This window comes from Lytechinus variegatus, chromosome 5 (genome assembly GCF_018143015.1).
Source record: "Lytechinus variegatus isolate NC3 chromosome 5, Lvar_3.0, whole genome shotgun sequence".
Taxonomy (NCBI): domain Eukaryota; kingdom Metazoa; phylum Echinodermata; class Echinoidea; order Temnopleuroida; family Toxopneustidae; genus Lytechinus; species Lytechinus variegatus.
In genome coordinates, this window is record NC_054744.1 from 20868969 (window position 1) to 21013147 (window position 144179).

The 144179-nt window shown below is 36.9% G+C and overlaps 5 protein-coding genes across 6 annotated transcripts; 3 read left to right on the top strand and 2 right to left on the bottom strand.

Moving 5' to 3' along the window:
• The first annotated feature begins 11408 nt into the window (after positions 1 to 11408).
• LOC121415700 (stimulated by retinoic acid gene 6 protein-like) lies at positions 11409 to 49549 on the top strand. Of its 2 annotated transcripts, none has more exons than XM_041609008.1 (19): positions 11409 to 11983; positions 12741 to 12826; positions 13824 to 13966; positions 14583 to 14715; positions 15226 to 15268; positions 15593 to 15718; positions 16766 to 16866; positions 17200 to 17261; positions 17708 to 17769; positions 18206 to 18356; positions 18682 to 18757; positions 19319 to 19394; positions 19853 to 19901; positions 37471 to 37588; positions 38050 to 38151; positions 38812 to 38975; positions 39391 to 39528; positions 41156 to 41574; positions 48200 to 48284. In XM_041609008.1, exons 1-18 carry the CDS (start codon positions 11675 to 11677, stop codon positions 41569 to 41571), a joined length of 2355 nt encoding a protein of 784 aa, XP_041464942.1. In that variant the 5' UTR covers positions 11409 to 11674; the 3' UTR covers positions 41572 to 41574; positions 48200 to 48284. The 2 variants fall into 2 exon arrangements, with proteins under 2 accessions (XP_041464942.1, XP_041464941.1); XM_041609007.1 differs by having other exon boundaries at positions 11412 to 11983; positions 41156 to 41400; positions 48200 to 49549.
• On the top strand, positions 20330 to 24230 carry LOC121415703. Its single transcript, XM_041609010.1, has 3 exons — positions 20330 to 20932; positions 21625 to 21873; positions 22394 to 24230. The coding sequence occupies exons 1-3, from the start codon at positions 20580 to 20582 to the stop codon at positions 22563 to 22565; spliced, it is 774 nt and encodes a 257-aa protein (XP_041464944.1). The 5' UTR covers positions 20330 to 20579; the 3' UTR covers positions 22566 to 24230.
• Positions 26787 to 34810, bottom strand: LOC121415701. Its single transcript, XM_041609009.1, has 10 exons — positions 34141 to 34810; positions 33418 to 33528; positions 32807 to 32885; positions 32359 to 32569; positions 31410 to 31950; positions 30725 to 30911; positions 30093 to 30341; positions 29696 to 29867; positions 29280 to 29428; positions 26787 to 28603 (listed from the first exon to the last, which is right to left on the bottom strand). The coding sequence occupies exons 1-10, from the start codon at positions 34786 to 34788 to the stop codon at positions 28428 to 28430; spliced, it is 2523 nt and encodes an 840-aa protein (XP_041464943.1). The 5' UTR covers positions 34789 to 34810; the 3' UTR covers positions 26787 to 28427.
• Positions 49550 to 54893: 5344 nt separating the features above from the next.
• Positions 54894 to 106268, top strand: LOC121415704 (cytosolic carboxypeptidase 1-like). Its single transcript, XM_041609011.1, has 25 exons — positions 54894 to 55008; positions 67061 to 67222; positions 79219 to 79334; positions 80695 to 80762; positions 81883 to 82087; positions 82519 to 82650; positions 85759 to 85852; positions 86202 to 86239; positions 86799 to 86945; positions 88505 to 88585; positions 89234 to 89386; positions 90137 to 90219; positions 90978 to 91097; positions 91793 to 92604; positions 93554 to 93685; positions 94067 to 94151; positions 95482 to 95638; positions 96944 to 97176; positions 97539 to 97695; positions 99726 to 99906; positions 100308 to 100437; positions 101955 to 102104; positions 102513 to 102689; positions 104146 to 104372; positions 104893 to 106268. The coding sequence occupies exons 2-25, from the start codon at positions 67179 to 67181 to the stop codon at positions 105164 to 105166; spliced, it is 3996 nt and encodes a 1331-aa protein (XP_041464945.1). The 5' UTR covers positions 54894 to 55008; positions 67061 to 67178; the 3' UTR covers positions 105167 to 106268.
• Positions 106269 to 115834: 9566 nt separating this feature from the next.
• Positions 115835 to 126440, bottom strand: LOC121414810 (oxytocin receptor-like). Its single transcript, XM_041607867.1, has 2 exons — positions 126241 to 126440; positions 115835 to 117835 (listed from the first exon to the last, which is right to left on the bottom strand). The coding sequence occupies exon 2, from the start codon at positions 117803 to 117805 to the stop codon at positions 116561 to 116563; it is 1245 nt and encodes a 414-aa protein (XP_041463801.1). The 5' UTR covers positions 117806 to 117835; positions 126241 to 126440; the 3' UTR covers positions 115835 to 116560.
• Positions 126441 to 144179: the final 17739 nt, after the last annotated feature.

A 144179-nucleotide genomic window follows, 5' to 3' on the forward strand; every position in this document is an offset into this window, starting at 1 on the left:
GCCTACCAAATCTACCAGTTATGATTTTCTTTCTACAAGAATCAATCTTCTAATATTGGCTCTCAATGCAAAATCCTTCACTCATAGGGTGTATCACTTGTGAATTAAAAAAAAGTATAATTAATCATGCACACTTATGCAGATTTTACAATATCATGATATAACTTGACTAATTCAGCTCAAATGTTTATTATTTTTTTGTACAGATAACCGTTCAGCATTATGAGTAACCTTCCAGCCCTAAAATATAATATCACAATCAATACTAATGTGGTTTATTTATTTATTCATTTATTTATTAAACAATATTTCAATAGGGTGCCCTTTCAGCAAAAGCTGGTATCAAAAGGGGTCCTAAAAGCATAAAAACAAGACATGTATATACAAGTGGTAAAACATACAAGGTGAAACAAGATAAAAACATTATATATATCATAAATATTAGAACACAGAAAGGCATGCAAAATTAAGTCATTAAAATATTTGTGGCACAGGAATCATTGACATTTTAACATTTGCTGGACATTATATATGATTTGAGTTCTTTTTTAAAACTAGAGAGGGTGGATAGGGTTTTTAAATGAAGGGGCAAGGAATTGAACATTGATATTGAGGAAATAATGAATGAGCATTTATAGTATTCAGTATTGCATTTTTGGACATCGAGTTGTAGATTGGAGGCGGATCTTGTATTTACGTTATGTTTTTCGGATACTAATTTAAAATTTTCATTAAAAAAGTCGGAAGATAAATAATTTAAGCTCTTAAATATAAATATACATCGAAAATACATTACTCTTTGGGGATAGGAGAACCATTCAAGTTTTTTTTAAATAACTGATCAGACGGGGTGAGGACGTTTGCTTTGAGTATTATTCTGGCAGCACGTTTCTGAAGTTTTATTATTTGATTTGTTTGTGTGATAAATCTTAAACCCCATACCTCACAACAATAGTCAATTTAACTTTGGATTAAACAGTTATAGATTAGTTTTGCAGTGGTAACATCAATGAATGGATTAGCCCTTTTCAGTATGGCGAGAGCAGCACATACTTTTTTTACTAACGTGTTCTACATGATCATGTCAAAGAAGTTTATCGTCTATTATGACACCTAAACACTTAGTGGAGTGAACCTTATTTATTACTTTACCATTAAACGTGATAGAGAAATCTGAATCTGAATTATTATATCTGTTCATTCTTTGTCTTGATCCCAGAATCATCATATTTGTCTTTTCGACATTGAGAATTAATTTATTTAATTTTAACAATTGGTTTAAAGCATTTACATCTTCTTGTAAAGCCAATTTCATAGTATCTATATCGGATCCTGATAAAAATAATGTTGTGTCGTCGGCATACATTGTAACTTGACCATTCTTTATTACATTCGGCAGGTCGTTAATAAGTACTAGAAAGATTAGCGGACCTAATATGGATCCTTGTGGTACTCCGATAGACACACTTGCTTTCTCAGAAATAGACTTGTTATATTGAACACATTGCAATCTCATGTTGAGATAAGAGTTAAACCATCTAAGTGTTTTATCGGAACAGCCAATACGCTGGAGCTTATTTAGCAGTACATTCGTGTTAACAGAGTCAAATGCACGTCTAAGATCAATAAAAACAGCGCACATAAGCTGACCAGTGATCCGTCATTGAAGCTAAAGCGGCTGCGGTTGAGTGACCCGGTCGGAAACCAAATCGTACTTTACTCAAGATTGACTTTTTGGTGAGATAATCGTAGAATTGTTGATGGGCAAGTTTTTCAATTATTTTGCTTATCGTGGGGAGAATTGAAATTGGGCGATAGTTACTTAAATTTGAAGTGTCACCTTTTTTATAAATGGGTAAGACGTTTGCGCATTTCCATTCATCAGGGTAGGTGCTCTCCAAAAAGGATTGATTGATGAAATTTGTAATGTAAGGTAGAACAGTTTGAATTGAAATCTTTAACGATTTCGCTCCGATGCCATCCAAACCGCACGCTTTAGATTCTTTTAACAAATTGAAAACCTTCTTTACCATATCTTCATTTACGAGTGAGAAATTAAATGTATCTTCTGGTGGTATTGAATTACACGCTATGTTATCATTCTGGTTATTACAGTGTATATCATTACTAGTTGTATTTATATTGATAAAATAATTCTTAAAAGCACAAGCAATTTCCATTTCGTCTTCAACCATCTCGCCTTCTATACATGTATTTAACTGGTTTGGTAATTTCTGTTGACTTTTTGGAATTAGGTTTCTGAGATATTTCCACATATTTTGGGGATTATTTCTGTTCAATTTGATTTCATTCATAATGTACGAACGCTTTTCATTTCTTATCAATGTATTAACTTCGTTTCTCTCTTTTTTAAATTCAGTCCAAGTACTCTCCGTTTTGGTTTTAATTGCTTTGACATGAAGGAGTCCCTTTTTGTCAAAATTCTTCTGACCTGTCTGATGTCAGATGTTATCCATGGCAGGCTTTCATTACGTACTCTTATCAACTTGATAGGTGCAATTTTATCTATGATGTTCTGGTATAGTCTTTCCAGGCATTCCAACTGCGATTCACATTCGTTGGATCTAAACAATCATCAAAGTTTACATTAAGAAATTCTTCATTAAAATTGTTTGGAGTAACATTTTTGAAAGACCGTATTTGTAATGTTCTCCCAGCTTTTCTGACCTTGATATGCTTGCGTCTTATAGCAAATACCATACTGTGGTTTTCTAATGCGAAATCAACTAGATTCCACAACAATGGCGTACCATGGGTCACGGCTAGAAGGGTGGCAACAGCAAATTTATTTTTAGTCGCTTAAGCCCCAGTCACATATAGACCCCGGACCACCCCGGACCATCCCGGATCTGATCCGGGGTGGTCCGGGGAGCGATCCGTGTTGGCGCCTTGGGCATCCTTGGAGGTCCGGGGCGGTCCGTGTTGGTCCTTGAACATCCGGGAGGCCAACACGGCAGTTTTTGACTGTCAAAAACATCCGGCGTCATCCGTGGACTGCCGGGTTGGCAAAGCCATCCGGGATGGTCCGTGTAGGTCCGTGTGGCTACCGTGTAGGTCAGTGTGGCTGACGTGTAGGTCCGTGTAGCTGCCGTGTAGGTCCGTGTGGCTGCCTGGAGTATCCTTGGCAGTCCGTGTTCTTCTTTCCCATCAAATCTTTAAGCCCCAGTCACATATAGAGCCCGGACCACCCCGGACCATCCCGGATCTGATCCGGGGTGGTCCGGGGAGAGATCCGTGTTGGCGCCTTGGGCATCCTTGGAGGTCCGGGGTGGTCCGTGTTGGTCCTTGAACGTCCGGGAGGCCAACACGGCAGTTTTTGACTGTCAAAAACATCCGGCGTCATCCGTGGACTGCCGGGTTGGCAAAGCCATCCGGGATGGTCCGTGTAGGTCCGTGTGGCTGCCGTGTAGGTCCGTGTAGCTGCCGTGTAGGTCCGTGTAGCTGCCGTGTAGGTCCGTGTGGCTGCCTGGAGTATCCTTGGCAGTCCGTGTTCTTTTTTCCCCATCAAAATCATTACAGCGCTATTTACTTTATGATTTTTTCAGTAGTTGTTAAACAGTTGACACAAACATGCTTAATTTATTCAAGTGGATGATTAAATGATTCAGGCTATTATTTACGCTTTGGAGATTGGCCCCCAATCTAATATTTGAAAACTTAGTGCATGTATAAATATTTTTTTCTCTTTTTTCCCTAATATTTACCCACTACTTTGTCTGTTATTATAATTTCACATTTCATTTAAAAGAAAATATTTTATATGTATATGTTATATGTTATGTACCTGTTACATCGAAATTGTACATTAAGTTTTATACTACTGCCCTACATCGACAGTAATATGCGTCATAACCTGGGCCTATCTTAATTGTTATTATGTTTTGTATAGACTTTGTAAATATCTTTCCTTTATTGTGATTTCAATGAAGTGATATCAAATCAAATCGAAATTACATTTGTCGTTCAAGATTTAAAGTACTTAACATTTAACAACTACTGTTAAAACAGTAAACTGTGTTGTATAAAAAACTGCGTTTTTACTGGTTAAGGAAGTTTTGATATATTTTTAAACACAACATGATAATTTTGCGACAAGGATGAGAAAAAATTAACAAATAGATAAATAAATTAATAATTAGATAAATATCAGCTCATTGTTATGAACAGATTTTCATTTGCCGTGCTGGTCAATATAGCTGCCGTGTTGGTCCTTGAGCTGACGTGTTGGTCCGTGTAGCTGACGTGTTGGTCCTTGTAGCTGACGTGTTGGTCCGTGTTGCTGACGTGTTGGTCCGTGTAGCTGACGTGTTGGTCCGTGTAGCTGACGTGTTGGTCCGTGTAGCTGACGTGTTGGTCCGTGTTGGTCCTTGTCGCTGACGTGTTGGTCCGTGTTGCTGACGTGTTGGTCCGTGTAGCTGACGGGTTGGTCCGTGTCGCTGACGTGTTGGTCCGTGTTGACGACGTGCTCTGCCGGCATGGTCCGTGTAGATCCGTGTGAAGCTGCCGTGTTGATGCCGTGTTTACAGTCATCCGGGGCAAAACTATCCCGGACCTCCCCGGATCATGCCGGCATTGCCGTGTTGATCCGTGAGGATCCGTGTTTATATGTGACTGGGGCTTTACAACGCTATTTACTTTATGAACTTTTCAGTAGTTGTTAAACAGTGCTTAATTTATTTATGATTAAATGGATGATTAAATGATTCAGGATATTTTCTTACGCTTTGGAGATTGGCCCCAACCTAATATTTGTAAACTTAGTGCATATATGAATAATTCGTTTTCTCTTTTTTTTCTAATATTTACCCCAACTTTGTTATTATTATTTCACATTTCATTTTTTAAAATATGTTATATGTATATGTTATGTACCTGTTACATCGAAATTGTACATTAAGTTTTATACTACTGCCCTTCATCGACAGTTATGTGTCATGACCTGGGCCTATCTTAATTTTTATTATGTTTTCTATTGAATTGGAAAATTTATTTCCTTTATTGTGATTTCAATAAAGTGATATCAAATCAGTGGCGTACCTAGGATTTTCCACAGGGGGGGGGGCAAAATCGTACGCCAAAAAATTTGACAAGCCAAAAAATAAAAATAAAAAACGGTTTGCAATCACAAATAAAGGATTTCGTACCCGAAAAAAATTGACAAGCAAAAAAAGGGGTTTTCAATCACAAATTGGAAGTTTTGAGTTTTGATATCTTTTTAAAAAACATCATAATATAATGTTGCGACAAGGATGAGAAAAAATGAAACAAATGAATAAATGAATAAATAAATAAATAAATGGATATCAGCTCATTATTATGAGCAGATTTTAATTTGCCGTGCTGGTCAATACAGCTGCCGTGTTGATCCTTGAGCTGACGTGTTGATCCTTGAGCTGACGTGTGGGTCCGTGTAGCTGACGTGCTGATCCGTGTAGCTGACGTGTTGGTCCGTGTTGCTGACGTGTAGGTCCGTGTTGCTGACGTGTTGGTCCGTGTTGGTCCTTGTGGCTGACGTGTTGGTCCGTGTTGCTGACGTGTTGGTCCGTGTAGCTGACGTGTCGGTCCGTGTTGCTGACGTGTTGGTCCGTGTTGACGACGTGCTCTGCCGGCATGGTCCGTGTACATGGTGTAGATCCATGTGAAGCTGCCGTGTTGATGCCGTGTTTACAGTCATCCGGGGCAAAACTATCCCGGACCTCCCCGGATCATGCCGGCATTGCCGTGTTGATCCGTGTCTATATGTGACTGGGGCTTTAGATGGCGCACGAAGCGTGCTCGATTGTCAGGTATACCGACCTAATAGATACATTTTAAGGACTGTGCCATTAAGGAGATATGTATCTCACTGAGAAAATAATGCGACCGAAAAGCGCGAACTATTTTTTTATTCAGGCATAAAATGGGGACATTTTAAGCAAATTTTGTAATCATGTAATCATGATATTATCTGTCTCACTAAACAAACAATGCGAGCGCGAACTGAATTTTTTGTACCCGAAAACAGGGACTTTTCAGGACTATTTTTTAATGAATTCATAAAGATCATGTAGTCATCTAATGCGAGCGTCAATCGCTTGCTGATTGTTTTTAGAACGCCATCCCAACACATTAAGCGCTTTTCGTAGTCATTCTGATCATAACTAGATATGTATCTAACTAATCAAATATTAGGAGCGCAAAGCGCGAGCTTAATTCTTTTGAAATTCAGACCTGAAGAGGGGCACGCTGAGGCTTGTTCGTAGAAATTTCACTAAAATCATACGCATTTCACCATGGACCTATTACGGAATAAGGTCCATGGTTAAATGAAGGCCACTGATTCGTGCATGACGTGACAAAGACCTGGAATCGTATGACCTGGATTTGTCTGACTTTAATTTCTTAATCAGATTCCTGTCCGATTAGTTTAACGAAGAACTTGCTACATGTATTTTTCACATTAGTGAAGTTGAAATCTTCACTCCAAGCAACAATGTTTATCGTACAGATCATAATGACGGGTATGGTGGAGTCCTCCTAGGCATCTCCTCCTTCAGGGGAGCGTTTCATGAAAGGACTTGTCGGACGTTTTATCCGACAAGTCCCATTTTATCCGACAGTTACCATAGGAACAGTGCCTCTCGGCCAATCATAATCAAGGAAAGATGTCATATCTGACAACTTGTCAGACAAAAATGTTGATGAAACGGTCCCCAGTCATGCCAGGTGCAGGTATCTAGTGAAGCAGAAGTGGTTGCCGCAAAGACAGTGAGTAGAAACAAACACAACAATGTTGGTGCTGTTTATCGACCTCCGAACACCAAGCAACCTTACATGGACAGCATCAACTAGCTCATCTTGGACCTGTGCATGTCCGATCCTCGCACAGCGGTGGGGATCGGACGTGATATGAATCTTCCTGATATAAACTGGGAGACAGAATAGGTTACATCCCATCAATATAGGCAGTCCTTAAGTGAGGCATTCTTGCAGACCCTAGCAAACGCAGAACTTAGCCAGATTGTCAACTTTCCCACTCGAATATATGACACTAAGCTTGACGTGATCATTACAAATCGTCCAACACTGGTTAGACAGTGTATACCTATGCCGGGACTAAGAGACCATGTTAGGGAATCTATGAATAATCAGTCGGGAGATATTCCTCTGGAAGAATGCTGACCTTGATGGTCTCCGTGCAGTTGCTGAAACATGTGCGGATAACTTTGTGGCTTCTCATGATACAGCGTCCGCAGTGGATATTCTTTCTAACGAAATCCAACAAGCTCTGAACAAGGTTCTCAGGGACCATGTGCCAAGCAAGATGACTTCGACCAGGTAAAATCAGTGATGGTTCAACACTGCTACCAAATTCATGTGTCGCAAAAAGATGCAGAAAGAGTTCCGTTTAGACTATTAAGTCAAAATACCAAGCGTAAGTCCCAAATACGGGTGCTTCATTTGCCGAAAATCAAGTTGCGCAAGATTTTTTTAGTTGCGTTTGATCGCAACTCTTTATGCAACGGGCCCCAGAGCATCAGCGATACATGGTAGTGCTTCAACTGCGGCAAGTAAAGTTTGGAACCGATACAATAGTATAAAGAAAAAAAAACATTAGTAGACAAGCCTACAACAAGTACCTTGCTGACCTGATTGACAATGATCCAGACTGTAACAAGCATTTTGGAGCTCCTATGAAAGCCATTAATGGATCACATGGGTGTGACACCATCGCAAATATTTTGAACATACAGTTTGTCTCAGTATTCACACTGGCGATGATGACAAAGATCTGCCAGACCTGAGATTTAGTTTTAACCCAAGCAGCCATGGATAACATTTCATTTGGCCAAGCAGGTGTGAAAAATTCCCGAAGAAGATGACACCGCATAAAGCTACTGGGCCAGATGACATCTCTGCTAGCCTGCTCAAAGAGACTGCTGATCAGATCTCGCCTGCCGTTAGTTTGCTTTTTCAGACCTCCCTTCTTCAAAGCGAACTCCCATCTTATTGGAAGTAAGCCTGTGTTGTACCCATCCACAGGAAAGAGAGCAAGTCATCTCCAGCAAACTACAGACCAATCTCACTGATGGCAATCTTTTCAAAGCTGTGTGAACATCTATTGCATTGTGCTGTACTGTCATCTATCATCTTATCAGCCACAACCTCTTGTCAGATTCAGATTCACAACATGGGTTCAGGAAGCGAAGGTCATGTGAAACGCAGCTAATCTTAGTCATCGGTGAACTCGAAAAAGGACTGGATGACAAAAAGCAGATAGAGTGCATCTTGCAAGACTTTACCAAAGCTTTCGACAAAGTTTCTCATCAGCGACTCCTTCTCAAAGCTGACCACCATGGTATACGTGACTCTACTCTGCTCACACATAAAACGAGTCCTTCTCAATGGGCTCATAACATGTTCGTGAGGGACACCTTTCTTGGGTAATAGTGGGCACCAATTCGAGAAAGTGAATTTGCAAGAAGGCAAGGGGGTACTTGTTCACACATAAAACGGGTCCTGAGCTGAAAGGGGCACAGCAGGGGCCACAGAAGCGGGTGGACTGGGGGGGGGGTACTGAAGGCCCCCCCACACTTGTTTTCCAAAACCATGTACAAAATCGTAAAAATGACCATACGATTGTGATTTTTTGCATGGTCAGCCCCCCCCCCTCACATTTGGCTAGCCCCCCCCCCCCCCACTTTTAAAACTGTTCCGCATCCCCTGCACAGAACACGTTCATGAGGGGGCATTTTTCGGTAAAAATTGGCAAAGATTTAAAAAATGGCACTTTCTAACACATAAATCGGAACCTTCTCAGGTGAAAGGGGCACAGAACACGTTCGAGAGGCGGCATTTTTGCTTTAACAAATTGGCACTTATGCGATAAAAAGGAAATAGTAACATCTAAAACGGGTCCTCCTCAGCTAAAAGGGGAACAGTACACGTTCGTGAGGGGGGCATTTTCCTTGTGTAAAAAATGGCACTCTTTCAGTGCTTCAAAAAGTGGGGAGGGCACTGTGCCTCCCCCCAGGATCCCCGCTCCTGATGAGGATCCATACCTTGACTAACAATATTGTTCGTGCGCCTTTATTATGTTTAAATATGCATTCATGTGGGTAGAAGGCGCTTTTCTATTTCACACTTTTTAAAAAATACTTTTTTTGACTGAAAATTTGTATGTTATCTCTGAAAAATTATTTTTTGTTTCAACGTTGAAATAAGTTTGGTGGGATTAGGTGATATGCAATGGGTCATCAATATATGGCACCATCGCAAAGTCTGACTCATTCATAATCGGCTTTAGGGTGGTGGCTCAACTTACCCCACCTTCGGACTTCACTTACTGGTGTATAGATAAATGGGGGGGGGGCACTTTCCCATACGTCCAAAGTTCAATGATCAATAGAAAAGATGAAAAAAAGGAATAGGAAAGTGGTGAAATATGATATTATTGTTTTATGGGGGAGGGGGGATACATTACAAAATTAGATTTGCATGTCAAAGTTTTTGCTCGTCTGCGCGACCTTTAGCAGTTCTGCCCAAGATACCCTACGCCATGCCGTGCCCTTAGAAAATTGGCACATAGAGCACTGCTATAGGCTTCCATCAACTCTGACGTCAGACACTTTGTTTGCAAAAGGCAGTTTTAACCTACTACTCGGAACTAGTGCAAGAAAACTCATTACCTTTATTACATAATAGAGCCCAACTCGTGGACTTCTACAACATTTCGACAACAGACGATTTTTGTTTCAGTTATTCATTAACTTATTCATACAGATTAACACGCGCATACCCTTGGGAACAGATACCATGTCCTTGTTGAATAGATACGTAGATTAAGTAATACTGTGTCTTTCCAATGTGGACATTTTCATGATTTTGACAGAATTTCTTATTTCTGTATTGGACCTACTCAAGTAAAAGTGTCACGGTTTTTTAATGATCTTTTACCCGTAACAAAACGGTAAGTAATGATTATGTATGATCTCTACTATATGTTCTCTGGCAATGGAATGAGAAGTGTTGTTTGATTCATGTAGCTCGATAGTAACAATCTATTGTCATCAGACATTTTTAAGCTGCAACAGCAATATGTCATGATTTAATTATTCAGGTCACATCGTTTTCCTAAGGGACGAAACAAAATACGTCATGAGGGAACGAAACCACATTGGTGAACGAGATTATTGTTCTTATTTCAAATTAAAATTCAGCGATATTCTAGCACACTGTGAGAAATTGTGTGACAACTGTATAAGAGTAGATTTAAAAAGTTAACTTGGCGGGGAACTTGCCCAATACTACTACTACTACTACTACTACTACTACTACTACTACTACTACTACTACTACTACTACTACTACTACTACTACTACTACTTCTTCTTCTACTACTACTACTACTACTACTTCTTCTTCTTCTACTACTACTACTACTACTACTACTACTACTACTACTACTACTACTACTACTTCTTCTTCTTCTACTACTACTACTACTACTACTTCTTCTTCTTCTACTACTACTACTACTACTACTACTACTTCTTCTTCTTCTTCTACTACTACTACTACTACCAGGTGTGGATCACGGATTCCCCCCCAGAGAAAAAAATTGACAAGCAATAAAAAAAAGGTTTTCAACCAAAAATTAAGGGTATTTCGTCCACGAAAAAAATGGCAAGCAAAAAAAGGGAAAAAAGGTTTTGACTTTCAAACAGGAAGGGGGGCACACTTTTGTTTTGACGGCATTTTTTTACATTACAAATTTTAATTCTGCCTCTCCAGGGGGGGGGGGGCGGCGGCACGGGCCAGCTGTCCCATCCCCTTGATCGCCCAGTGACTACTACTAAATACCATTCTTAAAAAAAATCGAGAATGGTTTGACACGTATGACCTTCGATCTCTGAACAGAAAAAAAAAAACATGAAACCGAAAATGCAACAACAATTTTCTTAACCATATATGAATTTTACTCTTTCATAAAACGTCACGTGTCTTATTTAATGAGCAAGTTTGTAAAGTCGAAGATATCAAAAGTGCTCTTTCTAAACCTCGCATGCGCAGTAATTAGAATTTACTAATTACTTCGAGATTAATGAACGCGGCACTTCAAATATGGTTGATGGTTTACAGTGCGTCGGTTCGATATTGGTTTTGTGATCTGGTTTTCTTGTAGACAGTGATTCTCGGGGATTCTTGATAGATTACAAAGTTCAGCACCCATAATGCATTGTAATGACGTATTGACCGTGAAGCAAAGAACGAAACTGATCTTTGTACCCAAGCGTGGGAGAACGAAACAATCAAGAGAGAGAAAGAGGACGAGATGTGCAAGTTAAATATTCCATATTACGCACAGCTAGTAGGTCAATGGTGCAACTGCTTTGTTGCCTCAGCCGAAATTCAATTTAGTATTACGTTCACATTCTGTTGAGGTTGTTCAGTGCACTTAAATTTGATACCAAGCCAATTTACAGAGGGTATTTTATACCAAATATGAATCTATAACTGGTATTTTGGGGTTTGGGATCCGTACTTGGGTGAAAGATATATTTTTGATCACGTTTGATCCTTTTGGTCGGTCGCTGCCAAAGCATCCATGCATCTAGAAAGGTATTGAACATAATTATATCATTTATATACGGAACGAGTATAATAGATAGCTATGCGAACTCAACGGACAGATAAGAACATGGCTTCCGAGTCGCAACAGGATCGCTGCTCTACATTTGCGATTCGTCTACTCATGCTTTTCGCGTTAATCTGTGCATGTATCTTTGTATCTGTCTACTTCTCACCTTCTCTCTCGCCAGTCGGCCCCAAGACGGTCAACATGAGTGTGATAGCCGACACGGCTCGAATCCCTGACCTGACAAACTGGACCGATGATGTCGTGGAAAACAGGACAGAGTATGGGTGTGGAAATGCCAGGTTCACTGTCCAGGAATGGACAATGGTCAATCTACCCATAGCGGTCAGTATTAAGATCTGTTGTGTATTAGTCATAAGACTAGATCAGGATAGGATTGGGGGGGGATACTTGGATACGTACTTTTATGAAGTAAAAAAAGGGCTACTGAGCAAGGTTTGTCTTCAATGCCCATGGATATCAACAAGAATTACAATATTACTGAGAATAAGGAGCGGATCAAGTAATTTATAAATGAGGGGGGGGGGGTATATAGGGACCAAGAAAGTACACTGTCATAAATTTCCTTTCGAGGGACGGAGCTCACTTCTTCTAGCCGAAGTGCCCCAAAAAAGGTTTTTGAGAAATAACAAACTCCCACGCCTTTATTGACTCCAGCTTGCTCAGTTAACTATTCATGATAATATTGACGATTTTGTATAAAGCTGAATCATTAGATCAATTGAATCATGGGTATTTTTAATTTGTATACAAAAATCTGAGGCTTTGCTCAGAATCATAAAAATATCCTATATGCATATCGCGGCATATTTAATGAGTGTCTTTTCGCAAAATATAGATCATTGTAATGCCGCCATTCAAACATAGCCTTGTGATTGTGTATGCGGAGGATTTTATGATTTCTTGATGGGAAAATAAAGCTAAAATGGAGAGAAGAAATATCAAAATGAAGATGAATAAGATGGAGAATAGAAGAGTTAAGTTCATATTTTCTACTTCCTGTATAAGAAAATGTATTATCTTCGTTGATATTTTTAACATATACGTTTTTGATAACATTATAATCATGATATCCTTTCAGGCTGTGATCATCCTCTTCTTCGGTTTCTTTCAACCTCGAACACGACTATGGCCTGGATGCTGCAGCGGACGACCAAGTGTAGCTTAGTAAGTCACGCCCTGGTGTTATCGGGATCTTTTTTTTTTTAATTATGCTTAAAGGCTTTCCAGTCTTTTCTTAGACTATTTAAGCCTATCATTATCCATTTGCACTTTTCATTGCGAAGTTAAATTACAAAAACCAGTTAGAATATTTTTGTTGGTTTTGTAGTCCATCGATTACTAGTCTGCAGGCGCAGACCAATATTGAAACTTCAACAAAGAAGAGGATAATGAGACCAAAATCGCAAAAAGTTACACAAAATTCGAACAATGCCAAAGTGGACCGATCTCGAAAGAACCCTTAACATGCTTAACGAAGCAACACGATGACACAAGAACGCCCGATCTATTCCCTCGTCTTTGTTTCTAATCGCACGCCATGTCAAACCATTGCTCACTGTTCGTTTAATAAAAATAAATCATAATTAAAAATCTACAACAATGATATAACATCAGACATACAATAATGATCAAACTACAAAGGTGACAATTGTATAGATATAGACATAATTCATGTAGACAATAACAAATAAATTTCAATGCAGAGGCCAGCTATCGTAAGCTGAAAGCTTGAAATAATAGCAGCCATCGTAAGCTGAGAGCTTGAAATAATAGCTGCAGTTCTTCTGCCGCCGACCTTTGAGCAAGACCAATATCATATTTTGTTTTAAGAATATTCATAAATTTAGTACACCGGACTGATACGCGTTATGTTTATACCGATATCATGGTTACGACTGGACCATATCCATATTGTTTTAAAATACTCTTTATGAAGTGCTTTATCAAATACTTATAAAATTCGCAGAATATGAATCAATTGCACAGTTCAGAACATAGGCCTACTATTATTGTTACGTAGTGACTCATCATGCTATTTATAATGATGGGGAAAATATCAACCAGTATTTTTCATAGGGAGTTATAGAATTTTTCATTCTTATTTTAGAAAAAAAAACTTTGCATAAATTTCACTGTGTTGGCATTTTTCTTTTCTTCAAAGCCCTGTCAACTTACTGGACTCGTATTCCGATCGGCTTGCCTTTGTGTGTGCGTTCGGTATCACGTGTATAGGTATCCTTGATCTCTTCACCGGTAATTATTACGTCGAACCCAACTACGACGACCTGCCCGAGATGGTACGAGGTAAGAATCGATCACGGTTACCTCAGGGGAGTTTCACAAAGCTTTGGATTTAATTACAACGAAAAAAAATCAAACGCAAGTATAAAAATGCGATTTGTAAAAATTATGGCAACTTTGACAGTTGCATTTAAAACTATTAACATGGTTAATAAGTCATGTTCAGGCATATTGCATATATGATTCCAATACACTACAAAACAAAATATACTTTAGAGAAGAGTGGTGTAACTCTTATACAAAATGATCATGATAACGTTTTATTTACCCAGGGTAGCCACTTCAGTTAGAAAACTACTCTTCCAGCGAGCCCTGCATAACATAATGTGTAATTATTGCCCTTCTCCAATCTAAATGCTAAGCGCCTCGTAAGAAGGCAGAAGGTCTCATTTTTATAAGTCTTTGGTATGACTCGGCCGAGGATTCTTGTTATTCATTTGAACATCATGACATCACAAATAATGCAGTACACTTGATTCTTTTGACGAAGCAAAATGAATACATACAGTATATGCAGAGAAAACTTGATAATAATTAAAAAAAAATATATCACAATGTTATATGGACAGAAGCGAATGATTTTGTTTGTCATCAATCCTATCCACAATAATTCCATCAGGTGCTGTACGTAGCTGCATGGCCTATGTAAACGTGTTTGCCATTGGACTAGCTCACTATCCAATCATGATATGTCTAACAGTACAAGCCTGGGTGGTTAGTGACGTCATCGGAATACTTTACACGTTGGAATGGTAATTCTCATTTTATGAAATTCATGCCGCTTAATGCTTAATGTCATTGAGTAAAAATTACAGTACTGATCGTAAGCTTATTTCAATTTGGTTTAAGATGACAGGCCCAAAATAGTAATTGCAAATGAAACCATGATTTCGGACGGTGATGATTAATGAATTGAATTAATTGAATATATATAGGCAATTGAATATTATGCTGAGCTCATACGTTTCGCACAATAATGCGTATCATAATTTATGCTAATGTAAACACGGCCAAGTCAAATCTTGAAAATTATCTAATCACGGTATTTTCTCTATGTGATATGCACAGATCCAACATTAATTGTATGGTATGTGATCTAATGTTTGTTTATGGTTGTGTACAGCTGACATTAAAATGCTGATAACGTCTCCAACATCGTTATTTTTTGTGGTTAAAATAGATTTTTAAATTTACTAGAAAATTTATGATGACGAAGTCAGCAAATACTAACGGTCATGTGCACTTTCTCTCTTTTTTTTCAGGGCATTTTTCTATTACTACTCTCTGGCGGAATGCCCTTGGGGAGTGAGTATTTTCTATTCAGATGTATTTTAAAAAATGCTGTAACGAATCCTGTAGCTCGTTTTACATAAAGGGAAACAACTTTTTGTTTCATTTGACAATTTTGAAAGCTATCGTTGAGTTGAGATTGCTTCACCTTCAAACGATTTATGTTCTTGTCCCATATTCTCTATTCCTTTTAAAAAATCAACATAGAAATTATATTGATAGTAAAGTCTAATTTGCCCGAAATCTTCATGTCAAAGTCTCAAAATTGCGCCTAAAATTACGTAATTTCCATAAAATATTGAAGTGATAATACTTATGACTGAATTCTCAACACAATAGGAATCTGACGAGGGTAATGTGAACAACCTCATTCTGTTACCAATCTATCTCTGTTACATCATTCTACTGGTTCTCTTCATCAAGAGGATGTACAAGAATTACACGATCAGGAAAAAGGTTAGACAGGTAGGTAACACATATCTGAAGATGATTCCAAAGATGAATGGGATTATGATCCTTTGGCGATGATGATGATGATAATGATGATGATAGTGATGATGATGGTGACGACAACGATGATGATGATGATGATGGCTGTAGTGGTGGCGATGCTGGTGATAAAAATGATTACAATGACGAGAAACATGCAGTGGCGACGATGATCATAATCAATAATGATGACGGTGATGTTGATGACCTTAATAACCATGATGACAATACCCCACTAGGAATAGACTTTCGATCTTCCATAGGTTATCTTGTTGAAACTTACTGATATGTTTTTCCTTGTTGCATAAATCCACTGTTGTGTTTGGGAGAATTGGCAAATCAGTCAATCAATCAATCAATCAATCGATAAAACTTTCAAAGTCAATCAATCAGTGATCAATCAATCAATCAATCAATCAATCCCGCAATCAATGTTAATTGATTAATTCTATTTGATAATGAATATAACAGTAATAGAAAGGGAAGGGCGACTTCAACGATGACGATGACGACGACAGAGATCATGATGATGCTGATGATAGTTGTGAAGGTGTATGTGGTGGTGATGATCAAGATGATGATGATGATGATGGTGATGGTGATGATGATGGTGATGATGATGATGATGATGGTGATGGTGATGATGATGATGATTAGATGGGGAGGAGGAGCGTTAATGATTCTGATCATGTTGATATTGCAGATGGTAAGAGCGATGTTGCTCTAACCATATGTCATGTTTTGTAGAATTAATGCAAATTTCATAAGATGACGATAACGATGATAATCATGACGACATTGATTATGTTTTTGCACCTGTGGGGTCGATAATGATGTAACTCGTACTGAAGTTAGTGTATTTAGTTCATCATAACAAAACGCCATTTTTGCTTTTTTTCGTTTATTCCAACAATCAACATTAATCGTATGTTTCAGGCCTTTATTCGATTATTGTTGGTGGTTTGATATAGTTTCGAATTGTTGAAATTCATTTCAGAATGATTTTCTTCTTTTCTTGTACAGGGTCTGGAAGTGGAGATCCATGACTATGAAGAAGACTTTGTGAAAACACACTTCTATCAACGAGTCAAATATTTACTAACACCAAAGGATGAATGGGAAAGGTATATATTCCTTATGTTTTATTTTGACAAAAGAAGACAAAGGAGAGAAAGAGGGAGAGCAAGATGGGAAAGAAAAGAGAGAGAAACAATGGATATTGTGACAATCAGAGAGGGGGAGGGGAGGGGGCTTTTGCGTTTGTGCGTGGGGGGGGGGACATGAAGGGAACGAGTTTGAGATTTTTAACCAAACGATAAGCTACCTTTCGATGAACATAACAAACATGCTATTTATGTAGATATATATATTATCTATCTACATGTATTTCAATATAAACAAAGCAGTCTTTTCAGATTTGATTTTTTTTCGTATGACATCTCGCAATTTAATTTCAGAGACAAGAAAGAACCTGGATCATGCCAAAAGTTTTGGAACAGATTCTACGAGGATGAACCAGGTAGGCTTGTGATGTTCACGAGTGTGTCTACTGTAGATACTTTAAATGCAACTTCCATGATAAAACGAAAGCCCCCATTGTGTGTTTCTAATTACTGAAATTTGTTTATGCTTTATCTTATTACTATAGACTGTTAGATGGTACAGTGTACATGTTCTGGTGATTTAATGAAGGTTTAACTCCAAACTAGAGATGCTGAATAACAAGTGTGGTCCTCACTCATATTTCAGTGGTCATCGAAAATAATATAAGCCTTGACTGAAAGATATTGTGATTTTGTTATCATTAGTGTGTGAGTGAGGGTGTGCGTGTGTGTGTGTGATTCCCGTGCCATACGGAACTAAAAATGACAAAACGAAATACCACAATGAGACACACGTTTCCCCAGTAATTTGCCTCTATCTAGATGTAAAGATATTCAATGTTTTTTTCATTCCCCCCCCCAGGTTTTCGATTTTCCCGTCGTATCATCTGCACCATTGCCCTAAGTGGACTGTGTTTATTTTGTGTAAGGAAACGTTGTCTTCTTTTTATTTTACATATCACTTAAACAATCTTGATGTTGTATGTACAGGAAGCATTATTACAGACCGGACACAGAGATGTTTTTAAAAAAAAACTCTGACGTCCATATTTCTCCTTATTATTTTTTTTTCTTGAACCAACGGTAAATGTTATTTGAAATTATTCTACGTCACTTTGCGGAAAACGGGAAAAAATCTCCGTAGTTAAATAAGCCTATACCGACAGTCGGCCACAAAATATATTCTCCGCTAGTTGGTCTTGTTATTTAAATGTTTTGTCATACTTATGCAGCCATACTAATTTTTTAACTTACATATTGAAATTGTTTTTAAAATGGGACTGCGATACTTTTATCCACGGTATGAAACCATCATTATATAAAAAAATATTTTCCTTTTTGTTATTTCATGAATAAATAGATTGGAATTATTTATGAAGCCAGCGGTGTTTACCTGGAACGATGGGCTGCTGAAACATTTATAGAAAACGGATCACTGTATAACTACCTCGTTGAAAGCAATAGCACAGCTTCTTTCTACACGTTTAAGGAAATCGCAGATTCATTTGCCTGTAAGTAAATGATTTATGATGATTTATTAAAACAATATTGTAGGTTCCTTTTGTGAAAAGTTAAAAGTGTGTTAAATATTTGTATGCATCAAAGGACTTATAATACAATCAATATACTGATTTTAATATCCAAGCTATATTTCAAAAGTTTTTCATGAATATTCCTTAATACTCTGGTTCTGAATTATTTCCATGCGAATCCTTGTTGCTGTGGTTAATATATTATGATTCATTGCATTTTTTTTCAAAGAAAATTCAATATTGGATATGAATTAATATGAAATTAGATCAAAATCTCATTCGTATCTCTCTTTTATTTCTACAGATTCATTTTCACCCACAACATTCGTAGCAATGGGAGTAATGATCTGCTATAATATGGTTACATTTATAGCATATAGGTAAATATATTTCTATAAAACAATGCAACTATTTACAGGACTATTCTGTAATGTTCCGCGAAGGCTGCATTATCTTCTCATATTCTTAACTTGTATTTCAGTTTACATTTAAAGACCACTCTGAACGGAAAATCTTTGGATGTACAGATGTTGATTTTATGACATTGGTATATTGTTTTATGATGTTGACTTGTTATATGATTGTATTTATTTGATTTATATTTTTTTGAAAATTTTACTCTATTTGTATCATATTACCCTTGTATAAAGTTTTGATAGGGGGTCTACATTTTACAAGCTCTGCTTTTTAGTAGGCCCCTCCACTTTTTTAATTTCATTGCTACGTTTCAATCCTGCATATGTTATGCATTTTTTTTCATTGTAAACATGATTACGAAATGTACTTTGATGATTGTGGAATATGAATATATCAATAAATTAAAAAAAAAAAAATAAATGAAATGAAATATATGCGTAGATGACGTGTATACATGTTACCACCAGTATCGTGGATCCCCTATGTATCCATCTTGTCTAATATTGCAACATTGTTTCATACAGGAGAAACACTCTCAGGTTATGGCGAGGAGACAAGTCATTTTGCCCGAAAGAGGACTTTGCGAACACAACCTTAGTGGTAAGCCGAAAACTGAAATTCATAAATAAAAACAATTCATTATTATCGATGAACCGCTGGCGGATCCAGGGGGCACATCCGGCCCGTGACCCCCCCCCCCCCCCTTGAGAGCCATATTCAAAATTTTAAATGTAAACATGCCGGTTTTACACAAGTGTGAGGTTTTTTTGACAATTTTTCATCGGGAAAATGCCCCCCCCCCTGGAAAATCCTTTAGCTGCCCTTGTGATGAACAGGTGATTTATAATATGGAAATGATGCAGTTTTATTATGGATTCGTCCCCATTGTAATGGGGGATGAACGATGGCTTGGGAGGGATGCAGTTAGAGAGGGGGAGAGCGGGGTATAGAGTGGGAAGTGGGATCAAGAGAGAAGTAGAGAGGTATGATATACTGTAGAATGAACTTTAGAACGTGAAATACATCTTACCCCATTCTTATCACCTTTCCTCTCTCAGGTCTGTAGTCTGAAGTATTCAGGGTATCACATCGCGTTTGTTCTATGGGGTAAGTCACCATCCATGAAGCTTTCTTTTAAATGTCTGAGTATATAGACCCATTTTCCCTATAATTGAAATTAGAGTGTAAGCATAAAAGTAAGCCCATGACTGTTCATTTCCAGTAGATCAAGAAAACTCGAATGATTTTTATGTTAGTCCAATGAGGATTTGGCTCGTTTTCATTGATTTATAGCACTTCTGTGGAGTGTTTCATGAAAGGACATTTTATCCGACATGTCCAATTTTTTTAAATTGGGGAAAGATGTCAGATCTGCAACTTGTCGGATAAAATTGTTGATTAAACACTCTCCCTATTGAAATTCCGGAATAAAGATTACACACAAGGTGGGTTCGCCAATATTTAAAGGAGAAGTATATAGATTATGAAACTTGCTTTGTTATATATCAATGGAAAGGTTATGATATGGGGATAACCGTTATGTGCTTTGTTATAATTGAAAAAAAATTGTAGGGCGGAAATCGCCAATTAAAAAGTGCTAAAATGCCAATCTGAAATATGCCTCGAATCCGCCTCTGAAAAGGATTAATTTTGATGACGTGTATGCCTGGACAAGGGATGTGATTGGCCATCCCAGCATATCCCACATCAAGCTTCAGTCGCGTGCAAAACCTATTGTAAAGCCTACGTTTTCTGCTCACTGTCGCCGACTACATCGATAACGAAATGGAAGAAAACCAAGAAGTTTATTTGGATTTGGAGTTTGAAATTGACGATTTTGAAGGAGAGACTGATGATGAAGATTCCAGCTCGAGTGAAGAAGAAAGCGATGTGGATGAAGGTGAAGTAGGAGAATACGCCGGTGATGGTGGGTCGGATGGCTCTGACTCTGAGTCTGACGCTGCGGTTGGTTACGGAGCTAGAGCTGAGCATGCTGCCGCCGCTCTGGCGTACCAGCATGAACCACTTCCTCCCGTCAGAGAATTCGATGACGCGGAACATGAACAAAACATTGGAGATGCGAGGCCAAGGGGCAACCTAGATCATACAAGGCTTGATCCCAACAGCACTGATATTTGGTATGTACACTTCTACTGTGACAGATATGCTGATCATCTGTACATGATAATAAAACTTTGTTTGATGTAGGCCTAGAAAAAAAATGTGGGATCTTCAAAGTTCAATTTGAAAATGAATTTTGAAATTTGACGTGAGTCTGACTCATGACATGTAGTCTAGATTTACTGATCCGAGTGACAGATACATGTAGACCCAACCATCATGACAAAGACTGAGCTGAAATACGTGACTTTTGTCAACTCATAACACACTGTCAAACAATTCAATATTGATAATTGAGATTTATTAACTTCATATCACATGCATGCGTTACGCGTTAGTGATGCCCACCAATTAAAACTGAAGCGTGAAAACTAATTACATGTAAATCGGATCTTGCCAAGTTGTCTTTGCACTTTGGCATAACAGTTTCATAGGTATTTCCCAACTGCTCCTTGTAATTTTTTTTTGAGAACTAGAGTGTTCATTTTATCAGTTTTTACAAGAAAATGAAAAATAGGAATTTCTAGACTGCCGCAAGTTATTTCTATTTTTAGTTTGGATTTGCCCCATTTTCTGTGTTGTATTTTACCCATAACACATTTTTCTGCGGTGAAATACCTGTTGATTTTGAAATGAAAATCTACATGTAGATATGTATTGATGAATGCATTTTTCTTTTAATTTCCATCAAATTTATATTTACATGTAGGTGCCGATGCGGAGGATTTTGTCGGGTTCTTCCGTCATTTTCTGTGGGAGACTGCATCTGCTGTCGGGAGATAGAAGAAGTAAGATTAGAAGCAGATTTTCATGATGACCTACATGTAGGCCTCTGCATAACTCAGGTCCCTTCCTTTGATGCAGCAATTTTGGACCCGGTGTCCCTGTTCATTGCCTGGCAGCACTTTACTGAGAGGTGGAGACGACAAGCTCGATCATTTGCAGCGAGGAATAATGAGTAAGTACATGCAATTTCTGAGATTGGATACCCATACACATAATGACAATACATTGAGGTGAGGCAGGCCATGAAATGGTCTGGGTTTGTTATGCAAACAAGGCAGCTCAGTCTTGCGACTACCAACTCGCCTACATTTTTTGGAATTAGAGTGTGTATTTATTTGCATATGAAATACTTATAATCCATCAGAATTCACATGGTAGTCCATAATGAGTCAAACTCATTCTCGTGTTGAAAGGGGCTTATTATACCTTGGTCAAATTTGCTCTACAATAGCCGTACGACGAGTTGATAACTGCAATTTTTATTTATTTTTTACGTAACACTTGTAGCTACATATAGGTGATGTGTATAAAAATTGATATAACAGTCATTTTTCGACTTACCATTGTGGCCACTGTAGAGCAAATGTGACTGAGGTATCCAAGTATTCCATCTAGTCTTTGTTTATGAGGTATGGTTTTAATAGAGATGTATGCATTTAGTTACCACAATTTTTATTTTCTTTTTTTTACAGGAAGTACAGATACGTGGCATATCGCCAATTCGTCCGCTGGTGTTGGGGCATCCTCGGAAAAGATATTAGAGTACAGCTGCCAGCCTGCGTTCAATCCAGGATCAAGACAGCATATCCTGATGGTGCTGGTCATTATAAAGGGACAGTTCTTCGACAGCTTGATATGAACTAAACTCGGAGATGCCTTTTCATTCAGCATATTTTCGACAGATAAATATGAACGAAACTCAAATGTATACCACCTGATTGAGGCTTCAATTTTCTGTGAGATGCCTTATTATATGCAATATTTTTTTATTGTTCAGTTGATGTGGTTATTGATTTCCTCACTCCAAAGGAAAAGAATGATAAAGTCCAAAACAGTTTCAATTTCTTTGACTTTGGTAGGGGTACCTGATTAGTAGCAAAAATTTTTGGAAGCCTTCTAATGTTTAAAAAATTAATTAGTCATTGCCCCCCCCCCCCCCCCGATAAAAAATATCCTCATTTGATTAAAGTATAGGAAAAATTCAGAATTTAATTTGTTGATGATGTGTACCGGTCAAAACCAAATAGGATAGCAAAATGATGGCATTTTACTAGAGAAAAACTGAAGTTTTTTTTATTCTTTTCACTGGAGTCCTTGATGGAATAGTGTGCCAAGGGGAATGTTATTGCAAGTCGATGGGCTTGCATTTAGAATATTTTCTTGATTTCCAACTCTACAAATTCAATTGTTTTACAACTTGCATAGATTTCACAGACAATACACGTACAATGTACTTGGTTTATCTTCAAATGGGTGAATCTTATAGCGTTAGGTATTTTAGCCATGTTACTGCCTTCAGTGTATTTGATGCCACTTTCTATATCTACAAATGTATTCACATTCAGACTGTATGTAACACACTTTCCAGATAGCACTCTTTTTCAATTAAAGCCAACCAAATAAGCTCAAACATGTTCAAGGGCTATTAATGTCCAATCCATCTCGGCAATAAATAATTTCAGTGTCTGTATTTTGTACTATAGAAATTAACTCATTTTCTGGAAAGGAAAAAAAAAATTGATATCTTCCATGTTCAAATACATGTAATAACTGCTGTGTCCCGTGAACTTTTATTTGAATAACTTCACACAATTTTGGCTGGTGAATAAACACTATTAGTTTATTCTCTCAGCTCACTAGTTTGACTTTTTATGCCAACATTTCAGCTGACAAGCAAATGCCTATTACTTCCATGGTCATGGATTGAAATTTATAATTTTATTTTTCAAAATTAAGGTCTTCTGTTATCATGTTGTCTATAGATATAAGAGGAAGTTCCACACTGACAGTATTGTATTTTTTTTTGGGGGGGAGTGGGAGTCAAGACTATCTCAAGTTGGCATTTCTTGTATTTATTGAATCACCTTGATAACGAAGAGTAACTTGACTTTGAAAGTTTCCTTCATCCAATTCATTGTGCTCTTTTCTACTCATCTGCCTGATTAACTTTATACAGCAAATGTCAAACAATGATAATCATGTACACTTGTAGTGATTGTTTAACTTCCAAGACCATACATGTACATTTACCATATACTTTGTAGGAAAGTTAATGAATGTGATGTTACCCCTTGATAAATTTATAAAGCAAACTCCATCACACCTAAATTGCATTATTGGTTGTGACAGGTTAGTTTAGAATTAGAATTGATTTTAACGATGCACATGCCGGCTGTTACATGTATGCAAATAAGACGAATGATGATCACCCACTTATAGCATATCTTCTTTTTGTCATGTGACTAAAGGTTTATTCCTCTCTGAATCATTTAAAACATTTTCTGGTTCAATCAGGAGGATCCTCTTAAAGTTGAATTAAAAAACAATGAAAAAAAAAGAAATAGTGAAGAATTTACATCCTGAATTGTCAGAAAGCAAAACTCTGACATTCGATTTTGATAAAATGTTCTGTCAATCCAATTTTACTTTTTTTAATTAATTAATTTGAACATTTGTTTAGTGACAACCTTAAGAAACAGAGAATGGTGAATTCTTTTGTTCTGTCTTTTATGTACAGTAAAACATGTATTCATAAGATACCTGAATCTAGCTTCAAGGAAAATGCATCACTTAACACAATATCTTATTTAAAAAAGTAGTGTGAAATGTGATTCACGTCATTGTGAATTCATTATGTGAATCGTAAATTGTTTGAACCTGATGAGAAAAAGATTGTGCGTTCATTGAAATTCACACGCTATTGAAATTGTGCCTAACATTTTTCTGAATATCCTTCAGTGATGCATTGTCCTAAAAAAATCAAGGCCATTTCATATCAAGCTTAATTAAGATATGTCAATTTTATACTATTCTCTATCTGTTATTTTTATTGATAATCACAAACAAATTAACAAGCATGTGATCAACTTTAAACATCAGGAAGAGTATGGAACCTATAGTTGTCACTTTATATATTGTGTGCTAGAATTCCTTGAGGGTTCCTGCCCCATTCTTGTACATTTTGCTTCTACATGTACTTCATGCTAAAATAAAACATAGAATGTAAACTTAAAAACACAACATAACAATTCATTTCATTGCAAAGCGAAATGTATTTACAAAGTCACATCTTGTATATAATTTTCTAAACATGCATGCTCCGTTTATGAGAAAAACTAGAAAGTAGCATTTTTTTCATTCTACATAGATCACCAGATATCTTGCTATTTATTTATTTAAGTTTTGTGTACACTGTAAAGTAATATCAGAACATTCATGTTAATAAACTTGTTGCAGGAATCAAGCATTGTGTATCATTGGTCATTTTCCAGTCACATGTAAATGAAGCTTGGTGCAATAAATAATCGGTTTGGGTAAAGAAATTAAACCTCACAACTTATTGCAGAAAGGTTCTAAACACAGACATGTGTTCTTAGCTTTCTTTTCAATCTGTCACTTAAGTTCAAACGTATGTCTTGATTATCAGTTTTGGTACAGGTGAACTACATTCGGCAGCAAAGTCTATCAAATTTTGACTTGACTAAAATGTAGAAATATTTACCACATATTGGCAAATTGTAATGGAAATTGCTGAATAAAAATATATGGGTGATTCCACGGGGTTGGGGCAATTTTTGTGACATACGGCAACTACAAATTCATGTTTTTCAAACCAGGCAAATATATTCCAATAATGGCATGAGCAAAAAAATGATGTCCCATCCAGTATTACATGTATTTCTCAAAGACCATTATTGCAATTTGACTCATGAAAATTTCTTTCCCATGTAAAAACAATATTTGATGTCCATGTAACAGTGGTCGATTTTTGTATGCCTGTTGCTTCAAATTTATAAAATATTTCCATATTTAATGTGTATTCCTGAGAAAAGAGAACAATTTCTTATTGATGGCTCAAAAGTTAACCACATCTAAATTGATCTTTATGGTGAAATGCGAAGGTGGATACCTCCGTTACATGGACATTGCATGCAAACTTTGCCCCAACCCCATGGAATGACCCATATAATATATAGCAAATATCTATTGCACCTTATCAAGAAAATTGGTTTGCAATAGAGATGGCATGATGTTATACCATCAGTATACAACTTATCTTTCATGAAAAGGCTGCAATTCAATGGCTTGCAATTTTTAACACTAACCAAAAATGCAATACAACGGAGTATGCAACATCATCTGCTCTCTAATTGCATAAATGCCATAACTTTTCAGTGACATGGTTGTAAAATTTTTATTCAATTTTATCCAATCAACTCGATAAAACAATAAAATATTGTTACTAATGGTCCCCCGATAAAAGCTTGCTTATATCTTTGTAATATTTTATATCTATATGTTGAAATCTTAAAAAGAAATAACCTAACCCTATCTAGGCCGGGGTATTTTGGGAGTTCATATGGCCGGGGGGGGGGTCTCCCAGGCCCCCCCCCATGATCTTGGCCGTCGAAAATTGGCACGATCGCGCCGAAAATTGGCACGCGGGTTGCCTGGGACAAAATCTACTAGGTTGTCTCGTAATTTATTTCATCCGAATCGCTATTAAGTGATAATGCTAATTTATGCGCAATTAGTATGCGAAATCATACTTTTTCCTCGAACTCCCTAAATAAAGCTCCAAATTTACTAATTTTTGGTATAGAAACTCTTTGTGGTGTTCTTAGCAAGTGTACATGAAAAAAAACTGCGATATCAAATAATTTTCTTATGTATTTTATTTTTGCAATTTCTTATGTATTTCTTTGTTTATTGACCTTTTGTTTTTCATTGTTTTTTCAATAAAATTTATTGGGGACTCTTCTGTGATCATAAAAAGCATAAAATAAATACATTTAAACCAGCAAAACTAAAAATAATCATACATTTATGAATTTTGGTTGAAAACACAATTTGCATTGAATTTGTACACGAAATCACGTTTTTGAGCAATTTTTGGTCTGACATGCACTTACACAATGTTACGTAATTTCGGAACCACGTACCCAGGTGACTTAAAGTTGCGGAAGACTTGAAAGTACATGTAAAAAGTCAGCGAGCGGCGCGGTCAAAAAATTTTGCACAGCGAAAATATTGCGTGATTTGTTGAGGGGGGCTTCCGAGGCCCCCCCCCCCGGCCTAGATAGGGTTAACTTACACTTACTGCATACATGTACAGAACACCAGGGCCCTTGGATTTTTTTATCTACTTACTGGGGGTGCTGATATGAATTTGAAAAGCTTAAACAAAAAAGTTTTCACTACAAAATAAAGGTCATTTCAGTCTCGATAGATTGGAAAGCCCCCCCCAAAAAAAAAATTAAAGTTTTACTACAAAATGAAGGTTACTTCGGGACCATTTCCAATTTTTTTCACACCTTCCAGAATTTCAGGGGGTGCTGCCTATGGAGAATGACGCAGCACTCCCATGAATATCCTGGGGGCTTCAGTCCCGTTTCCCAGGGCCATGTCACAATACCTTGGGACAGTACTATACACAAAGAGATGTTAAACAAGTGTGATTTAATATGCATTCAACTTATAAAATGAGAATAAGTATTTGCCGCAGGGAGTCAAATATATTGCTGTACACACGCGTGACCCAAAAAACAGGTGTAAAGGGGTGTTTTTTCAGTTTTGGATGTGGGATGCGCATGCACTCCTGGGTATCAAAAACACCGATTTAAAAAAATGGGTACTTTTTAAAGACTGGTCAATCCAGGGGTCAAACGTATTAAGGGTATGTTCTTTCCCCAAGCTTTTCCCGGGGTAATATTCTGGCGACTTGTACAGGGGCCAAAATGAGTAAATAAATCCTCGCAAAAAAATTGTCTAGGGGTTTATTTTGCACACACAATTTGCAGCAAATAGATACGTGTCCAAACTAATTATAACAAATCAATGTTCAGCTTGTAGCTGCTGAATAAATTCTGGTTGGTTGAAACAATGTCTCACTGCAAATGGCATTGACTTCAACCTCACTTCGTTTGAGTGCTGCACAATGTGGGCAAATCTCAATCTGTTAATAGTACAGCAGGATATTTGTACCCCAAAATGGTTTCTCATTCCGACTTATGTAAAACATGATCTTGCATCAAAATGTTTGAAATGATGCCATAGTAGATGGATAATTTTATAACTATCTCTTTGTAATCAAAGCTTTGTTATCATTGGAAGCATATTCCAAATATATTTCATACATTTAGGTACATCAGCACAAAATTATAATACCATGAGAAAATACACAATCATCAAAATTTACTGGATTTCTTCAGGTCATAAGAATGCAGTAAAACTAATGAAATGTAAAAGTTAAAGGCACAAAATGTTAAGTTGTCATTTCAATGAAGTCTGGGTTATTGTTTCCAAAATAAATTCATGTGATTTGAGGCATAGTTCACTCCAAAAAAATATCACTAGATGATGTATCTTGATTATTTGATATCATTAGACACTTGCATCTGACATGATCTGGACGTTGTCAAGTATAGCAAAACTTTATGATATCTTTATGAGATGACATTTCATTGCCTGAATGTAGCTCTTCTATGGATGACTACGATAAGGTATCTATTGCTTTGCAAATCGTCGATGGGCCTCTAACTGCCTGACAGCTTCTGCTTTATCTGGGTGTTGGAACTCGGAGCACAAAGCAGGTTTTCCTTGAAGCTCTGCCATCTGAGGACGTAACTTCTGCTTCCTTGACACTAGCTGAATGGTTTCTTCCATAAGTTCTTCAACATAATCTTTAAAAAAATAAATATAAAGAAGAACATATTTGCAATGATTATGGGAAATGTAATCCCAGATAAACAAATACTAATACTGTGAAAACAGGGAAAATCAACAGTAAAAAAGGAAAGTTTGAATTACAAAATTTCAATACAACTTCGTGAAAAGATTAATCTACTTAATTATGACGAATGTATGGTTTTCCCTTTGGACAGTTATATTAGATGTGTAAATAAAAATGCATCAGAAGTAAATCTTTTTATTCTAATTAATGTGCTCACAGCCTGATAAGGTTTTAAAAAAAATTGGGTTGGTTAGTCTGTGGTAAGTTCACATAAGAAAATACAAATGAAAAGTCAACAAAATAACTCACAAAATTTTTATTAATTTGATTTTCATGATGGAGACCCTTTTTAAATTTATGGATAATTTTACAGACAACACTGATCCGAAGAAGCCTGAGTGAATTGAACTACACCGAGTTACATAACAAAAGCATCCTTTTTTAAACTTTGCAATCTTGTATATTTCCTGTTTTTTCTTCCTCTTTCTTTCACTTCTCGAGAAATCATGAATCAAAAGGGGGCTGTTGTCTTATTCCCCTGTCATGTGCTTTGCTGAAGCCAATATTTATTCCAAATGCTTGAATTCTACCCCTTCTGCACCTGTCATTAATATAATACAACTTACTGAATGTGCATGTTGTCAACACTCTTGATACAGTGTGTCCTCCTGCCTTGGCCTTTGGAAAGGTGATCTTGTACATCGGCATTCCATCTGTAGTGAGCGCTTGGGTTCGATCAGCATTCTCATTCCAATGCATTTGTGCAAGGTAGAGTCTGACAAATGTCAAGAAAGCAAAATGTAGTAATTAGGATCATTGATAATAGAGTAGAATAACTTGAAAATACACAAACATAAACATGTAATAATTGAAAAAAATATAAAACACAATCATTCTTTATGGTGTCATTTTACAATCTTTGTTATTGCTACAATAAATGAATTTGAAATGCCTTACAAATTCACAATGCTATCAACATGCTGTCCCAGTAACAGCAACAAGCAGTAAAGCTCTTTATTTTTTAGCATACTAAATATCTTACCGGCATAGCATTCCACTATGTGAGAATGCCAACATTTTGGGACACCAATATAGAAGCACACTATGGAAGGCCTCCACGGAACTTGTCTGCTCAAGAGGAGACATCTTCTTCATGTCGTTCAGGAACCTTGTCTTCATTACCTCTTGCATCAACTTCTCATAGACTTTAGTCCCTGAATAAAAACACAAAAGAGCATGCTTTTAGTAAAAATATGAAAATACATCCAACGGATGTGACCGCTCTCTCTGGAAAATACTAATACATGCAATCAAATAAACCAAACCTGAATCTACTAGACTAATAGCATAGCTTGCATTTACTTTATGCAATATTCAACAATCACAACACCATCCCCCCCCCCAAACACATGTGATGATGAGAACACAATATATTTCACCTTCTTTCATCCACTCTCGTTGTGGATAGTCTTCACTATGTTCACACTTGGGGAAAATAGCACTGTGTTCTTCATGGATGTTCCTGATGTGGTTCTCAATGGATCGGAACTTTGCTACCATCAGTTCTCCATCTCCGTCCGGAGTTGACATCGCACTCCAGTAGACATGGTTCACGATTGCTGGTTTCCACTTCCCTGCAAGTTCACAGTCTTTCAGCTTGGCCACAACTAGGATCTTCTTCTGAATGCCTGGGAAATAATGATAACAATAAAATAAGTACAAGTAAACTCATGTTTATTACCCTTATGTTTCCAAAATGAATACTGGAGTTTATAGAAGTATTTACATGTAAATTAAGAGCTAAGTATAGTCAATCGCAACATTTCATCTTACTGTTTTAAAAGTGGTTGACAGCCTCCTCTGATAACCAGTTCAAAGAGAATTAATGTTCTAGAGACCCCCCCCCCCCAGAAAAAAAGGAGCTGTGTGTGTGTACCACCTGAAACCAAAAGGAAAAGGTGCCATATCAAATGACAATCGGATCAGATTCTCACATTTGGCTGTTGGTTATCATAAGTTTCTATATTTATTTCAAATTTGCCCTTGCCGTACAATAAAAAATAATACTTACCCTTAGCAATATGCCAGACATCATATCGGTGGTCAATCTCAGGATAATTTTCACGAATCCACTTTGCGACTTGGGCATGTCTGTCAGTAATTAAGGTGCCAACAACGAGACCCTTGCTATACAAGTTGGCCAAACCTCTGGAGAGTCCCTCTTTTTCCATGGCATTACTACTTTTTACCTCATTGGACTGTAATAAAATAAAGTAACATAAGATTTTAAACCTGCTTCCATTCTTTCGTACTTCTAAAGTCTTAGAATGTTGAAAACAATGGTGAAAAAAAGACTTGAAAACCTTAAGAAATATGCAATGAAAATATTCATCTCTGGCCCCTTTTTTGATACTTCATCAATCAATTGAAAGACTATTGAAAGTTGCTTTTTATAACAATCTATATTGAGTCATTATCAAACAAATAATATCAAATATATCAAACAGGAAAACTCAATTCCCAAGTCAAGTCCATGTTTTCTCCTCTTTTTAAATTGCTAATTAAACTCCTTTTTAATTTAATTTCATTACCCCCTCCTAATATCGTTTCTTTGCAATTTTGTTTTAACTGTCCCAACATTAAAACTGTCCAAGTTACAACCCCTGTAATGAAAGAAACTATTACCTTTATAACATCAATTTGATTGTTGATTTCTTGTCATTATCATGATTATTATAACAAGGTCTTACTCTCACCTGAACTAGTTGGACATCAATCACCTTCTTCGTCTTCATGTCCATGAATGTGTAGCTGCCAAATTTGGCACTGTGGCCTGGGGAGTCAGAGCGGCCGTCTCCGCCTATGATCAGCTTCTCACCCGGCTTTATTCTGTTGAGCAGCTGATGTTGTTGGCGCTGTGCCACTCTTATTATAGAAGGTTGGAGGTACTCCTTCTGATGATCCAAGAATGTTTGATTAGAAATCACCTTTAAGTTCATATGATTCAGAACTCTTAACACCTTTGTTGGGCTTGCCCCTCCATACAAAATGGCAGCAGAAAGCAGCAGGTTTCCTGCCATTACATTTCCAACTTTAGGTTGGCTGTACCAATCGTAGACATGGCTACATCGCTGGCATGTGGCAATTATTTTCAGCTGCGATCCATAACACTTTGGACGTACTTTCTGAATATCCACAGACTGTGACAAACAATTCCTACAGACTTGGAAGAGGGCAAGAAGCTGGGTTTCGAAAACTATATACTTAGACTCCTCCCAAATGTTTGTAGGTTGATCTCTGTATAAAAAGATATTTTTAAAAGAGACAATGATTCCATGTGAAATTTACAAAACTAGTGACAGTGTTTTTTAAAGTAATTTGATGGTAAATATTCTTTGAACAACTCTCATGAAGTTTAAATGGTAAAGAAAATTAAGTCATTATTCCAGACTGTTCAGTGTGAAAAAATAAAAATAATTTAATTTGACAAAGAAAATAAAAAATTAAGTTATAATATTGCAACTATTATTCACGACTTTCTCTCTTACTTTTCCTTCGTCTAATTCTCGGGTTGAAAAGCACGCTCTACAAAAAAAATCTTGGCTCTGCTGTAACACAATAGAAAATTGACAGCTTGTACTTTGCAGAAATAGAGTTGATCAATTATGACAAATCATTCTAGTTTATTGATGCCATTCTACTCACACATCTTGAACTTCCTCATCTGGACTGTCAAGAGGGTCGTAAGTCGGATCTTTCCTTTCATCATCACCAAAAACATCATCGTCATCATCATCATGGTCATCTTCCTCTTGCTGTTCTGTCATAGGTTTGCTTTCGGTTGTCTGTGATGCAGCGTCACAATACTGAACTAATGATGCAGTATCAGGCTTGCTATAGATATTCACTTGTGTTCCTGAAAATAGAATCACACAATATATAAAAATCGATAATTAAAGGCAGATTCTTCCTTCTTTGTTTTTTGTTGCTTTTGGTCTTGCTTGATCAATCCTAGTTCAGAGACAGACCTGACTGCTATGGTGCATGTTTTGGAAATGTTATTACAACAATTACATGTACATTTTATAGCTATGAATGGAAGGATAAATTTTACTTTCACTAAATAATTTGGCAAAGCAGATAATGAGCTCACCTCTAGAAGAAGTCTTTGGCTTCACCTGTACTTTGCAAGATCGCTGTCCTTTTCCGATTCCTACTCTATGATGTACCATCTAAGAAAACATAAATATTTACTTTGAATATTGGAGTACACAGATTAAAATAATACAAGGGGAGGTATGAGTTATAACAAGTGAATGCCTCCCCCCCCCCCCCTCCCTTACATATATTCAGATATCAATGGCACCTTGAATTGGGGTGGCAGGTGGGCCGTATTCCTTTCAAAATAATAAATTTTTTTCTGAAATGTTTTGAATAAAATACAATGTAAACTTTTTGAAGTTTAAAATCATAGGTGGCGGGGGGGATATGATACTTATATGGGACCCGTCCCCCCAAAAAAATTGTGGTGGGGGCACGGTCCCCCCTAAATTTTGTTTAGATATCCTTTTTCTTTGACAAGCTTGTCAAATTTTTTACCTGTGTCCATCCAAAAATTTCAGGTGGACCCCCCCCTAAAGTTTTTGGCTTATGCCGCCAATTTGTAAAATAGGCATAACAATAAAAACATGGGTGATCTTTTAGGCAACAGAAATTTTTTTTTAAATCTGAAAAAGTATTGATAGAAAAATGTTTTCGATTTACCTTTACAGAACACTGCTCTCCTTTTGACCGGTCCAAAATGTCTCTCTCCATTTCTTTTCTTTTCTCCTCATCTACCTTTTCTTCATACTCCGTACATATTGCATGGATTTCCTAAAAAAAAACCCAAGGCATTACATGCAGGTAACCTTCAGCAATAAAAATTAGTATTTATCTGAATTGAGAAAAAAATATGATATCATATAAATATATGTAGGCAAACATGTATCATTTCACACTACGAATCTAGGGATTTGTGAGAAACCGTTTGAATTGATGTAGTCTACATGCATATTTATACAGTCACAAAAACTCCTGTTGGCCAAAATCCAACACATCAACCCGCTCCTCAGAAAATAAAATTTTGGTAAAATTAATACAATAATTATCACAAGAGGGGAGGGGCCTGGCCTGGGTAGGGAGATGATCTTGCCTAAAACTTGATCTTGTTTAAAACTTTTTGTTTTAGTAAAAGCACTTGAGAACAGACGAGGGTCCTCAAAACGGGTGAATGAATTAATCTTCTTGTTGAATAACAACATGCATGTCATAACCTTTCCAAGATTTTTATCCCACATTCACCATGTTCTGCATCCTCAATTTTGGCCAAAGAATACAATTAATTTCTATTATCAATTACAGATCCAATAAATAAAACTGAGACTACAAGTTACATTGTGGATATTCTAAATCAGATTTTCTTCTGTTTTAGTGTTTGATCCTTACCTTTCTCCTCACAAGGGCAGACATCTTCCTCTTCCCACCACCAGTGGCAAGACTCTTAGTCTGTCTCATGCCACTGCCAGCATCAAGCTCTGGCTCTTCTTCAGCAAGGCCATGGATGTGGACTTCTGATATACTAGATGCACCTTGATCTGCTTGTGATGGTGGCGATGTCGAACTCGTTGGAGCCTCCCCACCATGCCCACCCAAGGGCGAGGCACAGATTGCTCCCGACTGTTGCATTGTTGGGGCAGGCACAAACCACTTGGGTGGGAAAGGGTGCTCAGCAACGATGACAGTGGGGAAAGCATCCTTTTTCAGGTTGGGTGATTTTTTTCTAATTCCGTGTTTGTACATTTGCACTTCAGTGTATACGTAGTCCGCTTCCACAAAATGGCCACTGCATAAGTTAATATGTTTATACGATTTGGCTTCAAACTTGCGTTTACGTTTGATGAACTCGATCCAGGACTTTTGGGTGCCGGTGAATCTCTCTCCTGGCTCTACTGGCATACTCCCTGGCATCCTATGTACAAAAAACCCATCAAAGATGGTGTTGCTGCATCCTCCTGCATTGCAGCGAGAGCCACATTTTCTTTTTTTCCGTGGCCCAGGCTCGCTGTCACCGGCTGTCGACGACGGCACATCCATACTCAAATCGTGATAACTTCTGTTATAATATAGCCTTTAGCGTTAGTTTAGAAGATAGCTAGACTACGGCTACGTACCAAATAAAAGCAACCCTCGGCTCAGGTCGTCACATCACATGCACTAGACTATCTTGCATTGAAATGCAGCATGTACTGTACGCTGCACTGCTGCACAGGTGAGCTGAGCTGAGCTGAGTGCATGAACTAAAAAAAAAAATCAAGTCCACGACCACGACGTCACGTCCAGGCAGACTAAGAAATCGGCTTCGCATGTACTTACAAAGAAGTGAAACTCTGTATATAGGCCTAACAAAAATATGTCCGTAACAATGAATTATTTAAGCATCAAAATCAACTCCGAGTCACGATCATCACGAGCAGCGTGTAAGAGCAGACGATAATGCAACGACGGTATTGTGAAACATGTGGAATAGAGATGCACTCGTTCTGTCAGATTGAATATTGATCTCCTTATGCTGACAAAATTACGAATTTGAGGATTTCGTTATTCATGAAAAAATATGTGATTACATAAAAATAGTTTTTATATTATAAATAACACCTTAAATAATATTTTTTTTTAGATAAATTAAAATAAGAAAGAAAATATCAACCCCAACATTCGCAGTTCGATATTGAGATGTAAACAAACCAGCTCGATGGGGCCGAGCGAGCTTGCTGCGCTGCACGTGCAACTAGTGTGCACAAATGTTGTGAAAACATTTCTCAGCTCCGTCACGGTGCCCCATATCGCCCCCATCGTATAATGAAGGACCACAATAAGGTAGAATTCGATTTCAATTCATCCATCCTCTAATAATATTACTTCATACATCTATTGTAGAGGTATATAACTGCCTAACTTTTTCGTAAAGCTACTGTAAAGTGTAAAAATATCCAAATTTGCCGAGCATTGCCATGGCCTTGCTCATTTGGCATTGCAGTGAGTGAGTGTGCCTCGGGAAGAAAATGTAGTCTAGAATATTTAGATTTATTCAGAGATTTTATCTCAAAAGAATTGTATCCTGACTCAAGTGGATCTATCTTGTTTTCTTCATAATGTTATTTCGCAGTAAATGTTATCCTATTTCCATTCGCTTGACCACATAAATGTAAGTCAAGTAGGAGTAAAGTTGCAATACACACACAGAGTCAATATCCACACAGTCACAGGGACAACACCAGTACCGAAAGTGACGTCATCAAATATCACCAATTTCGCGGACGTAATTCCGTGATTCCGAGCATTCAGGAGAGAACTATAAAAGTAACGATTATCGGACTTTCATCGGGTTCCATGATAAATGAAGTACACTATCATGTTCTCCTGATTTTCAGCTTTAATTTCATATATAATTCGCCATTTTTGTAATTTTCAATACATTTCTCCTTTAACTTTGTAAAAGAGATGGAATGGTTGATTCTTACATTCGAATAATCAATCATTTCCCTCTTTACCATGTTTACAGTTTCATTTAAACGAATGACACAGTCGTATCGCGGAGCTGCTATTTCCGAGATAGTAACTCATTGGACTGATATGCTTTGGATCAGTATAAAAATGGCAGAGGTAATAATGGCAGAGGTAAAAATGGCAGAGGCATATATCGCAGAGGTAAAAAAAAAAGGCCAGAGGTATATATTGGCAGGGGTAAATAGTGTTAGGGGTAAATATGGCAGAGGCATAAATGACTTGTCAAGGGTAATAATAGTTATCATTCCACTGACATTTTTTCGACGAGTGATGTTGTGCATATCATTTCGGTTTCGTTACCGTTAATGAATACGAAAAAAAGAAAATCACACATACAGCGATATGAGGTGTTTTTATATTCATTATTTGCCAGAAATGCATGTCACGGTTCGGCATTTTATCATAATGTCTCCATCGGCCTAACAATGCTGTTTACGAATTTGGTGGAGGTGTACCGTGAAGGCTTTTAAATAGAAATCAAAGGGCAGATATTTTATTTCATTCTATTCATCAGAAGCAAAATGAAGCTGCACCGGTCCAATTCATCTTTTTATAACATTCATTTCTGTCTGGCCGGTTTTTGTGATCCAAAGCTTCGAGATATGACACAAACCGTTATTTTGGGACAGAAGAAAAAAAAACGTTGTTTATTAACTATCATCATTTGGGGTTGTAATTTTTTTCTGACCTAAATAAACTTCATTGTGTTGGAATGAATATTTTTTTATTGTTCCCCTTCTGAACAAATACCCTTTCATTTTTGAGTGAAAACATATTTTCTTGGCTGTTTTACAAACCAGCACCCCATATCTCTGTCTTTTTTGCCTCTGCCATTTTTACCTCTGCCATTTTTACCTCTTGCATTTTTACCTCTGCCATTTTCCCCTCTGCCATTTTTACCTCTGCCAATTTTACCTCTGCCTTTTTACCTCTGCCATTTTCCCCTCTGCCATTTTTACCTCTGCCATTTTTACCTCTGCCATTGTTACCTCTGTCATTTTTACCTGGCACCTTCATGTATGCTTTAACACTCCCACTTTCATTGTACACAGACTGCATCATGACTTGTGTATGAGAGTGCAGTCCCAAACAAGATTGTTGTGATGTTTCTAATTACATTTCTATCATGAATATAGTTTGATATTTCCTTTCAGTAACGAGAAGTTTTATAATAACCCTATCCTTTATACAATATTCTATAATTTCCAGGTTTTATTCTGCTCCAGTTGACGCTATGGCTTTTAACCTTCCTAACCATCTATCTTCTCGTCCTACCTATCATTAACAAGGAACGAAATTGGGTTTGGACACTTATAAGGAATCAGTGGTAAGGGGAAAATCTTAAATATAATTATAATGATAACTATAGTTATTATTTTAGTATAAGTGAATATACATGTATAAGTACAAGGATTAGTGTGATGTATAAGTATCTGTATAAGTATATATCACTACGGAAGCATATAAGCATTAACATGATTAACATTAGTATAAGTGTAAGTAAAGCCTAAGGATAAGAATAAAATTGTACTTGAATCAGACGGAAGTGTAAGCAAGCATGTATGAAATAATATCATGTATGGAAAGCAGTACGTTTCAAAAACTTGATCATTCATCATGTTCATCAGCGTGATTTAAATGAATATGATTAAAACTTCTGGATGTTCGGGCAGATTGCAATAGTTAAGGACATATCATTAGTTGAAACTAGTAAACCATGCCATTAAATCGACTGTTGAGGTGTTCAATATGATATTTTTTCTGTTCTCTGATCTTTTTTGTCCGCAGGTTGTCCGTAGTTGTATATATGGTTGTGTATTACAGTCAGGTGATCTCAGCGAAATTTCTATTTCTTCAGCAGCGAGGAAAAGAGCTCAGTATAGACAATAGGTGAAACATTTCATTTTGATTTTTGTCATAGTGTTTCGTTCACAAACTATTCTTGTTAAGGGGAGGGAGTCCGGATCCGGAGGAGGAGGAGGAGAAGAAGAAGAAGAAGAAGAGGAGGAGGAAGAAGTTGAAGAAGAAGAAGAAGAAAAAGAAGTAGAAGAATAAGAAGAAAGAAGAAGAAGAAGAGGGAGGGGGAATGAAGAGATAAAGAAGTAAACAGAGAGGAAGGGAGAGGGAAATAGACTAGATCTATTAACCATGTATTCAACTTTACCAGGATTTTGTACGCCAATTAGAAAAAAAACAAAATTTTAAGTAATATTTTTAATGTCCCCTTTACGAAAATTGATCATTTAACACTATCATTATTCAATTCAGTTCAATTCAGCTCTTTATTCCATTTCCATTCAAACCACAATACAAAATAATATAAAGTAATATAAATCAAGTACACATTTTACAGACGAGCATTCTTACTTCGTAAAACAAAAAACAGTATAATATTGAGCATAAACGGAAATGAGGGGTTCACTAAACCCCAAAGCTTGTAAAGTGTGGATCCCTTGGCAATAAAGAAAATATTTTCGACTTTCCATATGCGTGTATAAAGGAAAGGAAAAAATATTATTTGATTGTGTTATAATGTACTTTGATTTACAGGCGACTTTTCCATGTCCAAGTGTATTTCTTCTTCTTTGTCAACGTCATCATCGGTTTGGCATCTTGCCTTCTTCGGATATTCAAGTCGGTCCTTTTCGGTTTATTATTGGTTGGGCGGATAGACCGGTGTTTATTGATGAGGGGCTTCGAGTTATATGATTCAGGTAATCAAACGACTCTTTGACATACCCCTTTCACCAATTGGCACCAAATAATGCACATAACATAGAGCTGCAATTCTTCTTACAAGTTAAGAGTTAATAGACCATTTATGATGATAAGACTGAGGTATCAACTGAGGTATCGCGGGAGGGGGGGGGGGGGGACATATTGTTCATGCCGCGGATTCCTCTTCCAATGGTCACAAAAACGGAAATTAAAGAGGAAATTGAATAAGTGGGCTTAAAAGTAGAGTGAATAAAAGTTTATTCTAACTAACAGCCAAAGAAGCAGTTGGAAGGGGCTGGATTTTAGTGCCTTTCTCCTGGTTAAATGCTGAAAAGGAGCAATCTTAGCATTTGCCACTGAAATATTCAAGGACATGAAATATTTGCGGGTTTTTTTTACTTCTTACTTCAGGTTACAAGGCGTATTTAGGATTTCTACAACTGGAAGTTGCTCACACTCATCCTATTGTGATTACATTCTGCCATTATCTTCTAAAAACTCAGAGGGATAGGAAAGAAAAGGTCTTTGAATTCACTGAAGATGAAGAAGGTAACTGGTTTCTGGTTCTTTTGCAAGTAGCGTTTAATTTGTTATTAGGCCTACCTAATAAACGATCACTTTTAAGGTCAACAATTCTGACTACGCGATGGTATGTGACCCAAAACCGGACCTGGGACCGTGGCTGAATCGGATATAACAGTCGTTGTGTTGCAGTTACAACTACTAGTACTAGGAAACCGACTGGAACCCAACCACTGTGTAGTTTCACTTAAAGGGGAAGTTCACCCTGATAAAAAGTTTATTGTAAAAATAGCAGAAAAAATAATAAAAAATATTGCCGAAGGTTTGAGAAAAATTCATCAAATAATTAAAAAGTTATTAGAATTTCAATTATTTGATTTGTGACGTCATATGCGAGCAGCATTCCTACATAGCGAATGGTAAAAAATCAATGAAATGTCATTTTCTCAGAAAATTGAAAATGGTTTTCACTGTAACTTTTGTATATCAATAGACAAATCATTTCACACCCGATCATGAAAAGAAAACAGAATTAAGTCATCAGGAACCATACAAAATTTGAAATTCATACATTTTATATTATATAACACATGGGGCAGCTGCTCGTTTATGACGTCACAAATCCAAAATTTTGAACTCTAATAACTTTCTTAATCTTTAACGGATTTTCCTCAAACCTTCACCAATATTTTTTACTATTTTTTCTGCTATTTTTACAACAAAGTTTTCTTCAGGGTGAACTTTCCCTTTAAAGTAAGTGTAGTCGGCAAACGCCATGACACACAAAATCAAGGAAATGGAACGAGTTAAAATGATCAAAGTTTAGTATAGATAGCCAGCGACGCCATAATCTGTCGTCTATTAAGGCCTAGTCAGTTGTTGGAGCGGTCGTGGAGCAGTAGGGAGAGAGGGTCGAATTTCGCTCACAAAATTTGGGGGAAAAATTAAAAAAAAAAAACAATCGAAAATGGTGAACGGTAGCGAGCAGTGATTATTTCTTCTCTCCACTCCACGACCGCTCCAACAAACGCTCGGGCGGTGTGACCAGGCCTTTATGCAATCACTAACGTACCTATGGGGGAGGGCAGACTGCCCCCTGACGTTTCACAACCAATGCAAGGGACGTATCCCTGCCCCCCCCTGACGAGTCACAACTTCACAACTGACTCGTCAGGCCCCATCCATTGAAGTTGAAAACTGTTTTTTTTTTGCTTGTCAATTTTTTTTTCTGGTACGAAATCCTTTATTGTGGTTGAAGGTTTTTTTTTTTTTTTGCTTGTCAAATTTTTTTGCGGACGATTGTGCCCCCCCCCCCCGTGGAAAATCCTAGGTACGCTACTGAATGCAATATGCCTGTTCATACAAGCTAGGGAAAGTACACTTGCCCGTGCATCTTTTCATTCGACCAAGACAGAGTAGCACTGTTTGTTTGCCGCCCTCGAAAATAGTGATTTATTATTTTTTCTTTGATTTTCCTTAACTTGATTTTTAAAATATGCAATTCAAAGAAATATTGACATGATTCTTGGAAAATTATGGTCCATGAAATAAATCAATTTTTATTGATCGGTTGATAGCATTATGCATATTATTAAAAAAAATCACACGCTATCTCCTTCATCTCTGACATCTTTTAATATCTTATTTCTTTCAGTTGATATTCCGATTCCAAAAAGAGTGAATGTAAGAGCACGAAATCGTTGGTACCTTGTCTATACCTTAATACGTAACCACCGTCTGCTTGCCGAACGATTCGATGCCATACTCAGCGCAAAGAGAGACGAAGTAAAGAGACAAATCGAAGAAGAGAAACAGAAGAAGGATGAGAAAGTGGTGAAGGAAGCGGTGACAACATTCATCAATGATGACGTCGTCGAGAGCGACGGAGTTAGAGAAGAGGTGAGAACGGGCGATGACGATGGCGATGCCGTAGATGAGGTCGCTTGCATGAACTCGTCAAATTTCAAGTTGAAAGATATGGATAGTACGAGAGATGGTGAACGATTGGCGCTTTTAGATAATTCAGCCGCCAATTCAAGGACTAGCTATAATGCAATACATCCGAAGTAAAAGGTATTAGCTTGGAGCTACTACACAGTACATGTATAGCCCCCATGGTATAAGCATAGACCCAACTAGGGTCCATGGTATAAGGGTGTAGTAGATGAATTCATCTTGCTCATGAAATTAATGCAGGACTATGATAATATAGCTCTCATCGTGCCCATCACCACCATGACGACATTCTATGCACCATCATGTTGCAGTGTTCTTCTTAAAAACTTGTTTTCAGTTCTTGAGTTAACGGGTACAGTTTTGTGAACATACACTTCATCTTGTCTTGTGCGTTTTGTTGTTATGGTCGTAATTGTTTTATCACTGAAATGTATGCATTTGAGTATTATTTCATGTTGTTAATTGCCTATTGCTTGAATCGGCGTACATATTTTCATGTTTATTGTTATGTTTTTATTTGATTAAAGGGGTGGTCCGTGTTGAAAATATTTATATCTAAATAAATAGAGCAAAATCACAAAGCAAAATACTGAAAATTACATCAAAATCGGATAACAAATAACGAAGTTATTGAATTTTAAAGTTTATCAATATTTTGTGAAAACAGATATGCAAATCGTCATGAATATTCATTAGGTGAACTGATGATGTCACATCTCCACTTTCCTTTTACTTATGTTATTACATGAAATCACAAATTTGTCATTTTTTTTTCTTAGATGTGTATGATGAAATAAGTTGCTGCAATAAATAACTAACAAAATAAATAACTGTATTTAATCAGTTGTTAATTGAATAATAGAATCATGCCAAAATCTTTCAGAAAATTGGATTTTCAATTTAAAAAAGTAATTTCTCGCTGTCTTCGCTCGCTCACCACATCAGATTGTTTTCCACATTCGCAAAGTTGTGCCGTCTTCAAAATAATGTTTGACTCCTATACGCTACTGGCAGAAGCCATTGTCGGTAAAAAAAGGTATTATTTTTCAAGCAATTAGAACATTGACAAAAATTATCTGAAAAGGGATTTAAAATATACAGAATAAAGAATACTAAAAAGAAAACTGTTTGGTTATGCACTTTTACAGTAAGAAAGTTAGGTCAGTCCCCCCCCCCTTATCAAGACTTCTTATGGAGCCGATTATGCTTCAGCTAGTACACTATTGATGAAAAAAGTTTTGTTACTGTTCTACCATGAAAAATGCAAGCGTAACCTAAGCGTAGTTAAGATTTTGCGTAATCAAAGTAGTGTTAACGTCGCCGTCAGTCTTGCCTTAATTTGAGTTAAGTGATAACGTCGATGCAAATTGATTTCATTTAAAATGGCTTCTGGACAAGTGAGGGATCAGAAGGAATGGTTGACAAAAATAAACATGTGGAACAAAAAACAACAACATGGTTAAAGCAGTTGCACTTCATAATTGTTCTTGTACATAAAGGAGATGTCTTACAAGCAGTTCTTCTAAATATTAATAACTTTCTTCATCTTTAATTGATTTTCTTGAAACCTTCACCAATGTTTTTTATTATTTTTCTGCTATTTTTACAAAAATATTTTGGCAGGGTGAACTCCCGCTTTAAATTATTGTCACTGTATTCATTGTCTGTTTCATGTGCCTGTAATAATTTTATGTTTTCATTAAAGATTCGTTATGTGTGTTAATTCATGTGTCACAAGTATTGTCTTCTTCAATTAGTTCCACAATACATGTTATGTGTGTTATTTGTCTCAGAACCTCATTCATATAACTGGTATTGCAGTGCCAAAGTACATGTATAACACGGTAGACAGTGTGTAAAACAAGAAATATTATCTGCCAAGCAAGAAAAAAAAAATAAGGGAATATAGGTCAAAAGTCACTACCATAGAAGCATTAACCCCCTCCCCCTAAAACAAGAGTGGGACAAGGCCCCCCTTGTCAATCCACCCGTGATCCCAGCCCGTGATGATGCATGCTCATCACCATTATCAGAGAGAGAGAGAGAGAGAGGGCGAGAGAGATGGGGGAAGGGTTCGTGGAAGGTGTGGATGGGTTTGAATGAGCATGTAATGGGTGGAGGTTGTTACAACCGATCGCATATGTCGCAGCAACGCATAATGTCGCAGATTGCGACATTATGCCAAGATCTGCGACATTATGCCAAGAGCGTCCGACGCATAATGTCACATGTCGCAACGCATAATGTCGTAGCAAATTGTCAACGCATAATGTCAAATGTCGCAACGCATAATGTCACAGCGGTATTTTCTTAAGGACTCGAGCTACAGATAAGATATAAAATATGCTTTCACTAAGTATTTTGGGACACGAGAAAGAGAATTACTAGTAAGTGATTTGGAAATCAGGATAATTCTTTGTATGGATATTTATCGGTTTATTGCCATTTCGTCTACTGCCTTTTTCCCCACTATCGCATGGTCTGATAACATTCCGTCTAGTTAGTCAGGTATCAACATAGTCAAATAACCATTTCGTCTAATTACCATCTCGTCTAATAGCCAGTTGGTCTAATAGCCGTTTTGTTTATTATTATTTAGTTTAATTGTATTTTTTTCAATTGGTCCAATGTCCACTTTGTCCAATATCATTACATTTTGATCTAATAGCCAATTGGTCTGCTCTCGATCATTTCGTCAATGTTCCATTTGGTCTAACTTCAGTTGGTTCGCTATTTTGTCTAAACCCATTTCGGTTAAAAATAGTTTGGTATCGTTGCCATGGATCCAATCACCATTAGATCCAATCACCGGTTCTAGGACAATTACCCCCCGGACAATCATCTTCCGGACAACTACCCCCTTACAATTACCCCACCCCCGAGGACAATTACCCCCCCAAGGACAATTATCCCCTGAGGACAATTACCCCCGATAATTATTACACCCCGGACAATTACCCCGGACAATTACCCCCGAGGACAATTACCACCGGACAATTACACCCCGAACAATTCCTCTGAGGACATATACCCCAGCACAATTACCCCAGCAAAATCTCCCCCTCCCTTCTCTCCGGCATTGATGTTAGAATCAAGCGTGACCCATTGTAAGTCTACTTGCCACCCCCCCCCCCCCTAAAAAAAATGGCGGAGCAAAAAAAAAAGGGGGAGAAATAAAGAAAAGAGAAGGGGAAAGATAGAAGAAAAAAAGAAGAGGAAATAAGAGGAGTAAATAAAATAAGGTGAGGGGAAGACTTCACTACAGTATATAAAATTTTCTGTCACGCCTCGCGCTCGCATTACCTGTTCGATGAGATTCATATCTTGATCAATATTATATAAATAGTGTACAATCTATTGTACAATATACTGGATTATATGTACGACAAATATAAAATTATCCCGAGTGCAGGTTTATTTCACCGAGGCCGAAGGCCGAGGTGAAATAGGCTTGCACGAGGGATAATTTTATATTTGGAGTTCATATAGTCCAGTAATATTGTATGATAGAACGTTCACTATTTATTATAGTAAATAGATCCCTTAATCTAAGCCCCCCATCATGGATTTTGCCATCCAAAAATCGAAAGTTATATTGTACATATGTACAATATAACTTTTTGAAGGGAGGTCACGTGGTACAAATCCAGCCAATCACAGCTCGTATTTTACTACCACTATTTACTATAGGCTGATATAGGACTTAAATTATCAAGTTTTCAAGTCAATATACAAAATATAATTCAGCTCGGATATCGAGCTTTCATTATTTTTTTTCATTTACAAAAGAGTTCTGTACAATGTCCGGGTTTTTTTTTTTGTCTGAATATTAATATTTTCAGCTTACACTGCGCGGTCACATTATTTGATTTGCGAAGTTCCTATTGTTTAATATTATATAAATAGTGTACAATCTATTGTACAATATACTGGATTATAATATGTACGACAAATATAAAATTATCCCGAGTGCAGGTTTATTTCACCTCGGCCTCGGTGAAATAGGCTTGCACGAGGGATAATTTTATATTTGGAGTTCATATAGTCCAGTAATATTGTATGATAGAATGTTCACTGTTTATTATAGTAAATAGATCCCTCAATCTAAGCCCCCACCCCCCCATCATGGATTTTACCATAGTCTAGATCTAGATGGCATACGTTCTTCTTACCTTATATTTGTGAAATTCCAATTGAACACGATGAACTCCTAATTACATGTAGCAACAAATGAACTCCAAACAGTCGATGAACTCCTAGGCCAGTTGAATGAACTCCAAACAATTAACTCCAAACAATGAACTCCAAAATAATGAACTCCAAATAGACAGTCTAGATCCATAGATTCCAATCCAAAAGTTTAGAATGACAGAAATATTTACACAAGTCTTGGTCTAACTTAGACAGTTTAGGCCTAGACCTAGTCTAGTAAGTATGTTGAAAGTTAGTTATTTTTGATTACATACAATTTTGACCTTACAATTGTTGAAGTGGAGGTGCAAATTAATCGATATTCTCCCCATTCATTTAACACGGGTTTTGCCATCCAAAAATCGAAAGTTATATTGTACATAATATGTACAATATAACTTTTTGAAGGGAGGTCACGTGGTACCAATCCAGCCAATCACAGCTCGTATTTTACTACCACTATTTACTATAATTATGTATAGGCCTACTTCTTTATAAATTTTCACAAACGAGAGAAGGGGGGGGGGCATTTTGTGCTCGGGTATATGTCCTCAGAAGTACTTGTTTCTGGGGAGTAATTGTCCAGGGGAGGGGGGTAATTGTCCTCAGGGGGTAATTGTCATCGGGGGTTATTATCAGGGGGTAGTTGTCCTTAGGGTGATCGAAGGAACATTGACGAAATGAGAGCAGACCAAGTGGTTATTAGACCAATTTGGCTATTAGATCAAAATGTAATAGAAGTAATGATGTTGGACCAATTGAAAAAATACAATTAGACTAAATGATAATAAACAAAACGGCTATTGACTAACTGGCTATTAGACTAGATGGTAATTATACGAACTGGTTATTGGACTGTGTTGATAGTTGACTAACTAATGGTAAACGAAATGATATCAGACCATGCGATAGTGGGGAAAACGGCAGTAGACGAAATGGCAATAAACCGATTAATATCCATACCAAGAGTTATCCTGATTTCCAAATCACTTAATTCTCTTTCTCGTGTTAAAAATACTTAGTGAAAGTATATTTTACATCTTATCTGTAGCTCGAGTCCTTAAGAAAATACCGCTGTGACATTATGCGTTGCGACATGTGACATTATGCGTTAGAAAAGCTACAACATTATGCGTTGACTGAGACATTATGCGACGGACGCTCTTGGCTTAATGTCGCAATCTGCGACATTATGCGTTGCTGCGACATTATCGGTTGTATTATATGCATACTGAATGACATCCGCGCTCCCATATTGCAATAGAAAAACAAAAAACTGAGGAAGGTGTGTTTTGTGTGAATAGGTGGGGTTTGGGGTGATAAGAGAGGGTGTGTGGGGGATGAACGAAATTTGGGATGAGGGAGGGACAGAGGGGGTTAGGAATGTTAGATAAAAATCTATAAAGGATTACTATAATTTTCAAACATGCTGGTTCACGACGCGTCGCGACGGTTCTCAAACTCCAAGGCGGATGTTACATAGGGGCGTTCCTTGCAAAACTCATCCAAAAATCTGACCAGTTGAAAAAGTGGTCAAAAGTCGGAGGTCGAATTTATATCCAGTTGTCAAATTGGTCATGGTCTGGGGCGCTCATCCCTTAGGGGGCGGTGAAATAGGTCAAGATCTAAACGTTATAGATCCCTCAAATCAGTATATCCATACAAAATTAAAATATTTTTTAGGACGTCTTATCATAGCTCTGTTTAAAAAGAATACAAGCCTAAAGTATATTTAGGAAACAGTTAATTTCCAGATCTAGAGCTATCTTTGGGATATCAGCTCTGCGTGTTCTTTCCTGACAGAGTTTAAAATCCTGTTATGTTGTCTTCAAGTTATTATTAAAGGACACGAAGAATTTCATCAGCCTGCTATAAAATATCAACAAGACTCAATAAGGCCGTGAAATAACTGGTCTAGCGCCCTCTTTGACGGTGTGTAAAGGCACTCCCAAAAAGGGAAACAAGATTTATAATACAATGAGATTATAATCAAGTCAAAATAAGTATTTCACCATCAAAAATCATAAAGAAATGAATGTTATCTGAAGTATGCAAATGAAAATAAAAGCTAGTGAGAAAGCTTCGTCTCAGATATTTCAACGTGATTGATTTGGCGACCCCCCCCCAAAAAAAAAACAATACTTCATTCATTTCATTTCGTGTATTTTCCATTCAAACATTTACAATTTCTGTCGTACATAAACAAATTAAAGCAGTAAAACATAACAGCAAATGTCTATGTACAATAATCATGATGAAAGTATTAACATATAAGCATGTTGGAAATGGAGTAGGCTGCTAAAAAAGAGTCGAGCTTGTAGTAGGGTGCTTCCTCCTAATCAAAATATTCTAGTATATATAGTATATGGAAAAATTGACAACTTGAACATTAAACCAGTTAAATAAATAAATGAAAATAGAAAGAGAAAAATGGAAAGAGAATTAAAGGTCTACAGAATCCAATTGCCCCAGCATTCACAAAACGCGTCTGTTATTACATGTATTCAGAGAAAAGGTGATAATTATGATTTTCATTAATTCATAAATACAGAATTCCAAGGCAAAGGTCGTATCGGTTACATCATCAACAGCTAAAATCGAAGATGAGCGGGAAACGAACTTGACGATGACGTCGGATTACGATCCAAGCTCGGGGGCGTCACACTCTGACTCGTCACCGCTGCCGCGTTCAGGATCGCCTACACAGACGTGGTCGACGATCAGCATCCTGGAAAGCCCCCAAATCACACCATCGCCATCTCCTGTGAATGAGACCAAGGCTGACGACGGCATCAAGGACCAAGATGGGAATACTATGTCGAATGAGACTGGGTCACCTGGTTCAAATGGATCGCAAGCGAGTTTAATAAAACATGAAGATGAAGTCTCAAACTCTTCGGTTAGTCCTCTCGTCATTGAGGATGAAGAGATGAACTTACCAGGCACACCTATACGAGAACAAGAACAACACATAATGATAAAGAATGAATGATGATTTGAAATTCTGTATTTTATAATACGATGAACAAAATGAAGGATATATGATAACTGGCCAGGATGAGAAAGTAAAATACTTAATGTTTAAAGTCAATGCAGAAATGACGATTCATGTTTACAGTCGACACCGGCGACTTCCCATAGACTGATAGAGCTTTGTGTTGCCTTTTAACTACCATCCCGGTCATAATATAGGATTCCTGTTTACCAGTCGAATATGTATAGGCCTACGCATTCCCCACTCCCTGTGGAATATTTCAGCAATGTGAAATGGAGCATGATAGGGAGAAACATGTCGTAAAACCGAGAACTGGTCGATGTCAATGATATCCATTTATTTCCTGCTGGGCAGCATTTTCATCAACATTTTTCGTCCGACACAGTTGTCAGATGAACAACTTTTTTTTCAAAATTCGATTGGAAGAGAAGCACTGTTGCTATGGGAACTGTCTAATAAAATGCTTGTCAGATAAAACATCGGACAAGACCTTGCATGAAACGCTACCCTGATCATAAGTTTCATGCATGTGATTTCAATCGCGTTCTGCTCTGCGGTGGATTATTTTAGGGGCCTATAATCGTGATAATAGACCACAATCTCGCAGAGAATGGACTGATGTTAATAAAGCGTCCATAAATTTATTTTTAGGCAAATTATGTTGCCATTTTTAGTTTTCGTGTACATAATGAATAAAGAGCATGGTATCCACAATATCATGAGTGCATCAGCAACAATCTGCGTTTATTGACATTTTCGAATTTGTGCGTGTTTTTTTAACGTAAATATAATAACTTGGGAATTTATTATGACTATAAATTCTATTTTGTTCACTATCATATCGGTGAACAAAGTTGGAGTCACTTCTTTTGGATTCAGTGGTTTGTAGCCCCCCCCCCCCCCGTTATAACTCAAAATTTTAGTCTTTGACGTGAACATGCATGTTTCTTGACAGAGTTTCAGACAAGTTTATGAACTTTTATCCGATGCCAATTACTCTAGAAATGTAATGACAATATAACAGTCACTGACTGCATTGCTGTGAGATGTTAATTTTCAGAAAGGGACGAGTCGGCGACGTGTTGGAGTGAAAATTTGAAACTCAACTTTTGCAGCAACTGTGTAATTTGTGATCAGTATTTTCATAAATAGTTCCATTCAAATTATAGTCGTGTCGAAGATGGGGCTGACAGGTGTTTCCATTCAGTTTTATGTAACGCTGAGTTTATACGTTGCGATTCATTCTTAGATCAATATATCTCAAGAAATTGTGCTAAAATTCACTCTTTACATAAATGTTTATAATGTGTCTGAGGTTCATTTTGTTTATTTCCTCTAAATTGATTGTAGTTTATATAGTGATCCAAATTTCAAAAAGAAGATGGAGTAATAAGTTTGATAATAATGAATAAGTCAACAGACTGTCACTTTTATTGTGTTCTTGTGTAATATTGTTGGCCAACTTTTGCATGAGTGGTGCCGAAAGGGGCGACTATAAATTTCACGTAATAAGACAAGAGAAGAAGGGGGGGGGGGAGGGTGAGAAGACGGTGGCCAAAAAGTTCTCCACGGTTTGAACAACCCTACGAATTTTGTACAGGGTTCTGTATACAACCTGAGGGATTCTTTGCACCATCAACAAACCCATATTAAAAAAAAAATCATAACAAATCTCAGAATCTAAGATGATATACCGTTTCATTCAGAACAATATTTTGCAAAGATACCCCTAAAAAAATTAGGGCCATAACAATGTTAACCGTGCCCAAGAGGGCTGGCCGGTGAAAACTAAGCCCGGGGGGGGGGGCACTTACATTGACGAGTGGATACCATGCGCGACCAAAAAACACGTATAAAGGATGTCCTTTTCACGATAGGGCACGTTACGTACGTAACGTGATAAGGGTGTCAAAAACGCAAAAATAATGAACTGAAAAGGTATCTATTTCGCTAGGAAAATTACGTGTTTAGGGTCGAATTTGCGGGGATGATAAAACATAATTAAAATGTTTTATAAAGGATGTCCTTTTTGTCCCAACACTTCGTGTTTAGAGTCCGATTTGCGCGAGGTGTAGAAGGTGGGGTCGTACTAAACCAAATAAGGTACAAAAGCCGACGACCGAAGGACCCGTAACAATAAAACATTCCTGTACTTGTTTAGGGGTTCATTTCAGCAGAGATGCTAACTGATAGCTCAAAAAAATCCTGAAAACCCAGGCCGGGGTCCGGGGCCGGGGTCCAGGGGCCCGCCCAGCGCCAGGGCCCCTGGCGGGGTCAAGGGCGAGGCCCCCTGAAGCTGGAACGTTTTATTCTTTAGAGGGCTGAAATCATTAATCTACAGTAGTACATAACAAATAATTAATGACATAATAAACTTCATATCATAGGCAAGAAAGGTGCTCAAAAAAAAAAATCATGTAACCCGTACTCATTACGGTACGGGTTAACCTGCTGCGGGTTAATATGCTGCGGCCAATGGGTGCGACTCGGGACGGGTGTATGTAGCAGCTGGGGTGCCCTTTTTCACTCACTGTACTCATCAACAAGACAATCCTATACTATTGAAAATCCATAAATCACAATTTCTATCAAAATGATGGATAGTTCACACATATGAATTGATGAATACGCACCAGAGAACACATGTTTCATGGTAGCAAATAGGTTTTCAGCTGAAATCCCGCAGCAGACAACCAATCACTCACGCAGCAGCAGGCAATTGCAGCCACACCGGGCCGTGCTTCGAGCGGTTCTACCGGGCGATCGCCCGACTGGGATAGCGCTGACACCCGTATCCCTGCAGGGTATAGAGCGGCGTTTGCAACTGCTACAATGTATTGCTCGCGCGTACCGTGCAAGTACAGTACCAGCTAAACTTCATGCTGCGCACAACGCTAATAATTTTCCGTCTGCGCAAATTGGCCATCCAAAATTGAAATTGCGCTCTCCGTAGCGAACTCCGTGACAAGATTTGGAGGGGAAATTTTTACGGATTTCACTTTGACAATCGATTTTTTTTCCCGGAATATTTTTCAGCAAAGGAAAAAAACCGGAATTCCGGAAAAATCCGGAAAATTAGCAACTCTGATTTCAGGGATTATTTGCCAATAGTATCGTTTTGTTTCCAATACTTGTTAAGGGTAGGGTTTCACACGCCAATACTTGTTAAGGGGTGCATTTTCAGAATATGGAAATTACGTGTTTAGGGTGCTTTTCGAGACCCCATGGTCGCGCATGGTATCCACTCGTGAATGGAAGTGGCCCCCCCCCCGGGAAACTAAGACTAATAAGCTCTCTTTGAAAGACAATAGCCCCGAACCAGAGCCTGGCACAGCATTGATCAGTAGAGAAAGGGGTTCGGGTGGGTAGTCCTTTTTTTTGTCTCACCTGCGAAGCAAAGTGAGACTATAGGCGCCGCTTTTCCGACGGCGGCGGCGGCGGCGTCAACATCAAATCTTAACCTGAGGTTAAGTTTTTGAAATGACGTCATAACTTAGAAAGTATATGGACCTAGTTAATAAAACTTGGCCATAAGGTTAATCAAGTATTACTGAACATCCTATTAGAGTTTCATGTCACATGACCAAGGTCAAAGGTCATTTAGGGTCAATGAACTTAGACCATGTTGGAGGAATCAACATCGAAATCTTAACCTGAGGTTAAGTTTTTGAAATGTCATCATAACTTAGAAAATATATGGACCTAGTTCATGAAACTTGGACATTAGGTTAATCAAGTATCACTGAACATCCTACATGAGTTTCACGTCACATGACCAAGGTCAAAAGTCATTTAGGGTCAATGAACTTTGGCCGAATTGGGGATATCTGTTGAATTCCCATCATAACTTTGAAAGTTTATGGATCTGATTCATGAAACTTGGACACAATAGTAATCAAGCATCACTGAAAATTTTGTGCAAGTTTCAGGTCTCATGATTAAGGTCAAAGGTCATTTAGGGTCAATGAACTTTTGCCGAATCGGGGGTATCTGTTGAATTACCATCATAACTTTGAAAGTTTATTGGTCTAGTTCATTAAACTTGGACATTAGAGTAATCAAGTATCACTGAACATCCTGTGCGCGTTTCAGGTCACATGACCAAGGTCAATGAACTTTGGCCGAATTGGGTGTATCTGTTGAATTACCATCATAACTTTGAAAGTTTATGGATCTGATTCATGAAACTTGTACATAAGAGTAATCAAGTATCACTGAACATCCTGTTCGAGTTTCAGGTCACATGATCAAGGTCAAAGGTCATGTAAGGTCAATGAACTTTGGCCATGTTGGGTTTTTTTTTGTTGAATAACCATCATATCTCTGTAAGTTTATTGGTCTAGTTCATAAAAAGTGGACATAAGAGTAACCATGTATCACTGAACATCTTGTGCGAGTTAGAGTAGTATTCAAAGTCAGCACTGCTGCTATATTGAAACGCGTGATGCAGGTGAGACGGCCAGAGGCATTCCACTTGTTTAAAATAGAACAAAATTTATCACCCTTCACGAGAAACATTTTCCCGTGCGGTGAGAGAGAGAGAGAAATAGGGGGGGGGGGGCACTCAGAGAGAGAGAGGAGGATATATATGTATATATATATATATATATATATATATATATATATATATATATATATATATATGCTGGTGTTTTGGGGGGAGAGGGAGTGAGATAAGGGGAGAGGTTGCTTTAAACATCTCACTTAGCTTTCATATATTTCAACTCCCACTCGAGTGAAATAAGAGCATTGTAATAAGCTCTTTTTTTAGCCTTGATACATCTCTCGCTCTTGTGTTCGGAATTTTATTCAAGAATTATTTTTCCTTAGTTTTCCCATGGACCTATAGGTCCATGGTTTTACCAGCTATGATTTTGTTAATAGGTTCCTTGTATGTCTCTCAATGGCGGCAGCAGAGTTTTATAGGGGGGGGGACAAGTGGAGGGCAAAAGAAATGTTGGTAGCAAGGGCGAAGAAGAACGCAAAATCGAAAGTAGCATTGCAGGCATGCAGGGAACCACCTAGGGCCGAAGGCCGGGTTCAGGGTGAATATTTTTAATACGATGCTGTGACAGCTAGCGTATACCCACTATTTACAAGTTAATCGACAATTTTTCCTTCAATTTTGAATTTTTTTCCAAAAGTAAATATTATTGTTGTCACTATATTTTGTTATCAATCAAAGGCGTACATGTATATTGTAGAGGCTGAATCCGTGACACGACAATTAGTCCGGCGACGATTGCTCCGGGCTTTATTTCGTTTTAAATATACAGGGTTAGGGCCCGGTTAGGGTTAGTACGGTTGCAATATGGTTTTATGTTAAGTTTGGGGTTAGTTTTAGGATAGGGTATAGTGTTAAATCCAGGGCTGAAGTTGGTTGCACAGTTAGTGTGTAGAATTTACAGTGGAGCAATTGTCGCCGTAGCAAAATGTCATGGAAACCAAAATAATCAACAGTTATCAACTCACTTTAACTGAAGAGGGGGAATATTGCATATAGGGCCTGCCTTTTTCACGAACTGGATACTACTATAACAAACAAATACGTGTATATTGAAATGCACATCTTTGAATAGACTTCAGTAATTTATCAAGCTGATTTGAAATGATAAATGAGCTGAAATCCGTCGGACATAAAAAGCACCATTCAGTTGAACTCTTGATCAAGCGTGCTACCTAAAATGTGTTTTTAGGGATTGTTTGCTGGAAATGAGTTGAAGTGTTCAGATTCTGCCCTTATAATGGAATATTTCAACTTCGGAACTATTTGATATACTAGTTACGTGTATGACATGTATGACGCGTATAACTAAAACAGCATAGTTGCCGCGCGAAGCGCGAGCTGAAATATGTATTTTAAAATGTAGTTTGACTTGGCGATGATACATAATTTAGAACGCCTTGTAATCTGCAACGGGATACAATTCGAAAGTGCTGTAAATGCTGAAAGTTTTGCTATTGCCGATTATTCCCTTCCCCCTTTGAATTCCACGACCTAAATTATATATATTTTCTTCATTATCTGTTTTTCTTCTCATCTTTTCCATCTTATTTTTCTTCTACTTTAACATTTTATCTCTTTCAATTTCTTATTTTCCCTTTCTCTATTCCGCCGTAGTAAGTTCTTTCCGCCGCCTCCGTAGGCCCACCCGTACCCCCCCTTGATCTGCCAGATAAAGCGGTTCGCCTTCTAGTTTTCGGATTTCGATATTGTTGTTAACCGATAACCGACACAGCCCGGATACTGTTCGCTGGACTGGCTGAATTGAAAAGACGAAGGCGCCTTGTATTTTTTAGGTTAATCTCCTGATTTGAATGGAGAAACGAGATTTTTTATTTCGGAAAATTCACCTATATATGTGGTAGGTATAGTTATTCATTCTTGAACGATGAAATGTGTATTTATGAAAATTTCAAATGTTCTTGTCCGAGCCAAGCGCAAGCCAAGGGCAGGCGGTCCGACGCTCCGCCGGCGAAGACGGGGGAGCTCGAGAGCGGGAACCCGACCCGGTGAAGGGCCAGGGTCGGGGAAATAAACTTTCGAGAAAGTGTTATTTTAATCTCTGTGATTGAATAAAACGGCATAATCGTGATATAGTCCCCAAATCCAAAAGTGGGGATCATTAGAATCACACCTACCAGAACGCATGAAAATCACTTCCTTTCTCCAGAACACAGTCCCCAACTCTCGCACAACAATGTGGCAAAATGATGACACACACAAATGAAACACACAGTACCGTACGCTGCCCAATTCTCGCTCACCCTCACAAGCGCGATGCGCACGCTGCTTATTTTGATTATCATTTTAAATTCGTCCCAAATTCCTTATTGTTTTGTATACTCGCATAATTAAGCACCCAAGAGGAGACCAAATACATGAAAAAACAAGGTGTGGAAAAATAAAATTAATCCCTTCATAAATCATCGTGAAATACTGCGTTAAAGTGTAAAGTAACCCGATAACTGTTTGAACTTCGATCAATTGCACCGAAACTGCACCAGATTAAGGTTTTTTTAAATCACTTTAAAAACTCCTAAAAACACGTGAAATTGTTATATTTTTATATGATGAATGAAAATGTGTGAGTCGCAGGTGAAGGAGGTCCTGATATGTCAACATGACAGATTCTAAGGAATGAATATTTGCTGTGTGAATGAATTAGCGAGGGCATACCTTGAGATAGAAGCCTGCCCTAACTCCGCTCACCCTGATTGCATATGATAATCATTATTAGAGTATAGGGCCTATATAAACGGAATCGTCATATTTTTCAAGTAGAAATTTCTTTAGAATCTGATATTTTTGTGTCATTTCCTTTATTTTGAGGGTGCTGAACCAATCCGCTTGTTGCCAGTTTTATACATGCCTCCTTCCGCCGTTGCCATGGCAACGGATTAATATGTTTAAAAAATAACATATTGAGCCTATATGGTATATTCCCTGTCAATATTTAAATGGTCCAATCATCATTCTTAGCCTTCCAAAATAAATTTCTAGATACATGCCTATCAAGTCATCAAAGTATTAGTTGCAAAAGATCCATTGCCATGGTAACGGCTTATCTTTCTCGCAGAAAAATACAATTGTCTTAATGCCTGCAGAGACAGGGCGCCGCTTTTTCCGACGTCGACGCGAGGGCGGCGTCGTAAACATTGAAATCTCAAAACAGGATAAGGTTTTCAAATTCATGAGTTTGTAGTAGGCCTATTGATTTCTAAACTTAGTAAGGGAGTCAGTGAAAATCCTATAGTGATCGAGTTCCGGTCATGCGGCCACGGTCAAAGGTAATTTAAGGTCAATGAACTTTGGCCCTGTATACGTTGGGGGCATTTATTGAATTGTCATCATAAATCAACATTATAGTGGGAAAAGATGAATGGTGGAAAATGCCAAAATCTACATTCGATCGACCAACTCATTTAAATTAAATTTCGAACACAACAGAGAGTTCTGCATGTATAAGTTCATTTGAATGCATGGTAATGGTAAGTTGCCATGGTAACACCTGATTACTCTACTAATTCAACTCGTGAATCTATTATGAGATGAATGTAGGAATGTCTGAATTTATTTCAGGTCATAATTCAGTATAGGCCTAGCTAGGGCAGATTATAACTGCATATACGTGAATAATAAAGTAAGTCTTAAAAAAAAGAGATCGAGTTTCATATAAATTCAGTCATGAACAAAATTCACAACGAGAGCATTATATTCAGAGAAAAAACGAGACATTTTAAGCACTTTTGTAATGATGTTTTAACTTCCAAACCGAGAATGACTTGAAAACAAGACATGAATAATGAAACAAACGGGCAATGCGGGCGCGAAGCGCGAGCTGAATAGTTATTTTGTTCTAAATGAAATGTATTTGTCGGTCCCCCAACTTTCATTTTCGTCTTGTCTTCTTCCTTTTATTTTCCTTCCTATTATTTTTTTTCATTTTATTATTTTCCTATTCCGGCCTCGATTGATATCCCTTCCGTTGTCTTTTTGCCACGCGGCCATTTTGTCTTCTTTATACTCTTACATTTTCCTCTCTCACTTCTCCTTCAATTTTTTTCTCCCCTCTCTCTTCCGCTTTTCCTTTAGCTGAGGGTGACGGCAAATAAAAGCCCCTCGGTCGTCAACGATTTATCAAGGAGCAGGCAGATAAGCTGACGTTTACAGAAATGTTGAATGATAATCAAAAGAATTTGTCAATTATTTCAACTGTTCACCAGAGGTATATTAATTGTAATCATTGCCCGGGCCCAAAGTTTTTTGGAAAAGGTTTTACAAAAATTATCTTGCTCTATAACGATTCGTAGGGTCATCAATGCTAAAAAATGAGACTTCGATGTATATCAATTTCAACTCTTATTAAAGACTGCATACCGACGTACAAACAACAGATAGGGATAGTTTTGTTTTGTTCGGGCTGAAGCCCCTCCCTGGTTCCGCGGCCCCTGCAAGTCTAAAAGGCTATATATAGATCGATCGTTATGCTGTTTTTATGTGGCCTATTCATATTTTGATGATTATGATTACTTACTCTGAGTATGAAATTTAGGGATAATTTAATTGGAATTAAACAAGGATTTGATATACAGGTGACATCAAATAGATGTGCAATAGGCCTTTGTGATAGCTTATGAGCCTAATGATACGTATATATCATGTTATATGCCCATTATCTGTAGGCCTATTTGATTCATATAAATAAAATAAAGAATTTAAATGAATGTAAGAAAAAGTTTCCCGCTAATAGGCCTATAGAAGCCAACTCGGTCAGTAGTTTCCTGATTAATTTGAATAGATGAAACTTTGTCATATTTCTGGATATTTCCTTTTTTTTTTAATTTAAATTGACCAATATATTTTGAACAAATCGAATTTTCGAGAGTGTCTTTTTCTCTCTCCGATTATCTACATTGACGGGAGTTCGAATGTGAACTTAAACCAGCGAGTTGATTAAATATTTATTGTTGTTTTTCCAGATGAGCTGTAAGTCAGTATTAGGGAAATCCCCCCCAAAAAAAATATATATATATATATTTATTTATTATCGGACTTAAGTGTTCAAGGTTTATTCACATAAACATTTCACATTTTCAAAAAAATCAACAATTCAATACAAACAATAATATTGTACAATAAAAGTGTTCATAGATAAGCAAAATATCGTAAAAATATAAAATACAACAATATAAAAAAGTACTAAATGTATTCTTGTAATTGGTTCTAAAATAATGACAAAGAAAGAAAATGAGAGTTGTGGATATGAGGGAGATAAACGTAAAAGCAAAGCTTGTTGGTTGAAGGCTCTAAATTGAGAATATGCAGTGAGAGTCCCATAAAATATCAATACCACAAGAAAAAGTAGGGAAATAAAAAAAAGAGTAAACGAAAAGTAAACAAAAAGGGGGATACACGAATACATACTTGTAAATAATGAGTCAATAGACAGTGTAAAAGCAACAAAGTGGAATTAGAACCTGAAGGAGAATGCAAATAATAATTATTTCTAATAGTAAAATATAATAATGGAAATCAATGGTAAATAGCATCAGGGGGCAATGAACGGAAGGGACGAAATGGGGGAGGGGGGGGGGACTCAAGTTGATTTCTTTGAATGGTGAATGTGCTAAAAGAGCTTTATAGCGTTTTATTTATAAGATGTAAATTATCAATAATGATATTTAAGTTAACTTGACTATATTCTATTATATATATTGTTCTTTAAAGCTTTTTGTTTATGCTGACTCTTTTTATCCGCTTCCGATTTCATGTAAGAACTGGACAGGGTCAAATGGTCTTTATTGACTACAATAATTTATTTGATCCTGTCAGTCCAGTGGGTGCTCAATCTATACTCTGATATAGCCTACAATTATGTTCCACTGAATTTCATATACTTTTCATTTCCGAAATAAATAGATAGATAATAATTATACATTCATAAAATTCATGACGGTTAGAATCATATTCATATAATTAGACAATTTGTAATCGGTGAAAATATTGTCGGGAAAGGTTTTTTTAAAAATATATTTTATAAAAAAATACGGAATATAGTTTGAGGGATAAAAAAAATGATATAGGCGTAGATCAGTAACAAAAGCAACAAAAACCCTAAAAATAATTGCACTTGGTGAAAGGAACATTTTTTATAGTGTATTGTACTATAAAACTTGTCAACAATATATTCAATCACAACAAATTTACACACTTTTTCACTCAGAAGTGCAAGTAAAAAAGGTAGAAAAAAGAATAAGTCAGGCCTTATATACATGTATGAATGCGCGCGCTAAGTGAGCGGGGTTAGGGCAGTGGTGAGCGGCAATGGGGCAGGCGCAAGGGGTGACAAGAACGGCGAATTACACAGCGGTGCTTGGAAGACATATAATTATTATCATATGAAACGATTTTCCAGTATTTTTTCTTTCAGATGACATATATAAGTAAGGGTATCGTAGCTAATTGAATGAAACGAAAAGGAAAATACGTAAACTGAGCGACGATTGGGCAGCGTACGGTATATAAACACTAGGGTTCTCTCCCTAATATATACTCGTGATACAGTCCCCACTCAATGGGAAATCAAGTTCGATTTTCACGGCGGTGGGGACAGTTTAAACAGTATAGTATACTCGTGATACCATCCCCACACTAAGGGACACACAGTTTGCTTTGTACGCAGTGGGGATAGCTCCAACAGTATATACATGTATACTCGTGATACCGTCCCCCCACAACATCAAAGCGTGCTCGTTCAACAAGAGGATGGGGACAGTTTCCCGATGCAACGTGACAAGGATAAAACACATTTGGGTATGGTTGCGGAAGTTGGGGGAGGGGTGGGGGGCGTGCGGGGGAGGGGGGGAAGGACTTCAGCCCCTTCCTTTTTCCAAACATAAACGTAAAAATATGACCATAAGATTGTGATTTACTGTGCATCTTCAGTTTCCAATGTAATGCACTTTACCCATGAATGTAATAATTTTTGATCGCCCACAAATGCCTTCATATGAAGCACAAAAGTGCAGTCTTTTTCCAGACCCGGTTAATTAAAAAAATTGTGATACAAGTTCAAAGTCTTTTTTTCCAGACCCCGTTGTTTTGAAAAAATTGTGATATAAGTTCAAAGTCTTTTTTCAAGACCATGGTAAAAAAGTAAAAAGGCCCACATGGAAATATAGCGTAGTCTTTCACCCAGACCCAATTCTTTGAAATAAAAATGAATACTACTACTAATAAATTAATAATAATAATAAAAAAATATTTGTGTCGAACAACATGGACATATAGTGTAGTCTTTCCTCCAGACCTAGTTAAAAAAAAATCGTTAAAAACACGACAAGACATAAACCTCGCAATCTTATCAACATTGAATAGCACGGAAATATGGTGTAGTCTTTGCCCCAGACACAGTTATTTCAAAATAGGAAATCATGGGAAACAAGTTTTAAGATTAAAGTTATGCTTAATTTGTATTTTTAAGAGAACTGGGTGTGGGGTTAAGACAACACTCTAAATCCAAGCATTTTAACTTTTGGGTTTAATTTTGAAGATTGGTCTTATAGCTTTGATTTTTTTTTTCCAATTTTTGTTTATCTTTTAAATAACCAGGTCTATAGAGGAAAGACTAGGCATAATACATGTACTCCTGTTATTCCACAGGAATAAGGATGTGACAAAGTCTTATGTTTTTAAGATTGTTTAAATTGATTTTAAATAACCGGATCTATGGAGGAAAGAGTATGTTTTAAAACTTGTGTTATTCCACAAGAATAAGAATATGATAGGGTCTCACGTTAGAAGATTTTTTTCATATTTTATGAAAATTGATTAGGTCTGGAATAAAGAAAACGCTCAAAACCTCTTATTAAAATAGGTTTTTAGGTTGAAGGATTGTTTGGTCTTAGATATTGAGTTTTTCTTATTCTTATTATTACTATTAGCGTTATTCTGGAAAAAAATAACTGGGTCTGGCAGCTCTGGCTGAAAGACTATGCTATAAATATGTCCATGTTATGGGGGGGGGGCTGTCTTTATAGTTATACTGTTATTGTTGTTGTTGTTGTTGTATTATTTATAATTTTGGAATATCGGGGTTTTGAGAAAAGACTAAACTCGATTTTTAATTTTTATTCCACTGGAATATCATTATGGTATCTTAGTTTGGACTTATATTATGATTTTTGAACAACCGGGTCTGGAAAAAAGACTTTGGACTTGTATTATAATTTTTAATTAACCGGGTCTGGAAAAAGACTGCACTTTTGTGATTCATATGAAGGCATTTGTGGGCGATCAAAAATTATTACATTCATGGGTAAAGTGCATTACATTGGAAACTGAAGATGCACAGTAAATCACAATCTTATGGTCATATTTTTACGTTTATGTTTGGAAAAAGGAAGGGGCTGAAGTCCTCCCCCCCTCCCCCGCCCGCCCCCCACCCCTCCCCCAACTTCCGCAACCATACCCAAATGTGTTTTATCCTTGTCACGTTGCATCGGGAAACTGTCCCCATCCTCTTGTTGAACGAGCACGCTTCGATGTTGTGGGGGGGCGGTATCACGAGTATATATACTGTTGGAGCTATCCCCACTGCGTACAAAGCGAACTGTGTATCCCATAGTGTGGGGATGGTATCACGAGTATAGCTATACTGTTGGAACCGTCCCCACTGCGTACAAAGCGAACTGTGTATCCCATAGCGTGGGGATGGTATCACGAGTATACTATACTGTTTAAACTGTCCCCACCGCCGTGAAAATCGAACTTGATTTCCCATTGAGTGGGGACTGTATCACGAGTATATATTAGGGAGAGAACCCTAGTGTTTATATACTGTGTGTTTCATTTGTGTGTGTTATCATTTTGCCACATTGTTGTGCGAGAGTTGGGGACTGTGTTCTGGAGAAAGGAAGTGATTTTCATGCGTTGTGGTAGGTGTGAATCTAATAATCCCCACTTTGGGATTTGGGGACTATATCACGATTATGCCCATAAAACCACACCTAAAACTTAGGTGAAATGATGATAAACCCCTTTTAAGCCTATAATTTCTCAAAACAACAACTACTTAAGCCCAAGGCTCAACTAGCAACTTGAATTAAATGAAACTTGAAAGGTCAAAACTGAACTTGTCTTCTATTCTAGATCTAGGACTAGGTGCAAGTTGTATGACATAATGATGGGGGCACCTAAAGCTACGCACTTTGTTTTCAAACAATAAAAACTATCCCAAATTTATTTTTCAGCCAATCATCTTTCACAATTTGTGGCAAACATTCTTCAGATCATTAACCAAGAAGAAAATATTGCAAAACTCACTAGACACTCCCGCCGTGTTTTCCGAACACCTCTTGATTTCGCCGCCCGATGTAGAAGGGGTCCTAAAGCTACGCATTCGATTTATCATGCACAAAAATATTCTGTGCCTCATTTTCTAAAATATGTTCATATCATTATAGGATAAAATGAAATTAAAGTGACTTTAACTCCAAAATTCCAAACAGTTGTGGGTTTTCTCTGCATTTAAGGATTTACTGCAGCCTCTGTAGAAAAAAATTGAATAGGAATCGTTCGTCACTCTGCGGTCACAATTCCACGCACTAATGCGCATTTGCCATTAAAAACTGGATGCGCGATGAGTGGTGCGTAGCTTTAGGACCCCCTACCATACATGTATTGTACCGAATATAGCCTGGACTGGAGGCGTCTGGGTAGTAAATTCATCTACCTATGTAGGGTTACTCCCCTAACGTCTGGCTTTGCTTAATATGCCTCTCTTTATTTCTTTTGTTATCGATACCTAGATACACACGCGTGGAGAGCTGCAACTTAGATTTTAAAAATACTTGCATTTCATGCATTTGCCGATTAATATCACGATTCGTAAAATATTTGTTTCGGTTGATAAATATCATAAAGTAATTTATATGATATTTATTGATTAAAACAAATATTTTGCGATTCCTGATATCTATCGGCAGATGCAAGTATTTTTTTAATCCAAGTTGGCAGCTCTACAGTATAGAATGCTCTTGCTCTTAACTTTTTCAATTTTACTACCGTACTATTTATTCAATGAAAATTAACAAAAATGCTAAAAAATGGGGGTAAACATAAAACTTATGTACATAACTTTGGGCGAAAAACAAAAAATAATATTGGTGATTTAGGTCTAGGTTCAACACGGGTAATCCTGGCCTACAGAGAGGCATATAAAGCAAAGCCAGGCGTTAGGGGAGTAACCCTACATAGGTAGATGAATTTACTCCCCAGACGCCTCCACTCCAGGCTACATGTATAGCCGATGATTCAGTCAGTGACAATGCAATGAATGTCAACATGGTCAATGTCAATGATTTTTTTAAAATTTTCCATCTTTTCCAACAGAAAACAAACCAGTAGACCATCACATATCAACTACCTTGCTACACATGCATTTAAGATTATTGCATATCACTATTATTACAAATGCTACGGAGGCCTGAGGGAGAGTAGGCGGCTAGGCGCAGTGTCCATAGGATCGTTATAATAGGTTTTGTGAGAGAAAATAGGGATTAAAAAAAATTGTATTGATCCGAACCTAGAAAAAAAGCTTCGCTCTCTGTTATGTTGGTTGTTCCGCTGAACTCTATTGGCTCCACTCACCAATTACAGAGACCAAAGTTCTAGCTCGATCTGTACAGGGCCAGGGACTCGATGGGCTATGTATTAAGTTCGGATAAATCAGGGAAGTGAAGTTGCGCAACAGCTGAAGTAAGCCACTGTTTTTCCCCTTTTATGATGGTGGGTCCCAAGTCTGTGCACCTAACAATTTGAGTTAGATTTAACATGAATTTCTTATTTCACAAAATTTTTCAGTTAATAATATTCCTTGTATTATTTAGATCAAGTGTTCCAAATTTCTCATTAAAAATGAAAGAAAATAAAGGATTTCCTTGTAAAAACCTCAGGCAGTCATTTTCAGATTGAGAAAAAAAATGGTACCCTATGTCTGCGCACTCATTCACTTTACACACGATTCAGGGATTTTGATGAGAAAGGCTGCATTTTGAGACCATCACATGAATTTCCCTAAATTCATTATTTTTCCACCATTATGAGTCAGATTTTTTTATGAATACCTGTCTGTGTATAGCATGTGTAAAGTTTGTGCTCGTTGCGTATCTTTTACTAGAATCACGCAGATAGGCGTGTGCGCAGACAAGGGGGACGGCGCAGACTCGGGGCAAACATGCCATAAGTTTATTTTTCCCCGTTTAGTGCATTTCAGGCCAAAACGGAATAATAATTTATTGTGGTAAAATTCTTTTTATGTATTTTTATGAAATAAAGACAAAAATCAATGAGCCCCGTCGGGGGATTTTGCATTGTTAACCCCCTAATGGTGACTGCACGATAGCGAGCCATCTGTGTACAAGGAGAAAAAAAAAAAACTTGAAACAGATGGCTGCCAGCTGTCTAATCCGAACCAAACTCCACTGCGAAATAGCTGTTCATACAAATCATATAGGATACGGCTTTCAAACAAATATCAGTTGTTGAATCATGTGCTGGAGCTCGAGCTCGCGATGGAAATAGCGAGACAACCAAAAGCATAATGATATACACTTTTAGAACTGAGTTGGAAGTTGGAAGAGTAAAAATATTTTGCCAGTGTCTATGGCAGGTGGTCAGTCCTAAAACAGAGGTGCAAATGAGCACCCCTTATGATAAACCTTGTTTATCATAACATGTTTTATGTTCATGTGTGGCAAAATAAGATTGGCAATGTTTGGATTATTTTCTCTTTTTCTTTGGGGCAAATGCTTAATTTTCTTACACTGTCAGTTTCCATTACAGCTATTCATCATACAACTTGTCTCTTAAGTAAATTTGATTCTTTGAATTGTGTTTTCTTAATTAAAAATAGAGATTGAAAAATGAAAATTTTCTTGCCATATTACTTTCCATCAATAGAGGACATACACAAAAGTATGCCCAAAAGTAAGATTTTTGAGTGCTCTGGTGAATCCAAAAATTATTCCCAATTTACTAATGAAAATAAATTGCAACTGTATGGAAATTAGTAATTTTGGTCACAAATGTGATATTTTAATGATTTTTTTAAGTGTGTGCTCTATACAGCATTGGCATACCATAGTCCTACCTGTAAATTCCCCATAGGCAGGATGGTTGCAGTGAGCAAGTGGTCACAGATACATGTATCTACATGCATAGAATCTGAGCAGTCACTCTATATGGGATTCTGTTACAGCTGCTCAATTCTGTGCATAAAATGAGACGAAAACTAGGTAAACCGGATAAGTATTCTCGTAGATAAGATGCTTAAAAAATGTGGTGATTGATAAGGGGTACATGTAGGTCCTACCATGCATTCAATAATATGATACCATTTTCAAGTGACCAAACTATTTCACATGCTAAAAGGGGTACATGTATGATTAGAAGCTGACATCATAAAAAGAAACTGATCTCTGAAAAAAAATTTACAGAGATTTTTTTTTCGTAGTTTTGTGTATTCATGGTGGAAGTTAATTGAATTTTAAGAAAACTTTGTTTGATAGGATGTAATTTATGAAATAGTGTTCGGTAATGCAATCCACTGAATTGCCACACGCTTGACTCTTGCATGTTTGCCTGAATCTAATAATAGATTACTGACAATGACCACAAACTTAACACCTGCATTACAAATACATAGACAGATATTCATCAAGAAATCTGAGCCAAAATGGTAAAATAATGATTTAAAATATTGAATTATGTACATGAAACACCATAACAGCTTTGAATCAAAATGCAGCCTTTCTCATTAAATTTGAAATCCCTGGATTGTTTGTAGAGTGATTTGGTGTGTACTGTGTAGACTGAGACCTCGGGCAGCATTGTGGTTTAATTTTATTTTAATAACTTTTTTATTCAATGAATTAATTATGCTAATTTGCTCTAATCAACTATTATACGGCCCCAAAACTGCTAATTTTTTTTTATTCACAGACTCTTTGTACATTTAGGATCCCGATCAAATGTTCTTTGTAAAAAAATTGGTATCGCAAATTTGTTCTCTTGTATTTTTTTGTTTTTTAATTTCTTATGTATTTCTTTGTTTTTTGACTTTTTGTGTTTTTAATGTGTTTTTGATGGAAATTGTTGCAGACTTAATTCTGATCCTAAAAGACAAAATTAATTTCAAGATAAATCGGTAAAAGTAGAAATAATGATAAATATATATGGATTTTGGCTAAATACATAATTTTCATGGTATTTGTACATTAATTCACATTTTTGAGCAGTTTTGGGTCTGACATGCACCTACATAACCGCATACCAGGCATCGCAAATTTGGTCTCAAAAGTTGTGTGAGATTTGAAATTAAAAAGTTAGCAAGCGGCGCAGTCCTAAAAAATTTCGTGCGGCGGATTCATCAGGAAAAATGTAGAGGGCGAATTCCGCCCCGGGCCTTTTAGGGTTAAGAAGTAACTCATGTGTATGTAGATCTACATGTACATGTACTCATCATGGCAGTGACTACCAATTACATTATTTCATGTACACTGTACTTGTATGCACACAGACATCACTATTTCTGAATCACTCTGAGGCATAAATGAGGCTGAGTTTAGAATGAAGCGCCAAAATCAAGAGATACACAAATTTTGTTCTGTGTTCAGAAAATTATTGGAAGCTGCAATAATGATTATTATTTCCACACTCAGATTCCCTATAAATTATTATAGTTTAACTTATGTGGAGCAGCTCCAGCCTCCATGCTAGATTCATTTGGAATGCACACAAACCTATTTCCTGTGCAGTAGCAAATTAACAATTAAATTATGAAATCTTTACAACATGTATTTTACTCACATTTTGAAGTACAGTGTATTTTTTGCTTTCTCATTCTGTTTCAGAATTTGCTTACAAACCTTTGGCTGTGAATCACATGAATGAGATCAGAATGAAGAATTCTTGTGACCTCAGGTGAACTCCGTCTTATTTTGTGTATGATCTGCCCTGAAGACAACAATCATGAGCAAAGCAAAAGTTGAGAAGACGGTTTATACTGTTCCAGGGTATGTATTATTCATTTTTGTCTCACCTGCATAGCAGAGTGAGACTACAGGCGCCGCTTTTTCGATGGTGGCGGCGGCGTCGTTAATGATCAAGTCCACCCCAGAAAAATGATGATTTGAATAAATAGAGAAAAATCAAACTAGCATAATGCTCAAAATTTTATCAAAATCGGATGTAAAATAGGAAAGTTATGACAATTTAAAGTTTCACTATTTTTCACAAATCAGTGATATGCAAATGAGACAGCTGATGATGTCGCTTACTCACTATTTCTTGTTTCATATTGTTTGAATTATTACAATATTTCATTTTTTTACAGATATGACAATAATGACCAACTCGTCTGAACCATATAATATTAAACAATACTAATTGCACATGTTCAGGGAGGAATTAATTGTTGTTTCACTTGACAATGAGGAGAAAATAAGAATAATTCATATCTCATATACAAAAGAAATAGTGAGTGGATGACATCATCAGTCCTCATTTGCATACCGACCAGGATGTGCATATAACTGTTTTGTGAAATTTAGCGAAACTTTAGAATGTCATAACTTTCTTATATTACATCCGATTTTGATGAAATTTTCAGTGTTATACTTGTTTAATTGTTCTCTTTTTATTCAAATAAATTTTTTGTTGAGGTGGACTTGTCCTTAAACATTGAATCTTAAACAAGGTTAAGTTTTTGAAATGTCATCATAACTTAGAAACTATATGAACCTAATACTAAATAGGTTCATTATTATCATAATTGCTAGAGGGTATTCATTTGTCTCGCAATCTACTATGGTCAACAAGGAAATTTGTGATCACTCTCGCAAAAAGTGTTCACTAGCTTACAAGTTCACGAGCTTTCGAGTGCTGCTGCAACTCTTTATCAAGTGACGAAAATTATCTGATGACGTACTCTATTTATACTAATCTCCAGGACCGTACGCACGAACGCGAGAACAATAGGTGGGCACTGATCCGTTGTGTGATCGGTCAGGCGTTTCACCAATCGGTGCGTCGGTTTGGCCGGTAATCATTATATGCAAATAAGCCGGGTGTATATGCAAATACGCCGTGGGTCGGCAATATGCAAATGAGACCAAATTGGCGGGGTCGCTAGTTTCCCGTGGGCGGGGGTTGACTAGCTGAGCGGTCCCTCGTTCGGGGCCGGGAACGATCGGGTAGGCGTGCACTGCCAGGTAAGGGGGTATTGTGCTGTCGAATGATTCACATCCAGAAATCGGGGATGTCAATCCCGCTGTGTCTGTTGAAGTTGTTAGGACAAAGACGTATACTAATAGCCTCCTTAATCCTGCGTGTATACCAATGTCTTTCTTTGGCAATGCAATGTACACCCTCCCAATCTGGGTGGTGTTGCTTCTCCCAAGCATGTTCTCCCACCGCGGATGTGTCGGTTCGCTGTAACCGAACATCGCGCTTGTGTTCAGAAATGCGTTCAACTATCGGTCGGGCTGTCTCTCCGATGTAAGACCCGTCACATCCTTGGCAAGGAATGTTGTATACTACGCCATCACGTCTGTGATCAGGGATAGGGTCTTTGGGGTGTACAAGCTGTTTGTGTAAGATGGTGTCCGAGCGGAAAACCGTTCCGATACCGTGACCTTCTAATCGGCGTTGTGTAAGTTGTTGTGAAAGGCCATTTATGTATGGCAAGACTGTGCAAGTCTTGAAAATCTTCTGATCCCTTGGTGGTTGTTTTTTCTTGAAAGTGTTCTTGATAAAATGGCATGGGTAGCCATTGCTGTACTAGGCGCCATGTATGTGTGCTCTTTCTTTCGGGAGTTCAAGTGGGTGAGTTGTAATACGTGAGTTATGTACGTGAGTTATAATACGTGAACACTTTTTGCGAGAGTGATCATGAATTTCCTAGAAAGCCAGTGAACACTTTTTGCGAGAGTGATCACGAATTTCCTTGTTGACCATAGTAGATTGCGAGACAAATGAATACCCTCTAGCGATTATATGAACCTAGTTCATGAAACTCGGACATAAGGATAATGAGGTATTTGACTGAACATCCTGCCTGAGTTTCAAGTCACAGGACCAAAGTCAAAGGGGTCAACAAACTTTGACCATATGGGGGTATTTGTGGCATTGTCATAACTTTGACATTTTATGGATCTATTTCATGAAACTAAGACATAGGAGCAATTAAGTATCCCTGAAAATCTTGTGCTTTTTTCTGGTCACATGACCAATATCAAAGGTCATTTAGGGTCAATGAACTTTGGCCGTGTTGGGAAACTTTGGGTTATTTGTTGAATTGGCAGCATAACTTAGAAATGGATCTACACAGGTAGATCATGAAATATAGACATAAGGGTAATCAAGTATGAATGATTGTTTTGCACATATGTCTTAGGTCACATGATCATGGTCAAAGGTCATGTTGGGTCAATGGACATTGTATTTTATTATCATATGAGTGTTTTCTTTTGTGAATAATTATTTAATACAATGTAGCTGATTTCAAAATCAGCACTGCTGCTATATCGAATCACGTAATGCAAGTGAGACTGCCAGAGGCATTCCACTTGTTTGTATGAATGTACATGTACAGTAGCAAAGAGAGAGTTGTTGAAGAAGTGGCAACATGTATACATGTATGTCACTTCGTTTTACTCTAATATTATTAAAAGTCAATGCAAAAATGAATACTCTAGCACTAGTAGCAGTATGTACATGTAATATCTTGTATCAGCAATGTGAATAAGAAACTGACTATTATATCTAAACTATACTATTATTTCTGCTGCCACATACCTTCTGCTACTTCTTCTACTATGTTGTGATGTTCTTGTCTGTCAGAAATAGACTCCTGAGGCTCCACACTTTTCACTCGATGTAGCTTTACAGCATAACTTCCAGTAAAGACACCACACACAGATTGAATTCATGGCAGGTACCAATTGACCTCGCCTGTACATAGAGTTTGTAATATGTGGTAGATTGCATGAATGCTCCTCCCTCTGTATTTTATTTTTCATTTTAAATATATGTACAGTACATGTCCAGTAACCCCTCAGTGTATTCATTCACTACATTACACTAGTGTAGTACGGGGTTCTTATCAATTTCATTCCTAGCACTCTTCATGCACAGAGACAGCCCAGCAGACAAGACATGCTATCATGTTCAGAACTTACTGGCCAACTCCCAGCTTTTAATGTACAGAAGCCTTGTTGCATTCTAGCAACATTCCATTCAAATTATTTTAAAGCATATCAATATTCATTTAAATGCAAATCAATAGAACAAAGTATAACTGAATATTCATATATACAAACAAAAGATATTCAAACTATATGCAAATTATTATCCAGGCTTGAGTGCATCAACTATAACCAATCAGGAGAGAGGTGGAAGGAAAGGGAGAGGGAGAGAGAGAGGAGTGAAGAAAGCTGTATGGAGGATGGTGGAGTGAATAAATACAAAAGAACCTTGTGTGAGGATGAAAAGGGTGAATATAAATGAGGGGTGTTCTATTACAAAAAAGGGATGATTCATGACTAAGAGTGGAAAGAAATAAAAGTACAAAATCAATCCCTACAAACTAGACTTTCCTTCACAAATAAAATGTCCTCATTTTATAATTTGAAATATCTTATAGTTATCTATCTTCGAAAATTTACTAAACATCAGAACTGTTAAAAATGTACCATCGTTTTGTAATAATTGGAAAATGACTATCAAGCAACAAGTATATCCTTTTCACAAAAAAACAATAAATTGCCATTAGTTGCTATAAAAACTATGAAATTCAACAAATGGAGTACTTTCATTTGTATACATATACACATACTCAATTGATTAACTTGTATCAACCATACTATCCATACACCTGGATGGAATTATTTTTTTTTTCAAACAGATGATTCGACTTTTAGATCTATTAAGAAAATTACCTTTTATATTTTCCTTTGTTATTATTTTTGTTTCATAAAAGAATAAAACAATTTTTCTTTTCGAGCACCATTTCTGTGTTTTCTTCTCTTTTTTTTTTGTTGTATGAAATATATAAAATTTCATCAACGTAAACAACCTTTTTTTAAACAAGATCATGTCTGTACCAAATATGAAATGAAATCAATACATAGGTATGGATAATCTGAAAATTTTAAATTCTCCAAAGTTACATGAATGATTTCAGATCTCCATGATTTTATCATTTATCCTAGATGTTATTATCAAGTGCAGAAATTACTTCATTTCTACCGGCATTAAACCATTGATAACAAATTTCAATAATTATCAAAACTTTTAGAAAGCTTTGTCCTATGAGTTATCCTTGTACTCAATAAGTAAACTGATTAATTTTTCACTTTTTTTGTACCAACTATCCTGCTATACGCAATCACTAAAATGAGATAAATCATTATCATCACTATCCAAACATATTTTATACTGAAATATGTGATTGTACCAATAAATCTGAAATATAATCACAAAATTATTTCATTTTTTTAAAAAAATGATTTTTTTTTTTTTGAAACACATATCGATTTGATCAAAGTAGTACCTTTTGTGTAGGATTAAAATCAACTCAATAATATCTCTAAGTTTTAGATATTCAACATCACATACTGTATCACATTGAAATCTACTTAAATACCTTTTTTTTTCATTCTGAAAGGAATTATTTTCCTCTTGGTTCACTTTTGGAAAAAAAAAAAACTACCAAAATAGTAATAGTAATAAGGGATGATTCATGACTAAGAGTGGAAAGAAATAAAAGTACAAAATTAATCCCTACACTAGGCACAAATATATTTAACCCCCCCCCCCCTCTTCCCCCCTGTCACAATCAAGGTAACAATATTGTTATTTGCTTCATTTTGGTTTGTGCTCATTGTCATTTTTGTATTATTTACATGTACGTTTGTATTTCATGTTACAATGCTGTGCTCATAGATGTATTTTTTGTTGCATGCTTGTTCTGATTATATATTTGTCACTTATGCTTGCAATTGGTTTCTTTTTTTTATTCCGTGTCTCAAGCCCTGAAGAAGGCCATTTATGTTTGAATTTCTTGACAAAACAGGAGAACGATCTTATTTGTTACATGCATGTTTATTTTTAAAATCTCTTTTGATTATTCATTTTATGGGGGTATTTTGAAGAATGGTTAAGTATATGTACATGTATATAGTTTTGATGAATTAAATGTATGTAATTTAAAAAATAGTGTTTCTTCTTATTTGAGGAGGGGGGTATGTTACCTGCACCTCCCACATTAATCCCCCCTTTCGGTGCTCCTGCATGTACATTTAAACAAACCACAGCCTTGTTCACTGTATCAACAAACAGTTAAAAGTAAATAAAAAAATAACTTTTTAAAATGTTGTATTTTTAACAATATGACTTGATAGTATACTGTGTACATCTGTACATGTTTATTTTTATTGATTAAAGTTTTGTATATTTTGACTTTTGATATAAAAAAGAGAAGTGCATACCAAATTAGGCTGCAGATATATGTATTCTTATGTAAGCTAGAAGAATCTGATTACATTGAGATGAGTACATGTCTGTTTAGAAACATACATTACAAATATATCAAGTAATACCACTACATCTAGTTCTGAATACAATCCATATGTGTCTGGGTATATTGGAATACATTAATGATTGATTACACTGCATGTCTGTTGTGAACAATGAAAAAAAGGAAAGGGTACCAGCTGATGTTTCTAATATTGCTCTAAATTGAAATGATAATTCAAGGCCATCCCCATTACATTCATGAGCACATTATAAGGTTTGAACATTTCAATTCTACTTTCTAGTGATTTTTTTTTGTATGGATGCACGCTACTATTTAATAAGAAACCAGATGCCGCAACAATTTTTTCAATTAGGGCCTTCTGTGTACAATTACATACTACATATCATGTACATGTAGAGTTTGAAATTCGAAGTATCCAATTATTGATTAAAAAGCTGAAAGTGAAAGAATCCCCCCTCAGCTTCCTGCCCCCCCCCCCCCCCCCCCTGGAAAAAAAAATCAGAATGATACAAGAAGTATTCAGTTAATGACAAAATTGAATATTCACTCTTTGCATCATTTCACCAAAAATTGTCACAATCTATCATGGATTGATAAATTTGGAGAAATATGAAATAAACATAGGCCTAATTGGTGACAACAATCAGGGTGCTAGTGCTACATAACTTTTTAGAAGCACTTGCCCAGTCAGGCAAGTAAATTTATAAATAGTTGGAATATGCTTGCCTGAAAAAATCATTGAAAAAAAGTTTCACCTCTTTAAAAGAAAGTTTTGCAGTTTTATAAACCATTGACCTTTTTTCTCTCTTTTGACATGAACTGATCTACTTTGTTATTGCATTTCTTTTTCCAAAGTGATCTTATCTTGCCTGCCATGACCAAAATTAGGGTCAAAATATGATATCGACCCTAATTTTGGTCATTCTACTGTAAGAATTTTGCTTGCCCTATTCGGGCAAGTAGTTTTGGTCTTTACTTCAAAACACTTGCCTGACTCTAACTTTTACTTGCCCCGGGCAATCGGGCAAGTGCTTATGTAGCACCCTGACAATTATTGATAATAGTGTGTACAGTATATTTCAAAGACAAAGCAACCAACCATTGAAAATGTACAGTGTTTAATTAACCCCCTGTGGTCCAATATTTGAGAAGGATGAAAAAAGATTGGGTACCATTTTGAGCTGCAGGTATACCTGTTAAACTGTTCACAGTTGCCAAGATTCCTATTGTATTTGTACCCCAGCTCAACAGTAGCTTAATAAAGCCCATAGAAAAGCTGTTCATTTAGTAGGGGAATGAGATAGAAGGGTGTGCAACAATAGGGGTGTGTTTGCACTTCAATTGGAGAGGATAATGGGGTGAAATTTCTCTTTGAAAGTTATTGATTTGTGTTGGGGGGCTGCAAGCTTAATTGTGTCCTGGTACTGTCTATGTTTTCCTCTGGCCTTGAAATGAATATTTGTGCCTTCATTGAAATATTTCTTCCATGAGTTGGTAATATTTCTGGCCATGGGAAGTACGATTCATATCTTACATACTGTACATTATATCATGAGTGTGCATTATACAATGTACCGTACATGTATGTATCAGATGTTTCATCTCATTGACTTGAGGACCTTTCTATCTTGGGAACTTTCCATGAACTGTGTTTTTAATTTTCACTGAAAAATTTGCTTTCAGCCCATGAGATACAAAGACGTCAATAGCTTGTATTGTTCTTATTGAAAATCAGTCGCAACTTGTATAATACATGTATATACATGTATGAATCACTTCCCTGAAAGAAAGTTCAAATGCTGTTCTGACCCCTTGCAGCCAATTGGTGTTAGTGCTAAACATTAAAGTTACATTGTAACTGCCATTCTTTCTGCTGAAGTTCTGATGTATGTGCTACCTGTACTGTATTATGCACTACATATTGGATATACATGTAATCTGTGATGACAATTTTATCATTTGCTTACTATTTGAAATTCATCATCTCATTTTTAGATGGCTTTAGATATACATGTACACAAGATATTAAAGATACCCTCATAAAAAGCTTTGAAAGTATAGAAAATGAAAGCAATCATTGAATTACAATACTTCGTCAAGTACATGTAAAAGGATATGATGATCTGTATTGAAAGTACATGTAAGTTGCTGACTACAAGCCCCCCCCCCCCCCAATTTATTTTCCAGGTGTGCTAGTATCCAGGAACACGATGATGGAAAGATAACGTTGCTTAAAATATAGAAAATAAAAGGAAATTCTGAAACACAATACTCAAAACACTTCAGTGCTGCAAGGTCAAGTACCGGCAGTCTGTTGGTGAAAAGGAAATGAGATGACAGAGTCCCACACACCTGACTCACTATTATAATTTAGATTCTACTGTTATTCAATAAAAAAATTATTGAATTGCCATATTTTTTAATGATTTATTGTAATTAAAAAAAGTACTGTTGATAATGATATTTCAATAAGTATGTACAATTTGGTTTGAAAAATATACAGCGCACCTTTGAATCCACATTATTTTTAAATGAAATACAATGTCAACTACAGCTGACATGATTGAACAAAAGTTACTCTAGAACTCTTTCTGGATAGTCATACTGAGTCCTCCAAAACTTTGTGCGTACATGTACATGAAGCTTCGCGAAACAACTCCCAGGTCATCTCTCTTTCAAAGTACTTGTACAAAAGCTGTATGTAGTGGATATCTTTTAATAATAATAATAGTATGTACATGAAACATTTATAAAGCGCTTAATACAAATGTTTCTAAGCGCTGCATACTATTACCCTGGCTTTAGCATGGCTACCCTGATCGGGCGCATAGAGCATTCAAGGAATTCCTTCCTACCGGGTACCCATTTACTACACCTGGTTCAAGAGTGGCAAATGTAGATAAAATGCCTTGCCAAAGGAGGCGAGTGCTGCAGTGCGATTTGAACCCTGGACCTTGTGGTTTAAAGTCTGATGACTTAATATCCACTGAGCCACAACACATCTACATCTTTTACCCTCATGGAGTCCATTGCAGAAGAATTACAAAGTAAAACAAAAATTCAGCTTAAATTTATTTTTATCCAATGAGATGCAATTATTTTTGACTTGCGTTATACTTTTTTGAGTTGCATTTGATTGCAGCTCTTTTTGCATCTAGTCCCAAAAAGCGCAGGTGCACAATGTACTGTGAGATCTCAGATTACATTAGTAAGACAATATCTGATGAGTGCTACCAGTAATTACACATTTTTTTCATGAAGGAGTAAAAACTGGGGCCTATTTCCTGCCATGTTTGTGGTCATACATGTACTATACCCATTTAATCATAAAACATACATGTTTCCACACGACTGTCAAAAATCTTAACTTGTAAGTAGAGGTGGGCTATAGAGGGTGACATTTTCAGATCATGCTCATCACACCTTAGTTTGATGAATTAGTGCACACTGACACCATAATCAGAAAAAAAATGAAAAAAATGCGAAATCCAGGGTGCCCTGGCCGAAAAACCCGAAAATCCAAGATGGCCGCCGGATTGCCTAAAAAAACATGTTTTTGGCCATAACTTGGTCATTTTTTCATCTTTTAGCCTAGTTTTGGTGTCTAAACTTATGTTTTGGGGGTCACTGAACTCATTTATGGTATTCATTTTAATATATTTGTGTTGAAATTCATGTTATATCAGTATTTAATCAAATTTCTACTTATTATCTCCAAAATTCGAATTCTTACAGATGACGTGTGCATCACAATCAACAGTTTAAGCTTTCCTTTTTTTCTTCATGTCTCATGCCCATTATCCCAAATGTTATCCACTTTGTATTATTAGGCCTATGCACAATAGTTCCAGCACAGCTCCCTTTCTCACTGCATGTAATGTATCAATATTACCACTCAATCTCCTCGTTACTACAAACATCAAATAGGAGCATCTCTTAACAGTCAGCACATCCCTCTACACATGTGTTGTATGTGAGTCACACATGTGAGATATTTGATGCAGGCAATATTATCTCTACCCTTGTTCAGCATGAAGTCAAGTTAGGGCTTCGTGAAAATTTAATTGCATACTATGCCATACATGCCGACCCTGAAATCCTTCCTCAAGAAGAGTGTGGTCAGTTGTAGCAGCATTACAGGCACTGACAAAACAAGTATAGTTAGGACGGACACAAGTCATCCATGTGGGAGACCTTCGAGAGTGAGGTTGCATCTGCAGGGAAAACAAAGAAGCACAGCCTCTTCAATGAACACCAATCTGCTCAGATGGGATACAGTGCTGCAGTCCTTCTATATCACATCTCAGAGTATGAGGCGACATCGCAGAACATCAAATCCAACAACCTACTTGTTCAAGCCTGCCATCTGTACCTTGAGTGTGACTTAGTCATGATAGCATTGAAGATATTGGCCTGGTTCACATACTGCATAACCCTGCAATCCTTAACATAGTGGAAGTCAGCTCACAGAATGATCTAGTGACCATCCTCCCACATCTTAATGATGATCTGCTGAATAACAAGACAGACACACTGTCTTCATACAAGGTACCATACTCTTTCCAAGTGGAAAATCCTGAGACCTTGTAGGCAATTATTTGCAGCAAATGTGTCAGCAAGCTGCTAAAGATTTGACTATTCGGAGAGGAGGTGAGTATGGATTTAAGCAAACGGCAGAAACAGGTTTTGCAGAATCTAGAGCAACTGAACTCTAGAAACCCACACCAGAAGATCTCACCAATCTACCTTCAAACAATTTGCAGTGTGAGCGGAATCTGTCAAAGTTTGACAAACAAGCAAAGCTTTCTGCTGCTGCTTCTAATAGAAACTTCACTGCCAAGGGTATTTGAGATGATATGACCTTGAACAAGTCTGGTGTAGTAAACTGGAAAAAGCGACCCATATAATATTGCAAAAATGTTGGGTAAGAGTGAGCAGAAATGGGTGGAAGAGCAAAACATCCTCTCGCAGGAAAATCTTCAGCAGAATGTGGCCCAAGCACAACAAGCAGTAGAGTACCAGGTACATGTATGTGCATAGGCTGTTACAGAAAAAAATGGGGAGGTCCATTAACAAACGTTGACGAGCTTCAGGAATGCCAGAATACCCAGGATTCAACCAAGCTTACATGCAGAGCTGTCATATCGCAGACACACATCCCATCATCTACATTGTAGATTACTTGGTGCGCCAACACTTGTATAAGGTCAACCAACTACCTTATGTGAAACAGAAATGAAGGTGATCTTGACGCTTCTATTGACTGGAGGAGAGTCTGATAATCTCCCTGCCCCTTATTACCTACTGAGGATGACATGCATTCTAAAGTCATCCAATCGGATCACACAGTCAACTGCCCATTCAAACCTTGAAGAAAATACTAATGGACTAAGAAGTGGGCATCAATGAGTTCTGCAGTGTGAGTGTGATATGGGATTACGATGATGAACGAAACTGGTACCTAACATCGTGAGGGATATGAAATTGAGCACATGGAAAGATATCGGTACTTCAGAGAGTAAAAGGGGCAGATCAGCATTAGCACTAGAAATGGCCAAAGCAAGCTAATGTACAGACAGTACTGCCGATGCAGATTCTTTTATGTACCGGTAATGTAATTGGCTCATGGGATACATCTTCCAGCAGAAACATTGCATTTGTGCTTGACAATTGGCATATCATTTTACAATTAAATATGTATACCCACAGTGGAACTGTATAGTTCTCTCTGACTAGAGGTCTGATGACCAAATAATTGGTACTTTAAAGCAGATACAGTATTATATGTAGTACTGGCTCCACAGTTATACCATGCATGCCGACTCCGAATTCACTAGCCACATACAGGTGTCTGCACGACAATGTATGTAGGTTTTTGGTATATTTCTCAATGTATTGTTTTAAATAAAAAAAAAACTTTTAGTAGCTAGAATTTATTATTAGTAGTATCATAGCTAGCATGACTTAAAGAAAATACAGAAAATAAAGTACAAAAATTGCGGTTGGGGTAGGGGTGAAGGAAAGGGAAAATTTAATATTAAATATGGGGAAAATGTGAGTTTAATGTAGAAGGTTAGGTTTTACACCAAAAATATCATTATATTCAATTTCTTTGACCCCTAAAACATGGGGTTAGACACCAAAAGTATTACAATAGACCCAAAAATGACCGAGTTACAGCCAAAAATGTCTTTTTTTAGCCGAAACGGCGGCCATCTTGGATTTTTTACGTTTTGGGTCAGGGCACCCCGGATAACGCATTTTTTTCATTTTTTTTTTCAAAAGTGGTGTCAGTAGGCACAAAGTCATCAAACTAGGGTGTGATGAGCATGTTCTGAAAATGTGACCTAAAATTGACCCTCTATAGCCCACCTCTATTGTAAGCTTACACGCATCTGAAAAAACGACCCTCTTCCTTGGTAAATCTGTTATTCACTTGATAAATTTTCATTGTTTTATTTGGTGTACTAGATCCAGGATGGCTACGATGTTGTACTCCTTGGATAAGCTGAACAGTACGAGCTCAGAGGATGTGGATCAGTTACGATACATCACAGCAAAGATACAGCACTGTCTCAAAGATCATGGTAAGATCACTATGGATTCTCTTCATTAGTCCATCCTCCCTCCTCGTCCAAATAAAAAGGGAGGAAATAAAGGATTAATGAGGTATCTACATGTACATGTACGTCTACTTTACATGCATAGTCATTGTAATTACACTATATTTTCCAAGTTGGCCATCTTTGAAAATTGCTGCTGTTTTACCGATATTTAAATAAAAACATGGCCAGATTCAATAAAACGACATCAAATTTGGATTCTCAACCTTCACTTCTTACATAAAGCACTTTGCAACTTCTGAAAAGAAAAGACAAAAAGCTTTAATAAGAAGTAATTGTTATTATCATCTATATAGAGTGTTTTAGCGATGCATTAACGCGTATTTCGGTCTGCATCAATTACCTGTGCTGTATTAGAGTGTATCCCTAAAAGGACCAAAATCTGTAGAATATCCCATAGGCTCCTGTACAAAATTTGATATTGAATATGAGAGCATATAATTCAACAGTATAGTGCGCATGCGCGAATGCGTGAAATATACAACGCGTACAACAATTAAAGCAATGTGATGCGCAGCATACATTGTAAGAGCTCAACGACACTTAATGACGTCAGAATGAACTACATGCATGTCATTGTCATAAAACCAAATTTTATCTTTTGAAGTGATGATGCCATTATTTGATAAGTGATATGACTTGTTTTATCAAATTTCGCGCTCTTTGGTTTCTTGGGGGTGGGATGCATGTAGATGATAATAATTATATTGGATGGCTTCATTTCATAGAATACTAGAAATATTCCATTTGTTAGGGCCAATATTCTACTCATCTGCAATTCATGGAATATTTTCCCAAAATCATGCAATATTTCTGGTATTCTATTTTCTGAGCCATCCAATGTAATATAATTATTACTATTAAAATAATTGCATCCCATGTGTTGAATATTCTAGATATGTGTTAAAAGTGAGCTGAAAATGCTTGACGCTGACAGAGCTCCAGCATGTGTGTGGATTGTCAAATTAAAAGGCCTCCTTAGTTGAAATTTTAGAATAAAAAATTATATTATTCTAAAATCTCGATTTTAATAACTGCTGGACTATGAAGTACTATTAAGAGCACTGTAACATTTCATTGTACAGTATGCTCTTCAGAACAGACGACATTTGTAAATTTTGTATGCCGTGCCCATATGTACATGTACTTCAGTCTACTCGTGAGTACTGATTGATTAGCAGGTTGAGTTCCACTTTGCATATCAAAGCATCTATGGCGTAGACCTTGTCCCCAAACTCATTGATACACAGATATATTGTTACCATAGTGGTTGTAATGGATATTATGCATGTTTACATTCTCCCTGATGGCTTACTCTTTACAGAGAAGGTCAGAAAAGAGGTCATGTCCAAAACAACCAATGGCTTGGAGGTACTCTTCTCAACTTTGGAGGTAAGCTGTGGAAGTTGACGCCAAAAACCAAGCAGAAAGCTCCCAATCTAACTCACAATAGATGATTTAAATTTTGGTTTCAACATGTCGGTGTTGGTGTTTGGTTGATTTTATACTTCAGCATACATGTAGCTTCAAACTTAATATGAAGCTAGTCTTTGGACAAGTTTCTATATGTGATAAGCTGCCAATAATATGATTTGGATCATTTTTTGCTAACTCAGATTTGGTTTGGGAGCTACAGTATGGAAGGCAACTTGTGCTTCCAACACCAACAATGAACTTGAAATCTCCTGCAGAGCTGCCAAGTAGTATGGATTTTCCATATTTTGAAAAATGAGAAGAATACTGATGGGTTCATGCAAAATACTGATTTCTAAAGTTTCAGTTTTATGTGTTGTCCTATGGTATTTCTTTGAAAATACTGATTTCCTCGCCAAAACCGATTTTCAGCTTTCAAAATACTGAAATGTTCTTGTTCAGGTTGGCAGCTCTGCTCCTGTTGTGTACTGGGAATAGAATGCAGCTGTTAAACATGCATCAGAAGAGCATCATGTAATAAACCTTATGATTTATTTTTGTATATTCCTGATAATTCCTTTATATTAAAGTAAAACATACAATGGCCAATCAGGTCTAATTCTGATATGTCTTGAATGAGGGATTTAAATGTTCATCCAGTGCTGTTATACCCTGTCTCTTACTAAATACTTGGCACTTGGGAGACCCCTTTAATAAAGGAAGCCCTTTATACTGTTCCTTGGTGAAGATGACAATCTCCCTCTAAAGACAGGCTGGTTTCATAGATATTAAGTTATATTGAATCTCAATGAACCCCTTAAAAGTCTTCAAAGGATAGTTTCTAGAATGGCGACATGTTTGAAAGATCTTCTGACTTCACTTTGATCTAGAATTGCTTAAAATTAAGCATGGTTGTAAACATAGATCTGAAGACAGCCATTTATAAAAGTTTTTTTTTGTTGAGACCTTGTGATACAAGCCCACAGTATTGTGGCGAGAGGAGCTAGGCAGGTTGGTTCTTTTGGATGACCTTTGTGCAATATACATGTATAATTTTAAATCCCATCATTCCCATCATTGTTTTCTTTACTTTTTCCAGAGTTCAAAAGACAGTCAGGTGTCTCTCAACGTGACATACAGTCTTCTAGAACTCCTGCAATCTATCAAGAGAGCCCAGAGTATGGTGGCAAGAGGAGCTACACAGGTTCTTCTGACTGCCCTTAGTACAGCTTCCAAGCAGCAACCCACCTGCGAGGAACTCATCGTTGGCCTCCATCAAGTCATGGCTAAAGTTGGCCCTAAAGGTGATGATTATACTTTCCTTTATAGCACCTAACCTAGACTTTACAAGGGGTCTTTTTCATAAAACTTGTTACATGAACAATAAGAAATTTACCATAACTGTTAAAAATGCTACTGAAATCTTCAATCTGATTGGCTGGTAGTATACATGTTATCTCAAAATGTTGCATTTGTTATTATAAAAGATTTTTTTATGAAACAGGACTCAGAAGACCCCACACATAGTTGGGAAATGTGGAATGATGTCAAAAAGGATACTTAGAATAATCAAATTGGGTATTGTTTTGTGTTGTATACTTGTGTACAAATGTGAGACCATCTGATATTCCTCACTACTCTTGAATACAGTGTGTATCGTTTCCCGTCACCTAACATTTTACCTTCTCAATGATCATTTAATAATTTTTCCTTTTTTTTTCAAATACAATTGTAGATCGGAAATTTGGTGTGAAGGCTCGTCTGAGCGGAGCCCTACCCATCACATTGGGGATTGTGAGAGTTAACACAGGCAACCTAGACCTGGTCCAGCCAATGGTCCAAGTCCTCAAGATATACTCCACGAACTGTGAGTACAGTCTAATTTAGATATTTTATTTCCTCAAAATCTGTTATTATTGCTTACTTGTGTTTAAATGTTTTAACCACTCTTAAAGGGCAAAGTTTCCCATCTTTGATAACAGTGGACGAGGGTATTGGCTCATATTTTATGAAATGAAATATGTACATAATGTTGTAAACAACAGTGTCAATCTAGTATCAAATTTATGAGAGAATACACTTCTATTTTTTTTTGTTCACCCTCCTGAATTATTCTATCATGTATCATACATAAACCTCTATGTATAGCTATAGAAGTGGTCACATATTGAGAGTTCTTATTCCCTTTCCTTTGCCATTTTGCAAAGTGTCTATTCTCTGTTTCTCTCCCTCTGTAACTGTGAGCACTCTATGATCCTGACAGTGATGCCCTACCCCATTTCCATCAACAGAAGGGTCTCTTATCATATTTTACACATCTTTATATTCTTCCTCCATATATGTACTGGTAGCTGTCAATGATATATCAGTGTGATACACTTCCCTTCCTACTTCCCAATAGGCACTTGTTACGTATCCATATATCCTTCCTCCATTCTCTTTTCTTGATGCGATATCCTGCGACCCCCACCCAACTCCCCAGTAGTGAGTGGTTATTAAAGACATATTCTTTCATGTCCTATCTATCTGTTTATTTCTCTCATCTTAGTGATGCCCCCCCCCCCCCCCCCCCTTACCCCAAGAGTAGGGTCGAAACATAGCTCACATATTTATCTATTCTCTTTTCATAGCTGTTTAACTCTTCTCATTTTAGTGTGCTTTTCCTGCCACTTCCACTCACCAGTATGGACTGTATATGATGTGATTTCCATTCTTTCTTCATACATATGACTGTTAATTCTTTCATCTTGGTGCAATGCTTTGCTCCCCTCCCCCCCCCCCTGAAAAGTAAGCACTCGTCATATCTCCCATGTCTATCTAGTCTTCCTCATTAGCTATGAGCTCTCTGATCTCAGCAGAGGCAGTAATGTCCTGGGGCGGTATTCTGAAAACGTTCTTATTTTAATTTTGTTCTTATCTACGTCACTTTCTTAAATTGGTATTCTGAAAACGTTCTTATCTTTTTCTTATCTTTTGTTCTTATCTTTGTTCTTATCTTGCTCTCCACCCCCAATGCTGAGCGCGTAAATTGCACTTGCGCATATAATACAAATGTGCGCTAAAAAGATAAGAACAAAATCAAGATAAGTGGTATTCTGAAAACGTTCTTATCTTTTTTCTTTCTTATCTTTCACGGTATTTAAGATAATATTTAAGATAGCTAGAGGGTTATCACATCTCACGATGTCTGCGTTTTTTCTTGCTCAAAATCGATGGCCACTAGTATTAATAAGTACCCACAAGTATTACTCCCACCATTTCTTTCATTCATTCTTTATTTTGCCCGTCTATTTTTTCTATCCCTTTTTCTTATTTTCTTCCTTTCTATTTGTCTGTCTTTCTTCCTTTCTATCTGCATGTCTTTCTTCTTTTATTTCATTCTTCATTTATATCTTTTCTTTTGTTCTGTTTAAATCTTTTAATTTTTTTCTTTTGCTTTGTTTCATTTATAGTTCATCTTTCTTCCATTTTTATTTTCCCTTTTCGTTTTATCCCTTTCTTATTTCTTTATAGCTACTGAGTCTTTATTTCTTATTTTCCCCCTTTTCTCTTCCGTTTCTCTCTTTCTTCCTTCACTTTTTTTGTCATCTTTCTATTTTTCTTCCTTATTTTTTCGTCCATTCTTTCGTTTTTATATATGCTTTTCCTTTTTGTTTCTTTCTTCCTTCACTTTTTTGTAATCTTTTATTTTTCTTCCTTATTTTTTCTTCAATTCTTTCATTTTTATATATGCTTTTCCTTTTTTTAATCATTCATTTTTCCCCCCTTTTGCTTCCTTCCCTTTAATAATTCTTAATTTTTCTTTGTAAATTTATTTTATTTCTGCTTTCTGAAATTTTTGTGTCTTTTTTTACTTTCTTTTTTTTTTCTTTATTTCGTCGCTCATTCTTTTTTCGTTCATTCTTTATTTACCCTTTTCTTTACTTTGTTTCTTCTCTCTGTCTTTCTTCTCTTAACTCTTTATTTTCCCTTTTCGTTTTTTTTCTCTTTCTTTCTATCTTTGAATTTACCTTTTTTTATCTTTTTGTAGTCTTCATGTTTGCGTTAATTTTCCTTTCATTTTTTTCTCTCAATTTTATTTCTTTGTTTCATTTCCTTTTTTTTCCTCTTCCTTCACTTTTTACATTTTATTCCCTTTTTCTCCTTCTTTTTTTTTCTTTCTAACTTTCTTTTATTCGTTTTTAGACTATTTTCTTTTTCGGTTCCATGTTACCTTTTTAATCTTTTTAGTTTGACATTTTTCTTTTTTGTGTGTGTGTTCCTTTTAGTTTCTTTCTTTTCTTTTTCTTTTTGTTCCTTCACTTTATCATTGATAATTGTTTTATTTCTTTCATCCTTTTCCTTCTTTTATTTATTCTATTTTTCTTTCTTTTTTTATTTTTAAGTCCTTTTTGCTTGCTTTCTTTCGTTTACTCTTTATTTTTCATTATTTTCTGCTTTGTTCCTTTCATCTTTTTTTCTGCTTCATTCTGACCCTTTTCTGTCTTCTTACTTTAATACCTACTTACTTTCTTTCTTCATATTTTATTCTTTATTCGTACCTGCTTTATTTACTTTTTTCTTTCTTTATTTTGTGCACGTGGACGTCTCGAAATAATAAAATCAGTCATTGCGTATAAAATGCCTATTTCGCGCAATGCGCCAGAAACAGTGTACGCGCAGCGCCCATGATATTCTCTTCACATGAGGTACGCTTCTATTGGTTAAACTGCCAATATAACGCGCATTTTGATTGGTAAAATCTTAAAAAATGGGCGTGTTGGAGATAAGAAGGGGGCAGTCCTTACAGAGATAAGAACACGTTAAGAAGATTTTCAGAATACCGATTTGCAATGATTTTAGCGTCTTCTTATCTCAGTGAGATAAGATAAAAGATAAGAACAAAGATAAGAACGTTTTCAGAATACCACCCCAGGTCCTTCCGTAATTCTCCTCCCTAGTAGTGATTTATCATTTGTCTGTTATTCCTCCATAGCTGTTAATTCTTCACATCTGGGAAAAGCGGGTGCAGTTAGCTCTCTCCTCAAGATCATCTCTGTTTGTGGCAAGAGGCATCATCCTGCGCTAAGGTACATATATATATATATCAGTAATCAATTGCCTCTTGAAAATATTAGCAATCCACTTCCTTTGCTTCCATTGCGTCTTTGTGTATTCTCACATGTGCCAATCATATGTTACGTAATTATTGTATGCAAAATATTAAGAACCAATTATTTTGCTCATTTAACATTTGTTGGTGATTGGATTGTACAAGTGTAAGCTGTAGTGTAACTCACATTTTGCCTCATGTCTATTAAATGAATATAAATCTTACGATTATCTTCTTTATTTGATATGAAATATCTTCGCAACATTTAGGCCTTTGCATACTTAATTGTAAACAGCTGTTTCTGCCTTCGTTTTTTTTTTTTGCAGGAGTGCTCTAGAAGCTCTCAGTCTCCTTGTGAAATCAAGTAAGTGCATTTCATTTAAATCACTCTGCCCTTTAGGAGACTACTTACTCTGATGCAATTTAATAGTTACTATTATATATGTTTTCTGTTGTAAATGTTATGTTTTATGTACAGCTGATATTGTTCAATAACTTGTTTCATACCATATGATAATATAAACTATAAAAGTTTTCGCATTGAGCCATAGTTCTGAGAGACATTGATGAATTTGTACAAGAAAAGGAAGACATACTCCAAGCTTAAATCTGTTCCTTTGCCAAACCTCAATGAAATAAGTTTTCAATTTGTCTTGTGTTATCGTTAGAAAGCTAAAATGAAATAATAATTTATTACTCTCAGATTAACGAGCATGATGTGCATTGCTTTCACTTGTTTTATCAGAACACCAGAATGGGAAAAACGTTACTCATGGAATCCATTTCCAGCAAAACAATTTCAGTCTTCAAGAGCAATTGACACAGGCCCACATGTAATTTCACTTTCCATTTATAGGTGATACCAAACACAATTATAACAATGCTTGCCACAATCATTCTTATTTACTTTGCTACTCCTATAGAAAGCAACTCAGCTCGTGCAATCGGTCAGGGAGGTATGCCGATCTTGGTACACGCATTCAGTGAATGGCAGAAGGCTGATGTCAGAAACAGACATATCAGTATACGTAAAGGAATACTTAATGTCATCAAGAACATTACTACGCTCAGTAAGTATTACGCTTTTTCTTTCTGATTGCTATAAAACTAACCAGAGATGGTTGTTTACTTTGGTAGTTAGTCCCTGTTTGTTGATACAAATTGAGAAGAGACACCTTTAATGGGTGTAAAAGTTTGATGAGGCCACATAGTTTTAATTGTCGTACACATGTGAAACCGCAGCCTTTTAAATACATCTCTTTCTGACGTTATTTTGATGGGTCAAATTTATTCACTTCTCAGGAACTGCCATATTTTCCCTTTGTCATTATATCCTCTACACAAATACACCCATGTTACATGCTCAGAATGAAGGAATTCATGGACACACCAAAACCTGACAAATGTTAAGGGAAAAGGATGCCCTTAATGGGATTTGATAAACCAAGAAATATATACATTTTTCTCAAATTTTCCTATATATTCAACATTCTGACTCTAGAGACAGTCACATTCATTACTTTTTTTGACATGCCCATATGCATTTTGCATCTCAACAAAAATAAGCAACCCATTATAAGCATTTTTATGGTTACGCCCTTGTACAATAAAATGTGACCAACCGCCCCAAAACCACCAATAAGTCGCCAGGAAAGGTTCTCTGTTAATTGCTTAAATGATAATTCAGTCTCCAAAAAGCCAAAATTAAAAGCAGTATTTTTTCATCTTTATACTGCAAAAATTTTGAGTTGTAAATTTGAATAGAAAACAAGATACAATAGCTTCTTTCACACAAGTTTTGTGGACTGCTTGGAAGTTTTATTGACATTGCACAGTCTGGACATCTCATGCATGAATGAACGAAGACTTTAAATGTTGTTTTCTCTATATATTTGAAGCTCTCACTTTGTTTTCTCTGTATTCAATCAAGTATTTGAGTGAGTTATTGTTGATCAAGTTTGACAAATTATATATCATTTTACTGCTCAGGATGTGCTTGTTCAAACTCAATAAAAATCTCAAAATTAATTTGGGCGACTTATTGTTGGTTTTGGGTGGCTGGTCATAAATGTAGTTGATTGACCCCACCCCACAAAAAACAAAAAAACAAAGTCCTAGCAATGTAAAAAAAAGATACAATCAAATTTGTAATCAAGCTAAAATAAAAGTTCATTGTAAGCCTCTGATGGTGTAGTGGTTCTGACTCTTGCCTTGTAAACATAAGGTTGTGTGTTCGATTCCCACCGCGGTCTGGTGTCCTTTGGTAAGGCGTTAATCTACACTTTGCCACTCTCGACCCAGGTGCTAAATTGGTACCCGGTAGGATGTGAAAGTCATTGTAGCTTGTCCAGTACTGTGTGCGCCTCACCGGGGACTGACTGGAATACTCCCCAGGGAGTGGAGGATGTGCACACATTGTGTGCGGGAATGACTGGGTAAATGCAATGACCGAGGTAATAATGTATCTGTAAAGGGCTTAGACACGTCGTTCCGATGTATTAAATGCTATGTAAAAGGGATTATTATTAGTATTAATGAAAAGTTACAATCACTATCATTTTGTCAGCATCTCTTGATTGCTGTCAAAATTTTATTTTTCTTTTAATTGTATTTTGACTTTACTTCCCAGAATCAGGGAAAAAGACATTTTCAGATTGTGATGGTATCAAGGTGCTTTTCAATGCTGCTCTCTCAATGGCAAGTAGCTCAAGTAAGTACAATATGGCCTGTACGGAACCCTAGTATGAAGATTCTATAATCTGTCAAGTCCCCAATGCCTTTTTAGCAAATTTACTTTTAGAGATGCAAACTGTTCCATTTTCGTATTAGCTTTTATTTGGTGGGAAAATGCAGTTTACATGGGAAAATTGTTTTAATTAAACACGATTACTGTGCATATAAAACAGTACAGGTTGAGATTCAGTCTTTTCACTTGGAAAATAAACCAACCCATTTTTACTCCATCATTTTGTTTAATACAACACCAGCAGAAAGGTTGAAAATGCTGTTACTATCATGCACTGCATATCTTTACATTTTCTAAAGGTATCAGTGCTGTTCACAGAAATGGATCCATGTATTCCTTGGTCTATTCCAGCACAACAATATCAATTTGATATCACTAGTGGGACATGCAAGCTGTGTAATTTTTGACAAGGATGAAATTGAAACCATGAAATCCATTCTTGAATCTTCCTTGTGTAAGTTCTGATTTATTATCTCTTCCTTATGCCTTTTTAACAGTGCTGCAGTTGCTATTTCCAAGTGCTCCTTTCATTTCAAACAATAAAATCACAGAAGTACATTTAACAACATCAATAATGTACAAACCTATTGTTGCTATGTTTTCATCCCTCAGGCAAGGATATTGAGACCATAGTGAATCTAATCTGTATCATCCTGCGAAAGTGTTTCCCCAAGAATCGTCTACCAGTGCCTACTATTAGGAGTAGTGTTCCATTTAGTCTTCCTGTCGTTCCAGAGGGACATACACTCTTAGAACCTACTAGTGGTAATTATTTTCCACTTCCCAATTCTCATATTCCTTTTTTTTTTTCTCATACATTATAGTGTTAATCCTAGTGTTCAGACTCAGACTTCAATCTTATGGAATGCTCATTGCCAACTCATGCACCAATAACAGATTAGATCATGCTATGGAAAGCATGTAGAATTTTGGTGTTTTGCTTTGAAGTCAAGAAAACAAACAGCACACAGTACATTTAAATGAATATCAATGCATTCTTTGGGACATTATCTTTTTCAGAAATAATGAAGACATAATAAAGCATGTTTTGTTTGTTTTTTTGTCAAAACTTAAACCTGGGTTATCCCTTGAGAATAACATTAGAGTAAAGCGTCTTTTGTCTTTTTTTAGACAGTCTAGCTGTATATTCCAGGTCTTGTTGCATAAAAACTTACATGCTAAATGTACTGTAGCTTGCGATTATTGTCACATCAGGGAAACCTTGATAAATTGTGGCTGCTTGGTCCTGGTAACGTGGTAACGTGGTTAGTTACCATTGAAACAAAGTTACTATTTGAATGCCCTGGGGCTAGATACTGAATGCAATGATATATAATCAATTTTTCCTTGAGAACTCTTACAAAAAAGCAGTGTCCCAAGATGATTCTAAAATGCAATCTATAATATGACTTCGTACATTATTTGTTTTATTGTTGGTATATGTAGATAGAGTCTTGTATTCTACATGCAGCTTTTACAATTGTTAAGGAAGATAAAACAAAAATATCTTTGCAGGTGATGATGTCATCGATGAGAGCGATGATCAGGATGATGACGTCAGTAGTGGTGATGAGAACAAAGATGAAGAACCACCCAAGGTAGGAGCCATTCATCTCATACACAGACATTTTCACGTGTTTTGTAACATGATAATGAAGCACATTTTAAGTATTTTCGGAATGATCATGAATTGTTGCGATACTAGCTTTTGTAACATGCACTCATCTACGAGTTCAACGGTTTGCTCGATGGTATTTCCATGGAGATACATGTACAATATAAACATTAAAAATATGTTGTATGGGCATGTACCCTGCACACATGTGTCTCACACAGATTAGATAAATGACCAATTTTGGATCAAAAAAGTTGTTTTCACATCGCAGACCGTTGCCCCGTAACTCAAAGGTTAGCTATCAATCGCTAATTTGAAAGAACGATTCTGATTGGTTCCTAGTCAGTCTACTGAGCAAAATGCGCATGCAACAATGATCTTGATAGGCCGTTTCATTTAGTGATTAGTCGCTAACTTTTGTGGTACGTGCCCATGTCTGTATTATTCACTGCACACATGTGTCTCACACAGATTAGATATTTGACAAATTTTTAATCAATTTCCAATATTGGGTTCAGATCTATGAATTACTGAAAAGTATGTTAATCGAGTATTATTAATGCATAACCTATTTACTTTTCTTCTGTAGAATAGATCCTATCTAGAAGTTGCTGTGATGTGATATATGGAATTTACTAATTGAAAGTGAGTGTGTACAATTATTGGAGTGTTGTAGAGACATTTCATTTAAGAAATTCATCACATACTTTATAATCTTTGTTAATGGATCTTTCTTAACAGAATGAAGTTTTAGAAGGCGGAGAAGGAGATAAGCAGACATCATCTGAGATGCAAAAGAGAACGCCTGAAGATCTTGCTACCTACCTCAAGTTCTTCCCTGAACTCACTGATTTTGAAGAGGTAAAGATGGGTTTTTATAGTGAAATCTTTAATTCATGATTCAAAAAATGAATTAAGATAGAAGGAAATATACTTTGAATCATGGTTGAGATGTTGTATTGTCCATTCTTGGTCAATTCTATATGCAGTTTATTCTACCCACTATAGGAGGTCACTGGAGGCATTAAGTTTTCAGGTCATCCATCTCTTCATTTTGCAATAAAAAAAAAGATGACAGATCTGTTTCAAGATTGGCTCAAAGGACTGATGATGGTCCCCATTTGGTATTAGTGTATCAAATTCAAAGCCAGTTTAAACTTATCCATTCTGTAGAAGTGATAATATCAGAAATTACAAAGATATTTGACAAATTTAGATATGTTCTGTTTGTTCTGTTTGTGGTAACTCCCGTAGGAACTCGGCAGGACAGCATTTTTTTGCTGGTAAACGCCAAGCTGGTATATAACCAATTACTTATGAAACATTTTACGTCTAGGTTAATCAGTCATAGTGGCTGACGTTTTAGACGACAGATATCACTCTCGGGCCTTTTTATCAAAGTGGAGACAATGGCAGAGTTGGGATTCGAACTCACAACCTTGCGATTATGAGTCCAATGATCTAACCACTGGACCACACGACCCACGTAGACCCATGTAGTTTCTATTTTCCTACATTTCATTAGATGACATACCGCTTTTTTTTTATTTTCCTAGCATATGGTGGAGCCTGAAGAAGGAGAAGTTGAAGACACACCTCAGCGTCCTGGGACCACCATCCATATACCCACTGCCAAGTCGGATCTACCCAGAGGAAACACCAGGACGGGTGCTACGCAAAACCTCAGGGAGAACCGTTTCAGTTTGCCAAACCTCTCTAAGTACAGCAACCTTGTCACAAACTATCACTCTGGTGATGATACAAATGTTGATATGACAAAGCATCAATCCAGACAGGTCCCTGCTGGCAAGGCCAACTCCAATGCTTGGTTTTCTCAAGACAATGAAGACACCACCACCTTTGCAGGACACTTCAACCTAGGAGGTTCAGCCATGAATACGGAGTTAACCCCAGATTCAGTGCCTTCATCATTCAGAACTAGTGCCCCTAGGGTTTCTGCTAAACAATCACAGTCTTTCCATAACTTGAGGCGTAGCCACTCGCCGACCAAAGGAACAAAACATGGCAACGGCTTCAAGTACACCAGTCCCGAGCGCCATATTAACGCCCACGGTTTGTGGGGCATTGGGGACGAGCACCCCACGGAGAGTATTGACTTTGTGAGGTCTTCTATGACAATCTCAAGGATGACCCTACGCAGCCCAACCGATGGCCCGAGTTCGAACAGTGAGATCTTGATGACGGAGGAGGTCAGTTTGGATGAAGTTAAACCTGATATGTATGGGGACACGTTGGCAAAGACAAAGCGGGTACTTCCTTTCCGAAGGATAGCCCATCCTGAAATACACGGGCATTCTAGTGGAGATTTGTTGGAAGAGTTCTATGACAAACCAGCAAGTGTACAAAGGTGAGAAAAGTTTATCTAGGTAAAAGCCATTTAATGTCACCAGTTATAAGCATACCAAGGTTTCCTGTAACATGAAAGGCTGCTTAGATTTGCAGCACATTCTGTCATGCAATTGTTCCCAAAATTATGTCGTGCATATGCAGGAATTATTCTTAATTGCTCTATATTTATCCAGTATCTCTCAATGCTTCTGGCTCAATTTATCATCTGGTTACATATCTTGCTTTGTTTGAAATGTGACATTGCAGCGGGAGAGGAACACAATGCTTGATTGCCTGACTGCACTTGCTTTAGAATTAAAGGAGCTTTGCAGGACAATCCCAAGGATACAGGAGAATGTCCAGCACAACCAGGGGCCCGTCTTACCAAGAGTTTTAATTGATCCGATCAATCGCAACTATGGATAGTCAGCAATGTCAACATACAAAATGCATGTTTGCTTAAGAAGTTTTCTAGATATGATGTAATCCACATCATATTTTTTGCTGCAGGAAATTTGCACAATGTCCTTTGTGAACAAAGAGAAGCACACTGAATTTTTGAGGCATCGATGCCTCAAAAATTCAGTGGGCTTCTCTTTGTTTACAAAGGACATTGTGCAAATTTTCTGCAGTAAAATATATGATGTAGATAGATGGATTTGCATATAGTTGAGTTTGATCAGATCAATCGTAATTCTTTGTAAGACGGCGCCCTGGTCAAGGGAAAAATTTGTGTCATAGGCATAGCAATAGCATTACAGATCTAAAGCTGCCTGTGATATCATTAGTAAAAACCGTTATTGAGATAAATGAATTATGTGAACATTTTGATGATTTGTGTTGATAATTTTTTTGTAGGTGCCTTGCATTTAGAAAGAAATAACAGGATGATCAAACTGGATATAGCAATGGAGAATACCATCAATGATTTTGATGAACTATTTAATCATTTCATTATTCCTTTTCAGGTGTCTTGTGTTTGAAGACATTGATAGAATGATCCACCCACATAAAGTAATGGAGAAGACTGTCTTTGATCTAGATGAAATTATGAAGAATGGGGCCACACGTTTCACCCCAGGGAACAATGTAGCACACAAGTAAGACTGTTCACCTATTGCAGAAACTATTTTCTTTTAATTATTATCAGACAATAGAGAGATCATACTCAATATTTTTCTGGTCTTCATCTATCTTTATATAAGATGGAGTGTAATTAGAGGTCATGATTTATCAATGAATTTGTGTATCTTGTGCTTCTTTTGACTATCAATTTCCAGGATTGAGCACAAATTAGTACATCTGATTCAAATTTGATTTCAAAAGGTAGTGCACATTTTGCACACCAATGTTTCATTTTGATATAAGTCGCTTCTGCTGTTTATTGCACTAAAAGTATGAAGGCATCAATATTTTGCTAAGAGGATTTCAAGGATTGAACCAGCTATGATTTTTGTTGTTGTTTTTGTTGTTTATTGTAGCTCTAGATCTGGTTCAGATGGAGAGACACCAAGTTTAGCTTTCAATTCCTTGTTTGAGTGTGGCAATCTTAGAAGAGCTATTCAGGTAAGTTCATTGCACTCTATTTAAGAAAAAAAAATCAGTTAATTTAGGGTGGAGCAGAATGCCAATTCTTCCGAACATGGAGAATATAGAATTTTAAAACCATTCTTAGCTTTTCTTTTAATATGATTTTCCTATTTCTTGGTAATTTTACTACTCCATGATCTGGAAAATATTTCTGTCAAATTTTGAGACAAAATTATCCTTATTTTTCTTATTGAATGCTTGAAAATTCTAATATTTTTTTTTTTTGATATGAAACATCCACCTTGTATTCAATCCTGAAATATCCATCCATTGAACCAATGCTTGTAAATAAAAAAAAATCAATTTATTTAAAACCACCAAAATATATCCCACAGTAGACAGACCCATATATCGTCTGGACTCTGGCCATATTAGACTTCTTTAGCAAATATATTTGGTATCTCTCTCAAATTTAGCCAATAGCCTATTGTATCAATACATGTAGGTTCTTTATTGAGTCTTAACCCTAAAAAGACGGGGGGGGGGATGATTCAGCCCCCCCTTGACATTTTTTGTGATAAATCCGCCGCGAGAAAATTTTTGACCGCGTCGCTCGCTGACTTTTTACTTTCAAGTCTCACGCAACTTTTGAGACCAAAATTGTGACCCCCGGGTACGCGGTTCCAAAATTACGCAGCATTTCGTAAGTGCATGCAGACCCATAATTACTCAAAAACATGAATTTGTGTACAAATCCAATGCAAATAGTGTTCTTAGCCAATATTCACAAATGCATCATTATTTTTCCTTTTACTGCTTAAAATCAATTAATTTTATCTTTTTTATGGTCAAAATAAAGTCGCCAACAATTTCCATTGAAAAAACGATAAAAAAAAGTCGAAAAACAGAGAAATACATAAGAAATTTAGAAAACAATAGAATACATAAGAAAATAAATGTGATTTTGAAATTTTTTTAAAATCAATTTGATCAGATGACTATCTAAAGTATGTGAAACAAAAATTAGCATTTCAGGGGCATTATTTTATTAATTAGAGCAAACTTATGATTTTACGCATAAGTTAGCATAATTAATGAGACATGAGATTTTTTGCAGAATTTGATGTTACAGTTTTGTAGATAATACCATGGGTAATGCGTGTGCCAATTTTCGTCGCGATCGCGCGATCGACGGCCGAGATCATAAGGGGGGGCTGAATCAGCCCCCCCCCCCCAGTCTTCTTAGGTGTCGAAATAGCCCAGTCTATTTAGGGTTAAACTACGGTAACCAATTTGACTAGCCATTCGGAACAAACTTTTCCAAAGTTCTCAACAAAGTAAGGATGTCACAAATCTTTCCATACAGGTCAGGAAGCATGAGTATGATCTAATCTTGAGATCTGATATCAACAGTAATCATCATCACCAATGGTTTTACTTTGAGATATCAGGCATGCAGACGGGTGTACGGTATCGATTCAATGTCATCAACTGTGAGAAGGTCAATAGTCAGTTCAACTATGGTGAGCCTATCATTCTTTTTACTTTCATTTTTATTAGAGCGTATTAACGGAGGGTCGTGGGTTCAAATCCCAGCCATGGCGTAATTTCCTTCAAGAAACTGATCCATAGCCATAGTGTGCTGCACTCAACCCAGGTGAGGTAAATGGGTACCGGTAGGAAGTAATTCCTTAAAAAGCTGTGTGCGCTATGAACTCCTAGCTTAGCCGGGTAATATAGGAGCGCCTTGAGCACCTAACAAGGTGGATATGTGAGCAATATGAATACCTTACATTATATATATTTTTTTTTCCTGTTTTAGAATAAATTGAGCCAAGAGAGATTTGTTGGTAAAAGCATAGTAATTACTCAGATTCATATGTAACTGTAATATGCCCCTGTATTTATTGTTTTACTCCGCAAGGCGTGAACAGGGGAGCGTTTCATCAATATTTTTGTCCGACAAGATCTGACATCTTTCCATGATTCTGATTGGCTGGGAGTCATTGTTCCTATGGTAACTGTCGGATAAAATGGGACTTCTTGGATAAAACGTCCGACAAGTCTTTTCATGAAACACCCCCGGATCACTATGTATTTTGTCTCGGATCAAAGAGAAGATTTCATCCTTACTGTTAATGATAAGATTTGTGATCGAAACATATTTAATGACTGTTAAAGGTCAAGTCCACCCCAGGAAAATGCTGACTTGAATAAATAGAGAAAAATCAAACTAGCATAGTGCTGAAAATTTCATCAAAATCGGATGTAAAATGATATCTTAAAGTTTCGCTTATTTTTCACAAAACAGTGATATTCACAACTAGGTGACTCAGTCGATGATGTCCATCACTCACTATTTCTTTTGTTTTTTTATTGTTTGAATTATACAATATTTCATTTTTTATAGATTTGACAATAAGTGCCAATTCGACTGAACCATATAGTATTAAACAATGCTAATTCCACATGTTCAAGGAGGAATTAATCGTTGTATCACTTGACAATGAGGAGAACATCAGAATATTTCATATAATAAAATACAAAAGAAATAGTGAGTGGATGATGTCATAGTCTCCTCATTTGCATACCGGCCAGGATGTGCATATGACTGTTTCGTGAAAATAAGTGAAAATGTCATAACTTTCTTATTTTACATCCGATTTTGTTGAATTTTTCAGTGTTATGCTTGTTGGATTTTTCTCTTTTTATTTAAATCAACTTTTTGTTGGGGTGGACTTGTCCTTTAATTTAGCTTTATAGATGTGTTCCCATTTCGATGAGGGGCACTGTATATCTTACCATCCTTGTATATCATCTCACAACAGGCATGCAGCCAGTGATGTACTCCGTCCATGAGGCGATGGAAGGCTCCCCACACTGGGCGAGGGTGGGGTCAGAGGTCGCCTACTACAAGAACAACTACAGCCGTAGCACCGCAGCCACCGGAGGTCCCAAGGGCAAGACCTACTTCACCTTTGCCTTCACTTTGACCTTCAAGCACGAGAAGGACATCTGCTATCTGGCCTACCATTATCCCTACAGCTACACCACCTTACAAGTGCGTATAGAACTTTTTATAACTGATTTTATACCCATGTATCTCATAAAATTACCACATATTATGCAAATGGGATATTGAATGAATGAGAAATATTTTGAATATTATAGTAATTCTTTACTTCTTAATTCAGGCAAGTCCTTATTGTTCCATATGACATGATGATCCAGCTTTTTCTGGTTCACGTTGCCTTGCCATTCTTCCTCCACTATCTTGTATCATCTATGATTGTTTTTGTTGCCCTCTGTCTGCTGATCAGTCCTTTTCATTTCATGAAATATCATTCTTATGAGAAGTTGAGAAATGGTATTAAAGATTTGATTTGTCATTTAATATATTTGTCATAATTCTTGATCTTGAAGGTTCACCTGAGTAAGCTACAAGCTAGTCTAGGAGAGTTTAGTGATATCTACTTCAGGAAGCAGAGCCTGTGCCTGAGTCTTGGAGGCAACGAATGTCCAGTGCTCACCATCACAGCCAATCCTACAACTCTAGACAAGGAGGGTGTCATGCAATTCAGTAAGTTCAGGTTCTGATTTATCAGTTTGTCACCTGCACAGGTGACAATGTGATATAGAGTACCGAAGTGTGATGTCATCAATTTTCACCTTTTTCATTTCAGCGTTTTTGATACCATATTTTGGTAGAGCAAGATGATAAAAACCCCACAACCAAAATTTGGTGGGAATGGGTCCTTGGGGGCCTGAAAAATGATCTCATGAAAATATAATTAGCCCCATTGAAGTCAATGTATTATTGGCCTGGTTCTTAATGTTAGGAACCAGGCAAATAGTACATTCACTTCATTGGGGCTAATTATATTTTCATGAGATCATAAAGGCCCCCAAGGACCGATTCCCACCAAATTTTGGTAGTGGGGTTTTCTCATCATGTGCTACCAAAATATGGTATCAAAAATGCTGAAATGCAAAATAGAAGTTTTTTGTGACATCATCACTTTAGTACTCTATATTGTACATCGTAAGTTTGAAATACCTTGGCCTTGAGGTTTTTATCCCTTGCTCTTGGCCTTGGACATTGAATCCTCGGTATGGGCCCTGGCCTAGGTCTTGAAGATTTGGTCTTTGCTGACAACACTTTTATTATTTGTTTTCTAAGATAGATAGCATTTCTTCTAGACCATTGATATTTTGTTCATCATCTTTCATTATGTTCAAAATCCATGTTTTAAAGGTAACAATGAATCCGGCAATTAAAGGAAAAGTCCATCCCATAAAAAGTTGACTTGAATAAAAAGAGAAAAATCCAACAAGCATAACACTGAAATTTTCATCAAAATCGGATGTAAAATAAAGTTGTTCCATTTCAAAGTTTTGCTTAATTTCACAAAACAGTTATATGCACATCCTGGTCAGTATGCAAATGAGGGGAGTGATGACATTACCCACTCAGTATTTCTTTTGTATTTCATTGTATGAAGTATGAAATATCAGAATTTTCTCCTCATAGTTATGTGAAACAAAGTTTTACTCCTCCCTGAACATTTGGAATTACATTGCTTTTACATTTTATGGTTCCATCAAGTTTGTTATTTTGTAAAATGTGTAAAAATTGAAATATTGTATAATTCAAACAATAAAAACAAAAGAAAAAGTGAGTGATGGACATAATCGATTCTCTCATTTGCACTAAGCTTTACATATAACTATTTAGTGAAAAATAAGCAAAATTGGAAAATGTCATGAATTTCTTGTTTTAAATCCAATTTTGATGAAATTTTCAGCTTTGTGCTTGTTCGATTTTTCTCTATTGATTCAAATCCACATTTTTCATGGGTGGACTTGACCTTTAAGGATAGAAATCAGGTTTTCAAACTACTTTTGAAATTTATCATGGGTAATTCTGATTAAATATCCTGTCTATTTCCACTTTCACACCCGTAATGTTGTATGGAACTATTACTCTGTGTCATTCCCCATTACAATAAAAGCTTTTAGAATTGAAAGGAATGGATACAGTAGAAGCACTGATTGATTTTCTTTAGTAATAAGTGAGTGATGATCATAATGTATGCTTATAATTGTACCAAAGTATGTATTGTAGAAACCTGACATAAAATGAAATGAGTATAGAACCTATTTGTCTACATACATTATACTGTAGTTTTCTCATTGAGGGCCATCATACCTACTCAAAATATTTCTGAAAGCAGTTTAAAAAATCACAGGTTTTTCTCAAAATGAAAAAAAAACACCTATGCATTGTAAACAGTGTCTATGAAAGCTGTAAAATGGACAGTGGATATAATGCATGCATGTATATTGTATCTGTGTGCATAGAATAGAGTTAAATGCATTCTGTGTGCATGCGAATGAAATATGACTTGAGTCAAAGTTGACACCCTGCTGTATTAAGTTCTGTGTGTTGAAGGATGCAGGCATATAGAGGTAAAGCAATGTTTTCATCCAATTTCAGGGTGTCCATTCTGGAGAGAGTAAAAGTTCTTTCATTATGAAGAGTGTTCTCATGTGTTCTTTCAGGATGCAAAGATATGGGATGTTAATTCATTGATGTTTATCTGATTTCAGGGTGTCGTAGGTACCTCTTCCTATCGGCTCGTGTCCATCCGGGAGAGAGTAACAGTTCTTTCATCATGAAGGGTGTTCTAAAGTTCTTGATGAGTACTCACCCGACAGCTCAAGCTCTGAGGGAGATCTTTATCTTCAAGATAGTACCAATGCTCAACCCAGATGGAGTCATCAATGGAAGGTATAAAGGATTGTTTAATTCTCAATATGTTAAGGCCACCTTACACCTTCCGACTGTTCGCGATCCGATTTTGGAACAAATCGCACCTTGCTCATTTTCTGAAAATGTGAATGGAACATATCATTTTCTTTGAGGTTACTTGAAAGATTGCTAATATAACCATTTTGAAAGATTGCAGGCCTTTATTTAGGAGTAAAGGCCAAATTGGTTTCAAATCATAGCCAATGGTACGACTGCTATGACGTTATTACGACTAGATATTAAATTTGCTTTTACTATAAGAAGGATGATAGCATAGTCACAGATTTTAACAGGTATATTTACGATGATTTCAAACATTACACATTAAGATATTCTAAGTCTCAATATTAGTATCAAATTCTCGCCCTTTTTCACTTCAGCCATCGTTGTTCTCTGAGCGGAGAGGATCTGAACAGACGTTGGTTACTACCAATCAAAGAGCTTCATCCAACCATCTACCATACCAAAGGACTACTACAGTATCTTCATCTTATTGAGAGGAGTCCTCTGGTAAATAACATGTTTCATTACTTCTCTGTATCTAATATTGCAAATTTATCATTGGTATCTGACTATCTGCATAATAGTTTATAACCTTGCAAGTACCTTTTTTAAAGGTCTCATTGTCTTCCTGTCAATACTTTGTACAATGTTCATATCACTGTGCTTAATTTGTATTAAAGATTTTTTATGTTTGAATGTTGTGAGTTTTGTTGAATATGTAATGAATAAAAGCTGATTGAATAGCATACCCAAGTTATTTCTAAAAAAAAAAAATGAAAAACACATGTATATTAGGGTATGAGTGCTTAAGATTCTTCCATACTTGTTATTGATGTCACATTTTTTCCTTAATGAAAAGTTAATACAAGTTTATGCCTTTTGGTACAGCGTAGGTATGCAGCCCATGATATTTGTGTAGTGCATTTCAAGTCTTGTTTAGTCCTCTTTGTGTTTTCTCTTGTATTCTCTATACATCTTTTGCAACAGCCTTTAAGAAAGCTTTTTTCTTTGGAGTTACTACTAAATTTTGTAACCTGAATTACGAGCCCTGCTTCTAAAGTTTACTCTTAACTCTTAACATGCCATGCACACTATAACCCAATGCCACAGTGCTAATCCGATGCTAATCCCCTGTGCCAGCCACAAAACCCCCCTGTGCCACATTGATTTTGGGATCGTGAGTCGTATTCACTCCTTTCAATAGTCATGATTACAATTGCTTATAACTCTCTAACGATTAGTTTATCCACAAAATATTATGTAGTAAAGTTGTAGGAAATTTCATACCCGTTATAATGGTGTCCTCAGCATATAGATTGGTTATTATCTTTAACGCTAAAATATGAGTTGTATCAAGTAGTTCCATTTAGTGGAGTGTTTTGTATGGATCAAAAAACCTAGGTCTCTTCCCTCTCAGAGGCGGAGCCATATCTTGTAAAAAATGTAGAAATACTCGAAAAAGTCTAATGTAAACCGCGTAAGTTGATCTGTCAAAAAGCAGAGTTCGCACTGCACACAATGGTGCTAATTACGGCATGCATGCGATGCGCAATACAATGCAAAACGGCGTAACAATGATTGTAATTCCGAATGTGCGCAGTCATGCACGAAGCAGGCAAGGGTAGGAAACAATGCAAGCACAAAGCAATCAATAGTAGGCGTGCGAGCACGAGTGTGGCATGTTATAGTAGGATACGTAGCGTGCACGAAGCACTCAATGAGTTAAAGCAGAACCATACCTTTTCACTGCTAAAGTTGCAAAAAGTTTTAAAATCCTGTGTTATAATACTTGTACACTCATTTGAATTTTTATTTGTCTTTATCTCATACATTTTCCTCTTCATATGCTTTCTACGAACCTTCAATAAAATTTGTTTGACGTTATTGTAGGAATTTTATGTAAAGTGAGATAATGAGTGTTTCCCATTCTCTGAAGTAGTATGTGAAAAGCTGGTAGGATATTATATTTATGATTCCTATTCTTATGGTTTTATGATATGAAATCCACTTGTTATCTTTGACAGGTGTACTGTGATTTCCATGGGCATTCAAGGAAGAAGAATGTGTTCATGTATGGTAACAGTGCTGCCATGTCATACAGTCCCGATGATCTGAATAAGTTTGGTATCCCATCTGGGGTATCTGGTGCTAAGGTGGAAGACACCAGCTACAAGGTAAACTTGGAGATGGTATTGTTGATTATATGATGGTGATGATGATGACGAGAAAAAGACGATGATGATGATTATTATATTAGGATTGCTTGTTTACAAGTTTTTAACTTGTTTAGCAATCCTGGTATTTTATGTACTACGTTGTTTATATACATTATATTATTGTAATTTGATTTTTATCTTATACCAAATAAATGTTAATCTAATCTGAATCTGATAATGACGACGAAGATGATACTGATGATACCGATGGTACTGATGATAGTGATGAAGATGATGATGATGGTAGTGATGGTAATGTTGGCATTAACGATATATGTGAGTCCAAATTTGTGCCATGTTGGTAATGACCATATTGCTGAATACCGCTATAATGTAAATCATAATTCTTTTCATTTTCCCCACCAGACCCTACCTCGTATCCTGAGCAGCCTAGCCCCTGCATTCTCTCACAGTAACTGTAGCTTTGCCGTTGATAAGGGTAAAGAGTCTGCTGCCCGGGTGGTGGTATGGAGAGAGATGGGCGTGGCCAGGAGTTACACCATGGAAAGTACATACTGTGGCTTTGATCAGGGCAAATATAAGGCAAGTCATTCTCAAAGCATTCAAGCATTTTGACTTTCTTTGATCGGCCTGTGTGTGATACTTTATTCTTAATTTTGTAACACAATGTTGTCAAAGTCATTTTAAAGTGGCATGAAAACCTGTATGGGATGGGAAAATTAACCACATGACACCAAATCCTTGTGACATATATGAACAGAGATATTGTATCAGATATCATAGCTGGGTATTTTTTAAACTGTACTGCATAAGGTCTATTAGCCCTGGACGTTGGGAAGCATGTTCATGGTTTTGTATTTTCCCTCATCATATTTACTTGGCATGCAACAAATCGTGTCGGTGCAGCGTCACACTTCCACGCACCTCATCAATGCAGAAACGCCCTTGCGCAATGCCTTCGTGCACGCAACTAAGGACATTCTTGCATGCGCGAAAGTATGGTGCTTAGGGCGTTCCTGCAACACAAATAAATGATGTATTGTTGTATTTTCCTTTTAATTCAGTCGGCTCTCTGGCCTCGTATATAAAGAGCATTTAGTTCAGTGTACAAGTGTGTTACAAAATACGTCATGATGATGTAGGGCACTAGATAAAGGTCAAGAGAATAGACTAGTTCCCAGCTCAGAGTAGCTGATATACATGATATAATAGAATTCCCTGTCAAGGGTTAAAATATGCCCTTCGTGATTTTTGTCTCACCTGCACATCGGAGCGAGATTATAAGTGCCGCTTTTTAGACGGCGGACGCATTGAAATCTTAATCAAGGTTGAGTTTTGAAAATATCATCATAACTTAGAAAGTATACGGACATAGTTCATGAAACTTGGACATAAGGGTAGTTAAGTATCACTGAACACCCTGCATGAGTTTAAGCTCACATGACGAAGGTCATTTAGGGTTAAGAACTTGGACCATGTTGGGGAATCAACATCAAAATTTTAAGCAAGGTTAAGTTTTTGAAATGTCATCATAACTTTGAAAGTATATGAATCTAGTTCATGAAACTTGGACATAAGAGGAATCAAGTATTACTTAACATCCTGTGTTAGTTTCATGTTACATTACTTAAATGTAGGTTAAAGATCATTTATGGGCAATGACATTTAGCCATGTTGGGGGCATTTGTTGTATTGCCATCATAATTTTGAAAGGTTATTGATCTAGTTCATGAAACCTCATTTTCATAGGAATGGTGTTTTTTTGCATTTAGTTGTTTTCAAAGTCAGCACTGCTGCTGTATAATAGCATTATGCAGGCGAGGCTGCCAGAGGCATTCCACTTGTTGTAGATAAGTTACTTGGATGACAAAAAAATATTGGCTTGTTTACGTTATGTATTGCCCTGAGAGTACGAATATTGCCCTCAGTTACTACTCCGGCAATACTAAAAAAGTGTAGGCAATATGTGTATATTCTTCCTCCATGCTAGTGTTTAACTCTCTTTACAGCATGATAGTATTTGTTCTTTTCTCTGTAGGGTCTTCAAGTATCAACCGCCATGCTTGAGGAGATGGGTCAGCACTTCTGCGAAGGTCTGTACAAGCTAGCCCGAAGGTTTGAGGCTACTGGGACGGCTCACAGACACCTCTACAACCATACCTCCAATGTGACGGACCCAAGCAGCTCAGGGGTGACCAGTACCTACCCTTCTGCTCAGCCCATGGATGATGATGAGGAGGAGTTGGTAGATGGAGATGAATTCTTGTAAGTTGTCTTATTTATTCTTCCCTCCATCCAATCAGATGATGGAAGCGCTATTTGCAGTGATTCACTTTGAAACCGATCATTTTTCTTTACAGCCCCTAAAATTTGGATTCAGACGCTTATTGTGCAGTAGAATATATGGCTCTTTACAAATTCATGTTTTTAATATTTTATATTATTAATATTACTTTTATACATAGCATGTCTGCCTGGAAGCTGATTTTTCAACTCACTGAATATTGCTGTTCAACATTTTTTGTATAGTGTTAAAGGTTGAAGGTAGTTTATTTGTTTGAGGTTTGAGGGAAAAAAAATGAGAAAATTCATCATACTACTGTGCCAAACAAGAACCCTTACAGAAATATGATTTATGAAGATTTATCTAGTGGAATAATGAAATATTTTAAATGATTATACATGTAGGGTATGTTTGATTTTGAAGCATGCATTTAACAAGATCTATAAATGGAATAATCCATGTAAATATTTGTTTGTCAATCTTTTTTCTGTCCCGACTCAGAGATGAGGTGGAGAAAGCCCCGCCGTGTGAAAGGAAGCGAAGTCATCTGATGACGGACCTAAAGGAGGAGCTGACACCAAGCGAGAACGATGAGGACGACGAGGAGGATGAAGTGGAGGAGGAAGAAGAGATAGGAGATGTCGTGTTCGTCTACGGGCTGGACGATGATAGCATTCCAAAGATAGATCGAAACTTGGTTGAGGAGATGAAGAAGAGGGAGGAGCAGGAAGGTTACGGATACCCAAAGGATGACGTCATGGGCGGCCCGTTATGATGGGTGTAGTGGATCGCCATGGTAACACGTCATCATCATCATCTGCCAAAGGTATAATACTGTTCCACCATTGGGATAAAGGAAGAGAATCGATGTCTCAAGCAAAGGGATGATAATTAAGATCAATTATCTGTAGGAGAAGGCATTTGAAGTCATGTTAGACGATCACGAGGGTGATACAGTAGGGATGCCAACTGTCCCTTCTTGGTAGGATTTGCATACCATTTTTGCCAAAAAAATATGTCACAAATACTACAGTTTCATTGAATATTCAGTTTTGATTCTTCTATTTAAAATTCTATCGACATATCACTGTTGAATGCAATATACATTACACTGTGCATGCAAATATACCCCCCCCCCCCGTAACCCTGTTCATGTTCCTTGAATACAGAAATTCTCTGTACCAGTCTTGTTAGCTTTCCATTTCCACGTTTTATTTCTGTTCAATTCTGACTTACTCAAGGGTGGTGCCACAGGGTGGGGGGTATTAACTACTCCCTTGGAATGTCAAGTGATATAAATATAAATGAATAAGAAAGGAGGGGGATACAAAGAATAAAGAAACTTCTTGGTTGTAGAACAGCATGATTGATACCCCTATTCCTTTTACTTTTAGTCCCGCTTGCCACTGCCCCTGTTTTGTCATGTACTCCTCTCCGCAGCAAACATGTTTTATTGCTTAATGAGAAAAATAGCCGTAGATAGAACACCTACAACTTTTTGAGTAGTCCATTAATTATGACAAAGTATGGAAGTATTAGCAAAAGCTCATTAGATTTGATGTATGGCTTTCTAGCGTGGGTTTCATTAGAACAGAAATTATTGCAATGAATCCTGATATTTTTCTACATGGCTTCAACACGAAATTGAATTTTCATGAAACATATCATATTTGTTGTTTATATGGTTTCATTAGTGACCTCTCAGTAAAAGCAGCAACATTTCCTGTTATTCATTGTTGTAGTTGCTAAATTACTGTAAATGAAATGTGGATATATACATACTGTATTTGGAGAATTTAATGCTAAACGACTCGAACACCACTTTTAGTGAAAATTAATCCATTGATATTATCAATGCATTTTTACTCTATCTTTTTAGACAAAGCTATCTACCTATAATTGTGATAAAAGATGTACCTTTTTTATTTATTTTTTATTAAAGTGATTGGTTAACATTGGTTTGACTTTTAAAAAATCTGAGCTAGAAGGTCACACTTGTCACCTGTGTCTGTGATATGTTACAAAAATATAGCCCAGAAAAATTGCGTTCGAAAATAATTATTTAGTGCTTCAAAAATTGAAATATAAAGTGACTGGAAACACCATCTTAATTTCATCCCATACACTTATGTGTACTATTTAGGTGTCTATAAGACGCCTATTTACAAAATCGGGGTTTGCCTTGTAGTTTTAGCTTTTCATTCTCAATAATGGTTGTTTTCAGGGTTTATTAGTTCTAATACATGCACTTGTGCACATGTTTCATCTTGGTTTGATAATTTTTTTAAATTGGCTGCTTACAAAGTTAAACAATACCTTTAAGTGGAATCCAACCTTGGTATTCAAATGGTTTGTATGAGAGGAGAAGTGTAGGAAAAGCTGAATTGTGAAAGTTGGATAGAATTTAGATAAGAGAGTAATAGATGTGACTTCATTAAGATTATGTTTATCTCAAATTCACAATTTGGTGAGTAGACTGTAACAAGTGGAAGGTATAGTTTTTGATTGTTTTTTAGAGCTCCCCATTGTTACATACTTCCCCTTTCTGTCACCACTTTATCAACTGCCTTCAATCTGTAAACCCAATTGCACTCCGCTTTTGGTTGATTCTTTTACCGAATACTATGCCTACTTGATCCAATTCAGACTTTCCTTGCTTTGCATTGCTGCAATCCAAGAAGATCAGGTGTGTCAACTTAAAGTTTTATTTGGCATGAGAGGGACTAGTGGGGATACATTAGCCTACGCTAAAGTAGCACAAGGGGATGAGGTGGCGTCAAAACAGACATTGAATGTAAAATTGAGGTTTGCTCGCCATCGCTGTGGTAATCACTAAAAATGCCAAGTGGAAAAGAAATATTTGGTGAACTTTTTTGAGTGAATAATTTATGAGGTCTTCACCTAGACTTCAATTTCAAGTGGATATTTTTATCAATATGTGGATAACAAGGCAATGATATGTAATTTTCTTGTTGCGATGAAAAATCCCTTTATTTGGTATAAAACATTCTCAAATGGCCTTTGGTCTTGTGATAAAGGGATTAGGGATTTTTTTTTTGGGGGGGGCGATGTTGATTGTATGTTGGCTAGTGTTGCTTGAACAGTATTCAAACGCTCCTTTATGATTCGTTTGCTTACCCTGGAACCAGGTGAACCATGCACAATGTCTATGGGAATTGCAGGATTCCTTTAGAAAGATTTTAACTGAATTTTGTTTGTCATTTTGTCTTTTATAAGATATATGCATTTCCACCAGTGTAAAGAGAGAGCCATTTGTGCCCGTTTCTTATGAACTGTTAGTTTTGTTTTCATGTATTTACTTGGGCTTAGTGAAGTTTTGATCCCTCTTTTTTTATCAATACTAAGTGAAGAAATGAGTTTTAGCTATACTTAGATGTGTTGTGGGGGGACAGGATCTTTGATGATAATTATAGTAGTAATATGAATATCATATGTAACCCAGGGTAGCTATTTCAAATCTGAAAACTGTCCTTCGGTGCTTCATACGTAGCATGATTATGTATTTATTACCCTGCCTTTGGTACGGCTGCCTTGATCAGGCGCTCGATCATCCAAGGAATTTTTTCCTCCTAGGCACCCATTCACCTTGCTTAAAACATTGTTTGTTCTTTGCAATCTGAACGCTTTCCCCAAGGGAATTCTGTGATAGCGACCGATATTATATGATGAACAGTTTTCAAGTATTGTAGTTCTGTAATTATTGACAGGTAATTGATCATGTGGTTCCATGACATTTCCTCTGGCGACAATTGCTCCGTTCTAAATTCCACACATGGAATGACCAACTTCAACCATGGATTCAACACTGTCCCCTATCCTGAACCTAACCCTAAACCTTACATTGAACTCTATTGCAACACTAACCGTACTGTATCATAGATGAAATAAGGCCCAGAGTAATTGTTGCCGGAGCAAATGTTGTGTCACCAATCATGTAGCTCCTTAAAGGTCAAGTCCACCGTAGAAAAAAGTTTATTTGAATAAATATAGAAAAATCAAACAAGAATAATGCTGAAAACTTCATCAAAATCGGATGTAAAATAAGAAAGTTATGACATTTTTAAGTTTTGCTTATTTTTATCAAAACAATTATATGCACAATTCAGTGATATGCAAATGAGAGAGTCGATGATGTCACTCACTATTTCTTTCGTTTTTTATTGTTTGAATTATACAATATTTTAATTTTTATGAATTTGACAAATAGGACCCTCGTTTGAACCACAAAATGTTAAAATAATGGAATCCCACATGTTCAGGGAGGAATGATATTTTTTCCACATGGCAATGAGGAGAAAATTAAAATATGTTATATATCACATAATAAAATACATAAGAAATAGTGAGTGATGTCATCGGTCCCCTCATTTGCACACCGACCAGGATGTGCATATAACTGCTTTGTGAAATTAAGCAAAACTTGAAAATGTCATTACTTTCTTATTTTAGATCGGATTTTGATGAAATTTTCAGCATTATGCTTGTCTCATTTTTCTCTTTCTATTCAAAGCAGCTTTTTGTTGGGGAGGACTAGTCCTTTAAGTACAGAAGGCCTTTCAATTTTTAGTAGCTTTGTAAATGGGAATCGTGTCATGAAGAGTTATAACCTTTGACAAGTCATGTTCTGTGCTGCCTTAGCAACAATGCTTCTGTATGAATCAAAACCAAAGGTTGTACTGAAAATGCTAGTGAATGACAACTTGTCAATGATGACAAGTTTATTTAAACGGTGCCCTGTTCATGCGATATATCTTTTCATACAGCAAATCCCAAATCGTATTTCATATACTTCTTGTCATTTCCCTTTGATTGTGCAATCTTTAAAATATGAATGTATGAAGAGAAATAATCTTTGTTTAGATAATTGATTATCTCTAATAGTTTTTCATCTATTGATATATTTTGCTTCGTTTAGCATATCGTATATGATTCAAAATGAGTGTGCTGTGTGAATATTTTTTTTAATGTTGCATTATTGCTGTATAAATTGTGTGTGAAGTATATAGATTATGATTAGATATTAAATTTATGAATATATATTTATAATAGTGCTAAAGGGAGGAGGAAAGACATTCTGAATGGTTATGTCATGGAATATTATATGTTAGTGCATGAGCTTTAAAAGTTTAAAACTTGAAAGGATTAATAATAAAACAACATTTCTTATGGTTTTATGTCATTCTCGTCATTTAGGTTGAAATTCTATTGGGTTTTTGTGTTTTTTTAAAGTAAATATTTGGTGTTTTAACTCGTGTGTATTGTCTTGCTAAAGTACATTTTTTACCCTTTTAAAAAAAATATACAAAAGTTGAATACAAACATTGATTTCCTTGCATCCCAAATATTTCTTTTAAAGGTACAGTATATTTTCCATCATATATTTGAGGAAAAATATAATTTCCTGATTTCAATGTTTGATAACGTTATTTTTTCATCAATTCTTTGCTGTATTTAAAATCATGGTGGGTTTGTTTGCCCAATTGTCATACAAAGCTGTCCCAGAAAATGTGGTTAACTGAAAAAAAAAACCCAACAACAAATTGAAGATTTTCATGAGGAAAACAGACCGGCGTGTACATGTAGTTCTAAAGTAAAGGACGTGCTGTTTAACCCAGATTTCGTCATTCTAAATTTCTTTTTCAGATTTAGGAGTATTTTAGGGCAATATTTAGAGTAACCATTAGTGCTAATACTAGTGTATGTATACATGTTAATGTCAGTATTCATGTATAATTTCATGGAAAGTAGATTGCAATTTGCTGATATCCGTCTCTGAAAAGCAATAGAAATCATTGCAATTTAGCTGTATCTTTGGGGCTCAATGGACTGAACTTGTTCTATTTTACTGCATTTCCTTCATTTATTGCAGCCCATTTATTAAAAAAAAATGCAATTATGGCAACTTTGTCATTGCTGTAACTACCATTTAACCTTAATTTTGACTGACTACTTGGCCCCCTGTGGTAAAAGTTACCATTACCACTAGCCTGTGGTGAAACACACCCCTATATTTTAGTTAAGGCTATGTATTCCTTCTCTTTTACCAAAGCAGACCATTGTTGTTGTTTTTTCTGCTTTACAAGTCAAGAGTAGTTGTAATTTCCCGTACCAAGAAATTCATCCACATAGTGCTGCACTTGACCCAGCTAGGGTAATGATAACAATTGTGTATATCGAAATAGATAATTTCCATGTAGAAATCGCCATATGAATGCACATTGGCATTATTATTTTTGGAAGTATGAGTATATTCTATTTTTGTTTGTTTTCTATCTGAAATGCATGTATAGGTTTATGAATATTTTATGAGCTGTACAAACATTCCATCTTCATTCTTATGTTATCATTTCATTAAGTGTGTGAACGGAAATGCCGCTGCATGAAACACTACTGCCTACATCGATGTTTCTCATCACAAACATTAACATGTATATTTCTTGCTACCTGGAAGGATAGGTGCATTTAGTATTTACAATAAAAGTGTTCTAGCTCCGAAAATGGATAACAAGCAACTTGTGCTTTATATGATGTACCTTATACTTTGTAGGCCATGAGGATCAATCATCTGTTAGGTTAGTGAAAATGATTCTTGATCCTTTGTATAGACTTCGTGCTTTAGTTTTCGATTTGACTTCCAATTGTGCTTTTTCTTCATAATTTTGTACATTATATTATCCATATGCTCCAGTTTATAACCACCACCCCCCCCCCCTTTGAAATTAGATTTTTTAATTACAATAAAAATATGTAAAATATTGATGTATATAGCAAACTAAATATGGTCATGATAAGATACAAATTTCATATTTTGGGGTATGTTATTAATAATAAAGTATATATGATTATAAAGGACTAATGTAAAACTCCATCAGTTGGTTTCCATGTGTTTTATTTTTGTTTTGGGGGCTGATTTATACAAGAAATGTGATAGGCAAAAAATGAGCCACGCTCATGTAAGGGAAGGTTACACTAAGACGGGTCTGAGTGGAGACTGGGTCCTGCCATACAAAGAATTGTGATTGATCCAATCAGCCTCAACTATATGGAAGTCCATTACTGCCATAATTTTTCCTGCAGGAAACATGCATCATGTCCTCTGTAAACGAAAAGGAAGCATGCTGAATTGTCGAGGAAACAGTGGATGAATGAATATTCATATCATCTACAAAATATTTTGAACCTGCATTTCTGATGTTAGGGCTGTTGGATTTCCATTGTTGTGACTGACCAGATGAATCGCAGCTCTTTGTAAGGCAGGGTCCTGGGGAGCGTTTCATCAATATTGTGATCCAACAAGTTGTCAGATCTGACATCTTTCCATGATTTTGATTGGCTTAGAGGCACTTTTCCTATGGTAACTGTCGGATAAAATGGGACTTGTCAGATAAAACGTCCGACAAGTCCTTTCATGAAACGCCCCCCTGGGCCCCGTTTTATAAAGGACTTGCAACTGTTGTAACTTTGCCATAATGGCAACTACCATGGCAACAGGGCTCAGCAGCCAATCGGAATGAAGGTTTCCATGGTAGTTGCCATAATGGCAAATGTTACAAGTCCTTTATGAAACGGGGACCAGATCCCCGAAACACAATGCTTCGTACTTGATCATGGAGTTGATTTTCATGATTGATTACATACATTGTTCATTATGTTCACTCAATCTTATAAATCGACTGTAAGGTCAATCGCTAAGCTTCATGTAACGGGCCCCGGAAGAGAGAGAGTGAAGAAAGATTATGGTAATGAAAAAAAGCAGAAAAATCAAGTACCGCGAAACGGAAGAGAAGAAAAACAAGAGTCAAACTAGAACGACTATTGAGGGGAAATCGAACGTCGAGGGGAAAAAGGAAGTCCATTATTCCAAGGGATAAGTAAAAAGTAACACTCGAAAAAAATAAAACGTGGAGATTTTCACTTCTCTTTTTTCGTACATTTAATACAATTGCTCTTTTTTGTACACAGAAAGTGATATGACACTTGACAGTTCTACCAAACCTTCACATTTGATGAGCGTAGAAAACCTGACCTTCTTACACTACTCAAGAAGGAAAGCGTGGAGGATCTTATGTTGGATTGTTATGGCAGTCACTTGAATCAATTCGAGTAAACCCTCCTACGCGTAAGACTCGTCTTGAATGTCCCGATGCTAATATGAATCGATACTTGGCATAAAATCCCTGCCTTGGCTGTATAATTTGAGCAAACACTTGTTGGAATTTCGAAGAAGAACCAGGCCTAGGGCAAGTGACATTGGCCGAGTTTTGAATACATATTTTCAAGTAATGGCTTTCGCTTGCCATGTTAGCGGAAGACCCTAGCTTCTCTGAAATAGGGGAGAGGGAAGGGGTCATGAATACCATGAACCGCATCTGACAGGAGTAGATCCAGGATTTTCCAAAGGGGAGCACGTTTTTCGATGAAAATGGGACAAGCAAAAAAAAAAGTTTTCACCTCAAATTGAAGGTAATTTCGTCCGCGGAAAATTTGACGAGTCCAAAAAAAAATGATAAAAGGTCCTCACTTTCAAAAGGGGGACACACTCGGGTAAAAATGGTATATTTACATTACAAATTTCTATTATGCCTCTCACGGGGAGGGGGGGGGGTACGGGCCGACTGTGCCCCCTCCCAGCTGGATCCGCCACTGGTATCTGATTACGCATTTAAAGGCCTGGTCACACCGCCCGAACGTTGTTGGAGCGGAGAGAAAATCATCACCGCTCGCTACCGTTCACCATTTTCGATTTCGATTGTTTTTTTGTTTTTTTAGATTTTTTTTTTAGATTTTGTGAGCGAAATTCGACCTTCTCTCCCTACCGATCCACGCCCGCTCCAACAACGCTCGGGTGGTGTGACCAGGCCTTAAGACAACAAAAAAGTTGCTTGACATTTTCTTCTGCAATAAGTGCTATTCTATGGGGGCACACAGCCCCCCATTTGAGCCAATTTTGTATATATAAAATACCCTGTAGAATGTTGTGTCCCTGTCACGTACCACCAATACAGATATTAAGATGAAAATCAATCAAGTTTTCAGGGGTTTTTATTGGGGGGATGACCCAATTTCGGATAGATTCGCCTTTTCATTACTTGCCCTATTAGAAATTGTTTTCGAGTAGGAAAATGCGAGTGATTTCGAAGTGATTTACTATTGCTTTCTTTCTTCTCTTTTTTTTTCTTTTTCTCTCCCCTCCCCTCATTCTCTTGTACCCGCCCCTGAAGGTCCTACATGTTAAAACACCTGTCAAACAGCGCTAATTCTCAAATTATACCAGAATCCCCACACCTTTTGAAGAATTTGTAAAATAAAAAAAAAGGTTTTGGTCCTTTTGTAGTAAATGGTTTGGTTAATTTTGACCATCTCATTATATTGGGGTCAGACCCATGTTTATCAAACGCATTAGGCAAGAGCAAAACATTGTTGGGCCATCGAGATCGGGGGAGCGTTTCATGAAAGGACTTGTCGGACGTTTTATCCGACAAGTCCCATTTTATCCGACAGTTATCATAGTAACAGTGCCTCACAGCCAATCAGAGTCAGAGAAAGATGTCAGATCTGAAAACTTGTCGGACAAAAATGTTGATGAAACACTCCCCTGAAGTCATTTTGTGTCATACTTGCTTACAAAGTTTACAATTTATACATTTAGACATGCATGTTAACAACACTGATAGTGACCTTGGTGAACTAAATCAAAGTGTGTATGCTGTCTTATAAGAACATTAAAATCAAAACAAATTGTCGAATGTGATATTTCTAATTCGATTTACGATTTTTCTTAAAGAATGCATGCACACGCAAACAAAATTGAAGGCGAATCATTTACACATCGAATTTTATCATACTGACAATAAGTTATTCTTAATCTTACACACTTAACTACAATACATATAATCATAAACAGTTGAACCAGTGCAGGCATTTGAACGTCGTAATGAATTGATAATTGAGATTGTCTTGAAAATAGTATGCATGTCACAAAATAAATCGATGTGCTTTTAACGAAGCAACAACTAAAACAACATCCCCCTTAAAATGAGAGGAGAGTGATAGTGACAGTTACAATTCACCAAAAAGTGACATCTATGTGCCATAATGGAAATGGGGGTGGCAATTATAAACATAACAAAGAAAGGAGATATTCCGATTTAGTGAATGTACGTACATTTTTACAGTCATATCGATTAACAGGGCCAAGATCAAATAATTAAAAGGGGGAAAAACTTGCTAATTACACATTCATTTATCATGTTCATTACGTTAAAAGTATTGGATGCATATCATTATTAAATCGCTTATTTTGAAAAATAAGTATTTACAAATCTTTCTTTATAATCCAAAGTACATAGTACAGAAACCGAGTAGGCCTATATATTCCCACCTATCTCAGATACCTTGAAAATCTATGAATTCATACCAGATGATTATTTTCTTCCCATTTTCATGTGTAGTTTATAAAAAAAACCCAGAGCACATTCATATCGCCTGTTCAGAGAAACTATTGTTGCACACATAATTCGTAATTCCAGGCGCGTATCACGATTTGCACTTTTAAGAATCATTTGATGTTGAGCATCTTGCTAGTCTATTATGAGTCTATGAATGATTCTGCTTGGTTCGAAACAACAGCTTTAACCCCGAAAATAAAAAATAAATACATAAAACAAATAGCTGTACAATATATTACACCGGATGGATGGCTTTACGACAGGTTTGAGGCTATCAAATTAAGACAAGCCATGCAGACATCACTCCCCCCTCTCTCCTCCTCTTTCTTTCTTTCTCTCTCTCTCTCTCTCTCTCTCATTGTTTCGGGCTTTTCTTCGCACAATGCGTCATTCACTGACTCAGGTGTGCGTCATTTCCCTGCGTCAAAGATTGACGTTCTGTGTTCAATGCATCCGAGTGTGCCCTCATTAAGGATTTGACAGCTTTAGTGTTCAACATTTCTTCTTGCTGCAGGTGTATATTGTATGGAAGCTTAAAAGTGCCACCGAGATGTTGAGATAATTATCTTGGGAAGTCGACATCGTGATAGCAAAAGATGAGACGACAAGATCCCGGATCTCATCATGTCGACATCTTGTAGAGATGATCAGATGACGAGATCCCGGATCTCATCATGTCGACATCTTGTAGAAGAGATGATCAGATGACAAGATCCTGGATCTCATCATGTCGACATCCTTTAAAAGAGATGATCAGATGACAAGATCTTCGATCCATGATCATGTCATCTGATCATCTCTTCTAAAAGATGTAGACATGACGAGTTACGAGATCATGACATAATGATCATCTCTTCTAAAAGATGTCGACATGATGAGATCCGGGATCTCGTCATCTGATCTTTTGCTATCATGATGTCGACTTCCCAAGATAATTATCTCAACATCTCGGTGGCACTTTTAAGCTTCCATAATATTGTGCAGAAAAAAAATTAACGATTTGACGAGGTAGCGAAATATTTTATCTTGCCATTAGAGCGTTATCATGTCAACATTGCGAGATAAGTTATCTTGCCAAATCGGCTTTTAATAAAGTGATATGTCGTCATGGCGAGATTCTTCATCTCACCAAGTCAGCTTTAAAAGTTTATATGTTAACATGGCGAGATGGTTATCTTGTCAGCTTGACTTAAAGAGTGTTATATCATTTTTAGACATGGCAAAATACATACACCCACCAAGTATCTCGCGACGTTAGTGGAATTGGCCATTTCAACATTAGAAGTTTATTCAATCGACTTATCAAGTTTAAATATATCATTATCTCGTCAAGACGATGCTTCCGCAGTATCAACCATCTGTGTCTTCCGAAATTTAGCATGGGTAATAGCGCAACTAGTGTTCATATACTTCACAGCTGGCACCATTGAGGTATTAATGCAACTACAGGCGGAGGACACAGCATGTTTTTTTATCAGCGACGTAACTAATACGAACTGTATTCATGGTATTTGTTAAGTAAATATTAGCGTATTCATATAGAAATATATTTGTATACATATTCAAGTACTATTTTACATATCAATTCTGTCCAAATAATATTATTTTAGTCCATATTTCTCTTTTTCATAAGCTTATGAAGGCAAGTTAGATGTTTTGTGCTGCATTGTTGAGTCTTTCTCCTATACAATGTCAACATGCTAAACTTTGTGTTCTCGTATTTGAGGGACCGGTTTGTAAATGTTCCTATTCGGTACTGTTCCATTTCTTCCCTTGAATGATGCATTATTACTGTCCACTATCGTTTTCATGGTTTCGAAGTGAGAGTTGCTTGAGGATGAATTCGCACGAGGAGCATCGAATTCGGTATGACGTCTATTAAGTCTCCTAATGCCGCTGTAGAACCCAGTAGAACAGTCTGCCCATCGTCCGTACTTACCCCTGTTGAACAAGAGGAAGATGTAAGGATTCGCCGACGAGTTGGACGCGGCGAAGATTCCCAGAAGACCATATACAAAGCGGTGAATCTTGTAAACGTTATAACATTTCATGATCTCGACGATGAAGTACGGAAGTCCACAGATAACGAAAGCAAGAATGATGACGAACGACATTTTAAGGGTCTTACTCTTGGCGCGGTTTAGCGAGGTTGATCCCGTACTCTGAATGCGCATCTTGCCGCCACGCTGGATGAAGTCACCAACAGGTCGCCGACCGAATGAGGTGTCGTGGGCTTTGTCCCAAATCTTCTTGCAGATTCGAGCGTATGCGACGGAAATGATCAAGATTGGGATAAAGAACGTGACGACGGCGGCATAGGAAAGGTATGCCATGCGGTGCCAGTCTGGACGAAGTTTGAAATCGGTTCCGCATGTTTCAATGTTGCCATGCTTCTTGACACGCCAGAGGAAGAGCTGAGGGACGGAGAGGAGAAGCGCGAATCCCCAAGCTGCCATTACCATGCGCCAGGCGGGAAGTCCTTCTTTCAGAGGACTCCTGACAGCTTGGTGACGGTCGATGGCTATCAAGACTAGCATGTTACTCGAAGCCATGATGGATACGGTCTGCATGTACATTATAATCTTGCACATGAAATTACCAGCCAGCCATTGGTAGTAGAGCATCTCGAATAATGCTGATCCTAGGATGGTGAAGATGCATACGCAGAGATCGGCTGCAGCTAGACCAAAGATGATCTTATTAACCCGTGACTTGCGCCGTCTGTTCATCCAGAGCCACATGAACACGCACATATTCCCGAATAATCCAAGGACGAAAAGAAACCAGAGAGAGACGATACGGACGTCACGGTCGAAGGTCACAGGCCGACCACTCTTGGGTGGTTCTGTCGTGTTGAGGAGGTCAGATGTATAGTCCGGCATGGGGGATACTGTTGATGTCAACCATCCAGGAAGATGCCCCGTCTCATCTTCGGCAGGGTCCATGGTTAGATCGGCCAGATTTGATTTTGGTCACTGAATATGAGAAGAGAAAAGTAATGTTATGAGAAATTAAAGCGATTTATATTCTATGTCATCTAACTTATCAATTTCAGATATTATGTATATAGGCCTAGACGAGGAAGGTGTTGTGACTAAAGAAGAACGTAAGATCATGAGGAAAATTTGAAAATCAGAAGATAATATAATATAATGAGAAGCTCTCGACTGACGTACAGGGAAGAAGAATTAAGGATAAAGGGAGAGACAAAGAGAGGGAGAGAGGGGGTGGGTGGGCATGGGCTGGGGGAGGAGTGGGGGAGAGAAGAAAATAAAATAGTTGTTGTTTGAGCAGACAGGTTTCCGTAAATCACTATTACTGTATATAATGACATGAACATAATAATGTTTGTCTGGATAAAAGTCCCCAAACTATAATTTACCAGCAGCAAGTTCAATACTACATCAAATTGGTTACTACCATTCCTTTAATATCTAAAATTTAAGTTGATATTAGTACTTGGCTTACATTATTTTTAAACAATCTTAAAATCTAAGATGAAGATCTTGGTATGAACATGGTGAAGCCCCCGAAAATGAAAATACCAAAAGAATAGAAAATTAGTTCAGACAAGAGCATATTATACATTCCATTTTCCGGATATTGCATTATACACGTGTGTACACAGACTATATCCAAATAGCCCTTAATGGGGAAGGATGTTGCTTTCATGAAGATTAATATTTTTGGCGGGAGTTGTTAGAGTCATTATCTGTCTCCATTCCGAGTGCTTGCCTGCAAAGAATATCAGCATGGACGATTACGCACCCTGAAATTAGAGAGGGAAACCCGAAATTGAAATCTTGGAGACGGTAATCCCCGTGGACGCCAAATAATTTTGCACTTGAAATCCTTGAATAGATGGAAATTATTTAGATATGTGACTCATATATTGATGTATCCCATTTTATATACAAATGACGTCACGTGAACTTTCCCCGCGGTGTTATTCACAATTATTTTACATGCATTTTGTTTTTGCATATCGCAAATCAATACCATTGATGATAATGATCAAAATTTTGTTTTATAGGTTGATAGAAATGGGAAACAAATAAGCTGAAGTTCAAATAAAAAAAAACATATCTCAGACTACAGTCTGTTGAAATCAATAATATTGATAATATATTCATAGAAATGTAAATATGTATAGTAAACATGCAATGGTGAAAATGTGTGTGAATGGCAAGAGCACTTTTATGAGATTCACATATTCCTGCATGAAGGATTCACAAAGGACTCAAGCTAATTTTAAGCTCAAGTTAGAATTTCAAACCAATGTTTTCTTCCAATTTGTTTAAATCAATGTTGGGGCGGAATTCATGGTGCAAAACTTTTCGTACATGGCAAATACACAATCGCATTTTCTTACCTCAATATCCTGCGTGCATTGTGGCGCCGAATTGCGCAAACATATGGAATTGGTTATATCAAATCACACCAGGTGGGTGTTTCATAAAGCTGTTCGTAAGTTAAGAGCGACTTTAAGAACGACTGGTGATCCTTTCTTGTGGTGAATATGCACCATTCAATGCTCATTGGTGATAGCTTTGTGCGTAAGAAAGGTTCACCAGTCGTTCTTAAAGTCGCTCTTAACTTACGAACAACTTTACGCACGACTGGAACATGTTCTTAGGTCATGACTCAGTTATACAGGGGTTATCACATAGCACAAGAAAGGATCACCAGTCGTGCGTAAAGTCATTCGTATCTTACGAACAGCTTTATGAAACACTCACCAGAACACTTCACTATTTCGGAAGAAAACTAATCTACGTTGCAATCATGAATGTTGATTTCGAACCTTGGGCGCGAAAATAAAAGTATAATTGAAATTCTGCTTTCGAAAATGCCCCTGGTTGATATTGACTTGTTTTCAATCTAGCTGACTCCATTGAATGAGTTTTCCATGTTTTTCTCAATGGTTTCAATATTCTTTGAATTATAGATTCCGTGTTGACCTGTTCGTATTGTGTAAAGCGTGTGCATGGCATATAATGTAGAAACGTCTGCTAACTCAATGAAACAAATAGAAACAATGTCATGAAAAATGTATGTGCATAATTATGATAATCACGATAATCTCACAGCTGAATTCTCCCCTTAAAACAAAAATGGTATCAACGATTGTCGCTTTAAATATAGTGCGACAAGAACATGGAAAGGTTATTGCTATACTTATATCTTAGAACCCAAATGTGTGAGAGTGAGAAAGAGAGTGGGGAGAGGATGGGGTTGGTGGGCATGGAGAGACAAGTCAAAGGGACCAATTAATGCCTGATCTCGCTATGATTACTTTTCATCCAAACAATTCAATTTGACGTCACGGCCGGGTTTTTGGTCACTCATAATCATTTCAATATCAACATTATTTTGTTTTCACCCCTGGTATAAGATGCAGCTTGCATATCAGGGTATTATTCTACTTATTCTGTCTATTCTGCACGCCACACTTGAAATCTAGTAATATTTTGATGTTTGAAACATGCGTGTTTTTTTCTAATCAAGTCTATAATTTATCTCCATACATATCCAAGGGATAACAAAAAGAATTTATTTGGATTTGTTGCCTTGGTCATAGGGAATTGCTAATTGAATATTAATTATGATATTTCATGAGTTATTACATTTATTTTAATTCAGCTTTATGAATAAGCTAACAAATAATCTTGGCCTCCTTCTCGCATTTGTCCTCATAACTGAACCATAATGAATTTGTATTTAGATTATTAGTTAAAACCCAATGCCTATTAGTTCTTAGGAAAAAATGTGTAATACATATTATTACATAAATAAAAACTTCCCTTAGGGTTAATATTCATTAGTTCACTGGCGAACTAATCATTATTCTCTAAAAATATATTAACATTATTATTTGGGGCGTGGATAAGATTAAAATCAACTTGCTTATAATTCACAAGTATTTTGTCGATAAAACTCGTATGCAGAACATCTCTCATCATAGATTTACATGTTTTGAAGAGTTCCGATCAATTTGTATAGTGGCCTTTACATCGTGATAATGTTTGATTAAAACCTTCGAACTCATTTTATGTATCAAAGAACACGCCTAAAATTACATTTTATTTTATCTATACACCCATCTCAACATCAAGTTTATTTAGAAAAAAAGCATAGCAGAAGAAAATATGAAAATCTCATTCTGATGTGAAAAGAAGGAAACTCATTTGCATTTTCACCATATAGTTGCAAAAAATATTTACTTTGTTTACATAGCAAAAAATCTAGTGAATATCCACTGTTAAATTGATATCATATGCATCTTTATTTATGAGAAAAAAAAATTCCGAATCGACTTAACATGTAAAAGTGTTTGCAATAAATGACATCGTTCATTTATTCAGTCAGTCATCTATCCATTCGTCCATTCATTTACATCAGTTCTTTCGTTCATTCATTCAGTCAATCAGTCTGTCAGTCAATTATTCATTTATTCTAATTAATATTAATTTCCCTCCATTTTTACAAAACATAATTTTCCAAAACAAAATTTTACACAATCATTTGCAAAAAAAAGAAGGCGTAATACTTTAAAAGCAACAGCTATAGTGGCGGGGAACGCCTCTGGCACACGAGAAAAGAAACGAGGACTAGAAAAGGGCGATATGTCATTTTATGTTCCAGTCAGGAATCATGCTTCTGTCAGTTTGCGAACAACTTCATAAACCCCTCCCCTTGGCTAAAAAATCATATTCATGCCAAAATGAAGACAGTTATTGTGGATATCACATTATCTTCCAACATTCTCCATCGATAATGCATGATGGGAAAGCAATGGGTGTCGATGACACCGTGATAATGACCTCGAATTCAATTAGTTGGTATTTCTTTTGAAAGTCAAGACACGGAGGAGGCGGTGTCTATAATGACATCAAGGAGAAGAGTTAGATGACACCTGTTAACCAGTCTGTATAAACAATTCACGATCATGATACCATAGTGCAGTGACATGTTGTCCGTGCATGTTTAGGGGCCCGTTGCAGAAAGAGTTGCAATCAATCGCAACTCTACAAATTTAGGCGCAACTTGATTTTCAACCAATCAACAGCGCGCATTTTGGACTTGCGATTGATTTTTTTTTGGCTTGCGTTTAAACGCAACTCTTTCTGCAACGGGCCCCAGAAGATATACCCTTATGTAGATGCTGGTTTGCGAACTCTTCTGCATCTTCATGCAGTAGATGCATAATTAAAAGCTTTAGCTCCAAGACGCACGACGGACTCAAGAACATAGTTTATTACCTGTCTAACGCCCCTCATGACAATAAAAACCGAGAAGTCCTTATTGCAAATTTGTGACTCAAAACTTCAGTTTCTTCCTAGCCTCTCAGTGGACAAACGAGATATTTGAACTTTATCATCAGCTCCGAAACTTACAGATGAACCTGCTGTTCCGATTCACAAATTTTCGACAAAGATCTCCGAGCTATTTATTGAATTTTGACTGGCATTTTCAAAACATTTACTGTGTTCCCGAATCCGTCGGGCGTTGCGGAGCAAAAACACACTATCATGACTACTGCAGCCACCATCTCCCCGTTCATTCGTTTGTATACTTGTTTCTCTTTCCACCCACTCTCTCTCTCTCTCTCTCTCTCTTTCTCCTTATGTTCTTTAATCCCCTTCCCTCTATACCATTAGGTTGTCTGTTAAAGATCAAGTCCACCCCCCAAAAAGGTTTATTTGAATAAATAGAGAAAATCAAACTAGCATAGCGCTGAAAATTTCACCAAAATCGGATTTTTCACAAACAGTGGTATGTACAACTCAGTGACATATAAATGAAACAGACGATGATGTCCCTATCTCAATATCTCGGTAGGAAGTAATTCCTTAAAAAGCTGCTGTGTGCGCTATGAACGCCTAGCTTAGCCGGGTATAGGAGCGCCTTGAGCACCTAACAAGGTGGATAATACCCTATATTATTATTATTATTTCTTTTGTTTTATATTGTTTGAATTCTAAAATATTTCATTTTTTGCAAATTTGACAATAAGGACCACTTGACTGAACCATATAGTATTAAACAATACTAATTCCACATGTTCAAGGAGGAATTAATCGCTGTTTCACTTGTCAATGAGAAGAAAATTTGAATATTTCATATAATAAAGTACAAAATAAATGGTGAATGGACGATGTCATCAATTTCCTCATTTGCATACCGACCAGCATGAGCATATAACTGTTGTGTGAAATTAAGCGAAACTTTAAAATGTCATAACTTTCTCATTTTACATCCGATTTTGATGAAATTTTCAGTGTTATACTAATTGTTTTTTAAAATATTTTTTTATGCAAATCGACTTTATGTTGGGGTGGACTTGTCCTTTAAGAACTTTGAAACCAAATAATCTTCGCAGATGGAGCAGATTGATTACTCGATAAAAGGGGATGTGACGGTAACTTAATGCACATACACTCGTATTGAACTTATATGAAAAATAAGCATGATAAAGGATGGTCAAGTTAAATTTTATATTTCTCAATAAAAAAAAGTGCAATACTATATATCAGTATGTGGGAACCCAATGGAAATGAGCTTTTGAGATTTAGTTAACCTGTTCAAGCCTAATGATTTCATTCTTTAATTTATAAAATCTATATATATTGTTTTTGTGATTTGGCAAATGAAGTCAATCAATCAGATTTATTCTTTCCTCCATGTTCCATTTGTTTATCAATCAATCAATCAGTCTATCAATCATTCAGTCAATCAATCAATCAATCAATCATAAACTTTTCAAGTTATGAAGCAGGAAACATATTGAACATTATCTTAACGAAATAAAACACGTTTAAGTGAATTTTGTATTGGAACTAAGAGACAAAATTGAATGCAACATATTTTGAGAAGATTCAGAATCACTTGCATCATTGGATAATTGTCTCGACACAAAGGATGTACATGAAAATCGATCATCAAAATTCACATTCGCGCTTCCATTAATGAAAATGTCATTTGCAGGACCTCTTTAATGATTTAAGCGAAGGTATCGCTGCATTGTAACTCGAATGCCAATATGAAGGCAATAATATCATTATGTCTTAAGACATAAAAAAGCACATAATACAGTTTTTACAATCCAAAATAACAGTCATCATGGCTTTAAGCGATCGTCGCCTAGTACAAAACGGGATTCATTTCTCATACTTGGATAGAAATCCTATCCAATTCCTAAGCCGAGAGCAAGTACGAGGGTTGATTGAATCTAAAAAAATGAATGAAGAGGTTATTAATCGAAAATCGATGAATGAAAATGAGGAGAAAGTAATATGATATACAAGGCGGATTAGCTTTCATTTATTAATCAAACTTGATCACATCGAGACTTTGCCGCAACGGGGAATACTGTATTCATTTACCATTTACATAATCACAATTGGTTTCGCAACTCGACTCCCGTTAAGGTGGTTCCAACTGGAATGCTGCAAAAACTTTTAAAGACCACACCGCCAGAACTTCGGAGTGGTCCTTGAACGGTAGGAAGAGGGGGTCGAATTTCGACGACGCTCGTCACCGCGCGCAAAATTGGAAAAAATCAAAAACACGGGTGTTGCCTTAGCGGTGCATCGCTGAAGCCGGCGTTGCTTTAGCGATGGTTAAAGGTAGTGAGCGGTAGCGAGCGTTGGTTTAGCGGGGTCACCTCCATACCAACGCCAAACCAAAGTTCATTACCGTAATGGATAGCTGCTTCAGCGCCCGACACCGTTCCAGAAATCCCGTGTACGCTCGTAAAACACATACCACCAACTCTACCAAAGTTTGTGCAACGTTTAATCACAGCAGCGGTGGTCCAGCTTTCAAGATTTCTGCATTGGCCTAGCGGACCCAATCGTGCACGAACTTGCCTCTAGCGGTGCCAAACTTTGACTGGGGTTATTGGAGAGGGGGTGAAATTTGCGGGGGCGGAAAATTGCCACTCCTCACCGCTCGCAATATTTTGTGCAGCTCAAAAATTTCGGAGCGGTAGGACCATCAGCGGTGGCCGAGCAATTATTATATTTTTCGCCGCTCCAGGACCGCTCCAGCAAAGTTCTGGCGGTGTGACCACTAAGGAGTGTCCCTGACTGATGATTAAATCGTCAACTTCGTGAAACACCAAGAAAATGGTATAGTATTGTAAGTTCATTAGGAATGCTTGTTAGCAGGGCACTGGGAACGATTTTTTTTTATAGGGGTGTTGGTTTGGAACCCGCCCCCCCCCCCTTAGAGTTATTTAGGGTACGCCTATGCTCGTTCCCTCCCTTTGAAAGCACCCCCTGTTGAAGGTCTGCCAAAATTTCTGAACCCCCCTCTCGAGGGCTTTTCGCAGGCTTTTTTTATTTTGCCTTGGAGACCCCCTAATTCCCGAACACTGCTCAATGTACCCCCTATCTCAGGTGAGCTCTCATTCCAACAAAAGGTCCGTACTTTACTTTTCAAAATGAAGTAATTCTGAATGAGATTTCAAAACTAGCAGGAATTTGATCCCGGGATTTGATCAGTTTTTCTGTGTTATTCAAGATATTTTATTACCCCTTTTTAAAATTTCTCAATAGTCCAAAGAGAGAGATAATAAACACCCCCTTTTTAAAGAAATCTTCGGGTGAAAATACAAATACACCCCGTTTTTTTTACTATTTGCCGGCCGGACTTGTCCCGCGAAAAAGTACCCGTTTACCGGACATTTTGGGAACACTCATGCGGAGAAGGGGGGGGGGGGGGTTGGACTGCTTTGTACTGCTGTGAATAACGATGATGGTGTCAACGTTCTCTGGACATGTGAATGTGGAATTAACTATTTGTTTCTCGTTCTGCAAATACTATATTATCTTATCTGGGATTAATCATTACATAATGAATAAATGAATAAATGGATGAAGTTTAAAAAAAAGCAACATATAATATTATCTTAATCATGTGAATACGGTCAAACGTCGCAACAAAATGTCACAAAGGGTGAAAAAATTGCGCCAGGTCGATTATTTTTTTTTCATTTGTTAAATGACAAGTTTATTCTTTATGGAATCACTAGCTCGTCATTAATATTGCTTTCAAATCGACCTGGCAAAGTATTTCTTTAAGCTTGTGTTTCATCTTGAATTTCCCTCCAAATCATACCAAACACCTCTACGTAACGTAAAATGATTCCTAAAAAGACCCCACTTTCGAAACATTTCATTGATGCCGTACACATCCCAGTAACCATAATAACAACTCGTCAGGCGAAGGAGGGAGTCCACAACCACAAATCCCAGAACGGTCTGAAATTTGACGATTATTCACTCCGGTTAGCGATCGCGGTTTTGACGATTTGGTTGTGGTAATATTATCAACAAAAATGATCGTAATTAACAGCAACCAAAAGTATACTTACATTAGATTTTAAGAGATGAATTGAAGTCAAAACTGGAGACAGCTCACAATCATGTCCTTCCCATCTTCTTCTTTGATCCAAAGAGAGAGAGAGAGCGAAGAGGAGGGGAAGAGAAAGAGAAGGGTGAGAAGAAGATTCTGGATGAAATTGGCTTTTATGGCTTCCTACTGAGAAACCATCGAAGAAAACTACGTCACGGAGTGGGCCTGGAAAAAAAAGAATTAGAAGCAGAAATTTAGAGTTTGTTTCCTTTCCAAAGGCAAAGAACTGCGATAACCCGATGTGATGTCGTAAGTCAATTACCCCTAAAAGTAATAAACTGATTGGTCAGAAAGAGTTAAGTACATTCTAGACACTGCAACAAGACAACCCTATAGTATCATTTGCCCGAAGTGTTTTTCAGTCTTTGTAACGCGATGCTTATATCCATCTCCAGACAATGAACAACATATCTTATGTAAGGAACTCATATGATGTGATTGACCAAAGGTAATTTACCTATGTATTTCTCTATATACCTCCCAACCCCTCCCAACACTTACTGTAAGGTGGTCACGTGATACCGCTTTCAGTATTATTACTCGCTGGACGGACCAGCTCCGGGCTAAGGCATAAAATTGGGAGTTTGTGAATGACGTGAGCTAAAATTATATTATATAGCGGTATGTTGTGAATAGTGTAATAAAGGTGAAATTAAGCTGAAGTAATGCTACGAAAGAGAGGGATGAAGATGTATCAGAACTGACAATTTATTGCGCACTCATGAGTGTTGAAGATTCATCTTAAGTCTTGAATCTGTCAGAAAATCAACTTCTCCTCGCAAGATTTTAATCATGGGTAGTTCTTTTTGCGTCAAGGCGAGAATATACTTCAGCTTGGTTTCGTGAAACAGATCTGAACGATTTTGAATTTATTCGTTCAATAATATGACTTGATAAAAGAGGAAGAGAGAATTCATCGTAATATATCAGCCAAAATAATACCATGTGACACACACACACAAATTAGATAACATACGTCTCTGGGATTATTGTGGCGCCGTATATGCAATGTCATGAACACGTGATCATAGCCAAGCGATCATGAGTTGTGATACATGTATGCTGTCAGGATAGAGAAATTACGCAACACAAAGACCCATGCGATGAATTCAGCTCATGTGACATGATATTCAACATTACTTTATCTTTTTATAAAGATTAAGATTTTTTGATCTCTTTACAATCATTTATTTTTTTTACAATAACATTCATAGAATAATTGATGGGTGGAGTAACAAGAACAACGGTCTGAGAAAATATTCAAATTAAATCGTTGTCATGATATCCAATATGTCTTGAATATAGGGCCTCTGCTGAATTGTGAGGACACTCATACTCTTGTGTGACAGACAAGGGCATTTTCTACATTGTTATTCGAGATCTTACAGTAACTTGCATGTTTTTCCCCGTACCTGTTCTCGGGCCCGTTGCAGAAAGAGTTGCGTTTAAACGCAAGTCAAAAAATCAATCGCAAGTCCCTAATGCGCGCTGTTGATTGGTTGAAACAGGGTTGAAAATCAAGTTGCGCGTGTTTTTTAGAGTTGCGATTGATTGCAACTCTTTCTTCAACGGTCCCCTGAACTTTCTATTACATCAGGCAAATCAGCAAGACTCCGCTCCGCTCCAAGATCGTAATTTAAATAAAATTGATAAATTCATATTTGAGTGATGTGGTGAACGAAAAGTAACGAAGCAAGGTAAACCAATAAAATACCCTCTTCAAAAAAAAAATTCCTTGTTGGAAATTATTTGAAAAGCAGAATTTGACATTCAAAATTAGTTAGAGATTAACATACACGCATATACAAACAATGAAAACCATGGAAACGATATACATGTACCAGAAATCATTTTTAATGTTGTCTTTATAATAATTTTCAGGTTATGTATGTATGAATTTGAAGTGAATTAACAATAAAGACTACTATACAAAAACAAAATATAAACCGACAACGACTTATTAAATTTTACGCTCTAACACACTTAATGTTTATTTTCGAGATGCGGATGATACATTTACATATTAGAGCAACTTCGGGCTTAAACAGCATTATATTGATGAAATATTAATATTGTGTTCTAATAAAGCACTCGACGTGATTTTGGGAACAATTACAATACATTTAAGCAACATTCACAAGTTTAACTGATCAAGTCTAATTTGAATTTCAATCCTCATTTTGGGTACCAGCATTACCCCAAGATACATTTAAGAGCTGAAAGTATACGATAACTTCTCGAGGCAAAAGGCCTCATCCATAGTCACTAAGCACTAAGAGGTAATAAATGAGCATTACAAGGGAACAACATGTTTTACCGTTCATTTGGATCTGAGGAAATCTAATCCTCCAGTTGTTTACAGTTTTATTTAAAATAAAGAATTCATTTTCAATCACGTTCTATTTTCACACATGTAATATCACCCCAAGAGTTAAATATAGATTACTGTAGATTACTATAGAATTTTTGTTTCTATCTGAGTACTGTTTTATATACGTCGAATTTTAAGGACAAGAAAACAGCCTTAAGCATCTGGCAGGCGCATATTGGTGACGACATGAATTTAATGACATTCAACGGCAAACTTTCACGATTTCGCTCTTTTGTATCGTCTGCTAATAAAGTTACGAGATCAATTCTTCTTTGTTTATGTCAAAGTTACCGACGTATTGCAGGGAACACTTTATCACGTGGATGCCTGAGGCATTAAAAGTACTGGTGTCACATACTCATCTTACTTTTTCCATTTATCAACCCAATTTGTTTCCTCCCACGAGCAACACAAGAAAATGGAATGTAATAACTACCGTGTAGCCCACAAAATTCAGATGATAAATTTGAAAATTTGAGCCTAAATCCAATAAAAATCAATATATATCGCTCAGTTCCCTTTCCATCTCAACAAACAAACCCAGAAGTGAAATTATGTACATGCAACAGATCTAGTTTCATAAAAGTATTTTTCAAATAAAATATTTCTCCTTGTCCGTCCAAACAGCATGTTGATAAAACAAACATGACCCCTTCGAATGCAAATGAACTAATGCATCGAGCGACGAAGACGTCTTTGTCGTACATATTCTTTTTGTCTTTACTTTGAACATCACTAAAGTACCTGCATTACCATTTAATCATTTATCCTTTTTTTATTCTTCAAGAATACATCTGGCTGTCAAGGTTGACTTGGTTATCTCTATACGTTCTGACTCCTCTTGCAAATCTGCAAAGATATCCGTTGAAATCGCTTCTTGATACACATAGGCAACAAACCAAACCTGAACCTCAAAACATTCAGTTGTATCACTTTCGAAAGAGCCCCTTGCGACGTGTAATATTCGTAAAACATTTTCTTGAGGTTAATTCTTGTAGCATACTCGGGAGCTACATTGTCAATTCTGTGTTTTTTAACTTGCACTTTGAATTTTTTAACTTCGTCTTTTCAATTAGAGGGACGTGGGTTCGAATCCCAACCATGGCGTGCTTTCTGTCAGCAAGAAATTTACCCACATTCTGCTGCACTCGACCCAGGTGAGGTGAATGGGTACCCGGTAGGATTCCTTGAATTCTTTAGCGCCTATTCGGCGGCTCAGCTACAGCCAGTGTATAGTATAGTACAGTAGAGTATGCAATTATAGTCGCTGCGCCATTATTATTATTTTTATAACATAAATTTGCAGGCAAAAATCATTATTATGGTTGTTATTAAAAGTAACCTGTCTAATGGTGTGTTGCCATACTTGCAAAAGATCGCAAATCAATTTTAGGTCCCGATATCAAAGTCATGCATTTCGTTGTGGTGTGCTAAGAAGCAAACCTAGAGGAGCCGATGATGATGATTCTTTAATTGATCTTTTTGACAATAAGCAGTTATAGAAAAAGGAATACCGTAGATATGGGGCCCTCTTTCATGGATTGTTACAACTGTGAAAAATTTGCCATCATAATTTATATGGAAACTACCATGGTAAAGAAGACTCAGAAGCCAATCACACACTAGGTTTTTATGTTAATTACCACGATGACAAACTGAATAACCCGTGTCGAGTTGAAAAATCGATTCTAAGGAGAAAAGGGATTAAACTTTGCACCCTTAATGGGCCCAATGGGAGCAAATCTTTTTGAAATGTGTAACTTTGCGTCTTTTTTTCTTAGAGCGATTCCATATGTGCTACTTTTACCTGAAATTCTCAACAATATCTCATGCTATACGTATAGCAGAAAATAGGTTCAAATAATTTTATCTAACTACAAAGTCAAACACCTTAGTACCGTGAAAACCTCACAAATATTCGTGCTTCTACTTACGAACAATCTCAAGAAATTGCAATTTTTTTAAATAATGATAATAAAAATGAAAAAACATATATCTGTTTTAAAAAATATTTGGCGATGCCCCAGCACTCAACACTTTCAGCAAAATTTAGATGTCATTTAAGCAGAACCATACCATTAGGAAACAAAAAGTGGACGACATAAACGGAGCTATATTTGGAGTCAAGAGGTGTAGCAGAAATATGTCACATGTCAGCTTGAGACGATATATGAGGAAAATGTACTTTGGACATGTTTTCTCATCATGTACTTGATTTTCCTTCATTTTCAATTATTATGTTATTTTTTCAAGAAATACGTATTCGAAAGAAGTATATTATAAAAAGAGAGAAGCCGATTGTTTACTCTATATCAAAATTGTTATTTCAAAGTAAACGAACATGAGACAAAAACAAGGAATAAGAGATATTTTTGGATATCTTTAGTTGTGCACTTTCAAAATTGTCTTTTTAATGAAATTTATTTTGTCACTTTTGTCGCTATCGATATTTGAAGAGTGCATGTATAATTCACAGGTACGGAAAGCAAACACCAAAGTAAACCAAATTTGCAGATGACGCTTACATATCCACTTACCAACACACACACACCCACCCTCATACACCCACACAGACTCAGGTATCATAAAAAGTCAACCACACATCATGACTGGTCTACGATTTGATTTCGGAACAAATTGCAATTTCCTCATTTTCTGAAGATGTGAATATGTGAGGTTCAAATCAACTAAAAGAATATTATATAATTTTACGATTTTTGATGTTTCCAAGCCTTTATTTTTGGAGTAAAGGCCAAACTATTTTCAAATCGTAGCCAATAGAGCGATTGATATAACGTCATTACGACTAGATATTAAATTGGCATTAGCAAAGTCACATATTTTGACATAGGTATTTGTTCGGTGATTTCGAACATTATACAGTAAGATTTTGCATGGCTCAATATATTACCATCACATTACGTTTTATTCTGAAATCGGTTCGCTGACCCTAACCGGGGACACTTCCTACCGCCCTACACATCCAAATTGGGTTTAATCGACCGACTGCGTGGAAACCTCTTACACATCATGAATATACGATATAGGAAACGGCTTAAAATGAGATGAGGATTGATAGAAATGAGAACCGGGGACGTCCCCGCTTGTATAGGACGTCCCCAGTTTAAGGGTAAAAGGTATAATAAAAAGTCCCTAGAACTAGGTAATTATGAACTCACACGCACAGACACTGACACACACCCACCCTTTCTCCTCTCCTCTCGCGGATACACTCACATATCCACCCTCACCCTCACACACACACACACAAGCACTCCACACCCTCCGACATCTACCATCACACACGCCATTTCTACAGAGTCCCACACTTACGCGCACAATACCACAGGGACATTCAAATAATACATGTAACTCAACAATAAGTTATGGATTTCCGCAAACGGTTTCCGAAACGGCTTCTCTGAATAACAAAATCAATCACTTAATAGATATATCCACCTGCTAAATAAGAGGCTATTTAATTGGCTTAAATACTGTAAATTGGCATTGAATATATATTTGTTAAGAGCTCCATGAAAGAGTTGGCGGATTGCAAATCGTTAAACGTTTGATATACCAAGCGAACCCATTTCCCCTTGGATAATTAATTGTATCAAATATCAAGCTCTAAAATAATTTTTTTCCAGAAAATTAGATGGTTTAATTCCTCGTGTAGTGTGTAATGTCGTGATTAAAACAGCCACACCAAAAGAAAAAAAATAATAAATTGTACGCCAGACCGATCAAAGTAATTACATTGTTTTGAATGATGTACTATCGGTTGTTTTGAATAGGTTTTCTTGGTATGACTGTAACATCAGAGTTTATTTACTCACTTTTTCATTGAAGGATTAACCAGGGAATACTAGGGGATTTTCCGATATTAAACTAGCAAAAAGGAATGGATTTCCTGATGACAACAACGTATCAATGATCTGTACACATCCTCAGTATTGCCATCTTACGGATGCATTTTTTATTTGTTATAAATTTCCTCTTTGGTTGTTTAAATTTTACTCAACCGATTGCATTAAAGTAATTTTAGAGTCAATCTAGCCTTTAAGGATAAGATATAGTCAAAAGAGAGTTATATACCTCTTAGTAAAAACAGTGAATAGCGCCAGAATTTCGAAATAAAGTGGGTGCATGAACCAAGTTTGAAAACAGAGGGGGCTCAAAAGATAATATTCTTAAATTCATACATTATATATTCGGCGTGTATGTTAAAAAAATACATGGTTGATATAAAAAAAATCCAGAGGTAGATGGCAACGGGGTGCATGACCCTTGCGCTCCTGCCAGAGTCCACCAGTGAGTTAAAGTGTCAACTGTTCGTTATATCTCGTTTCTTTTACGAGGCTCAGTCCCTAACGACAACAGGCGTGGGTGGACAACGGCTGCCCTTTAAAGTGTAGAGGGGGAATGGGGATTTGACCATGAATTTTAAAGATATGGATTCAAATGGAATCATCCCTCACGAGCCTTTTGAGAGTGCTTTGATGTTAAAAGCACCGCTCGGTCCTTGGCATGTAAAGTGAAAAGGGTTCATACATTCAAAACATTGTATCAATTTTCGAAATGGAGAAAAAGCGTTGGTGGGAGAGGGGTGGGTCATCAAACTTTTCATGTGACTTTTGAATGCCCTGATAAGTGTGTTAAGCAGTATTGTAAAGGCCGATGTAAAGGTCGGTTCATTAACCCCTAAATCATTTTACTTCAATCTCGATTTCTCTCGAGAATCTATGAACGACCCATCTATTTTACAAAACATGATTTATCATCAAAGAAGGTAACTGCAATAGTACATTGTCTATTAGAGGGAAATTTGACCAATGTAATTGGACATAAATCCCAGATCATCTTATGAATTACAATAATCTCTCAAATTTCGAATAGAAACAACACATCAGGTTGTCATTGATGAAAAATAATTAAAATATACTGTAGATTGTGAAGCATAATAGGATTCAGCTGGCTTAATGTTTTAGAGACAGAGGGGGCGGGGAGGGGGGACGGAAGAGGTGGAGAGAGAGAGAGAGAGAGATGCAGACAGAAGGGGGAGACGTGGAGAGGGGATGGTGAGGAGCCAGAGAGGGAGGTGGAGAAGGGGGAGAAGTGGAACAGCTTGGGATAGTGTAGAGAGGAAGAGTGGGAGATCGGGAATGTGCGTGTGCGTGTGCTTTTTAGCCTTCTTTGGTTTATCCTGTCAAGTTTTATGAATTGCTATACCTTCTTCATAGTAATGTATTTAAATATGAATAAACAAACAAACAGACAAGAAAAAGAGACAGACAAAAATAATGAGAGTGTAGGGGAGAGCTTATTAAAGACTATATGGGGGTATCAGTACCCTCAGGAAAAATAGAGCCACCTGTATGTCCAAAATCTAACAATGATTGATGAACACTTCTTGATGAAGTATTGATTCCAAATTACTCTATACGACCTGTGTATTTGAAAGTTTGATTTTTTTGTTTTTTAGATTTATTTTGCCAATAGAATTACAATAATCAATTTTGTATTGTCAGCATTTTTACCGCAGAAAATAAGAATAATCTTGTATGTCCATCGTTGACACAAATGACATAATGAAGTCGTGTATTACGTGTAATAATTTGATTTGTTTTCCAAGAAAGAAAATTCGTTCCATAATTTACTCATAGATACATACATAGGTAAAACATATTTTGCGTGGAAGATAGGTAACCCAAGGGCGAGTTCAATTTATTTTTACATTGAAAAATAGAGGAATCAACTTAATGATACGCGACAAATGCATTTTACTTTTCAATTACTTTCTTTCCGCCTTTGTACTCTGTCATTTTTCATGTATATATATATATATATATATATGTGGGAGGGGCTGCTGCCCCCATGCCCCCTCGCTGGTGGTCACCCCTGACAGAAAGAAATCGCTATCAATTTAGATCACTCGTCAATACATGGCCCAGGTGGGAAATGAAATGCTCTGGTTCCATGAAGTCACACCACCACCGCGACTCCACAAACTGTTGAATCGTGCCTTCCCGATGTAGACTCGGTGGTGTCAGGATTAAGAGGAGATATGAAGCCTCTTCCTCAAATATTGCCGCATTTCAAGAGCGATAAAAATGAAGAGGTAGAACGCATTATTCGAGAAGAGAAAAAAAAATTTCAGGCACCCTGTACTTTTTGCCCTCAAATTGGATATTTGTAAAAGCGAAAAATAGGTTATACGAATAAAGGTTATATGAGAGGCGAGTATAGTCGTGGTGATGAACTTTGCATAATGAATCAACCAGTATCACGCAAGCAATTGTGACGTTTTTACAGCCATGATTATACATTCTTTTTTAAAATCTAAACGACGAAGAGGAAAGCCATGAAATTTTCATGAGAGTTTTACAAGTATAGTGCTAGTACACGTTCTATTTTATCAGGAATTAAATTTTTACGATAGCTACACATCAATATGCACATAACGTTCTCTCATGTAGGCCTTATGACATTGTATAATGTATTTTTTATGGAATCGCAATCTGTGCGTGTCTCTTTGAATAGGAGGAATGGAGGGGGGGGGGGTGTAATGAGATGGTCCTTGACATGAGAAAGAGCCATTTTTGCATCATGTGATATAACCGTGACTGGAATCTCATTTGAAAAAAAAATCAAAATGATTGTCACGTATAACCACCTTTCCTCCACAGCAATATTAAGTTGAGGACAAAATTGATAAAATTCATTTATTAAATGCTTTATGACGGATGACCAGATACTCTGGTCAGAGACACAAATAATTTGTTTGTTTGATAATAGAGATCAAGAGCTTTTATTTGCTATCAATTATTATTTTCACTTAGTGGGCCAAAGTGAGTTTGTGGGTGGCGGGAGGAATTTACTCAGTTAACTGAGTGTTTTATATCCGACATCGAAGGGACGATGGACAGCCAATATCAATTGTGCTCAAATAAAATAATAAAGGTGATACAGAATCGTCCTACCAAACAGTAACAGTCGGATATTCTTCAGAAAAAAGGGAAACTCACCTTGAAGATTGTCTACATACCAAGTTTCAAGTATCAGTATCATAGGAATAAGCAATTTATTATTTTTACGCTAAAGAAACGATTAGTGTCATGTTTTAAAGTAAATACGAAGAAAGTTATAATGTATTCAACAGGTTTAAGATTACTAAAAGCGATTGCTACTTTTTATCAAGAGAAACGTTGAAGTTAAGATGAAAAAAGGATCGAAAGAAATCATATGCATGCTATAGAATATAGATTAATAATGAATGGCTGGATTGACAAAAGGAAATGTTAGCATAGGTTAACAGAATGTATGCATGTATATAGATATTAAAATAAGGCAAAAGCAATTTTGTGTCTCGCCCACTTATGAAAATAACCAGAAATATCGTGATTGGCGAGGGCACGCAAGAGAATTATATCGAAACTTCATTGTGAAATGAATGGGATGGAATAACACTTGTCATAAGAGCCTTGCACGTAAACGTTAACGTTGACCTGAAAATGACCTTCGACCTTACCATGTGACATCAGACTGCATCATAACTTGCAGGTCCCCCAAGACAATCTACCATCCAAGTTTGGTTGAAAAGCGACTTACGGTTGTGGAGTTATGGGTCATTAGGCACCTTTCGCAAATCTCTACAACGCGAGATTAGAGTCGGGTAACTCAAAAGTTAACGATTAATCATAGAATCGAATTTCTAGATTTCTGATTATACATTACAGTCAATACAATCAAACGTAGAAAACTGTTTTACAATCATTGCCAAGCTTTGTGTTACAGGCCCTATAGATCTTGCTTTTCGTGTGCAAAGCTCTTTCATACGATACCAGCATGCCATGCCATGCCATTTGCCTGCCTAAGCTCGCGGCGGGACTGTACCTATATCATGGCCATGAATCCAGCTGGCTGAAGACATGCAAAATGTAGATTATGACATGGATAAGAAAGTGGTTTTTCAAAAAAATCGAGTACATATTGAGTAAGGAAAAACTTACCGAATTAAGGCTTAGATATAGATCATTACAGTCCATCGAATCGATATTGCATTTAATGTGCATTATTTGTGGATCACTGGCAATTGATTCCATGGGTCAGATCAGATCACCTCTCAAGCCGAATCATTTCCCATGCGTTGACATGTACACAGCATGCAACAGACCATAAACCGTCTAAATTTGCTGAGTTTTTTCGTTTGCCTGCCCCTTCTACATAAACGATATGCCTCTAGCACAAAATGTAATGGGCAGTATGTTTTACTTTTCCGCAGAAATGGGGGGGGGGGGGGTTGCCGGGGGGGTACACTTCCATTGATGAGTGGATACCTGGCGCGACCATGGGGTTTCGAAAAGCACCCTAAACAACGGAAGGTCTTTTCCAGTTATGAAAATGCATCTCTCAACAAGTATTTGGGTTGTGACACCCTACAAGTAGTGGAAATATATCCCTTTTAGTCAGTATTTTAATCATTGTTTCTCACACCCTCATAACGCTACATAGGCCTATACGTAACGTACTTACCCACTCTTCCCCTTTTTACGTGTGGTCGCTCTTGGTATCCACCATTCAATGGAAGTGGGTCCCCCGGGCGGCCTCTCGAGCTCTGGGAGGAACCAAATTTTGATTTGGAAAGTCGTCCTAAATCAGATATATCGCTGTTACCATATTAGCAACTAGAATTTTGCACACGAAACGCAAACTGAATGTTTCCGTTCCAGATGCGAAACGAAAACAAAATCTCATGTCACACAATTTGCATTACAGGACGGAGTTTTACGACCATGACGACGGGCCCAAAAGTCTCTTCCAAAATGAACTACCGTCTAAATAAGCGTGCGCGTCCTCAAACGAAAGGTCGGGATTACAGGTTTGTGACGGACGGACGACGGACGACATTTGGATCACTAAGTCTCGCCTTCACCTCTGGTGGGCGAGACAAAAATAGAGTAGAGACCAAAAAAAAAAGAGACAAGATGATGCAAGGGGAGTAGAGGTAAACAAAACACAAGGAGATTCGGCGATACAAGGGGGACACGTAATTATTGTTACTACAAATAAAAAAGAATATATACATAATCAAGAAAGTGTTCAAATAATATCAACAGTTTCTTGATGATTTCTATTTCCATAGGCGGCAATGAAAAGGGAGTAGAAAGGACAAACAATGCAGCGAATATTTATCAAATTATTAAGAAAGCAGTGAACTTTACCCCAAACCAATCCTGCTTCATAGCCTGCCTGCGCCCTGCTAAACTGCAAAATAAACATGATAAACAGGGGGAACCGTAGCAATATTGAACGTGAAATTGAGGATAAAGGGGTTTAATGGGGCTAAATCAAAATGGGTATTTTAAATATATTATGCTTTAATGCAGGCTCGGTAGTTCCTTTGTATCGTATCAAGGGTAAGTGAGGGGCTGGCCTGCTGTTGTTAAGTACATGCATTTGCAAGAAGACGGGGATGATGGGGATGATTGTTGTTATCCGTCAAAGTGCACCACTCAATTTGGGTGGATATCGCAGGAAAACAACAGGTCCATATACAATGTTACCTCTTACGTCCTTCCTCGATTCTTGATTTGATTCTAGTCTTGTTTATTTATCAGTGCTGGAAGAATCATTCTTCTAAACAATCCCATCATTACCCTGAATAAATCAAATCATTTTATTTATTCTTCAAAAAGATTTGTTTTCTCAATTTTTCAAGATTGTGGAGGCTTCAGCTTGCCTTATGATCCCCTTATGTGTTAAAATAAATACCCAATTATATCGCCAATCAAATTTATATCTAAATGGATTAGGTATACAGAAGGGAGAGTTCCTGACACGATACCTCCCTGAATTAGCATTTTCTGAGAAGAGTGGTCCGTACATTAAAGGAACCAGTGGGTAATTAGTCTCATATGGATAAAAGGCGGTTGATCCGTCCCTCCCCCCCCCAAAAAAAAAACCCCTGAAAAATACGTTATCCCTTTTATCTCCTTTAGAGAATGAGAACTTCTAAGGTTGCATTTAAAGAGATAAACCGATTCGGGATCATCGCACTTCTTCTGGAAAAATCATGGCATTAAGATCAAAAGAAATTTCCGTTGGCATTTAGACGGCAAGTTTTTGGAGCTGGCGCGTGCCCAGGTTCGTGTTTTGATGTTCCATTTCATTGATTAGACCAATCATTCTCTAATCAGTCGCATGAACTTAGAAAAAGAGTACATTTTTTTTTACTTCCCAAGCTGGGAATACAGTTCGCTTCACGTAACTACGGCACGCTCCGACAGCACCCAAAACATCATTATTGATCAGGATGAACATTATGCTGTGCACAACCATGGCCCGCGGAAGCGGGGGTGCTGTGGATGAAGCATCCCCCCAAAATTATTTTTTTTGGAGGGGGGGGGGGGGGGCTGCGCGTATTATTTTCCATAGTCAGCACCCTTTGGTATTCTGCAAGTTGTAAAAAATGCAACCAAAATGACCTTCATTTCGTAGTGAAACTTCCTTTTTTGTTGTTGCTTTCCACATTTCTCGGGACCGACTTGATCTTCATTTTGTAGTGAACCATTTTTTTTCTTCCGAATTTACATCAGCACCCCCAGTAAAAACAAAAATCGTCCCCAGGGCCTTGTACACAACCCCCTTTTAATACTTGTTGCGTGAGCTTGGGAAAGCAACAGGGGGTGATTGCTCCGGTGGAAACGGGTTTATGACAGGAAAACCCTTTCTGATAGCATTTCCTGCATGGCCATTGAATGTAGTCGCAATCCATTACTTTTGGAAGAGGGCATTTTGGGGGCATCGGGTATTCTTCTGTAATCAATAGGCATATTTCTGAGAAACTTGATTTATCTTCATTGGTATCATTTTAAACTGATTGGATGAGTAAGAGTTATTAAGAGCAAAGAGACAGAGAGAGAGAGAGGGGGCGCACGAGCTCACGTCGTGTGCACGTGAGGGTGTGTTTGCGGGTGTCTCAGCCTATATGAATGTGAAATATACAGAAAGAGGAGTAGAAAGGGCGGATTGAGGGGGGGGGGGGGGCTAAGAGATAGTGATATCGAGAGGGATGCTGAGGAGAGGGATCAGTGAAGAGAGAGAGAGAAAAAGAAAGAAAAGGAAAACGGGATTTAAGAAAGAGATGGAGAAAGAGAAATGTTAAGAAGTCAGATTGGTGATCTGTTATCCTGGACAGCCCCCCCCCCCTCCTAAAAAAGCTTTCCTTTCATAACATATTAAGACAGAATGTTCTTAATACATAATTCATTAACAAACAAGATTGCAAAGACTGGAATTCAACTGTGTTCAATGAACAAGAAATTTTTTCTAATCAGATTTCGTGCCCAGAACAGGTTACAAGTCTTTATACAATCTACTGAAATACCGTCAACTAATAATAAGCTAGAATTTTTTTTCACTCATTCCACGCAGAAAGCAGCAGGTCTCCTGGCCAAGCATTGCCAATTTGTTGAAACGAAAATAGCATGTTCCTAATACCCTGGTGATATATTACCTCCGAGAAAACGGGGTCGAAAAATCACGAATGAATAAAATAAAAGTATAGATGTAATTCCTTGATCAGAGGACTTTGTGTCTTTGTTGAGGACATTTCCTGTTATAAAAAAGGGGCTAAGTAGTTTGAAATGTTGGAAAACTCTACAGATGCATTCAAACTCATTTGAAAACCCATGAATAATCAGAGATTTACATATCAATAACTTCATTTTGTTGAGCCACTTGGGTATTTGATATTTCACAAACAAGTTTCATCAATCGCTTTTCTTGGTGCAGATTTTCTGTCATCCTATTATACTAGGAGACTGTGTGCGTAATCCCATGATAACCGCATTTTCAGCGGAAGGGGGTAATATAAAGTGATCAACTGAAGGTGTGACTTTCAAATCATAACTCCATGATTTAAGAAATGAATGGAATCATATGAAGTTTGAATATATATATGAAAATTATACACTTAATTCAAACCATGGCATGTAGGCCATAATTGCACCGAATAGGCCTGGACATCACGAATGCTAAACAGTATCGTTTTATTTCAACCTTAGCAAAAGTGCTTGAGAAACCAAACTTTGATTCCCAGAATTCCGTCTACTTTTCAAAGTCACGTGTATTACTTTGAAAATAACGTTTAATTTTCTTATAACCACCACAGGGCCCCGTCTTAAAAAGGGTTACGATCGATCTAATCAACCTCAACTATAATATATAGATCAATGTCATAATGGCCTTTATGAAATTCACAATTTATATCCTTTGTATAACAAGGAGAATTACGCTAAGTTTTCAAGAAAATGACCAATGTATTAATATACAAATCCATCATAATTCCTCGAAAATATTTTTTAACAAACGTGCATTTTAGATGTTGACGTTGGCTTTCAAAAGTTGTGGTTGGATCAATTGCAAATCTTTGTAAGACAGGACCCATGTTTTATACCATAATCAAGATCAACATTATGGCAAGTTCTACGAGACATCTAAGGTATAACTAGGCCTGCTATCACCGCCCCCTTTCGGGTGGGGGGAGGGTGAAGTCTTCAACGATTGTATGGTGTTGATTTATGAATTAAGGAACCAAGTATATGTACGTAGAGTTCACAATCTAAAACCCGAAGGTTAAGTGCGTATTCTCAATTTATGCTTTCAATTCACACCCATGAATGATTTTAGCCAATATGAGATAAAGTGGAGATTCATGTAATTTGCAAATGGATATTCGAGTTGGACTAGCTGTCCAGAATGTTTAAAATCTTTAACGACTTAAAAATCATTTCGTCTCATGTCAATTATAAGAGTATATCCATTCGACGTACCAGAATCCGATTAGGTATTCGAAATATCTTTTTCTATTCATTAAAATAAAAAAACTTCCATTCTTCTGTTACAGGAAAGAATAATACCGTTTCATATCTAATTCAATTTATTTCATTGCTTGATTTAACACGATTGTGGCAAGAATTCAACACATGCATGTATTCCGTCTTTTAATATCTCGCCTGTACCAATGATGCATGTTCAAGGTAACAAATGGAAGCCTAAGAATAGCGGGCCTTAGCTACACTAATCTTTGCGATTAGAATTTCAGTTCAAGGCAACGAATTCTTGATTAGACGACAGACCTAGATAGATACTATCACATTCAGGAAGTGTCTCCAAATTTTGTAGGAACCCGACGTTACTTGCAAATATGCCTGAAGCTGTTTTGATTTTGGAATAAATTTGTGAAAATAAAGAAACGTTCACCATCGCAAACCGATGAGAATAAGCGTTTGCTTTAGTCGAACTCCTAATCAGGTTAAGTCAATAGAGGTGTCCTTTAGCGGAATTAAATGCAGCATGTCGCTATGTAAAACAATCTCTCAGAGATAATGACGTTATTGGGGTCTAACTCCTACATGCGTATAGTGTAAAGAGCGTAACAACAAGCCCTTTAAGAGGGTGGGTGGACATTACTGATGATGGAATAAGAAGCGTAACGCCGAATTAGGACAACAGACTATCAAGTAAATCTATTTAGTAAGTTTAGTTTTAAACAGAGGGTAGACTTCTAAAATACTTTCCCTGTTTCGTCTTCGCAGAAGAATACTCCTCTGGGAGGTACTTAGATTAGAAGAGGAGTCCTGATTATACGGACTGATCTAAAACAAGGCTACTTGTTGCTGAAGTAAGAGAATAAAAGAACGTGAGATGTGCACCCCTGTTTTAGAATTCCCCGGCGGGTAAAGCTTCTTGTGTTCCGGTTAAAAGGGTTCCGCCACGCAATCAAAGTCCTGGGTTTTACTTTCCTTTCTTCAACCTGTTTACGTTGTTATCCCGAATGATTTGCTTTATTGAAAATGTATCACGTCCAGAACAAGAAACCCCCATTCCCCGCCTGACGCAAAACAAGAACGTATAACAGGCTCGTTCCCAAAACGTTTTATAATAATGTAAAACACAGACATGCAGTGAAGGAGATGTGATACAAGAATGAACGTCACCTTCAAGTGCCTGTGCGGATGAGTCTTTGCAATATATATTCAGACATACATTGTTAAAAAAAACCTTATTTTGCAGGGGGTTAAAAGAGATTATGCAGAAAGCAATAATAGAATCATTCTGTAAATTTATCAAACAAGATTTTTTCTGTAATTTAACAGGACAGGTCTGTTTAAAGGGGAAAAGGGTGTTTTATTAAAAGGAAGTTTGTAAGGTTCCGTACACCAAATACCACGTTCCTGTATATGGTTACACAATCTGGTAAGATTACGGGTGAACTTCTTTTATTTCAAGGATAAATTTTCTAACAGTGTATCTTATAATCGGGGTTGAAACTTTTGCGTGTAAATCATATTCCGAGACATCTGCATCTGACTATTAGAAAAATAACATTCTTGAGTGGGTTTCAGGTGTTCAAGCTATAACCACCCTCTGATGTTGAAGCTATTTCTATAATGGATTTGATCCAGTATTCATTGCACATATCAATATGTTCATTACTCGAAAAGCACTAAAAAATGTAAGGGAGTTCATTAATTCGACCATTCATGGTCGTCAGCAGCAGGGGGGGGGGGCAGGATGGCACTTGTCTTCCGGAAATTTTGAAAACTTACCTTTTTTACTGAAAAATTTCACAAGATTCACTAAAAATGTGCACGAAATCATTTTGAAAATGCAACAGTGACCCCATGTCATGTTCGGTACTTCGCTCACTCGCTTTTTGAGTTTCTTCGATTTAGATAAGAGCTTCTTGCCCCCCGGAAAAAAAATCCACATACAGCCATGCGAACATTTGCGGCACTATTTCGAAATTTGATTCATTCACAATACAGGAAGATTCGATAGTACAAAAATCAAAGATATTTCGCAAGAAATAATATAGCTGTTGCATTATTCAAGCCTAGCTTAATATTTTCAGATTAAAGAAGCTTCGGAATAGCGCAATCTCATTTCGTTTTCGGATTTACCAGCCTTAACATATTAATCCTCGGGGCTGCCAAATCCTTTGATTATCACAGCCTTCAGAAATACGAACTTTAAACCAGAACAGCAGAGGGAAAACAAAAATATAAATTTCTGGTGATATCTGAAGCATTCAATGTTTGGAGGTTAGAATATGCTTTAGAAGCAAAATGATTTGACCTTACGGGAATTTATTCGATAGTATGACTAATTAGGTCATACCCATTTCGCTTGCTCTATAAAAGGTGTGAGTCTCACATTACCAGCTTTATTTTCCAGAAACTAGATTGGAAAACTGGTGAAAGTGGCCCAAATATAACGATTCGCATTAACCCCTTGAGAGAGTCGAAATTAATTGCACGGAAACATGGAGAAATTTCATCCGAGGGCAAAGTTAATCTCGTTTTGAAGGTTTTGAAGGGGGATTCAAAATGAGTGTATCACATTCTCAACGGATATCCTGTAGTTGAATGGTGTAAAATAATATGAAGTCGAGTGGCCTTCGACAGATATCACCTCGGATATTCGTAAAGTAAACTTCCTCAACGAATGTTGATACAATATAT

Excerpts from the sequence above, each read along its gene's own strand:
- LOC121415700 (XM_041609007.1), top strand. The coding sequence starts at position 11,675 with ATGCGAACTCAACGGACAGATAAGAACATGGCTTCCGAGTCGCAACAG. Across the intron at positions 15,719-16,765 it reads TCAGGAAAAAGGTTAGACAG|GGTCTGGAAGTGGAGATCCA; the intron begins GTAGGTAACACA and ends TTTCTTGTACAG. Across the intron at positions 19,902-37,470 it reads CATCGCGTTTGTTCTATGGG|GTTTTATTCTGCTCCAGTTG; the intron begins GTAAGTCACCAT and ends TATAATTTCCAG.
- LOC121415703 (XM_041609010.1), top strand. The coding sequence starts at position 20,580 with ATGGAAGAAAACCAAGAAGTTTATTTGGATTTGGAGTTTGAAATTGAC. Across the intron at positions 20,933-21,624 it reads CCCAACAGCACTGATATTTG|GTGCCGATGCGGAGGATTTT; the intron begins GTATGTACACTT and ends ATTTACATGTAG. Across the intron at positions 21,874-22,393 it reads TTTGCAGCGAGGAATAATGA|GAAGTACAGATACGTGGCAT; the intron begins GTAAGTACATGC and ends TTTTTTTTACAG.
- LOC121415701 (XM_041609009.1), bottom strand. The coding sequence starts at position 34,788 with ATGGATGTGCCGTCGTCGACAGCCGGTGACAGCGAGCCTGGGCCACGG. Across the intron at positions 31,951-32,358 it reads GATGAGGAAGTTCAAGATGT|AGATCAACCTACAAACATTT; the intron begins GTGAGTAGAATG and ends CTTTTTATACAG. Across the intron at positions 28,604-29,279 it reads GTTGACAACATGCACATTCA|ATTATGTTGAAGAACTTATG; the intron begins GTAAGTTGTATT and ends ATTTTTTTAAAG.
- LOC121415704 (XM_041609011.1), top strand. The coding sequence starts at position 67,179 with ATGAGCAAAGCAAAAGTTGAGAAGACGGTTTATACTGTTCCAGG. Across the intron at positions 89,387-90,136 it reads ACTCTTAGAACCTACTAGTG|GTGATGATGTCATCGATGAG; the intron begins GTAATTATTTTC and ends ATATCTTTGCAG. Across the intron at positions 92,605-93,553 it reads AAACCAGCAAGTGTACAAAG|GTGTCTTGTGTTTGAAGACA; the intron begins GTGAGAAAAGTT and ends ATTCCTTTTCAG.
- LOC121414810 (XM_041607867.1), bottom strand. The coding sequence starts at position 117,805 with ATGGACCCTGCCGAAGATGAGACGGGGCATCTTCCTGGATGGTTGACA.